We start from the raw sequence: 144,179 nt of genomic DNA on the forward strand, positions 1-144,179 counted from the left end.
AAGTACTGTTTTTCTCTAACAGTCTTTATGGTTATCCTTGTTCAGGCATCATGGTATTTTGATTACTGTGGATTTGTCATAAGCTTTAAGATGGGAAAGTGTGAGTCTTCCAATTTTGTCCATCTTTTTCAAGATGGCTTTGGCTATTCAGGGTCCCTTACTCTTCCACATAAATTTGATAATTGAATTTTCCATTTTTGCCAATAAGGTTGTCGAAATTTTGATTGAGATTGCATTAATTATGTAAAATACTTTGGTAGAATTGGCATCTTCATAATACTTAGTCTTCCAAGCCATGACCAAGGAATGCCCTTTCATTTATTTAGGTTTTCCTTGATTTCTTTTAGCTATGTTTTGTAGTTTCCTGCAGGCAATTCCTTCACTTTCTTGATTAGATTTATTTCTGGATATTTGATTCTTTTAATTGTTATTGTAAATAGAATTCTTTTCTTGACTTCTTCTTCCAATCGTTCTTTACTAGTGTATTGCTATGGTTTTCTAATAACATTTCAATGAATATTTTTAGGATGTATTAAGATGGAATCTCCAGCATTCTAAATTTTGTCTCTCAGTCCTTTTTATACCCTCTGAAATTTCATATAATAAGTCTATGTGTTCTTCATATTAAATAAAATAGAGATGAAGTTAGCTATATGGGGCAAGGCAGACTAACCTGAGAAAAACAATCCAATTAAATTACCATGCACTGGAAGATACAGGAATTCCATCAGCTAGGCAAGCTTAGGCACAATTCAAAGAATCATTTGTACCAAAAGATTTGCATGGCTTCTTGGAACTATCCAAAGGATTCTGAGCTAGAACTTATTTAGAAATCAAGTAGGTTAGTTTGGAAACAGCATTATTTTCCAGGACTCTTTAAAGCAAGTTATTCTGTGTTCATTGACAAATTGATTCTACATTATATATGGAAAAGAAAAAACTCAGAATAGAAATACTAAACTTAAGAAGTACAAAGTCAGAGGATTGACATGACCCAGTTTGAAGACTTACTAGAAAGCTATGATAATGAAAACAGTGTGGTACGTGAAAAGAATCGAAAAATATGTCAATGGGACAAAATAAAGAGCCCAGAAAAAAAACTCACACAAATATAATTAGTAGCTCTTTGACAAAGGAGCAAAAGAAATTCAATGAAGAAAGAATAGTCTTTTCAACAAATGTTCTTAGGTTAACTGAAGATCTGCAAGCAAATAAGTGAATTTATATAGAGATCCTATAGCAATAACAAGAATTAACTCAAAATGGGTCATAGATCTAAATGTAAAATGCAAAATTATAAAACTTCTAAAAGTTAAAATAATGGAAAATCTATGTGACCATGGGTGTGATAATGAATTATTAGATACAAGACCAAATGCACAATCCATGACAGAAAAAAATTGATGCTGGACTTCATTAAGATTAAAACCTTCTACTCGGAAAGACATTGTTAAGGGAATGAAAAACAAGCCACAGAGTGGGAGAAAATATTTTCAAAATACATATCTAATAAGGGATTTGTATCAAAATTATATAAAGAATTCTTAAAATTCAACAATAAGGAAACAAACAATTCAATTTAAAAATGAGCAAAAGATCTTAACAGATACTTCATCAAAGACTATACAGATGGCAAATAAGTTTTGAAAATGTTCAACATCAAATGTCATTAGGAAATTGAAAATTAAAACAAAAATGAGATATTACCTAAACATCTATTAGAATGGTTAAAACAAAACAAAAAATTGACAATACCAAATGCTGTCTAGGATGTAGAGCAACAGGAACACTCATTCATTGCTGGTGGGATTACAAAATGGCAATGCCAGTTTGGAAGAGAGTTTGGCAATTTCTTACAAACCTCAGTATAATCTTACCACATGAACAGCCACATGCTCTTAGGTATTGTAGCAGTTTGATATAATTGATGAATTCCAAAAAGAAATGTTGGATTATGCTTGTAATCTGCTCTGTACCTGGGCATGATTGTGTTATGATTAGAACGTGGCAAAGGACAGAGTTGGGGCTTTTAATGTTGATTGAAGTTTTGATCTTGGAGTTTGATGCAGAAGAAAGACTTAAGCTGGAGCTCCGGAAAAAGAAGCCAGTCCCAGGAAGAAAGGAATCTTGAACCCAGAGAAAAGCAAGCCCCAGGAACATAGGAACCCAAGAAGCCTGAACCCTCACATATGTTGGCAGCCATCTTGTTCCAAATAGACTTTGGTGAGGGAGGTAACTTATGCATTATGGCCTGGTATCTGTAAACTCCTACCCCAAATAAATACCCTTTATAAAAACCAACCAATTTCTGGTATTTTGCATCAGCACTCCTTTGGCTCACTAATATAGGTGTCTATCCAAATGACTTGAAAACTATATCCACACAGAAACCTGCTCATGAATATTTATAGCAGCTTTATTCATAATTGCCAAATCTGGAAGCAATGAAATACCCTTGAATAGGTGAATGGATAAATAAACTGTGATGCGTAGTTTTCTCATATAGATTTTGTACATATTTTGCTAGATTTATACCGTTGATCTATGTAATGAACAATGTCATATTATTCAGCAATAAAAAGAAATGAGCTATCAAGCCACAAAAAGATGGAAAAGACATGGAAGAACCTTAAATACATATTGTTAAGTGAAAGAAGCCAGTCTGAAAAGGCTATATACTGTATGATTGCAATGATATCACATTTTGGAAAAGGCAAAGCGATGGAGCCAGTGGTTGATGGAGGTTTGAAGGTAGGGGATAGTAGGAATGAATAGGTAGAGCACAGGGTTATTTTAGGGCAAAGAAACTCTTTTGTTTGATACTTTAATGGTGGATACATGGCATTTTGCATTTGTCAAAACACATAGAACTGTACAACACAAATAGTGAACCTTACTGTAAACTATGGACTTTAATAACAATGTATTGATATTGGCTCTTCAGTTGGAACCAATGTGCCACACTTATGTAAGATATTACTAAGGAAAACTGTGTGTTTGTGTGAGAGAGAGGTATGTGAAAACTCTTTGTACTATCTGCTTAATACTCTTCTAAAAATCAAAGTCTGTTAAAATATTTAGTCACGTTACAATTTATTATTCCCCTAGCAATAGTGAAATCTTGTCATTTATAAAACAAACACTAGGATCCTCTTACTTGACCAAAAGAAGCAAGTGTGTGATGTATAATAAAAGGTAAAGCTCAAAGATGACACATAAGAAATAGCCATAATCTCAGGACCATTTAGTCATGCAGCATGTCATCCCCATATTTAAATATTTTCAGTCTTCTGGGGAATTACAACAGTCCAACACCAGATCTGTTCAAATCTGAAAAGTTAAGATCAAAGTTTAAAAGAGTAGGTATTGATCTGGGATATTTTTCCCCTCGATTGAGTAAACAAAGGGGGAAAGGTTACATCACGGACTATAGAACATTTTGTTTTTCCCTGTGGACTCTTAGCTCATGGGGAAGGATGACAGTGGAGGTAGCTGTTTTATCTACTGTTTGATTTTTATTTTATTTTATTTTATTTTTATTGAAGTATATCATTCATACATGAACACACATAAGCAGTAAATGTATAGTAAAAATTGTGAACTTACAAAATAAACATACATAACATCACACAGGGTCTCGTATATCACCCCACCACCAACTCTTTGCATTGGTGTGAAATACTTGTTACAAACTATGCTAGAGTATTGCCAAAATATTACTACCAACTATATTCCTTATCTTACATTTGGTGTATTTTTCCCCCCAACCCATACTATTTTTTAAAAATATATTTTTATTACAGATATTGTGAACTTACAAAACAATCATACAGATGTGTATACTAGGCATGCAAGGCTGCCTACTGTTTGATTTTTATCATCAAAGTGAATCCTTATCATTTGGAAGATTTTCCAAGGCTGAGTATGTTTTGAATCATTGTACTTGTCAAAAGCACATACAGAAGCATTAGTAATATTCCTCCATTGTCAATTGCTTGCATGTGAAAGACAGCAAAACTGCTGGAAGATCAAACCTGCTTAAACTAGCTTATGCTTATATCTGGCCTTTTTGGTTGAAAGACTTTTTGCTAAACAATAAAGGAAGCTTTCCAAGTCCAAATAATTAAAGAGTGAAGTGATGCCAAAGGGTTAAAAAATATGGTCCATATTAAGTTTGGACAGACTGCATAAATCCAAATAATAACCAAATCTAAATTTTAGCCCCTGGTTACTCCTGCTTTACCTGGATTTTCTATCATGAAAAGCCTTACATCTCAGAAACTACTTACCTCTTCCTTATTCTTTAAGTAAGGCTGGATATTGTTGTCTTCTATAACAACAACTATTATTCTCCTAACTTCTTATCTGTCTTGACCAAATCAGCCAATTTGATTCAGTAAATGTATGTTTAATGTTTAGCCTGCTAGTTGCCAGGCAGTGTACTAATTATAGAGAAATATCCTATCTTCAAGCTAATTAATAAGTGAACTGTAGATTAAATGCTATTTAAGAACAAGTGAAAGGTTTGATGGGACCACTGCAAGGGACTCCCAATTTAGTCTTGCAAAAGTCAGGGATGGCTTCCCAGAGGAAGTACTATGTAATTAATATTCAGAGAAAAATGAAAACTAGCCAGGCTATGATGGGTTGGAGATATTGGTGGTGGTAGAGAGGTGGGAGTAAGAGAGAATTTCCTCAGCTGAAGACAGTACATGTGCAGAAACATAAAGAGAAATGTGGAGGATTTGTGGATTCCACAAACTTTTGGACTTTTCTTTTTCTCATTCTTTTGTTTAAATTCTGACAGTATCAAAGTTTCCCTTATCTGGAAAGTCTGCAATGTATAAGCATGTAACTAACAGTGGAAAAATAATCCAAAGGTGAGTGACGTTTGCATTCTTTGTTTAGCTGTTATCAGTTTTTGCTTTTCAAATCCCCTAAAGACTAGAAAGGAAAATATTTTACGTAGAAGGTATTTTCCAATTGACTTCTCAGGACACAACCAAATACTAAAAACCTTCTATGGCAGTTCTCTAGGGCCACACCTCTAGATCCAGGGTCCTTGAAGCCCTCCAGGTACTTCCTTCTTTCCTCTCACTTCTCTAGCAAGTTTATTATTTTAAAGGTCAACCCAGTCCTATCATTCAACAAATGAGTACAGGGCTCTCCTTTACCAATGTCTCTTGTGTTTTGCTCCAGGCCCCGTCCCCCTCCTCTTCCTATTTACTTCTCCCTCTCTCTTCCCAAGCCCCTGATGGCTGTTGGGAAATTTAGGAATTTGAATGTGAGCCAAAGAATGATAAATAACAGCAGAGGCTTTCCATATCTCTATATGAATGAGCTTGACCTTCGGTATGATTTTATATTTTTGTTACTCCATTGCGTCACAGCCTTCATAAAGCCAAGCCCCACAAATTAATCTCCACCTCCTTTTCTGTATTCAGAATATAAACTCACAAGAAACATTACAGATGCACAAGTGGTTCTTATCTTTTCATGTTTTTCTTTCTGGTAACTTAAAAATTGAATGGGGAGTTGAAGAGAACTAAACTTGATCAATCAAGTTCTTTCACAGGATCATCTGGCCAGGTTGTATGTTTGTGTTTATTGGTATTAATCTTCAGGTTTTAGATAGAGAAAATATAGAATGTGAATTATATATTATAAAGCTGTTAAAATATATGGAAAATAAATTCTTTATTGATATTTTAGTTAATAATGTCATGCATTTAAAGTCTTTCAAAATTGTCACTGAAAATAATATCTTAGATTTATATAGTGCTTCACTGTTTAAAGTACTTTAACATAAAACTACTTTTTAAGCTACCTTTTAAGTCCTGACTCTGGACATGTTCTCCATTTTACTGATGAGAGAATAAAGCAAGATAGGTAGGAACAGGAAGAGTGAAGATTGTCTTCTGGTCTGTTTTTCATGCCTGTGAAATAGATCAGAAGCAGTCTATCAGTACTAAGAGCTTTGTGAGTATTACAGATACCTTTAAGCAACAGACTTCAGATGAATACAAGGTAAGTCCAAGGTCCTTGGGAAATCTTTAACAGGTTGGTCATCGATTGGGCATATTGCCTTGTTTCGTTTTGTTTTAGTTTAGTATAAGAATCCAGAGTAGAAACTAGAGAACTCAGAGAGACTGGATCTAACAATTATATTTAACAAATATTTCTGATCACTTACTTTGGAACAAACACAGAGATGTGGTTGGGATAGAATGATGTACCAGAGGATAGTCTCTGGTCTCAGCCATTTTACCCAGACCCAGTCTCTTCATCTGTGCCATGTAAGTTGTCTTTATTTTTTCACTACGTGCTTTCAAATCATGAACTCAGTGTAGATTTGAGAATAAAGAGTTCTCTTTGCACACACTAGAATGTTAAAAATTTAAGTCACAAGGAAAAGAGTGCTGGTTTGAGTAAAATACAGGGCATAAGATTCAGAAGAATATATACTAAAAGTGAGAGTGGTGGAAATATGGGCAACACGAAATATTTAATTAGGAAATTTATATTATATTAAATCATAAGAAACTGATTTTTTATGCATCAAATGTGTATCAGCAGCATTCATGATTCAAAACAATATATATATATATATGTATATATGGGCAAAAGGAGAACTTTCCCTGGATAATAATTGTCAAAAATTGTGCTACTTGAAAGGAAGCCAAATAATAAACTAATATTTAAAGAATGGTTCAGGGAGGAAATGTGCAGTTAAAAGCCAATTCATTCCTTTTCTCTAAATTTTGTAGACACATTGGCAATCAAATCTCTATTCATTAAGTATATCTCCATGTTTCTGTGTAGTCCTTTTTATAAAGGAAAAATAATTAAATTGTTTTTATACTACTTTCTATTATATAACTACAGGACAGATTTAACTATATGCTTAAGATCATATATATTTTTTCCTCCAGTGAATATCTGTCCTTATAAATCTGTCTTGTTATAAGATAAATTATTTCTTAAGGTTCATGTCTTCCCTGAAATCTAGATAAATCAGAGTTTGCAAGTTGTACTAAAAAGGACAAAATATGGTATGTCATTTTTTTCTGAGACATATACTTACATTTTTATATATGTATAGCCTGGAGTTGTACTACACATACTGTGTTAAAGCCTGCTTTATTCATTTAACAATATATTGTTTCTTTGGCAATGAATACTTTCCCACAATATCATTTAAGCAGTATGTGATAGAGGCATCACAATGTGTCTTCTCTATTATTCCACATCTTGCTGTTAAGAATTTTTCGGATTAAAAGTAATCCTGTGATGAGCATCATTAACTACACATGCTTTGTACAGCACACCTCTGGTTATTTTCCAAAGAGACCCCTATAAGTAGAGCTTCTAGATCCAAGTATATTCTTAGAGCTTTTTCATTTTAATGATTTTTTAACTACAGAAATTACAGGTTTACAGAACAATCATGCAGAAAGCAGAGTTCACATGTAGCCTTCCCCACCCCATTAATGACACTTTGCATTAGTGTGGTAACTTTGCTACAATTGATGACAGAATATTACTATAATTGCTCTTAACTGTAGTCCATAATTTACATTAGGATTCACTGTTTGTCTTGTACAGTTCTATGTGTTTTTTTAAATTTTTTTTTCTAGTAACATATACACAACTTAAAATTCCTCCTTTGAACTGTATTCAAATACATAATTCAGTGGTGTTAATTACATCAACAATGTTGTGTTATCAACATCCATTACCAAAACTTTTCCATAACACCAAACAGGAATTCTTTACCAATTAAGCATTAACATCCTAAATCTATAATGTTTGATTTGATACAAACTTAACACTTCAATAGCTTACACATACACAGTTGCTATACCCCTCCAGCACTCCACCATTTTTTGTATTCATTACCACCTATGTTTTTGTATATTGTATATCCAAAAACATAGACCTACTGTTACTTTTTATGCATTTACATTTTAGCACCTGTGAGAAGCAAGAAGTGGAGTTACGTACTAAAAAAATACAATACAATAATACAGGCCCTTATAATTACTCAAATGGGTACCCTTACTGGAAGATTTTATTTCTTTATGCCCCTTTGATCTATTGTCTAGTGTCCATTCAGCCTAAAGAACTTCCTTTAACATTATTTGTTGGCCAGGTCTTATGGTTGTGAATTCCTTCAGCTTTTATTTATCTGGGAATGTCTAAAATCTCTCCCTCATTTTTGAAAGACAATATTGCCAGATATAAAATTATTGACTGGGAACTATTTTATTTCAGCACTTCAAATATTTCATACCACTGTTTTCTTGCCTCCAAGATTTCTAATGAGAAATAAGCATTTAATCTTATTAGGAATCCCTTTTTTTCCCTTGCTGCTTTAAGAGCTCTCCTTGTCTTTGGTATTCCAACAGCTTGACTATTATACTCTATGTGTGGGTGTGGTTCTTTTTCCATTCATCCTGTTTGAGTTCTTTGGTCTTCCTGAATGTGTATGTTCTTGTCTTTCATTATATTTGGGATGCTTTGTGCCATTATTTCTCTTTAATATTCCTTCTTTCCCTTTCTCCCTTTCTACTCCTTCTTGGATTCCCATAATGCATCTATTGGTACTCCTGATGATTTCCAAAGATCATTTAGGCTATGTTCTCTTTTTTCATTTAATTTCTGCTCCTCAGTCTACATCATTTCAATTGTATTGCCCTCAAGTTCATTCAGTCTTTCTTTGTCCAGTTACAATCCTCTCTTGAAACACTATAGAGAATTTTTCATTTCAGTTTTGTGGTCTTCAATGCCTATATTTCTGTTTTTTCCCCCCAAATTTCTGTGTCTTTATTCATATTCTTATATTGTTCATTCTTTGTATTCCTGCTATCCTTTAGTTCCGTCTCCATGATTTCTTTTATCTCCTTGAGTATATTCGGATCATTTCCATTTTTTCACATTAAAAAAAAATTTAGTCTTCATCCAGTATGTCTAAAGTCCTGTATTTTCCATTGAGGTTTTTTGTATTTTCATCTTGTTCCTTAGGGGGAGGGCATGATTTCCTGTTTCTTTGTCCTGTGATATTTTGATGCATATTGTACATTTTAATATTTTGAAGTATTAACTCTGGGATTTAGTCTTTGAGGTCTCTACTCCTTAACTTCATATCCAAATAGTAATGTCAGAGATTCCTTTAGTGCCAGGAGCTAACAAAAATTTAAAAACCAATGCAAAAAAACAAAAAAATGCCTTTCACAGTCTTTCCAAATTGACTCTTTATTGGCTGGTGCTCGTATCAGAGTTTAGCCTCTGTGGGAACCTAGAGCCTGGCACCCCTGAAGTCCTCAGCATGTAGCTGCCTGCATGACCTAGGCTTAAGTTAAAGGGTAACAACCCTCCCCAGAGAGGAGAGAATGTATAGATGGTATCGTAAACTATAATCTTCCCAAATCATAGATGTCCTTGGTAAATGTCCTTCCTACGAGCATAGGTAAACCCTCATCAGACCCCATGTGTACACTTCACATCACCCTAACAGAAACTCTATTCTCATATCCTATGGAATGACCTTGTTCTGAAACCCCTTATATCATCCCACATTTTTCTCATCACTTTGCAGAGTGCTATCTTCATTCTCCGAACCACAACCATTGAAGAACTCCTATCCATAAGTTCCAATAAACCTTATGCCTGACTAAATGCCAGATTTTCCAAATACCTTTACCACCTATGCCCAGTAACTAGGAAGTGCTAGATAGCTAGGAAAACCTTAATAAACATAATTAATTGGTGTTAAAATATTTTACACCACATGCAAAGCAGAAAACTTATCTTTTTCTTTCAGTGTTCCATTCTATGATGGATTCCTCCTATTTTGAAAACTTTACTGAAGTCCATGGGATTATAATGTATAAAGAATTTGCCCAATATTGGGATGATGTGGAAGCATTCCAGGCGAGACCAGATGATGTTGTCATTGCCACTTATCCCAAGTCTGGTAAGTCTCCTGGTTATATTGGAGCTGTTCCTCTTTCAACTAGAAATGGTAACTACATTTAGAAAGGTAAATATTAAGGCTGTTCATTTCTTACACATTCCAGCTAATTTCACTTATTAAATAAGGCCAAATGTATTAGTTTTGATATAGAAAAATATCATATTATGGCTCTATTCTGTGACCACAGTATGTGTTTATAACCTTAAGAGTACTTTAACAAATTGAGATTGTTGGCCATATTGGAAACTGTTTATTATTGATGGATAAATATAGAACCATTACTAAATTGTAAAACAACAATTTAAACTAGCACTCTGTATTTAGCTTATATCATTAATGTCAACTTTGCCTAGACAAATATAAACACTTTAGAGTGATCTTAAAATATAGATGTGATTTTTAAAGCAATCTCATTGTGGTATATTCATATGACATATAATCAATCCAAAGTGTATAATCAGTGATTCAGAGAATAAACATAAAGTTGTGCATTCATCACCACAATCCATTTTAGAACATTTCATTACTACAAAAAGAAAAAAAAAAACCATACCTCTGAGCAATTACCTCTTAATCTCTCTACATTTTCCCAGCCCTACATAACCACTAATCTAATTCTACTTGTACATATCTATTTATATTTATATTTTATACAAATGGAATCTTACCATATGTAGTAATTTGTTTCTAGCTTCCTGCACTTAGCATAATGTTTTTTGGAAGTTGTAATTTTTAAAATTAGAGTAGTTGTAGGTTACATAAAAGTAACAAATACATAAAATACAAAATTCCCATATACCTCTTATTGTTGATCTTTGTTACAGTTGATGAAAGAATACTAAAATATTGCTGTTAACTGTAGTCCACAGTTAGCATTAGGTGTATTTTCCCATTTACCACCTTATTATTCACATCTCTGATAGTGATGCACATTTTTTATAGTTCCTAAAAGAAACATTTAATATTTGTACTATTAACCACAGCCATCATCCACAACAGGGCTCACTGTGATATACAGCCCTAAGTTTTATGCTCTGGTTTTCTTTCTTATAACATAAATGTCCCGTTACTTTCCTTTTCAACCAAATTCACACTCATAATTCAGCACTGTTAATTATATCACAATAATATGCTACCATTACCTCTAACCATTTCCAAACATTTACAATCAAACTAATTATAAATTCTACACATATTAAACATCAGCTCCCCATTCTCTACCCCTGTCCTATCTCCTGGTAATCTTTATTCTAGATTCTACTTCTGTGAGTTTGCTATAAGCAATATTAGTTTATATTAGTGAGATCATACAATATTCGTACATTTGTGTTTGGCTTATTTCACGCAATGTAATGTCTTCAAGTTTCTTCCATGTTGTCTCATGCATCAGGACTTCATTCCTTCTTATAGCTGAATAATATTCCATCATATGTATATACCACATTTTGTTTATTCATTCATTGGTTGATGGACACTTGGGTTGTTTCCATCTTTTGGCAATTTTGAATAATGCTGCTGTGAAAATCTATGTGAAAATGTCTGTTGTGTTGCTGCTTTCAATTTTTCATACTTCTAATGGGATTGCTGGATCATATGGCACTTCTATACTTAGCTTTCTGAGGAACTGCCAAATTGTCTTCCACAGTGGCTGCACCATTTTACATTCCCACTAGCAGTAAAAGAGTGTTCCTATTTTTTGACATTCTTCCAAATACTAGTAGGCTTGTTTTGTTTTGTTTTTTTAAACAGTGGCTATTCTAGCTGGCATGACATGATATCTTATTGTGGTTTTGATTTGTAGTTCCCTGATAGCTAATGATTTTGAGCATTTTTACATGTGGTTTTTAGTTATTTGTATTTCCTCTTTGTAAAAGATGTCTATTCAAGTCTTTTGTCCTTTTTTTCCAATTGTGTTGCTCATCACTTGATTGTTGAGTTGTGGGGTTTCTTAATATATTCTGGATATTAAATCCATATTGGACATGTAGTTTTCAAATATTTTCTTCCATTTACTAGGCTGCCTTTTCACTTTGTTGACAAAGTCCTTTGAAACACGAACCCATTTTCCATTTTGAGGAGGACCTATTTATTTATTTTTCCTTTCATTGCTTATGATTTGGGTGTAGAGAATAAATAACCATTGCCTACCACAAGATCTTGAAGATGCTTCCCTACATTTTCTTCAAGGAGTTTTATGGTCTTGACTTTTATATTTAGGTCTTTGATCCATTTTGAATTGATTTTTATAGGGTGTGAAATAGAATTACTCTCTCGTTCTCTTGGATATGGATATCCAGTTCTCCAGCGCCATTGTTGAAGAGACTATTCTGCCTCATTTGAGTGTACTTGGCAGCCTTGTCAAATATCAATTGGATTTAAACATGCAGGTCTATGTCTGAACTCTCAATTTGACTCCATTGTTCAATATATCTAACCACTGTTGCTTTGCAATATAGTTTAAAGTTAGGAAGTGTGAATCCTCTAAGTGCATTCTTCTTTTTTCAAGATGTTTTGGACTATTTGGAGTCCCTTATAGTTCCAATTAAATTTGATGACTGGCTTGTCCATTTCTGCAATGTAAGCTGTAGGAATTTTGATTGGTATTGTATTAAATCTGTAAATCAATTTGGGTAAAATTGACGTCTTAATGATATTAATCTTCTAATCCATGAACATGGACTTTCTTTCCATTTATTTAGGTCATCTTTGATCTTTTTAGCAATGTTTTGTAGTTTTCTATGTATAGGTCCTTTACATACTTGTTAAAAATTTTCTAGATAGCTGATTCTTTTTGTTGCTATTGTAAATGACATTTTTTTCTTGATTTCCTCCTCAGATTGCTCATTATTAGTGTATAGAAACATTAATTATTTTTGTGCATTGACCTTATAGCCTGCCATTTGGCTGAACTTGTTCATTAGCTCTAGTAACTTTGTTGTAGATTTTTAGGGACTTTCTATGTATAGGACCACTGCATCTGCAAATAGTACTTTTTTTGTTTTTTATTTTATTTATTTTTCTTCATTTTTTAAAAATGTTACATTAACAAAATATGAGGTCCCCATATACCCCCCACCCTCCTCACCCCACTTCTCCCATATCAACAACCTCTTTCATAATCATGGGATATTCATTGCATTTGGTGAATACATTTTGGAGCACTACTGCACCACAGGGATAATGATGTACATTATAGTTTACACCTTCCCCCAGTCCACCCAGTGGGCCATGGCAGGACATACAATGTCCAGCAACTGTCCCTGCAGTACCACCCAGGACAACTCCAAGTCCTGAAAATGCCCCCACATCATATGTCTTCGTCCCTCTCCCTACCCTCAACAGCTACCATGGCCATTTTCTCCACATCTATGCTACATTTTCTTCCATTACTAATCACAGTAGTTCCTCAGTAGGATATCAGTAAGTTCACTCTCATCCATACTCTATTCCTCCATCCTGAGGACCCTGGGATGGTTATGTCCACTCCACTTCTAAATCAAGAGGGGGCTTAGATTCCACATGGATGATGGATGCAATTCTCCTGCTTATAGTTGTAGGCACTCTTGGCTCCCTGGTGTGGTGGTTGACCTTCTTCACCTCTGTTAGCTGGCCGGCATTTTACCTATTCCTTTCTGATTTGTATGCCCTTTATTTTTCTTACCTAACTTCTCTAGTAGAACTTCTAGTACAATGTTGAATAACAGTGGTGACAGTGGGTGATCTTGTCTTGTAACTGAACTTAGAGGGAAGACTTTCAGTCTATCACCATTGAATATATTATTAGCTCTCACTTTTTCATATATGTCCATTTTCATGTTGAGGATGTTCCCTTTATTCCTATCTTTTGAAATGTTTTTATCAATAAAGGATCCTGGATTTTGTCAAATGCCTTTTCTGCATCAATCCAGATGATCAGTTGGTTTTTCTTCTTCGATTTGTTAATATATATTAGATTGATATTCTTTTGTTGAACCAGTCTTGCATACTTAAGATAAAAACCTACTCGATCATGGTGTATAATTCTTTTAATGGGCTGTTGGATTTGATATGCAGGTATTTTATTGAGGATTTTTACATCTATATTAATAAGAGAAATAGATCTGTAACTTTCTTTCCTTATAGTGTCTTTATCTGGCTTTGGTATTAAGGGTGATGCTAGCTTCATAGAATGAGTTTAGTATTCTCTTATGTTTAATGTTTTAAAGAGTTTGAGCAAGATTAGTATTAATTCTTTCTGGAATGAGTGTTAGAATTCATCTTGGAAGCCATCTGGTTCTGGACTTTTCTTTCTTGGGAGGATTTTGACGACTGATTCAATCTCTTTATATGTAATTGTTCTATTGAGGTCTTCCAGTTTTTCTAGAGTTGGTGTCAGCTATGTATTTCTAGGAATTTTTTGCCCATTTCATCTACATTGTCTAATATGTTGTTATAAAATTTATCATACTATCCTTTTATGATCTGTTTTATTTCTGTGGGGTCGATTTTATTTATTTGCAACTTCATCAAACTGCTACAAACCCTTATTATGAACACTGTGTTTTCATACTGTACATTTGTTAACAGTTCAGCTCATGAGAGAATATTCTTATATTTGTATGTTTCATCACAGTCCATCTTCCATCACTGTGTTATACAGTCCCTTGCCTTGTGTGTTCTACCCAAAGTGTATGCTCAGTGGCTCACACTTTCATCACATAGTACTGCAGTCATTGCCTCAGTAAATCTTTGAACGTTTTCCTTAGTCCAAAAGAAAATCCCCTACTCCCCTATTATTGACCATTGGCATTGATATAATACCTTCTTTGATACTGATGTAAGAATTTTACAATATTGCTGTCAACAATATTCCATGAGTTATATTAATTGTGTTTTCCCAGGCATCATTATATTCTTACTTGTCATAATAACATACATTTGTTCTAGTTCATAGAAGAACATTCTTGTATTTGTTTTATTAACCACAATCCTCATTCACCTCTTGGTTCACTATGTTTCTCAGTCCATAGATTATTTTCTAGCTTTCTATTCAATTGACATTAAATTCCTAGTTTACCCCTTTCAGCTACAATCCCATTTATAAATTGGCCATGTTAGTTATACTCACTATAATGTATTATCATCAACTCTATTCTCACACCTTTATGGTCAAGTTAATTGAAAATTCTACATGCATTAAGCATCAGTACCTCTTCTCATTATTCATCTTATCTCCTAGTAACCTATAGTCTAGGTTTTAACTCCATGCGTTTATTCTTTGTATTTAGTTCATAAAAGTGAGACTATGCAATATTTGTCCTTTTGTGTCTGGCTTATTTTATTTAACATAATGTCCTCACAGTTCATCCATGTTGTCATATGTGTCTCAGTTTCATTTCTTCTTACAGAAGCATAGTATTTCATTGTGTGTGAATATATATTTTGTTTATCCATTCATTGGTTGATGGACACTTGGCTTGTTTCCATCTTTTTTCAATTATGAATAATACCACTGTGAACATCCATGTGTAAATGTCTGTAAATAACAGCTTTGCTTTTTAAAAATTTTATTTATTTTATTTTTCTTAATTTATCCCCACTCTCCAAGATGGTTCTCTCATTGTTTGCTCACCTTCTTCAGGAGGCACTGAAAATAACCCAGGACCTTCCACATGAGAGGCAAGTGTCCAATGAGCTGAGCCATATCTGCTCCCTGTGGGCTGTGGCGTCTGCTGGCTTGTGGCATCTGCTTGTTGCAGTGGAGGTGGCATCTAGCTCATTGCAGTAAAGATGGCATCAAGCTCATTGCATTGGGGTTGGTGTCTAGTTGTTGTGGTGGGGTGACATCTAGCTCATTACAGCAGGGGGAGCATGTAGCTTATTGTGGCAGAGGTGGCATCTGGTCCTCTTCTATTATCAGGCACTGGGACCTGAATCTGGGACCCCCATGTGGTAGATGGGGGCTGACTGGTTGAGCCGCATGTACTTTTTAAGTCTCATTTCATCTGATATAAGTATAAGATTTTGTTTGTTTGCCTGTTTTGGTAATTGCATGCATGGAATATCTCTTTCCAGCCTTTCACATTCAATCTCTTTGTATCCTTGGATCCAAGGTGAGCCTCTTGTAGACAGTATATGGATGGCTTAAATTTTTGTATCTATTACACCAGTCTGTCTTTTGATAGGAGAGTTTAATCCATTAAAATTCAACATAATTAGGGTAAAGGCAGTTCTTCATCCATTTTCATCTTTGGATTTTATCTGTCATATCTTGTTTTCACTATTCTTTTTGCACTTTTAGTTACTTTTACTGATATAATCTTCTGTTCTAGACTCTCTTCCAAGCCTCTCTCCTGTCTTTTCTTTTTAGGCTGTAGCATTGCCTCTAATATTTCCTGCAAAGACAGTCTCTTGGTTACAAACTCTTTCAGTTTCTGTTTATCTGCAATTATTATAAACTTGCCCTCATTTTTGAAAGACAATCTTGCTGGATATAAGATTCATGGCTAGCAGTTTTTCTTTTGCAGTATCTTAAATATATCAGACCATGGTTTCTGATAAGAAATCAGCACTTAATCTTATTAGACATCCCTGTATGTAATGAGTCTCTTCTCTTGCTGCTTTCAGGAGTCTCTGTTTATCTTTGGCATTTGGCATTTTTAGTATATGTCTTAGAGTTGGTCTATTCAGACTTATTCAGGTTGGAGTATGTTGTTCTTCTTGGACATGAATTTCTTTGTCCTTTGGTAGGGTTGGGAAATTTTCTACCATTATTTCCTCAAATATTTCTTCTGCCTCTTTTCCCTTCTCTTCTCCTTCTGAGACAACCATGACACAGATGTTTCCATATCTGTTGCCATCATTTATTTCCCCTAGACCTTGTTTAATTTTTTCCACTCTTTTCTTTGTTCTTGTATGTGTTCACTTTCAGAGACTTTGTCTTCAAGCTCATTGGTCCTTTCTTCTGCTTCTTCAAATCTGGTGTTATATGCCTCCAGGTACTTTTAATTTCTTTTGTTGTGCTTTTCATTACCATAAGATCTGCTATTTTTCTCTGTATGCTTTTAAATTCTTCTTTGTGTTCACCCAGTGTCTTCTTGATGTCCTTAATCTCTTTAGCCATCTCATTGGATTCACTAAGGGGATTTGTTTGACTATCTAAGATTACTTGTCTCAACTCCTTTATGTCATCAAGAGGCTTAGTTTATTCCTTTGTCTAAGCCATATCTTCCTTCATTTTGGAATGATTATAATTTTTTATTGGTGTCTTGGGATCTGATTTACTAAATGTATTTATTTTTGGCAATTTTCCTCTATTCTATAGCTTTCTATTGATTGACTTTATGCTATAGTTCCTTTTTGATACTTGTTTCAACATAATTTGGAGCTTTTTAGTGGCTTGTGTTTGGCCAATCTGAATTTTTTCAGCTCTTTTTCATCTGTTTCTTGTCCTTTCACCCTTGCTGGTTGTGGAAGGATGCAGTTGGTACTCTAAGTCATAGAGGCTGAAGCTGCCCATGTTGTCAAAACCACCAATGAAAGCTTCTCCCACCTTTCTCTTCTCCCAAGGGTAGAGATAGAGCCCCAGCTGCGTGCAGTAATCCAAACTATGCAGGCCAAGATCATTTTTTTGCTAAGAGAGCTTGATGAAGCTCTACACCCCTTCATTCCTTGTTTGGGGTGGGGATGGAGCCACAGTTGTGAACAACATACAAAGCCATGTGAGTCAAAACTGAGTGCAGTTGCCCAGGTAGATTGATGAAGCATTGGCCTCCTTTCTCCCCTGCCAGGGGTGAGAGTGAAGCATTAGGTATATCCTAGAAATCTAGTCAGTGCCAGCCAAAAGCAGCTTCAATTGCCTGGAGAGGGTGAGGGAGCACTGTCCCTCCTCCTCCTCCTTCAGGGGTGGGATGGAGCCACAGATGTACCCAATAATCTAGTCATGCAGGCCCAAAACACCTATAGTTGTCAGTGAGGTCAAGGGAGTCCTGCCGCTTCTGCCCTTCAGGGGCAGAGATGGAACCACAGGAGTGCCCAATGCTCTAGTCTGTGTGGGTTGAAAGTGCCTGCAGTTGCCCAGAGAGGAAAGACCGTCCCCTTCTATCGTATCTGGGGAAGAGATATATCCATAGGTTTAGCAACCAATCTAGTATGTGTGGGGTGAAAGTACCTGTAGTTGACCAGAGAGGCTGCTATAGGTCTCCCGTTTCCCCCCTGCTAGATATAAGTCTGGAACCTAGGCTAGGGTTGCAATCCAACCTGGATGGAAAGAAGGTGACCCCTGCCTTCACTGTGATTTTCAACCAGCTTCACTTCCCCTCAGATTTGGGGTAGATTTAAAATGGAGGCTACCAGCCTCTTTTTGATTTGGACAGATTCAAACTTTATTCTTATTAGGATTGGAATTTAGCCAGGAGAATTTACCAATCAGTTCCTGAAATTGGTGACTGTCTCTGGCCCACAAGTTTTTGGGAAATGGAGCTTCCAATCCAACTAGGGAATAGTTCTCAAGGCAGCTTGCACCTCCAGTAGGGGATGGGCAGTGACCTCTGCAATGCAGAGTGATTTACTCATGAATCTTCACTGCAGATGGGCAGTCTTCTCCTTCTATTCTTCCAAGAATGTTGCAGGATGCTCTTCTGGTCTCCTTGCCCCTCCCTCCAGATAGGTGCTTTAGATTGTCTTCACTGTAGGATAAGCTGACTCTTGGAGTTCCTTACTCTGCTGCCATCTTGTCCCCTCTTCTGCCCCCTTTACATTTTGATATGTATTTCATTTGTCTTGAGATTTTTTATTATTTATCTTGAATTTTCTTCTTTGACCAACTGATTGTTTAAGAGTGTTTTATTTAATGTCCATGTATTTGTGAATTTTCCTGTTCTCTACCTGTTATTGATTTCCAAGTTCATTCCACATGGTCAGAGAAAATGCTTTAATCTTTTTAAAATTATTGAGATTTGTTTTGTGACCCAAAATGAGTAGTTTATCCTGGAGAATGATCCGTGATCACTTGAGAAGAATGCATATCTTGCTATTTTGGGGTGCTATTCTGTACATATCTGCTAGGTCTAATTCATTGATCAAATAATTCAAGTTCTTTATTTCTCAATTGATCTTCTGTCTAGATGTTTCATCTATTTATGAGAGTGGTATTGTGGTGTATTGACATCCAAATAATATTGTAGAGACATCTATTTCTCTGTTCAATTTTGCTAGTGTTTGCCTGATGTATTTTTGGGTAACCTGACTAGGTGCATTGATATTTATGATTATTATTTCTTTTTGGTGGATTGCCCCTTTATTATAATAATATATAGTGTCCTTCTTTGTTTCTTATAAAATTTTTACATTTAAAGTCTATTTTGGGAAGCAGACTTGGCCTAATGGATAGGGCATCTGCCTACCACATGGGAGGTCTGTGGTTCAAACTCCAGGCCTCCTTGACCCATATGGAGTTGGTCTATGTGCAGCACTGATGTGCAGAAGGAGTGCCATGCCATGCAGGGGTGTCCCCCATGTAGGGGAGTCCCATGCACAAGAAGTGCACCCCATAAGGAGAGGCGCCCAGTGCAAAAGGAAGTGTAGCCTGCCCAAGAATGGCGCTGCACACAAGGAGAGTTGACACAATAAGATGACGCAACAAAAAGAAACACAGATTCCCAGGGCTGCTGATAAGGATAGAAGCGGTCACAGAAGAATACACAGCGAATGACACAGAGAGCAGACAACTGGAGGAAGGGGGGAAGGGGAGAGAAATAAAAAAATTAAAATAAAGTCCATTTTGTCTGATATTGATATAGCTACACCATTATACTAAGTAGTATAGCTATGCCGCTATACTGTTTGTGTGGAATATCTTTTTCCAATTTTTCACTTTCAACTGTTTGTGTCCTTGGGTCTAAGGTGAGTCTTTTGTACATAGCATATAGATGGAGCATTCTTTTTTTTTTTTTTCTTTTTTTTTTTATTGACTTTGTAATAATATTACATTAAAAATATATATGTGAGGTCCCATTCAACCCCCCCCCACCCCCCCTCTCCCCCCCCAACAATACTCGTTCCCATCATCATGGCACATCCATTGGATTTGGTAAGTACATCTTTGGGCACCTCTGCACCTCATAGACAATGGTCCACATCATGGCCCATACTCTCCTCCATTCCATCCAGTGGGCCCTGTGAGGATCCACGATGTCCGGTGATCACCCCCGAGGCGCCATCCAGGGCAGCTCCACATCCCAAATACGCCCCCACCTCTCATCTCTTCCTGCCCTTCCCCATACCCATCGTCCACCATGTCCACTTTTCCCAATCCAATGCCACCTCTTCTATGTGGACATTGGATTGGTTGTGTCCATTGCACCTCTATGTCAAGAGGAGGCTCAGATTCCACATGGATGCTGGCTGCCATCCTCCCATTTTCAGTTGTAATCACTCTAGGCTCCATGGTGTGGTGATTGTCCTTCTTCAACTCCATCGTAGCTGAGTGTGGTAAGTCCAATAAATCAGATTGTAGGTGCTGGAGTCTGTTGAGGCTCAGGACCTGGCTATCACATTATCAGTCCAGAGATTCAAATCCCCTAACTATATCTTAAACCCCAACGTTAACTGCACCTCCAGCAGATTAGTATGAAAGTCTTATGAAGGGAGATCCCATCTAAGTCCAGATTCATCACACATAAACACCATTTCCAGAGAGGGGCCATCTGCCCTGGTAGTAAACCCCATCGGCCATGACCATAACTCTCATGGGTCTCTTTAGCCTTCATAGGAACCAATATCTGGGGGTTGTATCTGCTTTATCTGTCTCTCTGACTCTGCTCAGTTCTGCATGAGGGCAATCCTTCTGCCAGCCTCCAGACTCTTTTTTAGAAACTCGTAGCCATATAAACTCATTTCTCCTTTCCATTTCCCCCTTACTTTAGGTCAAACAGCATTTTAAAGTCATGTTATTTTATGTAGACATGGATATTCTGCTGATCCGCATTGAACCTTCCATATAAGGTCCTTTTCCAGTTGCATCATCAGTTGGTATTTGATAGTGGTCCCTCGTTGCCAGGGAGACTCATCCCCGGGTGTCATGTCCCACGCTGGAGGGAAGGCATTGCATTTACATGCTGAGTTTGGCTTCGAGACTGGCCACATTTGAGTAACATGAAGGCTGACAGGAGGAAATTCCCAGGCACAATGTTGCTCTAGGCCTTGTTCTTATTTTGGGTTTATCAGTGGAGCATTCTTTTTTATCCATTCTGCCAGTCTGTATCTTTTTTAAATAAAATTTTATTGGAGTATATCATTCATACATTAATATACATAAACAATAAGTATATAGTAAATATTGTAAACTTACAAATAAAACATGCATATCATTATATAGGGCTCCCATATATCACTTCACCACCAACACCTCAAGCATTGTTGTGAAACATTTGTTACAAACTATGAAAATCATCATCAAAATATTACTACTAACTATAGCCCATATCTTACATTTGGTGAATTTTCCCCTAACTCACCCCATTATTCACACCTTTTATTAGTACTATACATTTGTTACAGTTCATGAGAGAACATTATCATATTTATTCTGTTAACCACAGCCCATCTTCCACCACTGGATTCCCTGTATTTAACAGTCCTATGCCCTGTACAATCCATTTAAATTGTACACTCAGTGACTCTTGTTTTCATCACAGACTTGTGCTGTCATCACCTCAGTCAATTTTAGAACATTTTCATTACTCTAAAAGGAAAAATTCCATATCTCCTTATGCCCCCTGTATTTGTCTGCCAAAGGGCTACTAGAAATCTGTTGGCTTTTATAAAGGATATTTATTTGGGGTAAAGGCTTACAGTTACAAGGCCATAAAAAACCCATCTCAAGGTTGCTTTCTCACCAAAATCAATTACTACATGTTGAAGCAAGATGGTCACTGAACTCTGCTGGTCTATGCCTTCTCCTCTGGGCTTCCTTTTCCTCTTGAGGCTCCGTGGGCCAGCGTGCTCTTCTCTCTCCTGGCATAGAACTTGTTTCTTTCCAGTCCTCCTATGATATAGGTTGTTCCACTTCCTTCCGAATCTCAGCTTTAAGTTATCAGGCAAAATGTTGCATCTCTTCCCGAGGTTTTAGCTGTTTGAGCTTTCTCTTTTCTGTCACGTGGCAGGATGAAAAAATGACAAAGCTCTCTCTTCCTGTGGTGTATATGTGAGTGTCCATTTATATCAGACCCAGCAAGGGGGCAGGAACACAACCTGAATCACATCCTGATGATATGGTCAAATCAAGAACCCAAAGCAATTTTAACAGGTTATCTAACCAAAGGTCCCTCAACTGAATTTAATACAATCAAAGGCTATCACACCCAGAGGAATAAATTAGTTTATAAACATAATCTTTCTCTTTTTGGGATTCATAAAATAATCTCAAACTGCCACCCCCCCCATTGTTATCCTTTAGAATTGATACAATATTTTCTTTTACCTTGCTTCAAAATATTGCACTATTACTATTAAATATTGTTCATAATTTGTCTTTTAATTGGGGAGTTTAATTCATTAACACTCAGTGTTATTACTGTAAAGGCAGTACTTACTTAAACCGTTTTATCTCATGGTTTGTTTTTATTTTACGTGTTTCTTTGCCATTTTTATTTATTCCTTTTTCCTTTTTTATTCTTTTTTTAAAAGATACATAGATCACACAAAATGTTACAGTAAAAATATAAAAGTTTCCCATATAGCCCACTCTCCACACCCCTCACACCTCCCATATCGACAACTTCTTTCATTAGTGCCACGCATTCATTACATTTGATGAGTACATTTGGGAGCATTGCTACACAGTATGGATTATAGTTTATCTTGTAGCTTGCACTCACTCCCAGTCCTTTCAGTAGGTTATGGCAGGATATATAATGTCCTTCATCTGTCCCTGCAATATCATTGAGGAAAACTCCAAGTCCCCCAAAATCCCCAGTATTACACCTCTTTTCCCTCTCCCTGCCTTCAGCAACTCCCATGGCCACTGTCTCCACATCAATGAAAACATTTCTTCCATTGCTAGAGTCACAACAATTCTATAGTAGAATAATAGTAAGTCCACTCTAATCCATATTTTATTCCTCCATACTGTGGACCCTGGGATAGTGATGTCCACTCCACCTCTAAATTGAGAGGAGGCTTAGATTCCACATGGCTGATGAATGGAATTCTCCTGCCTACAGTTGTAGACTGTCTTGGTTCCCTGGTGTGGTGGTTGACCATCCTTACCTCCCTGTTATCTGACCTGTGTAAGTCCAACGAACTGGAGAGTAGGTGTTGAAACTCTGCTGCAGCTCAGGACCCAGCTCACACATAGTCCAGAGATTGAAGTCTCCTGAGGATACACCAACCCCAGTGACAACCAGGCTCAGTAAAAGTGACAGAAGAGGCATGCATAGAGAGGTAATATCTGAGTTCAACTTCATCACACTCAGGAGCACAAATTCCAAGTAGCGCCCACTGGCAAGACAGTGAATTCCAGAGCCATCTGTCTTGACTGTAGGACCTGGGTGTTTCCATAGCCCTTGTGCCTCACCTCTTCTCATTCTCTTCCCACATCTTACCCATCACCAAATTTGAATTTGACCCCTTCCACCCATATTCATTTTTGTCTCTGTTTAACCCTTTTAGTTACTCTTACTGATATTCTTGATTTCATCACTCTACTTCAAGCCTCTCTTTCTTTTCTTTTTCGTTCACCTTGCAGAACCCTGTTAAGATTTCTTATTGGGCAGGTCTCTTGTTGACAAACTCTCATTTTCTGTTTATCTGTGAATATTTTAAACTCTGCCTGAATTTTGAAGAGCAGTTTTGATGGATAAAGAATTCCTAAGTTGCAGTTTTTGTCTTTCAATACCTTAAAATATATCTTACCACTGCCTTTTTGCTTTCATGGTTTCTGATGAGAAACCCCATTTAATCTTAATACAGTTCCATTGTATGTAATGAATCACTTTTCTCTTGCTGTTCTCAGGATTCCCTCTTTATCTTTGTCACTTGACATTCTGATTAGTATGTGTCTTGGAGTAGATCTATTAGGATGCATTTTCTTTGGAGTACATTGCAGTTGTTGGTCTAATATTTTTGTCTTGCATAAAGTTGGAAAATTTTGGGCAATTATTTCATCATATATTCTTTCTGCCCCATTTATCTTCTCTTCTCCTTTTAGGACTTAGAGATATGTATTTATGCCCTTTGTGCTGTCACTCAAGTGCCTGGAACCCTGCTCAATTTTTTTTTGTATTCTTTTCTTCATCTGTTCTTCTGTTTGTATGTTTTCAAATATCCTATCTTCTAGTTTGATGTTTCTTTCTTTGTCCTTTTCAAATATGTTATTGTATGCCCTAAGTGTATTGCTAGTTTCTCTTTGTGTTTTTCATTCCCATATATTCTGTTACTTTTCATACTTTCAAATTCTTTATGCTCACCCAGTGTCTTTTTAATATCCTATATTTCTTTAGACATATTTTCTTTCTTATCCTTGAATTGCTTTAGGAACATGTTTGGAAGATATTTGATTAGTTGTTTCAAATTCTGTCTTCTTAAACTTTAAATTTTTCCCTTGACTGAGCCACATATTCCTGTTACAGCTTGACATTTTCTGCTGATGTCTAAGCCTCTGATTTTCTTTATGAGTTTTCTCTGAATTTCAGCTTCTCTTTCTTACCTAGGGTTTTATTATTGATTGGGTTTGTATTAAGGCTCTTATACAGCACTTGGCTCACCTGGGTATGTAGTACAATTTTTAAGATTGCTCTGTTGTGCCATTCTTTCATTCCCAGGAGAAAAATTTCCTTTACTCAGTTCCTTCTCCAGGAATCTTGATCTTTTGTTTGCTTTTGTTTTTGTTTTGCCTCACTCTCTAATTTTTTTTTAATACTCGCCTTTCGTTGCCTCTTGCTGCTTTTGCCTGGATGGCAAATTCTGAGAGGTGGGTTACCCAGGAAAGGACTTTTCTCAAGTCAGTATTTCTCAGCCAAAGCAGAACCAGGAACCCACAAAGGAGGCACAGAAGAGTTCCAAAGGGCCTTGCAGAGAGGATCACTAAAGCCATTTTGTTAGCTCCCCAAAGCTATGCTTTCCTGGACTGTCCAGCAGATGGCACTCTTCAGGTAACTCTTCCCTGCATTACTAAGGTAGGGTTGCATATTTAAACCTTTACTAGCTCTCCCCCTGTGGTGGCAGGTTTGAAACAATGGCCACAGTAGTTCCTGTCTGGGGCAGGTTAAATCAGAACTGGAACACAGCAATGTAAATTTGTTGATCAAAAGCCATGATCACAACTTGGTCATGCCTTACCCTTTTCTTGGGGAAGAAGCTTCCATATCCCTTTTCATCTGCAGCAGCCAACCAGGAGCCAGACCCATCATGGCTCTCCTTGGGGTGGGGATGGTTACTGACCACTGTAACAGAACAAGTTGCTCTGGTGTTTGTTTTTATTGTTTTGTTTTTTTAACCACAGTTTCTTAGTCTTTTTGTCCCACTCTTCCGGATCCTGTGCATTGTTCCCCCTGGCCTCCAGAGCTCCAGAACAATTGTTTCAGATAGTTCCTGCCTGAATACTAGCTATTTTAGAGAAGGAGTATTTCCTTTCTCCACCATTTGCCCAGAAGGCCAGTCTTGTCTCTGAAGTCTACACTAATTCTTTTTAAAAACTCTTTTAGCTAAACTGCTCCTCTTTAAATCCATCCACTTATTCCATTGTTAAGCAACACCTTCCTCTCCTCCCCCCCCCTCCAAGATTAGTTCAACTTTAAATCATAGTTCTGGAGTCATATAGTCACAGACATTCAGAAATTTGAAAGATCCAATCCAGACTTCTCTATCTAGTCCCACTGAGCATTTAAAATTAAATATGTCAATCACTACTCATTTTTTTGGTTGATTCTAAAGTTGAAATATTCTACTTTTGCTCCCTGTTTAGATCAATTATAATGCTTCACCAATAATCTGAATAGGAAACTTTTGAGCTCTTCTAGATTAAGTTCTTCTTGGTTCTTCAACTTCCATATCCAATAATCAAAATGTTTTGCCCATTCAATCTTACAGCTATCTATCACAATCATCCAGATGCTGGACATTATATATCCTGCCATAACCTACTGAATGTACTGGGGAAGAATATAGACTACAATGTAAACTATAATCCATGTAGTGCAGCAGTGCTCCAAAATGTATTCACCAAATGAAATGAATGTGTCACAATAAGAGGTGGTTGATATTGGAGGAGTGGGAGTGTGGGATTTGGGGTATGTGGGAACCTATTATATTTTTTAATGAACTTTTTTTGTGATCTATGTACCTAAAAAAAAAGACAATTAAAAAAATTTAAAAATGATAAAAAAAAGATACCTTGGTTTCCTTCTCACTGACCCCTTGCTCCATTACAATATTTATTCTGCCACTAGAAGAATTCTTTCAAACACAATTTTTATCATCATGCTCTCTTGCTATCATATGTCAATTCCTTTCCATAACTTTTTAAAAACCGTTAACATGAACTAGAATGTTTGGCCTCTGTTTCCCTCTGTGGCTTCATCCTCACCCATCTCTTTAGGTAGGCACTTTGTTTTAGGTTTTATAACTTATTTCCAATTATTTCCTCACCACTATACCATTCTTAAGTATCCAGGCTTTCATTAAACAAAAGAAAAGACAGTTGTTTTACCTGGTGGAGCCATTCCCTACCTCACACTACTGGTGAATTTGTGACAGCAATTATTAAGGTTCACCTCAATAATCATGTCCTCTTGAAGACATTTCTTGCCAAGAAGCTGTTAGGCAGCAGCAGTAGCAGTAGAATGAGCTATATGTTCTTTCTTTGCTGTCCCTAAAAACTGCGTCCACCTATATTATAACAACTTAAAAATTAGTGGAAAGTATTAAATATTGTATATGATTCTTCAAAGGGTCTTTTACCTTCTTAAGATAGGGACTTGAATTATTTTTTTCTTTATCCTCTAACTAGGATGCAACCTGAGATACATTAGTCTCTCAGTAAAGTCTGTAGTTGAAACCATGCTTCAAGGCATGGTTTTATTCAAGCCTCCTTATGTTTAAATGCAAAAATTGAAATCCAAAATCGCTATCAGCTTAAAAATGTCACAATTCATCATGTGTGTTAACACAATATTCATATTAATATATTAAGACTAGCAAATACTAGAGAAATATTTCTTGAGTCTTGTGACTTTTCCAACACTTTCAAGTGACATTGCATCTTTACCTACAAATAACATTGCATTGGTACCTTCTTATTTTATCCATCTATAATTCCAGTACTCCTTTCATCAATCCTTCATGGTCAGTGGGAAACTCATGTTAGATTTGCTTCATTTTCACAGGTACAACCTGGATTAGTGAAATTATATACATGATCTACAAAGAGAGTGATGTGGAAAAATGCCAAGATGCCACTTATAACCGAATACCTTATCTGGAATGCAGAGCAGAAGGCATTATGAATGGTAATATTTAAATTGATTTTCTTATTTTAGTGAATCTGTAGGTTCCCTAAATATCATGCAGAAAAATCATGCAGAAAATACGGAGTTCCCATATTACCTTCACCCACCCTACACACAGACACAGGCAATTTTCCATGTTATTGACACTTTGCATTAGTGTGGTACATTTTTTACAATTGATGAAAAATACAGTCCTATATTTGTTTTTTATGAATTTTTATTCTAGTAACATATACGTGATCTAACTCATCCCTTTTAACCACATTCAGATATACAATTCAGTGGTGTTGGTTACATTCACAATGATGTGCTACCATCACCACCATCCATTGTCAAAATTTTCCATCACCCCGAACAGAAACTCTGTACAAATTAAACATTAATTTGTCATTCCCTATCTCTACTCAGACACTGGTAATCTGTGTTCTAGTTTCTGACTTTATGAATTTGCTTAGCCTAATTATTTTCATATCAGTGAGATCATACAGTATTTGTCCTGTTGTGTCTGGCTTATACCACTCAGTATGGTGTCTTCATTGTTAATCCATTTTGTCATAAGCAGCAGTACTTCATTCTTTTTCATTTGTTTGTTTGGTAGCCATTATTTTTTAATCCTCACAAACAGGGAAGGACATATATGGAAACAGAGTCACAAAGTATTCTACAAAGTGATGAAGTAACTTGCCTAAGGTCACATAATTTATAATTGGTGCAGAGTTAGCATATGTGATACACTTAGAAAAATGACTGAAATATATCAAGTATTCCACTACATAATAAATATTATTGGAATCCTGTAAAAAATTACTGATTCAACTAGATGTTAACATTTGGAATTTGGAGAAATTTACTGATAAATTCTTTTGTTTATTCCTGACCCCTATATTCTCTCTATAATCTCTCCTCAGTGCCAAAACTACAATTATTTTTTCTTACTCACATAATTTTAAAGCACTTTTGTTGAGACATATTCACACACCATACAATCTGTCCAAAGAGTATAATCAATGACTCTCGGCAAAATGACAGAATTGTGCATTCTTCACCACAATTTTAGATCATATTCATTACTCCAAAAAGAAACACCCCATGCACAGTATACTCTTCTATCATTTATACTTAACATTGGAGTGGCACCTTCATTACAATTTATGAAAGAATATTAAGATATTAATTTTAATAAACCATAGTCTGCATTAGGTACATTTTCCCCATATTCTACCCTATTATTAATACATTGTAATAGTGTTGTACATTTTTTTCTAGTTCATGAAATAATATTTTTAAAGATGTACAACTAACCAGTTATCAACAACAACCATGTTCTTTTTGTACTTCAGTCCTTTCTAATGTTGAATAATATTCCTTTATGTATATGTATCACATTTTGTTTCTCCATTTATCTGCTGATGAACACTTGACTTACTTCCATGTTTTGACAATTATGTATAATGCTGATGTGAAGATCTGTGTACAATTATCTGTTTGAATCCTTGCTTTGGATTCTTTTGGGTACATACTTAAAAGTATTATTGTCAGGTTGTATGACAATTCTGTACTTAATTTTTAAGGAACCACCAAACTGTTTCCACAGAAGTTGCACAATTTACATTTTCACCAACAATGAATGAGTGTTCCTATTTCTCCACATCCTCTTCATACTTGTTATTACATTTATTTTCTTTAATATTATCTTTTCTATTGGGTGTGAAATGGCATTTCTTTGTGGCTTGAGTGGCCTCTCTAATGGCTAGTGATGTTGCTTGTTGGCCACATTTGGAGAAATATCAAGCCTTTTACCCATTTATAAATAGGGTTGTTTATCTTTTTGTTGTTGAGTCATAGGATTTTTAAATAAATTCTGGATATTAAACATTTACCAGATATGTGGTTTCCAAATATGTTCTCTCATTTTATGTGTTATCTTTTTATTTTTATGATAAAAATCCTTTGATGCATAAAGTTTTTAATTTTGAGCAAGTCCTGTCATATATGTGTTATTTTGTTGTTCATGCTTTGTGTGTAAAATTGAAGAAACTATTGCCTTGCACAAGGTCCTGAAGATCCTTATCTACATTTTTTCTAGGAGTTCTATGGTTTTGGTTCTTATATTTAGGACTTTGATACATTTTGAGTTAATTTTTATAAATGGTGTGAGATGAGGGGTCCATCAAAAATAATCAGCTATAGGTGATAGAGATAATTTATGGGCTCTCAATTCAATTCAGTTATCTGTGCTTATGCAAGTACCATGCTGTTTTGAACACTAGCTTTGTAATAAATTTTAAAATTAGCAAATGTAAATCTCTGACTTCATTTTCCTTTTCAAGATGGATTTAGCTGTTTGGTGTGCCTCAAGTTTCCATAAAAAATTGATGATGTGCTTTGCCAATTTTCAAAAAAGACTGTTAGATTTATGATTAAGATAGCATTGAGTCTGTGGATTGCTTTGGGTAGAATTAATATCTTATTAACAATGCTTAGTCTTGTAATCCATGAATATGGCATACCCATAAATTTATTTAGGAATTCTTTAATTTCTTTTAGCAATGTTTTGTAGTTTCCCATGTATAAGTTCCTTAGATGCTTGGTTAAATTTATTCATTGATATTTGATTCTTTTAGTTGTTATAGAAAATGAATTATTTTCTTGATTTTCTCTCAGACTGTTTATTAGAGAAACACTAATGATTTTGGCACACTTATTTTGCACCCTGCCACTTTGCTGTATTTATTTATTAGTTTGAGTAGCTTTGGTGTGGCTTTTTCCGAAATTTCTATTTGTAGGATCTTGTCATCTGCAAATACTTTTACTTATTTCAATCCAACTTAGATTTTTTTATTTATTTTTCTTGCCTAATTTCTCAGGCTAGAACTTCCAGTACAATGTTGTACAATGATGGTGTATTTTTCCTATTCTTAGGGGTAATGTGTTTAGTTTTTTACTATTTTGTATTACTTCTATTTCATGTGAGCTTTCCTGTAGTAGTTGCACCATAGCTTTGTCTGCATTATGCCAATCTCTGCTTTTTGCCTGACGAGTTTAATCCATTTACATTTAAAGCCAATATTGATAATGAATGACTTTTCTTCTATTTTGTTACATGGTATTTGAAAGTCTTTTATCTTTTTTGCTCCTCAATTTTTCTGTTTATGCCTATTTTCATATTTATTTGATATTTTGTGTTGCATAACTATGAGTCCTTTCTCATTGTTTTGCATATTTATTTCATATATTTTCTTTGTGGTTGTCATGAGGCTTATATTAACATACTAAATCTATTAACAACCATTTGTGATTTGATATCAACTTGACTTCAATGTAATATGCCTGCACTCTTCCTAAACTTCTCTATACTCCACCTATTTGTTGTACTAGTTACAAATTATATCTTTATACATCGCGTGTCTTAATTCACAGGTTTATCATTACTTTGTATGCATTTGAATGTTAGAATCTGTGAAAAGTAAAAGATGGAGTTGTATACCAAAAAATAGAATTCTATAATACTGATATTTATAATTATCTATATGGTTATCTTTCTCAGAGGTCTCTTTTATGTGCTGCTTCCATTCACTTTCTAGTGTTCTTTCTTTCAGTCTAAAGGATTCCTTTTATCACTTCTTATAGGGCATTCCTTGTGGTGATGAGCTCCCTCAGTTTTTCTTTATCTGGGAATGTCTTAATCTTTCCTTCATTTAAAAAAATATTTATTGTATTTCTAAAGAAGCTTTAGATTACATAAATGTTACTCCAAAAACATAGCAGGATTCCCATTTACCCCAACCCCTCTCCTCCCACACTTTTCCCCATTAACAACATCTTTCATTAGAGTGATACATTTGTTACAATTGAGGAACACATATTGAAGCTTTGCTACTTACGTTTTTGAAAGATAGTTTGCTGGATAATAAATTCTACTTGGTTATTATTTCCTCTCAGAACTTTAAATATTTCATCCTATTGTCTTCTCGTGTCTATGGTTTCTGATAAGAAATGTCCACTTAATCATGTTGGTAGTCCCTTGTAAATAGCATTTTGCTTTTCACTTGCAGCTTTTGAAATTCCCTCCTTGACTTTGGCATTTGATAATGTTACTTATCTCTTGAGTTTGATTCTTGAATATTCTTATTAATTTTTTTTGGTTATATTAGGAAATGTTCTGCCCATTATTTCTTTTAGTATTCCTTCTTCCCCTTTGTTTCTTACTTCTCATTTTGGAACACATATAATGTATATATTGACATGTTTGCTGATGTCCCAAAGATCTCTTAGGTTCTGTTCCCCTTTTTTCATTCTTTTTTCTTTCTGCTCTTCAGCCTGGAGCCTTTCAATTGTCTGTCCTCTATTTCAATTTTTCTTTTTTCTGCCACCTCTATTCTGCTGCTGAAATCTTCTAGGAAATTTTTCATTTCAGTTATTTGATCTTCAACTCCAATTTTTCTGTTGGATTCCTTTTTCAAATGTCTACTCTTTATCATTTCTCTTCCTGCCCCTTCATTATTTTCCTGATATCTTTTAGCGTTCTTTTTCTCTGGGTTTTCCTTTATACCCCTGAGCACATCTGAGATTTTTATTTTGAAGATTCAACTGGTATGTCCAAATCATATCTTCTTCATTGATATTTTCTGGGTTTTTATCTTGATCCTTTAGATGGGTCATTATATCCTGTTTTATTTTCCCATGTAATATTTTGTTGCACACTGTACACTTTAATATTTTAAATTGTTAACTCTGGAATTTTTTCCCTCTGATGTATGCTCCATAAGAATGTAGTATGCTAGAAACTAACAAAAAGAAATAAAACAATGCAAAATACCCCCCCACAAAACACACCACTTTTCACAGTATTTGCGAATTGGCTCTGCCTTGGCTGGTGCTTTCCTTGAGAGTTTAGCCCTCCTATCAAGATGATCAGCCTAAGGCAAAGGTGAATTTCAGGGTCCTCTCCATCTTTTCTGAGCTTGAGTCTTGTGATAGGCTGTTCTCACCCATGGCCTTAGTAATTACCCTGCCAATTAGGAATTCCAATGTCCTCTCTATTCCCAATGAAAAAGACTTCTCCTTACTTCTTGGATGCTGTAGTGTATTTCTTAAATAAGACAATCCTTTGCTACAGGCCACTTTGACTTAATTGTGTGTTTTTTTTAATTAGAGAAGTTATGAGTTTACAAAACAATCATGCATACCATACAGAATTTCCATCCATTGCCCCACCATCAACACCTTGCATTTTTGTGGAACATTTGTTGCAAATGATGAAATAACATCATCAGAATATTACTGCTGACCATAGTCCATATCTTATATTTGGTGTATTTTTCCCACCAAACTGCTTTGCAAGCTGCCTCAGCTTGTCAAGTTAAGTTCTGGCAGGGTGAAAAAGAGAAATGTTTCTTCTTTCTTTCTTTCTGGCTGCCACTCAATAGATTGACACATACATACAGGCACCCTAATAGGTATATATGGATTACATTCCTCTGGAATGGGACCATGTTCCCACAATGAGAATGAAGACTTTTTCACATTGTGCTGAAAAAGGATTGGAAGAGAGGCCAACAAAGGTACCATGAGCTTCTCCTACCATTTTTAAAGCTGTTTTCTTGATTCATCTCTTGCTCAGTTACTGCAACTTTTAACTGTGTTTTCGAGTTTTGAGGAAGAATGCTTTGCCAGTTTTTATTAGTTGTTCAAAGATTCTCTGGGAAAATGGCACCTTGGATCATTTAATGTTGCCATCTTTGTCGACTAGATGTTCTCAAGTTGATTTCAGAAGTTTTGTGCATGCGTTTTAAGGTGTAGATATAGATAGTATAAGAAAGACATTTTCAGCAAGGGTGGTAATTAGAATTATGTCTTCTACATAGAAAATAAGGCAAAGTTAAATTTAAATCTTGACAGGTTTTATTGTATAACATGTCTGTAATAGTGTGAATAAGAGCAACTCCTTTATGTCTTCAGTGAAGTTGAGTAATAAGCACACATTAATCTCTCTATGAACTGAACCTCGTGGTGCTTTAAACACTGGGAAAATATCCATAAATTTTTAAGAATACATGAAAAAGGTTAATCATTAGAGATTTTTAAAAAATTGTGAAACATTGGAAATAACATATATTGATTAGTTAAATGTGGTATAATAACATATGAAATCTTTAAAAGTTTTAGGATGATTTATTGTATTGTAGTTTGAATATTGTATATTGAGGGAAAAAAGCAATAAAAAGGTATCAAAAATCCCATCTGCATTATGGTAGCTGTGTCTGTGAGTGTGGGCACATGCATATATATGGAAGGCTGTTTATCAAAATGCTAATGTCAACAGGTTTATCCCAGGAGGTAAAATTTTAATTGTTCTCAGTTTGTTTTTCTGAAATTTCTTCTATCTGTATTTTAAAATTTATTTTATTATGAACACAATATAAAATTTCTTTATAATTGTTAAGTTGTCTAACACTCATTTTTGTTGTTGTTGTTAATCAGGAGTAAAGCAATTAAATGAGATGTTATCCCCTAGGATAGTGAAGACTCATCTGCCCTCTGAGCAACTTCCAAACTCATTTTGGGAAAAGAACTGCAAGGTAACTAGAGTCAAACATTCCTAGAACTTCATCCAACTCTAAGAAATTTTAAAATGATCAAGTCATGTATTATTCTAATTGTGTCTTATACGTGCTTATGTATTCTTTCCTTGAATCTACAGGCATTTTAAAAATGTGAATTATAGTCAGTATAGTCAGAGTCTGAAATGCATTACTAACTCTGCCATTTACCAGATATGATTTTAAACAGATGAGTTAAATTCTCTGAGCCTCCATTTCCTCATCTGTAAAAGAAGGATAATGATAATATTTTCCTCATAACATTTTTTCTATAAGGTGTAAATGAAATAGTGCCTAGTGAAGTGTAAGAACTCAATAAATGATAGCTACTTTTGTATTTGTTGTCATAACTGAGTGTATTGAATGCACTCTTTTTGCAAAATATTTTGTGATGCTGTGATGCATGCAAATGAACCAGGCTAGGATAAACCGTATTAGAATTTTACCTTAAACAGCTTATACCACAGTAAAGAAGATGAGATATGGATACACGTAGCTATAATGATTTTTGTTAATGCATATAATAATTACTTATTCAATACATATCATGTGCCAGGGATATAACAATTAACAATATACATGTAATCTTGTCCTTATGGGTATATAGATCATGGAGGAAAAGGCCAAGTAAACAATGAAGAAGTTGACATAGGTTAAGTAAGAGAAAACCTCTAACCCAGAAAAGGAGGGAGGGGCAGAGAAGTCATCTAGAAATAAGCATCATTTAGGTTGATATCTGGAGGATGCATGGGAGTTAGTCTGTGCAATACCAGAGGCAACTTCATAATGGAGATGAAAACTAGTTCAGTTTGTCTGGAAGGTGGACTGCAATGATTGATTAAAAAAGACATTGAAAACAAGTTAAAAAGTTTGTACTCTATTTTGATAGTAATGAGGTTTATAGATATGGTAAGCCAATAAACAACATGATGTGTTTTGCTTTTTAAAAGGAATAATACATGTAACACCAAACCTAAAGCAAAACCATGAAGTCTGTTAATTATGATGCTGTGCCCCAAGAGTTTTCTAGTTGCATTAAGACATACTATGATGCATATTAAATATACGATCTTAAAGTACTATATAAAATCATCACTAACTAAAAAAAGAAATCTATTATGAAACTTCTGCATCTTGAGCTCTGGAATTACATGGCATATATTCTAAAAACCCACGGGCCCAAATTAAAAGATTCCAGTTTTTATTTTATGATAAGCAATCCAAGATAGGCCATAAACATCTTGCAAAAAGTATTCTGTAAATAAGGACTCTCTCACTAGTAAATGCCACTTAGGTATCTGCCAGGAGGCATGTCATTAACTTTTTTTCAAGATATATGACCAGGTCAATTTTATCCTTTGGAGAGTGGATTGTGGGTTTGATTTTAACACTTTCTTTCTTGAAATAAAATGGGTACTATACATTTATAAAGGTCTGTCTTTAAAAAATGCATATCGTCTTAAAGGTCATCAGAGGGTAGGAGACAGTTGAATGGATTCATGTTTGGAATATTGCCAGGGTGATTCATTGGAAGACAAGAAGATGGATTGAGGATATTGGTAAAAGTGTGTTTTGAATGGTAGATCTTTAGAGTGATGCCAGTTTTCAGGAACTGAAAAGTTGTTGGCTGAGGTAAAATAGAGGTAATGATCAATATAAACAAGAAGTTAGAGAATCAGAGAGTTCATACGCATAGATACTGAAAGCAAATAAAATGGTGACAAGACTTTGGCATGAAGAGTAATACTATGAGGCAGCTATTTAAATCTCAATATGTTCAAATCAGATTAAAGCATTGGAGTTACCATGGGGCAGGGAATGGTACCTGTTGACAGAGATAAGGAATAGTTACGTATCATAGGAACAGGAGTCTTTCCAGTGAAGGATATTTAAGAAGGATTATAATACCTAGTGAATTATAGGTAAACCCGAACTTTTGACTTGAGAGAGCTGCAGGGCAAGGAGAATTTCAGGAAGGAGTTAGGTCCTCCTTAAAAGCAGGAAAGGAAAGAGCATGTGTAGTGAAATATGTCGAATATAAAATATGATTTGTCAAAAAAGAGATAAGATAAACCAATTGAAATTTAGGGGAAAGAAAGATGATCGCAATTTTTTTCCTCTAGGAGGAAAGTTTTAAAAGCTTGATGAAGAACCTAGAGCCAGGTTTTAACATATAAATAGTATTTTGAGATACAGAAAACAGAAAAGAAAGAAAATAACATGAAGAAAGGAACAAGGTGAAAATATTGAAACAAGCTCATTGATATGTGGCAAAGAGTTCCAGTAAGATAACATACGCAAAACACTTGGGAGAGCTGTTGTAGATGATTGGGAATATTCAATGTTTAATGATAGCTTTACAAAGAAAATAAAATTCTTTTTTTATCAGAGAAATTGTGCGTTTACATAAAAATCATGCATAAAACATAGGATTCCCATACGCCACCTTATTATTAACATGTTACATTGGTGTGATGTATTTGTTTCAACTGATGAAAGCATATTTTAAAATTGTATTATTAACTATGCTTCCTTGGTTCACTGTGTAGTTTCCATAGATATTTTTTAAAAATTTTATTCTACTACCATAACATGACCTAGTATTTCCCCTTTTAACAACACTCAGGAATATATTTTAGTGCTGTTAATTATGTTAACAATGTTGAGCTATCATCATGACAGTTATCATCATGACCATCCATTACCAAAATATATCCATATTTCCAAATAGAACTCTGTACATTTTAAACCTTAATTTCCTATTCCCTATTCCCACCTTATCCCCTGGTAAGCTATATTCTAGATCTGACTCTAAGAGTTTGCTTATTCTAGTCATTTCAAATGAGTAAGATCATACAATATTTGTCCTTTTGTGTCTGGCTTATCTCTCACACCATGAGGTCTTTAATGTTCATCCATGTTGTCACATGTATCAGAACTTCATTTTTTTAATGGCTGAATAATATTCCATTGGGTGTATATACCACATTTGTTTATCCATTTATCAGTTGATCGACACTTGGGATACTTCCACCTGAACATTGGTGTACAAATGTCTTTTTGAGTCCTGCTTTCAATTCTCTTGGGTATATATGTAGAAGTGGAATAGCTGGGTCACATGGTAATTCTATATTAACTTTCTGAAGAATTCCCAAATTGTTTTTTATCCATTTTAAATTGATGTTTACCTATGGTGTGAGATGGGGGTCCTCAATTCTATTGCAAATGAAGATACAGTTTTCCCAGCGTCCTTTGTTAAAAAAAAAAAAACCCTATTCTTTCTTGAATGAGAAGTCTTTGACCCTTTTCAAAAATTGATTGCCCATAAATGTGAGATGGTTTATTTCTGAACTCTCAGTTTGATCCCAATTGGTCAATATGCCTGTCTGTGTGTCACTATCATGCTATTTTGATTATTGTGGCTTTGTAGTAAGTTTTAAGATCCAGAAGTGTGAGTCCTCCAATTTTGTTCTTCTTTTTCAAGGTATCTTTGGCTATTTAGAGCCCCTTACTGTTCCATACAAATTAATTTTAAAAAAGCAGTTTTATGCACACACCATACAATTCATCTTTGATTCTTGGCTTTTCCATTTCTGCAAGGAAGATTTTTAGAATTTTGATTTGGATTATGTTGACTTTGTAAGTCACTTTGGGTAGAATTGACAATTTAACTATATTTAGTCTTCCACTCCGTGAACATGGAATTTCACAGGTGGGCCTCCTGGATGGCATTATTTAGGTGCCTGAGAGCAAAGGAGGAAGATCACAATTATACTGGATTTCACTTTTGTCGTTGTTGTTGCTAACATTTTAAATTAATTAATTAATTTTAAAGAAATTTTAGATTACATAAATGTTACATAAATAATATAGGGGGTTCCCAGATGCCCCATTTTCTTACTCTCCCCCACTTTCCCACATTAACAACACCATTCATTAGTGTGGTACATTTGCTACAATTGATAAACACATATTAAAGCATTGCCACTCTGGAGTATTGTATATTTGACATAGAGAAAACTGTAGTGGTTTAACCAACTTATTTGTTTAGTGGAGAGAAAGGTTAAAATAATCAGTGTTTTGCAAAAGATTACAGTACTTCTTAGTCCTGGTTTCTAGTTAATTGTTTCCACTGTAAAATAGAAATTCAACAATGTGAGAGTGGATATTATATTTTCAATGAGGTAAATGCACATTTATTTTATTTATTTATTTATTTTAAAGATTTATTTATTTTTAATTCCCCCCCTCCTCCCATTGTCTGTTCTCTGTTTCTATTTGCTGCGTCTTGTTTCTTTGTCCACTTCTGTTGTCTGTCGTCAGCAGCACGGGAAGTGTGGGCAGCGCCATTCCTGGGCAGGCTGTACTTTCTTTTGTGCTGGGCGGCTCTCCTTACGGGTGCACTCCTTGCACGTGGGGCACTCCTTGCACGTGGGGCTCCCCTACGCGGGGGACACCCCTGCATGGTGCGGCACTCCTTGCGCACATCAGCACTGTGCGTGGGCCAGCTCCACACGGGTCAAGGAGGCCTGGGGTTTGAACCGCGGACCTCCTATGTGGTAGCCGGACACCCTAACCACTGGGCCAAGTCCATTTCCCAAATGTACATTTAAATAAACCCTCAGAAACATGTCTTTTATCCAACATCACAAATGATGAAACAATGGGACTCTTTATTATTACTATCATTATTTTTGTACATATTATCATGATGTAGGAAAGAGACGAGAAAACTGCATTTTTGTTGTGGAATGATTTACCATATCATTAACTCCCATTCAGGCTCAGTTTAGTTTCTTCATTTATATATTGGGGATAATTGTAATATAACAGGTTCAATTTATATCAAGGGGATTTGAGAGAGAAAAATGAGTTATTATAAATGTTTCAACAACAAGGCGAAATGTTGGTAGAAGGGTAATGAATGAGACTCCTGTGTGATGTTACATATGTCTGTTTTATAAGTTCACAATCTTTACTATGCATTTGTTTGTGCGTGTTCATGTATGAATGATATACTTCAATTTAAAAAGTAAAATAAATAAATAAGTTTAAAAAAATGAGTTATATATGAAAATTGCATAAAAATAAAAAGTGATAACTAACATTAGATATTACTTCAATATCTGTTGTCACTTCAGGTTATTGAATAAATTTTATTCTTTATACTTTTAACTATCTTATACCTTTTCTACAATGAATATATATAACATTTACAGCTGGAAAACACAAATGCTTTCTTTTTAAAGCTCTAAGAGACTATTTTTTAAAATATGAGGCTATTTAATATATAATTTTGTCCTATTAGATGATCTATCTTTGCCGGAATGCCAAGGATGTGGCTGTTTCTTATTATTATTTCTTTCAAATGGCATCTGGTCATCCAAATCCTGGAACTTTTCCAGAGTTTGTGGAGAAATTCATGGATGGACAAGGTAAGAACAACTTTTTTCTGAACTCTTTCAAGGTAAGTGATATAAAACAAATAACATCTCAGATCACAGATTTCTGTTGTCTTTTATCTTCCCAGATCTTTAGTCAAAGCACAGAAATTCTAGAGCATCTTGAAGATTATAGCCAGCATAGGGTTTCCAGATGAGAATGGAAATTTGAAGAATTTGCTCATTCAGTCCAGCTACAAATAAATATATAAAAGTTTGTTTGGGGGTTGGAAGCAGAACTTTTTCTCCCTAATTCTATCTCCTGTCTCTTTTTATTAATATGGGTCACAATTCACAAAGAAGTCTGAATATTTCTGAAACTCTTGCTATTTCTACTCAGGATGGAATCTGAATGTTTCAACCAGATTTATTGGACCAGTTCAAAGAGTACTTTAACAGAAATTCTGGGAAATTTTGCCATTACATTTAACACCAGACTAAAATAACTGAGTGTTTAGATTTAAGGAAGAAAGAGTGAAGAAGAGTATAATTTCACTAAAGACCAGTTTAATGTTAACTAATAATTGTATAGAAAAATAATGTTAATGTCATTTTTGTATCCATAAACATAATATTGGCAAAATAAAAGCAATATCTTTGTGCTTTTTATTTTTTATTACATTTTGGGGAAATATTTGTGGAAGTTTTATATCATGAATAAAACATATCCTAAGATAAGTGACCTACATTGTAGGGAAGAGAGAAAGAATGTTGTGCCTCTATGAAAGGATTGAGTAAGGTCATTATATTTACCATTATCTAACTTTTTCTGTAAAGGAAAATTGCCTAGTAAAACCAAAGTACGGAAGAGGTATATAGTGGCTCAATGCAAAATAGAATACTTTGACTCAAACATCATTATTTGTCACCTTTTTATTGGGTGAAACACCTATGTACGGAGCAAAGAAGATAAGGGTAGAGATGATAAGAAACACCGTTTGATCATTGTTCTACTTTGCTAAAGCTGCCAATGCAATATACCATAAATGTGTTGGCGTTTACAATGTAGATTTATTAGGGTAAAATCTTACAGTTCCAAGGTTGTGAAATGATCCAAATCATACATCATCAGAGATGCTTTTACACCAAGGTCAGATGATGTCAAATACGTGGGAGAGTAACTATCCTTACTTTTCTCTGTTATCATAAGTAACATTATAATGATGAAACCTGAGCATGTGTTTCTGTATATGAATTATGAAACATACTTCTCTCTGGCTGGGGAGAAATTTGCTTAAGATGTGAGGCTAAGCTACTAGTTCTCATCTAATGATCACTAATTTATTTTTATTTGCTGTTTTGTTGTTTGGACACTTGTTTACAAGCTGTATAGAGATGATACTATGCCCTTACATTGTTTTTCTCTCTGATTTAAGTTCCTTATGGTTCCTGGTATAAACATACACGTTCTTGGTGGGAAAAGAGAGAGAACCCTCATGTGCTATTTCTTTTCTATGAAGATATGAAAGAGGTGAGAACATGGAAACACATTAGCAACTGAATTTCTAAAATGTTGACATTTGTCAACCCTCTGCATAAAAAAAAATGCCTTTAAATAAATGATGGCTGCTACCACCAAAACTTTAAAGGGAAAGATCATGATAATCCTGATACTTTATCACAGACTTGAAGCTAGTAAATAAAAATCATCTGTGAATGAGTGCATTTTAAATGCAGATTTCAAAAAAATTCCAAAAATAGAAGTTGAAAGAACCTAAGTTCATGAAACAAAACAAAGCACAGATAAACAAACAATAAAAGTAATCAAATGGACAAGAAGAGTCAACTGGCCTCACAGAGAGGACTTTAAAAAATAGCCAAATATAATTTTTAAAACTACAAAAAATAAATTTAGAAAATCAAGAGATGAAACAAACAATGGATAAGATACAGCTAAATAGCAAATTAATGAAGTATAAAATGGAGGCAAGGGAATTCCACAGATCATAGCACAGAGAGGTAAGTAGAATTACGTGAAAAAGAGAGTAATGGGCATTCAGGATAGAGTAATAATGTCCTACTTATATCAAATCAAAGTTACAGAAAAAGAGAGTAGATATAATATTGGAATAGCAACATGCAAACGAATGATGGCCTTGAGTTTTCCTCATATCTAATTTTCTCTAACTTAATTAGTAATCTGGGCAATTCAAAATAAAAATCATTGTGAAAAGATTTTCACACCCACCAGACTGGCAAAAATTAAAAGTCTGACAATTACAAATATTTGTCAGTGTGTGGATGAGGAGGATGTATTGCACTGTGGTAGGAGTTTAAAACGATGTCATTATGGAACAATTTCTCATTATATAACATGGGTAAACATGCCCATAACTTATTACCCAGAAATTCCACTCTACTCTAGAGAAACTCTCACTTGTGTGCAGTAGGTTTTAAGTACAACAATGTCCATATCAGCACTTTCCATAACTGTACACATGGGAAGCAATCCAAATATAATTATATCCAAGCATGAATGCAATAATGGTCTTACTGCAATTTTGTCATAAAAAGGAATAAACTTTGAACATTACATACAAGTATGGTTGAATTTTGAAAATATAGTTTTGATTAGAGAAATATTAGAAACATATATACATACTTTTTTGGTAAAACTAAACTATGTGCCACCTTGGGACACATATATAAGTTTAAAAACTATAAAGTAAAGGAAAAAAAATGATTATTCCAATTTTGGCATAGCAATATTTTGTGTATGTGGGGGGGTATGGGAGTGGAGAGTGAGAAAGAAACAGACAGAAACTTGTAAATGAGAGAACACAAAGTACTGTGAATATTCTTTTCCATAGCTGCGTAGTAAGTAATGAGTGTTAGACTCATTTTTCAAAGCCACACATATACAGAACTTTACTAATTTTTAAAAATATTCCCATCTTTTTTCAATTTCCCCACAGATGGCTCCCTCCTCTGTTTGCTCATTGTTTGTTTTTGCTCATTGTTTTTGCTCATTATCTGCTTGTTGTTTTTTACTCCTTGTCTGCTTGATATCCGTTTGTTTTTTCTTTAGGAGGCACCAGGAACCTAACCTGGAGCTCCCACAAGGGAGGTGGGTGCTCAATTACTTGAGCCATATCTGCTCCCTGCCTTTTTTTTTTCTTTGCTCATTGTCTCCTGATTGTTTTTTGCTCGTGGTCTGTTTGTTGTTTTTTCCTGTTATCTGCCTGCTATTTTTGCTCAATGTCTGCTGATTGTCTGCTCATTGTTTGTGGGTGGTGATGTTCAACTGCTTGAGCCACTTACATTTCCCCCATCTTTTATTATGCCAAGAAAGCAAATAATCTCCATATTTATTCACATCTTTGCATAGCTATTAAAATCCATCATGGTGTTGAAGTCACTCCAGAATTGTCTTTATAAGAAAATATTTAAAATAAGGTTGTAACTACTACTTTACAAATGAAATTATTTCTCTTTAGAGTTCAACACTAGAATAAGTTTGAATAAGAGAAACAGACAAGATGTATAGTTTTTTATGCTATGTAAATGTTCCATAAATAGAATATTGAACATACTTAGTAAATTTAAAATGAACACCAAGAAAATTTGTTAGGTAATCCACTCTCCCTTCCCTTCAAATTGTAAAATCTCTTTCTCTTATTCCCTAAATTGGTCAATAATGGCCACATTCAATTTTCCCCTACATTTAAATCAATAAAGTGCTTAATATATTTTTATTGTTTCTATGATGTATCAAGAAGAAAGGAAACAAGACATATTAAGAATACATGCAAAGATACAATTTTATGAGGATAGATGAGTAAAATAAATATTACAAGATATATATATGGTAAAACAGATTTGCGTGGGAACTTATGGGAATGAGAAAAGGGTCATTTAACTTAAATTGGAAAAGTCAAGGAAATCATTCCCAAGAAAATGATACTTAAATTGAAATTTATAGGCAAGGTAGAATTTGCTATACAGAAAAGTTTGAAAACAGCATTTTATATAGAGGAACTGTATGCTCAAATAAACATAACAGTATGTACTTTAAGTAGATGTATTGGGTGGTTTGGCAGGATACTTGGGTATATGGAGGCCAAGATTACTATAGTTACAGGGCACAGACATCTGATATTCCATGTTCAATATCTGACTTTTCATACATTTTCTTAGTCTTTCTGATTCCTTTGCTTCCCATCACTTACACCAACAAATTAGGAGGAAAAAAAGAAAGATGTCTGCATATTCTCATCCCCCAAACTTGATCTTTCACAGAGGACAAAAGTCTTTGAAAATTTATGCTCATATTCACAGGTAACATTTATTGAGCACAAACTTTGTATCAAGGACTGTAATAATAAGCCCTTTATACACATTATCTTATTTAAATTCTTCTAACAATCCAGTGTATCTTTTATATCCATTTCACGGATGAGAATAATGATGCTTAGAGAGGTTAAAAAATATCACTTTCCCAAGAAGAGGATTTCCTCTGTTGTCTATTGTTTTGCTTAATTGAAAGTCTAATTCCATTATCAGTGAAAAACAGGGAACTAATCTCTCTTTTTAAGATCATTCCAGCCAGCAATTCACTCAATTTTAGCAATTTTAGCAACTTAGCTTTCGAAACATTTTTCTCTCTCTAGGATATCAGAAAAGAGATAAAAAAAGTGATGCAATTCCTGGGAAGGAAGCCATCAGAGGAGCTTGTGGAGAAGATTGTACATCATACTTCATTCCAAGAAATGAAGAACAATCCAGCTACCAATTACACAACACTACCAGAAGAGGCCATGAACCACAAAGTGTCTCCTTTCATGAGAAAGGGTGAGAATGTCATGAGGCTTCCCTCCATTGCTATAGGAAGTTACAAGTTGAAATGGTTATAAACAAAAACCCTCTTGAGGTCTCTTCATGGTCTGTTAATGAGGTCTATTCAGCTTATGTTTTATTTTAGTTCTGATGACCTCCTGGGTACCCTCTTTATTGAGTTACCAGTACCCAGAGGCATAAATCACTATTATTACTAGGACTATTAATTGCTATTATTTGTTGATTACTTGGTATATGCAGAATATAATATTAAGAACGACCAGAAGCTACTGCAGCACCAGCACTAATCCCATACTCTACCATAATAGCTCCCACATATTAAGCCTAACTATGTGCCTTGGTGATGTGCCAAGTACATTGCATGTTACTGTCTCTTTATATTTTAACCAGAAACTCAGGAGAAAGTACGATTACTACTTCATTTTGAGATGCAGAAACAAACTTAGAGTAATTGGTCAACTTTTTCTTGCCAAGTGACAGTTTTCAAGAGTAAGTAGCAAAGCAGGAATTAAAATATAGCACTGTTTAACAAAAATATCAAAATACAGTGAGGTGAAATTCTATTTAGGAGGAGGTATGGCCTGATGAGGAGTCAGTTTATAAATTCAAAAGCATGTAGGATATACACAATATTGGGGGCATCCTCCTTTCCTGGTAAGTGAGGAAGCAGAAACAGAATAGAGAAAATTTTGCTGTTTGAACCAAATTATCAGTGAAAGAATTTTAAAACAATAGGAATGATGACCCGCTACTAGGCTAAGTCAGGGAACCCGTAAAAAAGAAGTTAATTCTCATTATCTGCATTTTAAGATAAACTATTGGACTTAAAAATCTTTATCATACTTGCAGAAGGCTGCTTACTGCTATTCTTTCAGACCCTTCCCAAATCTCAGGGTATACATTTCTATCTTCTGCTTTTTGAGTTATTTCAGCATGAAAGGTTAGAACTCCCAGAGATTGGGAGAGGATGAACCAATGATTAATTTAAAAAGGAGGGTTACTTCCTTCTGCCAGGAGAGTATTGTGTGCATTGGAAATGAAAAGGGAGTGAAATATTTGACTCTTATAATAACTAAGCACGGAAATGCTGAGGAGGAAATGCTAAATGACAGTGGCAGCAGATGGAGAGAGGAGACAATGTATGTGAAGAGAACATGAATATAAATAAAGAATTAGATATTGGGATTGAAGGGAAAAGTGAAAATGCTATTTAACACCTTGGCAGTGGGTAAAACATGGGTCACATTCTGGCAGCTCAACATTTAAGGGGGAAATTGGAGAAGAGAAATTAAGTAAAGAAACATAAGGGAGAAGAGTTAGAAAAGAAAATTTGCTGATTAGTGATTACCAAAAGGGATGGATATTAGAAAACCTCATGATTCTGCCTTGAGGACAAGATTAATGTTTATTTTTTTGTTTTTTGTTTTCCTTCTTTGTAACAGGGATTACAGGAGACTGGAAGAATTACTTTACAGTAGCCCTGAATGAAAGATTTAATATGCATTATGAGCAGCAAATGAAAGGGTGTACACTGAATGTCCGAACTGAAATATAAGACGTGTTTCCTTTCTTAACATTTCTGAGATAAAGTTTCTTTTCATCATTTTTAAGTGTTTTCCCTCATTTTAGTTTGGTAGAGAAGAAAATTGAAAATGTTATTTTCAATTGTATTTAGAATAAAATCTGTACTTGTAATTACCTTCCTGATTTTTCTTCACTTTCTGCAAGAAGGCTTAATTTGGAATTTATCTTTTTCAAAATAGAAGAATAAAGTTGACCTTTTTCAAATTATGAAGCCAGGTCACAAAAGAAACCTATAACTAATTGTGAGAAAAAATGTATTTCATGAAGTACTCTAAGTTCTTTGGTCCAAATCCTAAAATACTTTAAAATACCAATACTAATGTAATAAAAGAAAGCATGCTAGCATTTTCAAGTCTATCAGTTACTTAAGAGTTGAATTAAACTACTATGTTTTAAAGTAATTTATGACACTGTAATATTTAATCCAATGGGGAAACTGGGTATTTGCAGAGACGAGATTTATCTCTCCATGAAATACACGTCAAATTTTAACGAGAGAAATGGTTACATTAAGATGGACAAGTCTAGCATACTCTAACTATCCTAGTGGTCTAGGATAGCATATTTATTATCTAGCTCTCTCCAATCCAATGGAAGTTAAGCTCATGAAGATAGGGATTTATATTTTATTTACTGATATAAAGCAGGCAAATAAAACAGAAACTTCTACATAGTAGGTACTCATAAATATTTGATGAATGAAAGAGTGAATGACTACCCAGGCACATCTGTACACCTTTGTTATATATGAGTTTCAAAAAGAAATTTCTTTCTCTTCTACCAATTAAAATATTATTTTTCTATTAATGTCAATGACTGATACTGTTGAACATTAATTTTAACTAAATTATTCAGTACTTTTGTTCAAATATCTGAATCTCAAGACCAGAGCTATCTGTAAAAATAAAAAGATTTATTATACATAGTTTAGAAGAACTACTCATAGGGAAAGCACTACATTTACATTAGTCTCCAACTTAGCAATTATTTTAAGAAAGGTCTGTGAAAAGTGATTGTATTTATTTGCTTTGCTGAAATAAGAAGCAATCCCAAATCTCTCATTACCTACAAAAACATGCTCATATTACTTGTCGGTTGCCACATGACTTCAGGCTTTAGACAGGCTATGACTCTAATAGATGTATTTTTAATTCTGGGACACAGCCTGAAGGAGCAATCCCTTCCAGGAACCTGATCATTCTCAAGGTAAAGGAAAGAACAAGAGATTGAGTATAAAGTGTGATTTCTCTTAAAACATCATTGGCATGTTCTCACCTCTGCTCATATTTCATTGGCCAAAGCAAAGATATCATGGCTAAGCCCAAAGTCATTGGGACAGTGTCTTAATTCCCTGGCTGCTAAAACAAATACCGTACAATGGGGTGGTTAAACAACAAGAATTTATTGGCTCACAGTTTTAAGGCTAGAAATCTAAATTCAAGACATCAACAAGGTGATACTTTCTCCCAGAGTACTGTGACTTATTAAACCTGGCTATAGGTGACCCTTGGTCTTTGGCTTTTCTGTCAGATGGCAAGGCACATGGCGATATCATCTCCTTTCTCTTCCAGGTTCCCTTCACTTTAAAATTCTGTCCTCTTTGTGGCTTTTCTCTGAGTGTCCAATTTCCTTTGCTTATAAGAGCTTCAGCTTTGGATTAAGGCCCACCTCAATCAGGTTGGACAACCATTAACCAACAGCATCTTCAAAGTTCCTATTTACAAATGGTTTTGTAAACCCATCTATAGAAGACATGATTCAATCTCCAATAGTCAGGAAAGTACTCTTTTTAGAGACAAGGTGGAGAGAGAATATTTGCTAGCATTAATATAATCAACTGTCATGGTCTTTCATAATCAGAACTGTTATCATCTACGTAACATCCTTCAGTAAGAATTGGGTTATCAAGAGATCATATACTTCTTAGTTTCACTCTTAACCCCCTCCAACACCTAAAACTCAGTCAGGTTTTCATTTTCTGAATGCATCTCATGGCACTCACATTAAGCCTCTGACGTTCCAATGTTTGATCCAAAGTGCCAGAAGCCAGGGCATCCATTTGAGACTCCTGGACAATAGGGAAAACATCAAAGTTCCCCACACCTTAAAGATATTCCATAACCCATATTTCCAAAGCTAGTGCATTTAGGAGATGCATACAATTGAGACATCCTGCCCTTAGGTCCAATCTTTTCATGACCGAGGGAGTGTGTGACTGTGTGATGAATTTCACTGATATGATAACCTTCCCTCAAAAACTCATAGTCTCATGCCATGTATAACTCATCATTAGAATAAAACATGTCTTTTCATTTATTTCAATTTGTGTCTCTAAAAGCTGTGAGTATATAGTCACAGATACGTACGCACATGTTTATACATATATACACAAGCATTATACACTCATAGGTTCTGCAAGTTTGTAAAATCTATTCCTAGAGAACATTTGTTTTTATAAATATCCCTATAGGAAAATATTTTAAATATTGTGGTTGTCCAATCAAATTGACAATGGTTTATAGATTAATAATAATTAAGATTTGGGAAAGTGAACCCTCTGGAAAATGTTAAATGGGTTCTATGTCTATGCTGAATATCTTTAACTTATACCTCCAGATCACTCTCTCTACCATCCTGTTCTCTGTGCTGAGAGGCTGATAGGTATGGAAAACATCAACAGATCCTGGGTGCTCTGGTTTCTATTTGGCAGGAGATCTAAGGGAGAGTGGAGAGTGAAGTCAAGTTGGTTATTTCCCTGGTTCTTTTCCATGAGGCCAACTACGTGGGCTGCATCCCTAGGTCAAATTAACTGAAAGTCTTAATTCACTTAATTCCCGTTTTCATCTTTTCCATCAGTTATGCCTAATGACCTGAAGTCCTTAATCTTTATATTGCAATTTTTCTAGAACATAAATCTTCAGTCTCCTGCAAGGGATAGGGCGGGAAGATGTGCAAGCCTGAGGCTCATCTTCTGACATAAAGCATGTGGCAAGGCAAACTAGGAATTCGTTTTCCCTGTTTTTCAAACTAATCTCTAAAGATACGTAATTGCCTTCAGTTGTTTTGCATTCCTGTTAGTTCTGTAGCAGCATGACATTCAAATTGATTTCCTGGCTTCTTTCTCTGAAGCAGACTATAAGAAAAATGTCTTAATCAAGATCTTCCCACTGAAGTTCACAGATAATGATGATTTAATAATATATCTTCATATTTTGTTGGATGAGCGTTTCATATTCAAATTCGAATTTCATTATTAATCAAATTGATAAACTTGCAGATTTGAAAATCTTTGCCATTTGCCAGCAGCATAATTCAAAAGCTGGAGACAAAAGGGAATCATATCATAAATAAGATTTTGGTCAAATGGAAAATGACAGGAGCAACTCAAACCAATTCTTTCTATTTTGAAGCAGATAATATGATCACAGTCACGACTATTACCAGCTGGTTAACAAAGGCAATAAATACTGCATCTGGCTGGGATAGACATCATTTAAGGGGCAGGATGTGCTCCAACTTTTCTTGGCTGGACTGCGTTTTCCCTTTGCTCCCACACAGGGAAAGGGCTTGTGCCTGTGTAACTTGCCCATACAGTTTTAAAGGTCCAGATAAATGACCTTTCAGTTGGAGGTTTCTAACAGGAGCTTTGGAGCCAGGAAATAGCATCTGTATTTTGTTTGGCTTTTACTGTTGAAATTGGAAGCACTTAAAGTGAAAGTACATGACCTTCATTTTCTAAATATAATTATGTGTTAGCAGTAATTCCAGATTCTAAGGTTAGTAGATTTCCATTGGCCCTTTGTTTCATTCTGAATATGATCACAATCAACTACAAAAAACTTGCCCTTAAGTCTTTTAAGCTTAAAACAACAACAGACTGCACAGCTTAATCCTAAGGGTCACACATCTCAATAGGCTTCATCTTTTGCCGTCCTAACTCATAAGACAAATTAGTTTTGGTCAAGTGAAAGAACTCATTCAGAAACTTCTACTAACCAATTGCAGCAGAAACAAAATCTGGATCTCCAGTTTTTCAAGACAGGCATCTCGTAAGTGATTTATCAACTCTGTCCTTAAAGTGTCCATATTTTAAATAATACTAAATTTAACTATTAAAAAAATTAGACAATGACGAATGGAAAATAATAGTAAGAACTTTTTGCCATAAAGGGAAATATTTGGGAATTCTTAGGTCCAGATTTCCTATCATATGGATTTAGGATTATTTTTCATATTTAAAGTTGTACTGAGGCATTCTGCTCTACTAATTATTAGGATTATAAAGTAAAAATAATATTAAAGCCTATTGTCTTCTACATTCTCAGTATTTATATTTAGTTTAAAGGAATATTCTTGCAAGGTCCACTGGCAGGCTGAGTTTTAAGAAAATCTGCGTATGAGAATATGAGAACCAGATGTAGGCAAGTATACAATTCTAAGTCTGCTTTTTGTGAACTTCTTCAGACTCTCCCCAAAAATGTATTAAAACAAGGTAAATGCATTTGCCATTGATGAATACTTTGATTTCATTTTCTAAAATAGGTTGACTATATGACATTTTCACTGCAATACATGTAAATTTTTTAAAAGCACTTTTATTGAGATTAAGGCACATATAAAATCCATCTGTATACGCTTACGTAATTAAATCTGAGAACGACTCCAGTGATGTGTTCTTCAAATTTTTAGAAATTAATTATTTCTTAAAGGATTTTGAAAGAGGTATGAGCTATTCTATTTTATTCGTATGTACCTTATTATTGTCTCTGTAACTACCACACCTTGGTCTCCTATACATCCCTTGGTCTTTTAATTTTGGTTTGTTACCAAAGCCATATTCTGAGAAAGTGATATCAGTACAAAAAATCCTGTTAAATGAAAGTTCGTACCATGTCTTTAGTTATTTATTTTAATAATGTGATTTTTAAAATATTAAATTTTAACAACAAATACAAAAGGCTTAATATGTTTAAAATTCAAATATTTTGAACTAAGCAATTCTAGTAAATCAGATAAATATAGTTTAAGCTAATGTCTGTTACCAGTCAGTACAAGGTTTCTCAACAGGCAAATGTTTCACAATTACTGTTTTTAAAAAATGTCGAAATATTTTCCTCAGAAACATCAATCACTTATATATTTAAAATTTATAACCTAGTGTTCTGAAATTATATTTTCATTTTATGCAATATAGATTTTTCAGCTATCAGTATGTATAAAGCTAAACTAGACTTTAAAATTACTCCAACTTAAAATGGCTATGATATAGATTTACTTAATGCTTTTTTGACATCAAAATTTGCAAATATACTGTAAGAGGTTTTTATGTGATAAAAAAACAAACAAACGAACAACAGTTTATTTATTGGGTCTCAAGGCTCCTTTAGTATTTTGTAATAATCCAGGGTAGTTGAAGGATGTTTTTCAACATTAAATAGATCCTTTATTGACTCTGAAATGTAAGAAATTTTATATCTTTGTTCACTGGAGCTACGAGAAACTTCCTCTTCTTGTTTTCTGAAACTAAATACAAATACCTTTTCAAGGTCTTTGAAACCGATTTCAAAATTTGATAGGGATAAGCTTTAAAAAGTCTCTCATAATAGTTCTGAATACTTGCAAGGACAGTAGCAGGTGGAATTCAAGAAGGCCCAAGTCTAACATAAGCAAATGGGTTAGAGGAGGCAGCCATCTACTAATATGAAAAATTGGAGGACAGCATTATTAAACTCCACAATGTACACATCTTATCACATCTCATTTCATATAGAATAGATTTTTAGAGAGGAAGAAGAGTACCGATAACATTAAACTTTCCTAGAAAAGAGAAATGCATTATTTGGAGAAAAGTTTTGCTAAGAGGTCTGAAGATACACATTGTCCAGTTAATTTTCTTTGGGTCTGATTCAGCCCTCCATGGATCACTTTGCTATCCACTGCCTGTGAACATGTCTGCAATAAGGAAATGCAATAAATACCAGGAATCACAAGTAGCATCTGCTATAGTGCTATTTACTGTTGATTTTTTCTTTTTCTATTCTTTTCTCTTTTATTTTTTAAATGGATTTACTTTTTAGAGCAGTTGTAGGTCTACAGAAAAATTCACAGAAAGTACAGAGTTCCCATTAACCCTCCCTCACACACACAAGTTTTCCCTATTATTAAATTTTACATTAGTATCATACATTTGTTACAATTGGTGAACCAATATTGTTATGAATTATATTACTAACACAGTGTCTCATTAGGTAGTATTAAAAAACAGTAAGTGATATAAATGTCAATATTAATAATACATTTATATTCAATAATAAGCACAAAAATTTAATGTATTTAATAATAAAACAACAAAATTTTATGCTTCAGATAGCATACTTCAAAGTACAAATATATACTTTTTATGTTAAAAGTTCTGAGAATAACTTATATATATTAATTCATCCAACAGATTACATTTTAGAAGGATTTAGGAGATTAGAAAATATGATATTTAATCCATTTGCATGTGTATATATAAAAATACATAAAACATTTATGCTCATAATATCAACAGATAATGAACCTTTCAACAAAGTGATCATTTCTTGGCATATGAAAATCACAATCAAATTCAAAATGTAGACATTAAGTGTTGATAGGCAAATTAACATAGAGGATCTAATTTTAGAATTGGTTCAGGGAGTGGATGGGGCTCAAGCTGCTGAACACCTGCTTCTCATATGGGAGGTCCAGGTTTCTGTCCTGGTGCCTCCAAAAACAGAAAGAAACAAGAGCTGATGTGGCTCAGTGAGCACATACAGAGGTCTCACATTTGATACCTGGCTCCAGTACCTCAAAAAAAAAAGCTTTAAAAAGCCGTTGATTAGAGAAAAAGCCAAGCAATATATTTTCTTAATAAATATCTTTTGGTTCAGCAAAGTTTTATATGTCCAAACACAATTAATTTAATGAAATTTTTGTGATTTGGCCAAACCTGTCATCTGTTGAAAATTTAAAACCTTAAATATTTTCATATTGGGGTTAAAAAAAATTATTCAAATTAAAAAAAAAACTAGATAGGAACAACAAACGGGACATATAGGAAGGGACCTCCTCTCCCTCAAACCTCCCGCCACCCCAACGCACACACAAAGAACACTTACGTTTGGAAGGGGTAGCAATAATGTAGGAAATAACGAATTCAAAAACAGATGAGGTAAAAATAGAAATCCTAAATATATTCTACAACATACCTCTTGGAAATTAATGAAACACTATTCAGCAGCTGAAATTTATTTAACCTCTAGTTAAAGTATGTTTTAGTAGAGGAAAGAAAAGAAGGCTCTAAAACAAGTTTGAACAGAATCTCCAGTTAGCAGAATGAGCTTTCCTTTCCTTTTCACTAGAGTCAGAAGGATGGTCTCCGAAGTTCAATAAAACTGATTACAAATTTTGACTTAACTACTTACAAAATGTTTGGGAAATGGTCAGGACGTTTCCAAGCCTCAGTTGCTTCTTCCGAAAAATAGAGATAAAAATATCTATCTCCAAAATTGCTATAAAGAAAAATGATTATAATTGTCTATTTTTCAAACTTTTACTTAGACTTCCAATACAATCATACAGTATCACGGTGAGAGAAGGATGAACTCACTAAAGAATACAAAGAAAAATAAAGTAAAATAAACATAATTAATTTTTAGTGAAGACACATGTTGTTATCCTCTTTGTAATGTGTTTCATTTAGGTTGCTAAAAAAGCAAGTCCTATTATAAAGCAGAGTTGTTTAAGCTTTTAGGAAGTGGGATAATGATCTAAGCAATCTCTTCCATTGCTATGGTTCTGAGAGATCTGTTTTCTGTGTATTATGAGGCCCTAGGGATGCCAGATAGGAGGAGTATAGTTAACTCTTCCATCACCAAACACCTACCTTAAAAGACCCTGAGAATAAAAGATTCTCCAGTAGCAAGTGGAATCCTACTTCCTGAATATATACAATTAACTGCTTGAGGATATCAAAGAGCAGTGCTAATTTAACCTAAGAGGCAGAGAGGACAAGCAAATGCAAATATTTCTACTTAAAGTCTAAAGTTGCTAAGCAGTTATATGGTTAGTGACTTACTCAAAAATGATTATTGAGTGGAGATTAAACTATTCAAAACTTAAATCCATTATCTCTCTCCTTTTATTTTTATTTTTTTTGCATGGGAGTAATGAGTTAAGAACAGAAGTTCTCTAGGTGAAAGATCATATATTTTTATTTTTATTCTAGACAGTGTTGAAATGAATAAATATATGAACTTTGAGATTATGATAGTATAAACGGTGATAATATGATAATAACTTTAGTAATATGTAAGCATTACTGAGCAAGTTTTATGTGACAGGATGCTTCATGCTATATTTAATTTTCTCATTTATTATATTATGACAATGACACTATGACTCTGTTAATTGGATATTACCTGATAAGATGAGGAACCCTATGATCAGTAAAAAGGTTTTTCACTATGTCCAAAATAACATAGTCGATAAGTTCTTTAATTTTCTAAGAATGGCCTATATTTTAGCATCAAACTAAATGATTTCACCAGTAGGAGTGCTGTCTCCCTGGATTTGAAACCTGACTTTACCATTTATAAGTTTTGTATGCATGGACAAGTTACTTAAATACTGAAAATTTCTAATAATAATATAAATGTCAAAGCTATTAACATTAGGCTGAAATAGAAATGTATATAAATTTTCAATAGATATTAATTTCTTCCCCATTAATTTTCTTTAAACTGTACCTTGGCCACAATTCCTGCTTATTACTACATCTTTCTTTCTCTTTTATTCTCAATTATGACCTGTCCAAAACTCATCACAGGTTAGGTCTGAACTCTCTACTTCTCTGAATGAAAGTGATCCCCATCATATTCTGTATCTAACACTTTAATGGTTCTTTCAAATTCCTCTCCTTATTCAAATCTCAGTGATACTAAATGCTTAAGTACTGAGCATGTAAAGGGAATGAGACAAGCATGGTTCCACGTTTATGGAATTCATAGTGTGGTGGCACATAAAATAAACAGGCAACTCTAAAATTATAAATATACTTTATAGTGTAGATACAGGATGCTTTGGAAACACACAAAGGACAAACTATATGACCAAATTATGGAAGACTTCCTAGAGGAAGTGACAAGGACATTAAAGGATAAATAGTAATCAGATAGGCAAAAATGAAGAGTGAATGTTTTAAGCAGAGGGAAAAATATTTGCAAAGTCCTCAGTAGGGGAATTTAAGGCATGAGAAGTAATTCTGAATGTGAGATGCAGGAGGCAAGAGGTAAGGCTAGGAATATATGTATATACCTGATAATCAAGAAACTTCAGAATAATAAGAATATGGGTTTTTTCTTTTTTAACAATGAGATCATTCTTGGATAGATTTGTAAATGTGGAGTAGAGTGGTTCATGGAAAGAGAATCCATATTGCCAAGGATTGAAGAGTCAATGAGAATGAAGAAAGATGATGAGAATGTGACTGAAAGATGTTAAATAGGAATTCACTTAAAATTTTGATACCCTACTTTTATTTTTATTTTTTTAATTTTTATTTTTCCCATCTTTATTATTTTTTTAATGTTACATTAAAAAAATGAGGTCCCCATATACCCCCCATCCCCCTCACCCCACTCCTCCCATATCAACAACCTCTTTCATCATCATGACACATTCATTGCATTTGGTGAATATATTTTGGATCACTGCTGCACTACATGGATAGTGGTTTACATTGTAGTTTATACTCTCCCCCAGTCCACTAAGTGGTCCAGGGCAGGACATACAATGTCCAGCATTTCTCCCTGCAATACCACCCAGGACAACTCCAAGTCCCAAAAATGCCCCCGCATCACATCTTTTCTTCCCTCTCCCTACCCTCAGCAGCTACTGTGGCCACTTTCTCCACATCATTGCTACAGTTTCTCCCATTACTAATCACAATAGTTCTATAGTAGAATATCAGCAGGTCCACTCTAATTCATACTCTATTCCTCCAGCCTGTGGACCTGGGATGGCTTGTGCACTCCCCCTCCATATCAAGAGGGTGCTTAGATTCCACATGGATGATGGATGCAATTCTCCTGCTTGTAGGTGCAGGCACTTCTGGCCCCCTGGTGTGGGGGTTAACCTTCTTCACCTCCTTGTTTGCTGGCCAGGGTAAATCCAATAAACCTGATGGTAGAAGTTGCAAGTCTGCTGAGGTTCAGGCCTGGCTGTCACATGGACAGTACAGAGACCCAGGTCTCCTGAGCATATACCAACCCCGGCACCAACCACAGGTCTGGTAAAAGTAACAGAAAAAGCATGTGTAGAAAGGTCATATCTGAGTCCAACTCCATCACACTTAGGAACACAAACTCCAAAGCAGGGCCAACTGACATAGCATTGAACTCCAAACCATCTGCATGACCATAGAAACTGTGGGTCTCTGTAGCCCTCAGGAGAACCAGTACCTGGGCTTTTATCTACTTTGGCTCTCTGGGACCTTGCTGAGGTGTGCACAAACATGACCCCTCTGATGACCTTCCAACTCTGTTTTGGAGACCCATAGCCATCCAAACTCATCTGTCTCCTTTCCATTTCCCCTTTTATCCAAAGTCATAAAGCAGTTTTTAACACCTGATATTACATGCAGGCTGAGATATTCTGCTGGTCTGAGTTGACCCTTTTATTCAAGGTCTTTTTCTAGTTACATCATCAGCTGGAGCTTGGTAGTAATCCCTCAGTGCCAGGGAGGATCATCCTGGGAGTCATGTCCCATACTGGGGGGAAGTCAATGCATTTACATGCTGAGTTTGGCTCAGAGAGTGGCCACACCCAAGCAACATGGAGGCTACCAGGAGGTAACTCCCAAGCACCCTGCAGCTCTAGACCTAGTTCATATTTCAGGCACACAGGCCCATAATCTTAGCCATCAGTATCAAGGGCTCATTGTTGGACCATCTCTCTCTATTGGTCTTTGCCATTGCACTTGGGAGATTGTTACTGTTCCATTGGGGAATGTGATAGAGCTCCCCTGGCTAGGACTCAGCATTCCTTCAGTTGTCATTTTTAAATGAAACCACTATGAAAATATCCAAACATTTTTATGTACCCTGTATACATGCCCTGTAGAACTCTCTCCCAACCATGTGCCCCAATCAATAGCCTACTTAATGTTGCCACTAGATTATATTAATGGAGTACTTCTTCTTCCTACTTCTTCTCACATCCTCCTGCTCATGCTATTGCTTCAACAGCAACTAAAGAGTCAATTTGTGCCAGACATTCTTCTATGAACTTATATAAACTAATTCATTTATTATCCAAATAAATTGGTGCTTTATAAAAAGCACTGATTTAAGAAAGGACCATCTATTAAAGGGGCAAATTGAGCCAGGAAAAGCAATGAAGAAGTTATTGCTGTTATCAAGATGAAAGATGCTGGAAGCTTGAGATGAACAGTGATTATGAAAAGTGGACAAATAAGAAGATAATTACATAGGGAGATTAAAAATAAGTTGTGGTGGCCAAATACATGTGACAGCAGAAGAAAGTAAGGGAAGCCAAAGTTGGAGTTCAGTCTAGCCTGATTGATAGTATTTCCATTCATTGATAAAAATAATAAAATAGTGGTCTTTTCTCCCCTTTGTTTGGGGCAGGATATGGAGAAGATGACAAATTCAATTTTGGTTATGTCATTTTTGAAGTGCTGTGGGATAGCCAAGGAAGATGTTCTGATAACAGTTTAATATACATATCTAGACATCAAGAGCCAGATCTGTTTTTAAATATAACTTTGACTGTAGGAGCTTTCCTAGGGAGATGGCCTGGGTTTTGGGGTTGGTGGGATCTAGATGCACACCAACATTGAGGGGATGGATAGAGGAAGGAGGTAAAAAATAACTCTGAAAAATAGTTTCAGCATATGAAAGAAGAAAATTAGAAGGAAGTGTACAACTGAAGCTAAGGGCAAAGAACATTCCAAAGGTCAAATGCTAAAGTGCTATAAGGAAGGTAGATGCAATTAACTAAATTTAATAACAAGGTGGTCATTCTTCTGTAACTTCCTAAATAGCAGAATCAGTGGAATTGTTAGGTAGTGGGAGAAAAATCCATGTCATTAGGTTTAAGGAATGAATGGAATATACGTTAACAGAAACAGCAGGTTTATGGGATTCTTACAAGTAGTTTGACTGTGAAGGGAAAAAGAGACCTAGCACTTTGTACATGGTAAGTACTCAATGGACAAATGACAAGAAAAGTCACAAAATACTTAAGGTTATAATCTATTTTGCTCCCCTTCAATGACATTTTTGATGTTGGCAAAGATTCTTTGCTTACCTCTTGGCACTGTGCAATTTCAGATTGGTCCTTGCATTCAGTGGTTATGAAGAACCTACTGTACATTTCTTAGAAATTCTATTTATCCATAGGACTTTTATCTGAGTTATTTGTCCACAAAAATATGCCTCTTATGAGGAAATTACATTGTACTCTAAAAGCATGCTGTTTTGACCACTCTATGTCAACAATGGAGACATCAGTTAGGCCTAGAAACAATTTTCATAGTAACAGCATAGAAGCCTAACATTTGTTGAATGTCTGTTGTATAGCAATATGGAGCCAGGAATTTTATACATTATCCCATTTAATCATCTTATCAACAATGTTGGTTGAGTATCATATCCCATTTTTTCTAAAAGAGGAAACCAAAGTATCATCTCTAGGCTTTCATACAAGTTGTAAAGCCACAATTTCTATGTATACCTTTAAATCAACAAAGTCACTACTCTTTTGTCTTCAGACCACACTAAAATTCAATAAGGAAGCACATGAATCTACTCCAAATGACCTCCCATGACCACTTTATTTTCACAAAGTAAAATAAACTTTGCCCTCAATTCTACATTGATTTTGTAGGATAATTATTTTTACTCATTCCTTTATTATGCAATAGTTACTATTTTGAATACTACCATGTGACAGCAGTTCTCTATGACAAATAAAGTGGTTGTTAAAAAGATGAATCAGAGAAAGGATCCTTTCTTCAAATAGCTGAGTGTTTGGAAGGAAGGCAATCCATGTAGTTAAATAGTTATAAAACAAGGTAGATGAATAAAAGACATTACAGACAATATAACACAGAGGTTAAATGCCTGGAGTACACAGAGCTGAGAGTAATTCTTGGATCCTTCATTTACAGTCCCTGTAAACCGGGTGAATAATTTAATTTCTAAGCCCTCAGTACTTTAGCTGTGAAATGGAATTAATAATTATACCTACCTCATAAACTGTTTATGAATTAGTTATGCTAATATTCAGTTATTTGTTCTAGCAAAACAGAGTTGTTGGGGGGATTAATTACATTGCATTACACTAATAACAGTTCATTAAACCACGTTGTTATGGATTTAAAGAAAAGTGATATGTAAATATTAATTCTTTTTTTAATAATATATTTTAATGTAATTATTGAATATGGAATGGTTTTTTTTAAAAGATTTATTTATTCATTTATTTCTCTCCCCTTCCCCCTCCCACCCCGGTTGTCTGTTCTCTGTGTCTATTTGCTGCGTCTTCTTTGTCCGCTTCTGTTGTTGTCAGTGGCACAGGAATCTGTTTCTTTTCGTTGCATCATCTTGTTGTGTCAGTTCTCCATGTGTGCAGCACCATTCCTGGGCAGGCTGCACTTTCTTTTGTGCTGGGTGGCTCTCCTCACGGGGCGCACTCCTTGCACGTGGGGCTCCCCTACGCGGGGGACACCCCTACGTGGCAAGGCACTCCTTGCGCATGCATCAGCACTGCACATGGGCCAGCTCCACATGGGTAAAGGAGGCCCGGGGTTTGAACCGCGGACCTCCCATATGGTAGATGGACACCCTAACCAATGGGCCAAGTCCACCGCCCAAATATTAATTCTTTACAATTGCTATGGCTAGATTAATATAGACCCAGAGCATACATTAACTACTATGACATCTCAAAGTAACTCAGTCTGAATGCTTCATATGTGAATAATTAAAAATGAGTTCACAGACTAAATATTAAAAACATATAGTGTTAATATATCAGTTATAATTTCTGAGAATTATTGATCAAACCACAAAGTAATAGTTATGATCTTTTTTTTTCCCATCAAAGCTCAAAACCATATTCTTTGATACGGCAGGAAATAGAAAATGGGAACTAAGAGAAGAGAAATCAATCTGCTTTACTCTGCTAGTTCTAACATTTTCATGACTCTCAAACTATGCAAGATTATTTAACATAGCTGAAAGTAGCCAGGACTGGGCAGCCTGAGGCTCCCATGGTGGGAAGTACAGCATTCTGCTGAGGCTTTTGGGTTAGAATAGCATGAATGAGAGCATCTTTAGAAGTGGTGTGATGTAGGAATGATGTGCACAGAGGCTCAAAGACTGAAGAATTCCCTACAGAGACAGCAGTCATGAGAAAAGTGAAAAGTGATAGATAATTTGACTGCATGAAGGAGTAATAATCCTAGTTTAAAATCATAGCCCATACTTTAATCTTGCTCCATGTTGCTTTTTGCCAATGAAATGTGAAAATGCTAACTTGAACTAAGATTGTTTGTAAGATATACCATGTAGGAAAAGAACATGGCCTCTTTCGGTGTATTCCTAGGTATAAAAAAAAACAAATAATAAAGATAAGTGTAATCAAGTCATTTATTGCAGTGATAAACTGCTTAGGGTTATGCGAAAAATATAGGCTAGTATTTGTTTTGCTTTTAAGTTCTTACACATGTATGAATCAGCACTTTATATAAGGATATCCTGATACAACTTTCCATCAATAAGGGAGTATTATATTAAGTTCCCCCATTGTTTCCTGTTTTTGCTGTTGAGACTTGTTAAAACATATAGTTTGGTAATAGAATAATGTTAATTTTACTTAGAATTTCATAATATTTGAAATGATACAAATTGGAGTACCATTTTGTACCTTTCACATATATTTTTAATAAGGAAAATGTGGTTTGGAAATATGAGGTAAATAGGATCATATTGCTGGTTTGTGGTAGAGATGGATTCAAATGCTTCTCTTCAGGCTCCTTATGTGCATTTTAAAAACTCCCATATATACTTCATCCCTTATCCTTAAAATATTTTAGTTTTACGTTTATAAAACATGGTTAATAAATATATCCTGTATATAGAAATGATCTGCTGAATATCAAAATACCACTTTCTGTGATCACAGTATATTACTTATCATCAGCTTAATATTCACTTTTTCATGATTGGGGCACATGACCCTTACGTAAAATATTTTAACTCATCAGTGGGCATAACAGTCAATAGTTTTGTTTAGGCTAACACTGATTATTAACAATATTCAGAAGATAAAATTGCACCCAGGATCTTATAATTATCCTCCAGAGGAAGTTATATTTCAAGAGACCTTTCCAGAGAAGTAAACAAAAGAGACCTAAGGGAAGCAATCATCTTCTTTCAACATTTTGTTAGGTTTTACCAACTCAATTTCTCTCACTTAGTAAGTTATAAGCCACTCAAGGGTACCATTCTTTAAATGATTTTTTGGCTCTGATTCTTAATCTGAGGATATTCATTTAAAGATCTCAGGAGTTTAAAGGTAAGTTAAATTTGGCTGCATTTCTTCCATGAATACTTTGGTTGTGAATTCTGAAGGAGTCATAATGCTAATATGGACTACTGAACTCATATGAAATATTTGACTTAGACCCAAGAAACATTAAAACACACTGGTGTGATTCATTCCCATTAATTAAACACTTTGCTGTATGATCTATAATAACCAGAGGTGACAAAAACAAAGATATTCTGGGAAGAGCAGACGTTACAAATAGCCGGATATAAATTCTAAAAATTCATTATATACTTTTCACACATGAAATAAGGTTAAAAATGTATAATCTATTCTTTCAGAAATGGTTCAAAATAAAATTTAAATTCTATATAATCAGGTAAAAATGTGAATATTGAATTATTAAAACAAATCTATAGTTTGATTTAGATTTTTTAAGTCATTTCATTTGTTCCTTAGTATATTCGTTCTCATATATTTGGAAAGCACCTTAGTGTTTTAGACATTGAGCAAAGATGAGTCTTGTTTCTCTATCTTACAAACTTTATGGCCAAAATCAAACCATATCACCTTCATTGTACGTCTGTTGACCACATCACCATTATTTGACATTTCTCTTATGTCACCTTTTATTATGATTTATTTTCTTGTTTCTATATTTAGAAGGCAATATAGAATAGTGATTAAGATTGCACTCCCTGTAGTAAGACTATCTGGGTTCAAAATCCAGTCTTGTCACTTACTGGCAGTGTGACCTGTAGCAAGTTACCTAAGCTTTCTCTATGTTCATTTCTTTCTTGGTAAAATGGAGATAATAGAATTTATAAGGTTTATAATGAGAATTTAATAACATATTTCACAGTAAGTAAGGTTGGGTGTTCATTTGTGTATGTGTGAATATATATATATATATATTTTTTAAATAATCCTTCGGAATAAAATGTTTTATTTTTTTATTTTTGGAACCATGACTTATTGATAGTTTCCAGTATGTTCCAAAACTCTTGCCTGGTGATCCAAATTATAATGAAGATAAAATAACCCCATCCCTAGTACAATACAGAAGCTTCATTTTTTTCCAATACGCATTTGTTAACTTACATAAAGTATAGGATTTGGAACTTCAAAGTCAAATACATATCATAAGCCCAGGACAAGGAATCTAAATTCTAATGGGAGATGAACACTGAAAACAGATAATAATACTGTGGAATGTATAAAATGACAGTAGTATTTTCAAGATATGGAAATTAGGGAAGAAAAAAAATAGCTAATTTTGCCATGTATCACCAGACAGATTTTCCAGAAGTTGTGATGTTTGCACAGGATTTTGAGGAATGAATAGGAGTTTTCTAGATAGGTAAGAGAAGTAAGGATATCTGCTCAAAGGAAAAAAGCATGGAATCACAACAGGTTGATGTGGGGTGGGGGAGCACTTTTTTATTGTTTTGCTGCTGGAGGCTAAAGTCTGAGGTAGAGGTGACTAGGATAAACAGAGGGAGGGTTCCAGCAGTTTAAAATATAAAAAGCATATTAAAGATTTTATACTTTATTCTTTAGATTATGGGAGTGTGATTAGGTTTTAGAGAGGTTTTAGGGAGGGTTGGTAGGTGGAGGGGAGAAATTGAGTTTGGAGACACAGGGAATAATTTCAAGACCATTGCCAATGTATAGAGTGGATGATCAAAAGGGCATAAATTAAGGCAGCTTTTTTTTGAATGACAATAATGATATTATTTATAGCTAACCTATATCAAATATACACAATGTTTTATCAACATATACGTTGCACCCATCATCTTTTTAAAAAATAATCCAATAGCATTGATTTTTATGACTTCATGTTAAGTCACCTGAAATGATATCTGGTCTATTTAAATGCTCCTTAATGTAAATGGCTGAACAAACCCATTTCAACGGATACTTATGACAACCCCACACAAAGACAGTACTTTATTTTTTAAATTTTTGCTCATTATTGCTTCCATGTTACGGTTGTATCATTTGCCAAGTGTACACAGTGAAGAAAAATTTTAGTTAAATGAGGGTTGCACCTAGAAAGTAAATTTCTTAAACTCCATATACATGTTTCGAAACTGCTGGGTCCCAAGTCCGTCTTTGAACTCTAGGGCTGTCAGTGTCATGTGCAACATATTAAAGCTACACTTTCTGATTAGCTTATTATTTCTGCATAAACGAGGTCAATCAATGTGACAACCTGTAGCAGACTGTGCACTTTAACTGAATTTGGCAAAATATTCACTCTTTTGAACACTTGTCAGCTGACTTTGGTGAGAAAGTACCAAATTATGTACCTGAGTTGGACTTTCCATGGCCTTGGGGCCGTAAGTTTTACCCCAAATAAATGCCCTTTATAAAAGCCAACAGATTTCTGGTGCTTTGCATTGGCACCCCTTTAGCTGACTAATACAAAGTCTGATATGGGAGCAGCCCAATAAGAAAATAAAAAAATGGAAAAGTAATTTAAAATTTATTCCAGCTATCAAATGGCATTAAACTTAGCACATGGCATACTTCTGAGTCCATTCCTGAGATATTCTGCTGTACTTATCACTGTCTGTTTCATAGATACGTGCACTCTCTGGCACTAGGGGGTCATCTGGGTTCAGGTCACATAGCAGTGAACAAAAGGATAAAAGAACTTTAGAAATAGTTAAAGCAGGAGACCACTGTGATTTGAGACTATCAAGACAAATACTGCCATTACTGTTAATATATGGATGAGAATTCTTTTTGTAAATGCATCTTTAGGTGATTTGTAGGTAGTCTGTAGAAAAATGAATTGTCAAAAAGAATACAGGTGCCATAATTGTGGCTTGCCAATGAATCATATCAGCCCCAACTGAACCCAGCAGAACATTGCGCTGGGCCATCATAGGTCACATCACTATGTTCCTTATTAATCCATCTCAGAACCATAGTCTGTGCTTTTTGTCTCCATGTGTAATCTTTTGTCCGGCCAAAACTCCTGATTATCAGGGCGGTGGGGAAAGGTATCTTCGTCTCACACTGGTTCTGCCAGACACAGGCGCAGAGGGGCTGGGACCTCCCTCAAGCTGCAGCCTCGGCCCCCTCCCTGAGCTGCGGCTGGTGCCTCTCTGGCCCTTACGTGCACGACACAGGCACAGGATGCCTGCTCTCATGGACCTGCTCCATCATCTCATTTTTCCATCACAACAACCCTATGAAGTATATAATATTGTTACCTCCATTTTAATACTAGGAAATTAAGACAGGTTCGTGATTTGCCCTGGGTTACATCGGTAGTGTGAATCCGAGTCAACACGTGTACTCTGAAATCTAAAGACGCTGGACTCTTAATCATTAAACTAGCTCATGAAGAGAAGCTGGTACTTCCAGGGATACTTGGAACATAGAAACAATTGATTTGTGAGTCGATTGGAGGTAGAAGAATTGAGGAGAAAGCAGATTCTAAGGTGAATTTCAAGCTGCTGATTTGAGTAACAGGGTAAATGTGGTATCAGTGAAGAGCAAAGCTGAAGGGTTCAGTTTGCAGTTATTGAATCTGAGATGCCTAACATCGGGAGGAAGACGGGCAACAGTAGTTGGATATATAGGTCCAGAGCTCAGAATAGAAAATAAAACTAAAGATATATCTACATTTAAGAGGCATCAACTTATAGATGCTGCTTAAAACCACTGAGGTATCTGTAATATAAGACAAAAAAAGCCCAGGATGGTACCCCAAAGAAAAACAAGAATAGGAATGCTTTTTTGGGGCAATTGAGAATAACAGCCAGAGAGCTCAGAAATAAATGAGAGGTAACAACATGAAGTCAAGAGTTTGAAGGAGAAGGAATGGTCAAATATACTAAACACCATATAGAAGTCAAATAAAATATGTATTTACCCATTCATACTGTGTTTGAACTTGCAAGGGCTCTGGGACCTTATGAAGAAGAATCATGTAGGTTTCATTAGTTATAATCATTTCTTCTCAGTCTGCCCACATTTACATATTAGTTCAATCATGTCATTCTTCTGGTCATCTTAAGTGGTTCTCTGCTCATTAATTAAAGACAAACTTTGGAGCCTAATATTCAAGACTATCCACAAGAGGAACAGTTTTTCAGCCATATCTTTCATCACCTACTAGAAAATAAATTTTATGTAGGTAGAAGACTTTTCTGTCTAATGCCAGGCAAATCGTTGGCACACACTTGACACTTAAAAAAATCCTCCATAACAACATGAATCGGTGAATTAATCAGCTATTTTCCTAAACTTATAGTAAACACCAGTCCCTATGATTCACTCATATCTGAACATATCTCCTACTTTTTTCTTAGAATTTTTTCATGTACTGCACACTGAATAATCATGATGACCATGATTATTAAAATGCTAATCTCAATGTGACCATTCTTCTCTAGGCTTCTCCTAATATCCGCAATCAGATGCTTGCCTTCTTTGAATCTTTATCAGAGTGTTATGCTATTTTATGATACTTGTATTCATTCAACTTTGTTATAAGTATTTTACCATCGAGAATTTCATTTGTTAACATCAGAGCTTATAAAAATAACCAATACTAACAAAGAGATGATAATGGACAATGACCATCTCAAGGAACAGAGAGTCAGCAACTGCAAGCAATTGTCCCAACCATCTGCCCAATGGGACCTAAACCCCTCTTAATTAGAGGTGGAATGGGTCTCATCATCCCAGAATCCCAGAATTGGGGAATGAAAGATGGACTAGAGTAGACTTACTGTTATTCTGCTATAGATTTATTGCAAGTCTCACAATGGAAGAACTTTTACATTGATGTGGAGGCAGTGGCCACTAGAGGTTCTGTGGGATGTAAAAGGAAAACTAGGTATACTATGGGGGCAATTTAAGGACTTGGGAATTGTTCTGAATGATATTGCAATGACAGACACAGGCCATTATCTATCTTGTAATAATTTACAAAAATGTGTGGGAGAAAGTATAAGCTACAATGTAAACTATAATCCATGCTTATTGACAATACTCCAAAATGTGTTCAATTGTAACAAATGCACCACATTAATGAAGGATGTTGTTACTGTGGGAAAATGTGGGAGAGCTAGGGGGCGTGGCATATGGGAACCCCCTATGTTTTTTAGGTAGCATTTATGTAATCTAAGTATCTTTTAAAAAATACAATCTATATTAAAAAGAAAAAACAATAAAAATAAAAATAATCATTATATATATTAATGCATAGCATATGATAGGTACCTTAATAACTATTGAATATAATACATAGAAAAATATATGCAATAAACATATTAGTTTATCTCATATGCACATTGCAATATGTAACTTCAATGTAAATGTATTGTAATAAAATTTCTTGAAAAATCATCTCATACATTTGAATGTATTTCATCTATTAGTCTTAGGATTTTCAGTGATACAATTTAGAACATATCTTGGTTCCCATAGTAACCAATCCATAATTTAGTATCCAAATATACTCACAAACTCATCATAAGTTCAAATTGGAAGGATTTGCAGATATAAATATTTAAATCCTTTCATTTTATTTTAACAAAGAGATGAAGTGAAAGGCTTAGCATCCAATAAGAAAATTATGTTCATAAAGAAGGGAAAATATGGTTCCCCAGGAAAATGAACTGAATCCAGTTTTATTTTTATTTTTATTTTTTATTGACTTTGTAATAATATTACATTAAAAATATATATGTGAGGTCCCATTCAACCCCATCCCCCCACCCCCCCTCTCCCCCCCCCCAACAACACTCATTCCCATCATCATGACACATCCATTGGATTTTGTAAGTACATCTTTGGGCACCTCTGCACCTCATATACATTGGTTCACATCATAGCCCATACTCTCCTCCTGAATCCAGTTTTAGCTCTACAGTCAAGAAGGCTATTACCACTATGACTTTGAGATGACATCACCCAGTGGAAAAATAAATTGTGTAACTTAGAATAAGTCTATTGAAGATAATTGAGAGAGAAAGAGGCTAGAGCTCCTTCTAAAAGAGCATATCTCATTTCGGAAAATTACATTTCTGTTTCTGATAATTTAATTTACTTTAAATTACCAGACAGACATGTTAAACTCAGAGAGAATGGTTTTGTTAGTGGTGGTGATTTATAATCAAGATAGGACCTGGGAAAGTCTGATGAACTAGAGAATAGATATAGGCTGAAAGATTCAGGGCTCAACTGGCATATGAACCAGATAGAAGATTTACATCTCTGGGACATATATTTAACAGACATAGTCCTAATTATAGGTTCAAATAAAAGGTGTAGAAGAATCATGAATAAGGATATTAGATATGTGTCTAACTCTTATATTGGGGAAACAAATGATAATATATTTCAAGAAAAGATTCACTGATGAGATGCTGATTTCATGGGGTTGTGTTCACTGCCTATAGTGTCTGGATGTCTCTAGGGCCTTTGGACACACCTCTGGTTGAGGTTTTTTTTTACTGTGGCATTAGTGTGATCTGCCTCAGATAAGCATAAGCATAACCTCTGAAATGACCTCCCAACCCACTTTGAAATCTCTTAGTCATAAAAATGCTTTTGTGTTTAATATTTTCCCCTTTTGGTCAAGGTCTTTTTCCAAATGCATCACTGGTTGGCACTTGTTAGTAATGCCTTGGTGCCAGGGAGGCTTATCCCCTGAAGACATGTCCCATGTCGGTGGGTAGGTCATGAGTTTCTCTGCTGAGTTTACCTTAGAGAAAGGCCACATTTGAGTAATAAAGAGGTTTTCAGGAGGTAACCTTTAGGCATTAGTTATTATTAGGTTAAGTTTCAATTTTACACAAGTAGAGTTTCTAAGTACAAGCATTAATATTGAAAGCTTGGTATATTGACTTGCCTATATACTACAGAGATTTTTGCTACTCTATTTGAGAAAGTAGCAGAACTCCCCAGGATGGGAGTTTAATATTTTGTTGGTTACCGTGTGGGTCTTCATCCACTGAAAAAAGCCCTCAAAGACAACATGAATATATTCCTATCCCATAGAGGCATGCCCTAGGTGTACCCCTCCCCACAAATCCTCTCATCACCAACACCCTGCACAGTGACATTCCTCCACCATAGATCCTGAAAGACTCCCATAATTGTATTCTCAACCACAATCCTTGGCCTCCCCAGAGTTCACAGAACCACACATTCATCTGTTCCTTCATCTACCCTTTCCCTCCTCCTCCATGGATGGTCCAGACCCCCCAACTCTGCTCACACTCACACTCCAGCATTATCGACCACACTCACATCACTGAAATACCATCACCCCTCCACTGCCTAACTGCCACATTAACCTTATCATGCATTCTGCCCAGATTGAGTATTTGCTTACCACTCTCTACTCCCTTTGTATATCCCCGTAACCTATCTTCCAGTCGCTTCCTCTGTGAGTCCGCTCAATATCCTCAGTTCACATCAGTGAGATAATATAATATTTGTTTGTTAGTGCCTGGCTTACTTCATTCAACATAAGGTCTTCAAGGTCCATCCATGTTGTCACATTTGTCAATACTTAATTCCATCTTACAGCTGAATAATAGTCCATCATGTGTATATACCACATTTTGTTTATCCATTCATCCACGGATGGGCACATGGGTGCTTCCAACTTTTGGCAATTGTGGATAATGCCATGTGAACATCAGTGTACATATCTGCTGATGTCCTTACTTTCAATTCTTCTGAATTTATTTCTAGTAGTGGGATTTCCAGATCATATGGCAATTCCAATATTAGCTTCCTGAGGACCAATCAAACTGTCATCCACAGTGGATGGACCATTCTACATTCCCACCAACATTGGATGAGTATTTCTATTCCTCCACATCCTCTCCAACTCTTGTAGTTGTTTTTTTATATCAGCCAATCTAGCATGTATAAGATATTTCATTGTGGTTTTGATTTTTATATCCCTAAGAGTTAGTGATGCTAAGCATCTTTTCATGAACTTTTTAGCTATTTGTATTTGTTCTTTGGAAAAGTGTCTATTCAAATCTCTTGGCCAATTTTAAATGGGTTGTTTGTCTTTTTATTAATGAAATGTAAGAATTATATATCCTGAATATTGGGTCCCTTTTTGGATAAATGGTTCCAAAATATTTTCTCCTATTGAGTAAGATGCCTCTTTATTTTCTTGACAAACACCTTTGAAGCATAAAAGTTTTTTTTAATTTTGAGGAGGTCCCATTTATCTATTTTTTCTTTCATTGCTCATGTTTTGGGTGTAAAGCTTATGAAACCATTTCCTACTACCAGATCTTGTTGATGCTTTCCTACATTATTTTCTAGGAGTTTTATGGCCTTACCTGTTATATTTAAGTCTTTGTTCTATCTTGAGTTATTTCTTGCATAGGGCATGAGATGGTGATTCTTTTCATTCTTTTGGATATGGATATCCAATTCTCCCAACATCATTTATAGAAGAAATTATTCTGTCCCTAGGTTGAGTGGGCCTTGTCAAATATCAGTTGGTTGTGTATGTACTGGTCTGTATCTGAACTCTTAGTTCAGCTTCATTGTCATTACATCTATCCTTGTGCCAATACCAATGCTGGTATGACTACTGTAACTAACATTGTAGTATGCTTTAAAGTCAGGAAGCATGATTCTTCCAATTTCATTTTTTTCTTTTTCAAGATGTTTTTGGCTACTTGTGGTCCTTTACTTTCCAAATAAATTTGATAATTGACTTTCTGTAAAAAATTGCTGTTGTAACTTTTATTGGGATTGCATTGAATCTGTAAATCAATTTGCATAGAGATAGACAACTTTATGGTATTTAATCTTTCAATCCATAAACATGGAAAAGTCTTCCATTTATTTCGGTCATCTTTGATTTCTTATAGCAATGTTGTGTGGTTTTCTGCTTACAAGTCCTTTATATTCTTGGTAAATTTTATTCCTAGATATTTCATTCTTTTACTTGCTATTGTAAATGGACTTCTTTCTTGACTTCCTTCTCAGATTGCTCATTATTAGTTTGTGGAAACACTGCTGATTGTTCCATGTTCATTTTCACTATAAAGGGAGTGGAGAATGGTGAGCTGATGCTCAGTCTGGGCAAAATCTATGGTAAAGTTGATGGTGGCTGTTTCACAGTAGACTTGGGTGATGGTGATACAGAAATGGGAGTGTGGTTAATGGTGCTAGAGTGTGGGTATGAACAGGGTTAGAGGTGTTGGGTCATACATGGAGCTGAGGGGAAAGATTTTCTTGAATCTCATCATTCCCATCGGAAAGAACCACTTAAGGCAAATGCAAAGTGCAGGGTCCACCCTGTCATTTATGTTCTTGCTCTAGGGCATGTACTTGATTGTGATTTAGGAATCAGCCTGGGCCCACCCCAGATCTTAAGGAAGTAGATTTTTATGTCTCTTCCTGGTACCAGCAAGCTATACCATAAGCCAGATCCCAATGCAGCTTGCCAAAAGAGTGGAGGCTTGGCACCAATAACCACCACATGGAGAGAGCAATTTGCTGATATTTACGGTAATTTACCAGTCCCTTCTTTTAACTGGTCCCTGTATAGTGTTTTGAAATAGTGGATTTGGGAAGTTGCTGCCTGTTTAATAGTTGTTCTGGAGGAGAGACTGAAACTTGGAGCTTCCTACTCCACTATCTTCCCACAATCCTCAGCCATACATCTTAATTTCTCCTCTTATTCTATCTTTCCATTATTAACTTTCCAAAGCAAGTAAATCTACCCAAAGTTCAATTCACTTTATTATTTAATAAATTATGTGCTCTTCCATATTTGCAAAATAAGAAATAGCTATAAAACACATTTTAGTGTATGTATTATTTGACATATTATCTGTGTGCTAGCCATGATCCTAGAACATGGAATACAGGCTCTCAAATAATGCTTACAGCAGTATAACTATTATCCCCATTTTAGAAAGCAGTAGCCCAACATCAGATGAGTACAAAGGAGTCAGTATTATACTCCAAAAAGAAAAACTGGACAATTATGAGAAGACATAGTAGTTAAGCAGTATTTTCAGAGAAATTGGCCATCAGAATAAATTTACCAACATATTCAGATGCCCAGACATCAGCAAAAAATTGCCAGCCATGCTAGGAAACAGGAAGAGATGACCCAGCCAAAGGAACAACCAAACATCCTGACAAAATACAGGATATAAGACAACTAAACAATGATGATCACAAAAATCTACTGAATCAATCTGAAGAACTGAAGGAAAATATAACTGAGGAGATAAAGGATATTAACAAGAAACTAGGTGAACATAAAGAATAATTTGAAAGCTTGCAAAGAAAACAGCTTATGGGGATGAACAACATAATGGATGAGATTAAAAATACATTAGAGGCACATAACAGCAGATTGAATTGCTTGAAGAGAGAATTAGTGATTTTGAGGACAGAAAATCAGAACTGGAAAAGACAGGAGAACAAAAAGAGAAAAGAATGGCAAAGATGGAACAGGGTCTCAGGGAACTGAATGACAATATGAAATGCACAAACTTGTACATTATTGGTGTCCCAGAAAGAGAAGAGAATGGAAAAGGGGCAGAAAGAATATTTGAGGAAATAATGACTGAAAATTTCCCAACCCTTATGAAACACATAAATATCAATTTCCAAGAATTATCACCCCAAACAGAATATATCTGAATAGTCCTACTCTGAGACAGTTACTGGTTAGAATGCAAATATAAGGATTATAAAAGCAGCAAGAGAAAAGCAAAGCCTCACATACACAGGAACATCAATAAAACTAAGTGCTGATGTCCCATCAGAAACCATGGGAGAGAGAAGAAAGTGGTATGAGGTATTTAAGGTACTGAAAGAGAAAAATTGCCAGCCAAGAATTCTGTATCCATTGAAATGGTCCTTCAGAAGAGAGGGTTGGTTTAAAAACTTCACAGATGAGCAAAAACTGAGAGATATGTGTATTAGTCAGCCAAAGGGCTACTGATGCAAAATACTTGATATTAGTTGGTTTTTTTAAAGAGTATTTATTTGGGGTAGAAGCTTACAGTTACCAGGTCATAAAGCATAAATGACCTCCATCATCAAAGTCTATTGCCATGTGTTGGAACAAGATGGCTGCTGATGCCTGCAAGAGTTCAAGCTTCCTCCTCTCTTCCCAGAGCTTTCTTCTCTCTGGGCTCAGCTGCTTTGCTCTTTCCACAAGGTCAGCTGTAGATTATCAGGTAAATGGCTTGTCTCTTTTCCCAGGGCATCTGCTCTGTCTGCTTCTCTATGTGTTTACTTCCTGGGCTCCAGTTCAATAACTCCAACCTCCATTACTCTAGTGCAGTTTCTCACTAAGTCCCCACCCAGCAAGGGATCAGGGATACAAAGTCCTACTGATGTCCCCAATCAAAGCCTTAATCACAATTTAATCAAGTAAAAGTGAAACTTCTGGATCCAATATAATCTAATATGCTCAGAGGGACAGACAAGTTAACAAACATAATTTAATACCTATTTTTGAAATTCATAAACAATATTAAACTGCCACAGTATGTTACCAGAAGACCAGATTTACAAGAGATACTAAAGAGAGTGCTACAGCCTGAAAAGATAAAACAAGGATGAAAGACTTGGAGAAGAGTGTAGAAATGAAGATTATTAGGAAGAGTATATAAAAGTGGAAAAAAGACAAACAATAGTAAGATATGACAATAGAAAACCAAAGGACTAATTGGACAAACAAGTAATGCCTTTACAATAATAAATGTTGAATGTTAATGGCTTGAACTCCCCTATCAAAATATACGGACTAATAAAATGGATAAAAAAAAACCTATTTATTTGCAATCTACAAGAGACTCACCTCAGACATAAGGAAAAATTCCATTTGAAAGTGAAAGGTTGGAAAAAGATATTCTATGCAATTAGCAACCAAAAAAGAGATGGAGAAATATTACTATTATCAGAAAAAATAAATTTTAAATGCAAGACTGTTATAAGGAAGAAGAAAGTCATTGTGTATTAATAAAAGGGAAAATTCATCATGGAGAAATAACAATCATAAATATTTATTCATATATCCTGGGTGCTCCAAGATACATGAGGCACACACTGGCAAAACTGAAGGAAGAAATATACATCTCTACAATATTAGTTGGAGACGACAATATACTACTCTCAGTATTGGATAGAATATCCAGACAGAGGATAAATAAAGAAATAGTGAGCTTAAATAATATGATAAATGAACTTAACAGACTTTTATAGAGCATTAAAACCTGAAACAGAAAATTATAAGTTCTTTTAAAAACAGCAGGATATACATTCTTTTCAAGTGTTTGTGGATCTTTGAGCCTTGGGTCACAAGACAAGACTCAATAAGCATTAAAAATTTGAAATTATACTTAACACTTTCTCTGATCATGATGGAAATGAAGCTAGAAATCAATAATGGATGGAAAACAGAAAATTCATAAATATATGGAGATTAAGCAACACACTCTTAAATAATTAGTGGACCAAAGAATAAACTGTAAGAGAATTCAGCAAATATCTTGAGATGGAGGAAAATGAAAACACAACCTATAAAAACCTATGGGACACTGCAAAGGCACTGCAGAGAGGGAAATTTATAGCCTTCAAAGTGTACATTAAAAAAGAAGAGCTAAAATTGAAGACCTAACTGCACACCTGGAGGAACTAGAAAAAGAACAGCAAATTAATCCCAAACCAAGCCAAAGGAAAGAAATAGTAAAGATCAGAGCAGAAATAAATGAAAGTGAGAACAGTATCAAAAGAAAAAACAACAAGAAAGACATCCAACAAAACCAAAAGTTGATTAATTGAGAAAAAAAAATCAACAAACCCTTAACTAGACTGACAACGTTAAAAAGAAAGAAGATACAAATAAGTAAAATCAGAAATGAGAGGGGCTACATTGTCACTGACCCAGCAGAAATAAGAGACATCATACTATACCATAAAACAGTTGTACAGCATAAAAACTAGACAATGTGGAAGAGATAGAAAAATTTTTTGAAACAGACAAATAACCTTTGTTGACCCTAGAATAAATAGAAGACCTCAACAAACCAATCACAAGTAAAGAGATTGAAACAGTCATTAAAAACCTACTAAAAATGAAAAGCCCAAGAGCACATGGCTTCAAAAATGAGCTCTACCAATCATTCCAAGATGATTTAATACCAATCTTGCTCAAGCTCTTCAAAAAATTGAACAGGAAATAACACTACTAAATTCATTCTATGAAGCCAACATCTCCCTAATAGCGAAGCAAGCTAAAGATACTACAAATAAAAAAAATTACAAACCAATGAATATAGATGCAAAATTGCTCAATTAAATGCTAGCAATAAAACTCCAAAAGCACATTAAAAGAATTATACATCACAATCAAGTGGGTTTTATCCCAGGTATGCAAGAATGGTTCAACACAAGAAAATCAGTTAGTGTAATAAACCACATCAATAAATTGAAGAAGAAAAATCACACGAGCCTCTCAATTGATCCAGAAATGGATCTGACAAAATACAACATCCTTTCTTGATAAAAACAAAACACTCAAAAAGATAGGAATAGAAGGTAGCTTTCTCAATATGTTAAAGTACACCTATGGAAAGCTTACAGCTAGTATTTTACTCAACTTTGAAAGACTGAAAGTCCTTCCACTGAGATTAGGAGTAAGACAAAGATACCCACAAACATCCCTGTAATTTAATATTGTGCTAGGACTTCTAGCTAGAGCAGTTAGGCTAGACAGAGAAATAAAAGACACCCAAATAAGAAAGGAAGAAGTAAAACTTATTATTCACTGATGATATGATCCTATATTTAGAAAACCCAGAAAAAATCCACAACAAAGTCTACTAGAGCTAATAGACATGTTCAGCAAAGTGGTGGGATACAAGATCAATATGCAAAACTCCTTAAAATTTCTATAAACTATTGATGTACAATCTGAGAAGGAAATCAGAAAAATCCATTCATATTAGCAACTAAAAGAGTCAAATAATTTGGAATAAGCCAAGGACATAAAGGACTTGTACACAGAAAACTACAAAACATTGCTAAAAGAAACTGAAGAAGACTTAAATAAATGGAAGGACATCCTATGTTCAAGGGTTGGAAGACTTAACATTGTGAAGATGTCAATTCTACCCAAATTGATTTACAGGTTCAATGCAATCGCCCCAAATTTCTGACAGTCTTTTTTAAGGAAATGGAAAAACCTGTTATCAAATGTATTGGGAAAGGGACCCCAACTATCCAAAAACGTCTTAAAAAAGAAGAATGAAATTAGAGACTCTCACTTCCAGAATTTAAATTGTACTACCTAGCTATAGCGGTAAACAACAACAACAACAACAACAACAACAAAACCCCAGCACGGTACTGGCATGAAAATAGACACATAGACCAATGGAACCCAAATGATGGTTGAGAAACAGACTCTTACATCTACCTTCAAGTGATTCTTGACAAGGTTGTCAAGTCCTCTCAGCTGGGCCAGAACCGTCCATTCAACGAATGGAGCTAGTAGAACTGGATAGCCATATCCAAAAGAAAGAAAGAGGAACACTTTCTCACACATTATAAAAAAATTAACTCTAAAAGAGTCAAGAACCTAAATATAAAAGCAACAACCTTAAAACTCCCAGAAGAAAATGTTGGAAAACATCTTTAAGACCTTGTAGTAGGCAGTAGACTCTTAAACCTTAAACCCAATGAAAAAGCAACGAAAGAAAAAATAGATAAATGGGATCTCCTCAAAATTAAACACTTTTGTATCTCAAAGGACTTTGTGAAAAGGGTGAAAAGGCAGCTGACTCAATGGGAGAAAATATTTGGCAAAAACACATCTGATAAGGGCTTAATATTAATGATATATAAAGAGATGGTACAACTGAACAATAAAAAGACAGTCTAACCAGTTTAAGAAAAACAGGCAAATGACTTGAAAAGACAATTGTCCAAAGAAGATATACAAATGGCAAAAATAAACATGAAAAAATGTTCAACATCAGTAGTGATTAGGGAAATGCAAATAAAAGCTATAAGATATCATATCATACTTATTACAGTGGTCACTATTAAAAAGTCAGAAAACCATAAGTGTTAGAGAGGATATGGAGAGATAGGAACACTTATTCACTGTTGGTTGGAATGAAGAATGGTACAGCCACTGTGGAGGACTGTTTGGCAGTTTCTAAGGAAGTTGAATACACACCTGCCATGTGACCTTGCAATACAATTACTGTATACATACCCAGAAGAACTGAGAACAGTGACACAAGTAAATATCTGCACACCAGTGTTCATAGTAGCATTATTCACAATTGCCAAAAGTTAGAAACAACCCAGGTATTCATCAACTGATGAATGGATAAACAGACTGTAGTATATACACATGACGGGATAGTATGTTGCTTTTAGAAGTAATGAAGTTGTGAAACATATGACAACCTTGATGAACCTAGAGGATGTTATGTTGAGTGAAGCATGCCAGACACAAAAGAACAAATACTGTACAATTGTGTTATTAAGAACTAAATATATTGTGTAAACTCATGGAGTTAATAATTAGAATATAGGGCCCCAGAAAATAGAATGAAAGTAGAGACTGGAAAGCTGAGTGTTCCTCAGTGCAGAATTGGTTAAAAGATTTGTTTGTAAATCTTTAGAAATGATAGAAATGGTGAAAGCACAATACAGTGTTTGTAATTAGCAGTGCTGTTATATGCATATGGCAGTGGTGGCAATGGTAAGTCTAAGGTCATTACTAGAAGGAAGGCTAAAAAATGTAATATGGGAGTGTATAACATAGTGAAACCTCATGTAAAATACAAATATGAGTGATATTTCATATATTAGACTGTTTTACAAAATATAAATGCAAATAAATGAGAGAGAGGGGAACAGAATAGCAGCTATGTATGCCAGGGGAAGCATAGAGAGATTGAGAGATGATTAGCTTTTTGTTTGTTTTTCATTATTATTGGAATAATGAAAATGTTCTAAAAATGATTGAAATGATGAATGCAGAGCTATGTGATTATGGCAAATACCATTGACTGAAACTTTAGATGGATTTATGTTTCTTAATATGCTTCAATAAATTTGATTTGTTGAAAAATAATTATTTATCTCAGCAGAACTATAGAATAACTGCAAGATCAGAAACAGCAAAAACTGAGAGAAGAAGGTGCCTGTGGGCGAAGCTGTGCATTTATTTAATGGGTGGTGGAATAGCTGTTTTAAATCTCTGCTTCTAACTCTAAAGATTTCCTGTGGACAAAAACTGAAAGTGAGCTATCTTAACTGGAAGTTCTAATAAGAGGAAGGTGCAACCCAGTTAAATGAAAATGGCCAGATACAATTGAGTAATGGACAGACTGTTTCAACAGTAGCTAGCTATATACCCGAAAGAAAACCATACATGGACACATGCCAACAGTTCAGCTGTTAACTGTACAATGAAGTTCAATAATCTTGTTAAAAACACTTGAGATTAATGAAATTTAGTATCATACACCATACACAAGTATAAACAGACATTCAAATATATGACTGAGAGGCACCAAAACTAGCAAAGGAAAGCATTAACATCTAAAGAAACTGATTTATGCAGAAAACAGAGGAAAACTTTAAAAAGATGTTTAAACAGACGTCAATGGTTACACAACAGCATATTACATTTATTTTATAATAGATTTCTTTGAAAAAGAAAGGATTGCTATTTTTAGAAATTAAACACATGCTTACTAAAATTAAAAATAAATAGATTAAAATAGCAAAATATCAAACCAGCAGCTTGGAGAGGAAATAAAGAGTGTGACGGTTAGGTTAATGTGTCAACTCGGCCAGGTAATTGTTTGGTCAAGCAAACACTGGGCTTCTTGTAAGACAAGGCATTTATAGACTTTAATCACCAGTGAGGTGATTGCATAGATTGCTGATTATATCTACAAACAACCAATGAGATTGCTGTCAGCAGTGATGTCTTATCCAATAAGATGAATGCCTTAAAAGGGAAAGTGAATTCGCATTCAGGGAGAATTCCTAGCTCTACTTCGGCCAGCCAACATCTCCTGGGAACTCATCAACTAACTTCATTGGTTTGCAGCAAGACATACTGAATTTGGACTTGTGTATCCCCATAGTCACGTGAGAGAATTTTATAAAATCTCTTTTACTATTTAAAGATATCTCTTGTCGATTCTGTTTCCCTAGAGAACCTTGACGAATACACAGAGATTTTTTTTGGTAGAATTCAGAGCAAAGGTCAAGAAGACATAGAGAATAGCTGAGGTAAACTTAGTATATATCTAGATATTTCAGAGACCATTTAATAAATATTCCAGCAAGATAAGAATGAGAGAATGAAATGCAAAAAAAAAATTTATAAGGAGCATAATTTTTCTTTTTGAGAGTGCCATTATAGTACAAAGCAGTAATGTATATATATCTATATACACACACACACATATATGTGTGTGTGTGTGTATAGATATATATGTATTTATATAAAGATTTCCCCACCCTAGACTAGATATGAAAATGTCATAAATATATTTAGAAAACAGATCAAATAGGCTTTCCAGGACTTTCATCCTCCTACTTGCTGACATGTATCATTTTATGTAATTCAACTTTCCTTCCTTGATACAGCATACATAAAAGATGTTGGAAGGGGAATTTATAACTCATGGTGTAGACTTTGTGATACTCATAGGCAGAAGTCTGTTAAACTTCCTCTATTGCTACCTAGGTAGAAAGTTAATTGCTCTTTCAGTAAGCACATTACAGAATTCTCAAGGAAATGCTTTTTCCATAGTGAAGTAATAAAACAACAGTGCACATAAAATAATCATATAATAAACTCTGGTATAAATATGGGCACAAGTGTAGAGAGCTGGAATATCAGTAACCAGAGTGAAGATTCAGAGCAGAGAGCCCTGTGAACATCAGAGGAAGGGGCAAAGCCACTGTACAATATTATAACATCAGCCTTCGTGTTGCCAGAGCTAACTTAAAGCTTGGGGAAGGGTGGTATTGGAATTTTATTCAGGCAGATTGACTACAGAGCTCCAACCACTCAGCCCAGGGTAAGTAGTGATTCCAGAAGTCAATCTGCTCAAAGATTGGAAGACCAAGTAAAGAGATTCCCAGCTCAGCTTAAGTTTTGACATTGGGTAAAAAAAGAAAAAAAAAGCAACACATTCAACACACACACCTAAAGTTCCATAAATAGTCAACGGGTAACATACATAGTGTCAGAGATTAACAAGTAATGAAATATGTGGTTATCCTCTGCAAGAAATGCACTTTGCATTTTAAATCTTTACCCAGTGTCCATATTAGTTTCAGAAGAGATATTCAGACATGTAAACAGATAAATAAAATACAGTGTTAGAGATTTTTAAAAGATTTATTTTATTTATTTATCTCTCCCTACCCCCTCATTGTTTGCAATTGCTCTGTCTATTTAACTTTGTTTCTTTAGGAGGCACTCGGAACCAAACCTCCAATGTTGAAGGGAAGTGCTTAATTGTTTAAGTCACCTCAGTTCCCCACTTTGTTGTGTCTTTCATTATGTTTTTCCTCTTGTTCTCTTGTTGCATCATCTTGTAGCATCAGATCACTACACCTACCTGTTGCACCAGCTCTCCATCCTGCTGATCTTCTTTAGGAGGCACTGGGAAACTCTGTTCCCTGCTTTGCTGTGTCTCTCGTTATTATTTTTTTCTTGGTCTCTTGTTGCATCTTGTTGTGTTCTTCCTTGCTGTGGCTGTTCATTGAGCCAGCTTGCTATCTTCCTCAGGAGGCACCAGGAAATGAATCACGGTGCTCCCATGTGGTAGGCAGGAGCCCAATCACTTGAACCACATCCACTTCACGTGTTATAGATTTTAAGATAAAAGTACATACAAGGTAAGGTGAGTTCTACATAGTGTATTGAGAATCACTCAGGAGATGAAGTCTGAGGCATGTATCAGAATTCATGGTTCTCATTAACCAGATGTAAAATGTGGGAAAATGGCATCCCAGGCAGAAAAGCAACATGAACAAAGGAGCCCTGCCAAAAATCAGACCAAGTATACAGGAACCTTCATGTAACTTGGCTCAGTGTAGCAAAAGACAGAGCTGGAGGGTCCAGTGGGAAAAGATGAAAATGCTAAGTGGTTTGCGTTTATACTACACAATGGGGTTATTCAGGAGAGTTTGGAGGTGTTTAAAAAGTAATTTGTGTGATTTGCTCTGCATTTGAAATGACTGGCACCAGTTGGAGGAGAAAATAGAAGTTTGACGAGAAAGCAGAAATAAAGGGACATCACTAATATGTAACGTAGTTGCAGTGAATTCAAGGAGAATGGAGATGAGGTCACCGGCAGCCTTTTGCAGAAGATTTTCTTTGGAGCAATAGCGACAGAAGAAGCACATAGGCATAGCCTGAAGAGAAAAGTAGGATGTGAGAAAACAGAGTTAGCCCTTTACCCTTTACTTTGAGGAGCATATGCCCATGCATATGTAGTCACAAGTGTGTTCAAAGTGGTTACTTTGCAGCTTTTCTCCCAGAAGGATACTGAAAATAAATGAACAATAGGAAGAAGAGTCTTTACCAGTCTTGGAGATGACATTTTATTCAAAGACTCCATACCTAAAGGATATTCAATAATGTTAAAGGGTCATGGGTACAGCATGTTTTTCATAAGTTCTTCCCACGTATCTGTAACTAAATGATTCTCAAAATGTGGTATCTCTGTACTATCAGCATCAATATTATCTGCAGATTTTAGAAATGCAAATTCTTGAACCCCACTCTAAACCTACTGAATCAGGTACTCTGAAGATAGGATTTAAAATCTGGGTTGTAGCAAGTCCTCTAGGTGATTTTGATGCATGCTAAATTTGAAAGCCCTTATCTAACTCATTTTAAAAATCATATAAATAGATAAATTAAGCAGAGGAATTTAATCAAGTATCTTATATCACAGAACTCTAATATCTATCCAACCAAGGAAATAAAGTAATATCTATCTCTGACAAGCCAAAATTAGTTATTTGTGAAAGTCGTATCATATATGTCAAATTATATGATATCACATAATTGTATTGATTATGACCATATATAAAGCTTACCCTCTGCAAATGCAGGCATAATCAATTCCATAAACACAACTTGGTTATAAATAGAATCCCATTTACATTTTTCTTCATCTCCATCGTTAACAATTTTGTCTGTTATTTCACTAACCCAGGTTGTTCTTGAAAAAATAAAAGAAGTACAAGGTCAGATCCAGACTATTTTGGTTTTCCCTAGAAATACTCACTGAACCAAGGTTTTTTATTTTTAATAAAATACCAATGTATTATATTAATTTCTAATATGTATTAAGTCTTTCCCATACGCCAAGTGTTGTTCTAATCCTTATAACAACACTAAGAGGTCAAACTATAGTTTACTGTATAATATATACAGTGCCCCACACATTTTTATAGGTTATGACTAATTATATAATGACCTGTAACCATCATTGCAATGTGTACAGGACAATCCCAATGTCTCAAAAATAACCCTATGTTACAACTATTCTTCCTTCTCCCTCCCCTTAGAACTTCTGGTGAGCACTGCCTTTATAACAAAGATACAAGTTCTTCCAATACTAGAATAATAATGTCTACTTTAGTCCATAGTTGCATTTCCCCTTATATTTGTCCATTCCTCAATCTTGAGGATTTAGGGATGATGATGCCCACTGTTTCTGATTGAGAAGGGTCTTAGATACCTTGGGGCACATGATGGAACTGTCTTGTTTGCAGTTATAGATACTCTCTGTTTTTTGGGATGGGCATTGTCCATGATCATCCTTTTGTCATTTGTCTTGTGTGTGTTCTATGAATTGGAGTGTAGGTGCTACAACTTTGCTGAAATTCAGGGCTCAGTTGCCATATGAACAGACTGAAGATTTAAGTCTCTGGGACATATATTTAACAAGTATAGTGCTAAATAAAATTCAAATGAAAGGAGTAGAAGAGTCATGTGTAGGAAAATTATAAACGAGTCTAACTCTGTTATATTGGGGAGCATATATTCCAAAATTAGGCCCACTGAGAGGATGCTGAATTCCTGAGACTGTCTGCCTTGCCTATAGTGTCTAGATGTCACCAGAGGATCCATGATATGTAAAGAGATCCTACAACTCAACAATAAAAAGACAAACTACCTGATTTTTAAAAATGGGCAAAAGACTTGAAAAGACAGTTGTTCAAAGAAGATATACAAATGGCAAAAAACATATGAAAAAAATGTTCAACATCATTAAGAAGTTGGAAAACTGTAAGTGTTGTGGAAAGGTTGTGGAAAGATAGGAATACTTATTCACTGTTGGTGGGAATGTGGAATTGTTCAGCCACTGTGGAGGACCCTTGGCAATTCCTAAGGAAGTTTAAGATAGACTTGTCATGTGACCTGGCAATGCCATTGGTAGTTATATACCAAGAAGAACTGAGAGCAGTGACATGAACAGACATCTCTACACCAATGTTCATACTAGCATTATTCACAATTGTCAAAAGTTGGAAAGAACCCAGGCGTCCATCAACCAATGAATGGGTAAATAAACTGTGGTGTAGTCACCCGATGGAGTATTATGGAGCAGTAAGAAGAAATGAAGTTGTGAAGTAAATGAGAACCTGGGTGAACCTGGGGGACGTTATGTTGAGTGAAGCAAGCCAGACACAAAAGGACAAATACTGAATAATTGTGCTATTATAAACTAAATATATTGTGTAAACTCATGGAATTAATATTAGAATATAGGTCACCATAAAATAGAACAAGAGTAAAGAATGAAAAGCTGAGGTTTCATTAGTGCACAGTGGGGTAAAATGTTTGTAAATCTTTGGAAATGAATAGAAATGGTGAAAGCATAATACAGTGCTTGTAACTAGCAGAACTATTATATGGGCATGACAGTGGTGGCAGTGGTAAGTCTAAGGTCATATACATTACTAGAAGGGAAGCTAAAAAAAGTAACATTGTACTGCATAATATAGTGAAAGCTCATGCATAAAATGAATATGGGTAATATTACATATATAAAACTGTTTTTACAAAATATAAACACAAATAGACAAGAGAGGCGGAGAAAGAATAGCAGCTCTGCATGGTAGCGGAAGCATAGAGAGATTGAGAAGTGATAAGTATCTTTTTGCTTGCCTGTTTTTTTTAAAATTGTTGTTATTGAATCACGAAAATACTGTAATAATGATTGAAGTGATGAAAGCACAACTATGTGGTTATACCAAATACCATTGATTGTACACTTTGGATGGATTTATGCTTTATTAATGTGCATCAATAAAATTGATTTTAAAAACCACCAAATTCCAAGTTTCAATAACTTAGCATAATAAGGGTTATTCTTCATTCTGTCAAAATCTTAAGAGGGTTAAGCTGCTTAGCTCAGTCTTGAGCACATAATCCTAGGGAGGACTGAAGGTTCAAGGAAATGTTTTACATCACTCACATCCCATCAGCCAGAACTGAGTCACATGCTCCCAATCTAACTGCAAGGGAGACTGAAAAATACGTCTACTATGTGTCTAGAAAAGAGGGAAAGTCTTTGTGAACTCACAGCATTTTCTCTTTCCCAGTCCCCTGCTCTATCACTGTTGTGTACAAAAGTGTTTGGTACCCAGTAGTCACTAGCAAATATTTACTAACATATTTATCAGTATTTATTATTTTGAAAGGAAAAAATTTGTTAATGTTTTAAACTTTACATTCTTTATGATGTCTTTTCATATGCAGATATCCATGAAATTTGACAAACATTAATAGAAATTACTGCAATGCCAGTATCATTGGATCATAACACAATATTGTCATAAATTTATTTTTAAGATATAACAAAAATCAACCCAAAATTACTTGTTGGTTTTGAAATTTTATTGCATTTACAAATCCTAAGAGTTTTGATAAAAACAAAATAAAAAGCTAATAATATCTTTAATCATATACTCTTTCCTAGTGATGCTTGGGAATATCCCAAAACCAGCTGCATATCACCGTGCCATCCTATTAGAACAGAGCAATTGTGGAAGATGTGCATAACGACTGGTCAGTGAACACTTCCTGGCCTGGTGGATAGTAGCCAGAAACCTATATACTTAAATTACCCACTTAATTACTGAGATATAACCTTGACTTTTCTAGTTATTTAAAACATAATTTAGCAAAGTATTTATGTACTCTTCTTCCATTTCTTCATTCCAGGCACAAAGGCTTTATTTCTCTTTCTAATCAGAGAATTTGTGCATATATTAATACCTGGCTGGAAAGTTCTCTTCTCCAAATTAACTCTTTTTCTTGTTTCAGATATAAGTTCATTCCTCAGAGAAGACATTTCTAAACAAACTATCAATTCTTTCCTATTTACTGATCTTATTAAAAAACAAAAACAAAAACAAAACCAGGTAGCTATTCAAAGACTCCCTGTTTAGAATTACATTCTTCTCTCCAATGTGTGTGTGTATATCTTTCCTAATCTTATTATTTTTACAATCAGCTTTATTGTGGAATAATTTACATAAAAATCAATTCACCAATTTTAAGTTCACACTTTAAATTTTGACAAATGTATACCTTTGTTTTTAATTAGAGAATTTGTAGGCTTACATAAAAGTCATGTAAAAAATACAATATTTCCAAATACATGGCATTGGTGTATTACCTTCATTACAAATGATAAAAGAAAATTTAACTATTACTGCTAACTAAAGTTCATAGTTTGAATTAGGTGTATTTCCCCCCATATGCCAGGGTAGCACCTTGTAATCGTGACATATATTTGCTATAATTCATGAAAGAACATTTTATACTTGTAGTATTATCCACCATGGTCGTGCATGACAGGGTTCATCATGTTATACAGACCTATGTTTTATCCTTTAGCTTTCCCTCTAGCAGCATACATGACTTAAAACTTTCTTGTTCAATCACATTCACACATATAGCTCAGTGGTGTTAATTACACTCACAATAATGTGCTACCATCACCTCCATTCATTTCCAAACATTTTCAATTAACCTAATTAGAAATTCTGCACACATTAAGCTTTTCTGATATATTTTGATATAGTGGAAAAATCATTACTATTTTATCTACTAGAAATACTAGCCTTGTACAAGCAGCAAGGTGGAGAACAATTTGTTTATAGAAGATAGGCAACAGTAGGTAGAAGCTGGTAAACGTCTTGAGACTGAATACATATTGAATGAGTTTCCACTAATTTTCACAAATGAAAAGCATTGATGCTCTGTAATATATAAACATCATATATGAAATTCTATAAATTCAAATAAAAATCATTAGTTTTTATAATGTTTTCTCTTTTTCCACTGACTTATGACCCCTGACTAAGGTAATGTGGTATCACACTGCCAAATCTAAAGTAATGGCAATTCTATTGAAATATTAACTAATTCATAGTTTGATATTGCCAAATGAAAGACAAATTTTAAGAATTTAGAAAAAAGAGATGGTTTATTTATCAAAAGCAGACAATTTGCAAATTGGGAAATGCTCTATAGCAAGACAAAAGTGCTCTGCTTTCTCTCAAGAAAGAGGTAGCATACATGGTAGAGACAAAGAGCTTAGACAAGGAAAAATACGATTGGTTAAGCAAAATAAAATAAATAAAACAAAATAAAATAAAATAAACTATATAAGAAGATGATGGAATGCTAACTAAAAAACTTATTTATGCCTGACAAAAGTCATGATTTTGGGAAAATCAAAACCCAGGTTCAAAGAATGTGCGAACATTCTAGCAGTTGTGTTAGGTCAGCATCTCAGGTAACTTGTCTCACAGATAACTTGTCTTAGATGTGCGTGGGTGATTTCAACATGTACAGATAAGTTGGCCTTTGCTTTAGACACATGTATAAACCTTGCCTCCATTCTCCCTTGCCAATTAATTTAACAGTACTGTCTAAAGACTTTTTAACATGCTGCCCTTTGTTTAAGATCTAGTCTCTCAACAATGGACAACAAGCTGGATGTTTTCAGAAGGGAGTTGGTGGATGTTCAGGATATCCCCCTCTTTTGGTGCATTGCTGAGGAGTGGTCCCAGGTAGAGTCATTTGAGGCCCGACCAGATGACCTTCTTATCTCCACCTATCCCAAATCCGGTAAGTTTTTTTAGTTTATTTGTACTCTGATTAGATAATGAATGATCCACCTGCATAAACCCACAGATCCACAGATTACCAGTCAAGTCGTCCCTGAGTTCAGTGAACATTTATTAAGGGGATACTATCACAGTTGCTGGAACAGTTTTATATTAAGTAAGACAAATTCCCTTCCTGTTCTAAAATGCTAAGCAATGGGATGGAGGATTATCTGAGGGAAAATGAATGCTGTGATTTTTTAATTTCTAAGAAAAATTATCAGAACTGAATGTATACTAAACAAATGTTGATCTCCATATATGATCTCAGGAAAGAGAATTTAAGATAAGAATCAACAATTTTTATTTTTCCAAATCATTTGGCAACAGTCTTCCAACCCACGCAGTGATAGATGTACAGAGATATAATTAAGATAAGACTCTATTATTTTTATCAAATTCATTTACTTGAACCCATAAATTAACCAACTCTTCTACCTAACTTTTTAAAGCCAATTTGCCTTTAAATTGAACTCACATTCCTTAAAAGATTTGAGGAAAAGAAGATTTTAATAAATATATTGAGCAATATATTTGTGTTCAAACCATAAACACTAGGTGAGAGCAAAGGGCGCTTAGCAGGAAGTGCACAAATGTACGATGCAGACCTTTGTATATATAAAACCAAGCTAGTTTTGGCAAAAACTACTTTTTCTTATGACTTTTCATTACTTTCTGAGCAGTTTACAAATCCAAATTATTTAGGGAAAAAAACCTCTTGGCATTACCTTGATGGGATACAAGTTTAGAGATCATTGTTAAGATACAGGTTTAGAGGGAGGTAGGGCAGTCACTTTTGTATATACTCTTTCGTTTTTGCTATTTTGGGGTATATTTTAAGGCAGGAAACTATTAAGATAATCTTTGGAAGATACCATTATAAAAATAGTTCAGCTATGAAGAAGATGTTCTTTGTAGCCCAAGTTTTTGAATGTACTAAAAGCTAGATGGTTACTCGTGGTTAAGTTATACGGTATTTGGTAGGGTTTTGTTGTTCCTTTGACAAACTGTGGCAAATAGGTCTTAAAGTTATTTATATGTCCATCTATTGTTAATTTTGTTTTAAAAGGTCCAAGTTAATGGTCTCTTTATATGAGGTAAATGACGTGACTTTTCCCCATGTAAGTTAGAGAAAACAAACATTTCCAAATCAAATACCCAAAAAGATAAATTGTCATTTCTTTCTATCAGATTTCATGGACCACAATTTGAGCCACCCACAAATAGGGATAAGATATGTTATAGTTCACTTTGGAATATAGGTCTTTTTTTCCAGTAACTATTGCTTAAAGCCTAAGCCAGATTAAAGAAAGATTCAAGGAAATAGTGATTTTGGCTCATTTTTTTCTTAGCACTGTATTTGTTAGAAGGGTATTTGTTAGAAGGGTGGACAAAATTGCCTAGTACACATGATTTAGGGACAGGAAGGAGAAAGTGTTGTTAACAAGAAAATAAAAAAGAATGCCTAATGTACTTTAATATCTGGAACAAATCCAAATGTGTATCCATGTGTAGATCATTCTCCAAAAACGCTGCTGAGTAAATGGATTAATTAATTAAAATTTTGATTTATAGCCATTACTATCCAATTAGGAACTATCCTTATACTTTTGGTAGAGAAGGAGTTGGAAATAGCTAAGAAGTTTTTGTACTATGTCTTAAAATTCTTTCATAGCAGTGCCTCAAAAACTTCATCATTTAATGTCAAAGACATGTACTTCATATACTCATATGCTTTAACCCCATTTCATAAAAACGTTGGTGAAACACAGTATCATGAAGGGCAGAGTGACTTATTCCACTATACTCAGTCAGGACCTATTGTGAGTGGCACACTGGTTACCACCAGTGAAATCATAGAGCTCCTCTTGTTTATCTTTGCCTCTCCTCCACTGGAACATTTTTACCATGTGTTCTCATCATTTTTAAAGACCAATAATTGTTATCTCCATAAGAAATATAAAAAATTGAAAGTCAGAGTGACTGAAGATGAGTGTGAGGTGGTCAACCTCTTTCCCCATCTGTTCCAGCAAGGAAAGTGTGTTACCATTACTCACATAATGATAAAGATATCATTACTTAAATCATTAATAACTTCTCCTTTCCTTCCTTTAAAAATCTTGTTTTTATTATTATTGTAATATGTATATTGTTCCTTATAATATTTATATGCATTCAAGGCTGTGAAGGACAAGTCCTAGGAAAGAAGAGAAGAATAAAGGGAGAGGGAGTGGATATGAAAAGCACATTTTTGCCTTTGTCGTTATGTAACTTCACTCCATCTATTGCCCTCTTATAATCTTTTTGACGAAAAAGTTTAAAACATCTTTCATCATTTTTTTAAGGAACAACCTGGATGAGTGAAATATTGGATTTGATCTACAACAATGGGGATGCGGAGAAATGTAAAAGGGATGCAATATACAAACGCGTGCCATTCATGGAATTGATAATCCCTGGAATTTCAAATGGTATCACTGACTGTTCCTTTTCACCATAGGAATAAATCCTCCTATCTTTTCATGATGTCTGGAGGTTTTATAATAGAAAATGTTGAGATAGAGCTTGAACAGTTGAATCATGAGCTTATAATAGAATAGACAGAATCTGGCTGTGCCAAAAACTATATTATGCTTTTTTCAACACAAAGATAAATTTTGCCTATGAGAAGATTTTAATGTAACATATTTTCCCTTAATAGGGCAGAGGGAAGTCCTCAATATTTAAATACTGTGGTATCATTATACAAAGAGAATATTCAGTGTTTGATTCAATATAAAATCAAAATTCAGTGTTTGGTGTTTATAGACTCAAGGAAAGAAATTATGGGAATATATAGTTTTGCGTTATTAAAACCTTTTAGGATGGGCATGAGCCTAATGATTTCATTGATCTTAGAATTTGAAGACCAGAGGACTAGAAAGAGATTTTGAAATCTCCTAGTTCAACTTCTTTATGTGATAAATGAGAAAAAGAGAAAGATAAACAAAGAAAAAAATCTAGATATCTTTACTCTTAATGCTCTGCTATTCTATGCCACTAAGATGTTATTATACCTGAGGATTTTAAAGATACTTAAGAAGATAATAAACTTCTGCTACTCATAGGCAATAAAACATCATAATACACAGAATTTATTATTTTTGATCTCATGGTAAATTTTAGAAGTATATGAAGTCTAGCCATTTCAAGTCATATAGCAGGGTTAAAGTTCAGAAAATCTTAGATTATATTGTAACTGACTTTTTTTATTTCTTTTTTTTTAGTGTAGTTTGCTAATTTTTGTCCTTGCAGGCGTTGAACTGTTGCAAAACATGCAATCACCTCGATTAGTGAAAACACACCTACCTGTTCAACTTCTCCCTTCTTCATTTTGGAAGAATGACTGCAAGGTAGTAAATTTTAAAGAAAATAGATGCTTATTTGTCTTGTAATTTCTTTTCCTAGGTATGCGTAATCACAAGATGAGATATTGCAACCTCTAGATAAGTCATTGTAAAAGTAAAAATATGGGTCCTATAGCCATGGGATCAAAAGAATACCAGTGTATGTAACAGTGGCTTGGACACCAATACTGTTGACAGGGATTAGAGTACAGTGGCCAACCACCCAGGATTTGCCAGGTTTTCTAGTCTCAGAGTTGCCTATCTATCTAAATCCCTTCACTCACTGTAAGCTACTTTTAAACAATAGACGTTAAAATTATCCAATAATTTCTTCCTCAGGGTCAGTATAACAAGAGTTAGCAATATGGTAAATTATAATTTATAGATTAGTTTTAGGCTTCTTTTGTTATAAATATTGCTATTGAATGTTAACATTTTAGTAGAATGTGCATAAATCGTAAGTATACAGTTTGATGAATTTTCACAAAGTGAGCATACCCCTGACACCAGTACCCAGATTAGGAAATGGAATGTTACCAGCACCCCAAAAGTTCCATTTCCTGCCCACTTCCAGGCAGTAACCCCATCTACAAATGTATCCATTATCTTGAATGCTTCTGTCATAACTTATTTTACTTGTTTTGCCTATAGTAGTAAAATACATTCTCTAGTTCCTTTACATTTCCCTATAAATTTTAGATCTAGCATATCTTGTCAGTATGTACCTAAAATCCTGATGAAATATTGATAGTGATTTCACTGAATCTTTATATCTGTTTAAGGTGAGCTCTTATCTTTTAAATTTTGAGTCTTCCGATCCATGAACATGGAATATCTCTCTACTTATTTGAATGTTCTTGCTTTCCCTTCTTTTAGTTTTGATGCATTACCTTTTAATATATTGTTAGATTTGCTAATTTAAAACTTTTTTATATATTGATCATGAGAAACATTGGTCAGTAGCTTTCTTCTAATATTGTCTAATATTTTTGTGGGTTTTAGTATCCAGATAATGCTGATTCCACGTTAGTCGAAGTTAGTAATGATTTATTGCTTAAATGTTTAGTGCAATTTACCAGTAAAGCCATCAGGTTGGAAATTTTCTTTGTCTGCAAGTTTGTTTTAGCTATGAATTCAATTCACTTAATAGAAGTAGGGTTATTAAGGGTATGTATTTTTTCCCTTGTGTGGTTTTTGGTAGTTTGTGTTCTTCAAGTAGGTGGTTCATTTTATTTAAATTGAAGCATTTTTGTTATAAAATTATTCATAGTATTTATTTACTATCTTTTTAATATCTATAGAATCTGTACCGATGTCACCTTTCCCATTCCTGATATTTTCCCATCAACTATTTAGAGAAGGGTGTTTAAATCTAAATATAATTGTAGATTTCTCCATTTCTCCTTGCATTTGTATATATTTCAGTTTCCTATGAGCAAAATTATTCAATAAACATGTAATCTGTAAACAATTGCAGAAGTACTACTACATATAAACCAGCTATTGTGTTTGACATTATATATGCAAATAGAAATAAGACATCTGCTATCTAGGAGGCTTATGAACTTTTATTCAATTTATACAAATATTCTTGAGTTTCTTTTGCATGCCAGTCACTTCTCTATGCCTGTATTATGCAATAGTTAATAGTGACCTCTGCTTTGTGTAGCATATTACCCCCTACAATATCTCAAATAATGGTAAAACACATGCACATATATAAAATAATTACATATAAGTAAAGTAAGTGCTAATATAGAAAGTAAAAAAGATTTTGTGTGAGTTTTGCAAATGGGACAAGGAAGTCTCATAGATGAAGAAAAACGTGATCAGCATCTTGAAGGAAAAGTAAGAGTTTTTGTTTTTTTTTAAAGCATACAAGAAGAATATTTCAGAAAGAAAGCTGTCATATGTATAGGTTAAGAGATGAGAAAAAGACAGATACATAAAAGATCTATGTGTATGATTCAGAGAGTGGTGGTGAATGAATCTGGAAGGTAGACAGTCACCAAATTCCTAGATCTGAGAAAAGTTTTAAGAGTGCAGCTGTACCACAGTATTTTTAATAGAATGAGCAAAACAGCTCTTTGTCTTGCCCTTGAAAAATTGACTGGTTACATTAGGTTGGTGCAAAAGGAATTGTAGTTTCAGACTGAAATTTAAATCATTATTATTAGGCTCAAACACCTTTATTAATCAAAATAGGAACCATTACAATCAACACATTTTTGCTATTGAGAAATTAGTTTGCTTATTCCTTCTGTGCTTCAGGATTCACTGAACTCTTGGAAAGCGTTTTCTGCATCCTGCTGGTTGTGGAAGCATTTTCCATGTGACAAGTTGTCTTGAGAAGCTTGAAGAAGTGGTAGTGGGTTGGCGGGAGGTCAAGTGGTTATGGTGGATGAGACAAATCTTCAAAGCATTGTGAGGCGAGATTGGGTGCTGTCATGGAGTAGAATTGGGGCCTCTCTATAGAACAATGCTGGTTGCAATTTTCAGTGCATCTCATCAATTTGCTGAGCATACTTCTCAGATGTAATGTTTTCACCAGGATTCAGAAACCTGTAGTGGCAGCAGACTACCAGTGACTACCTTTTGTGGCGCATGCTTGTCTTTGAGAAGTACTTTGGACCTTCTTGGCCCAACCACTGAACTGGTCATGGCCAGTTGCATAAAATCTACTTTTCATTGCATGTCACAATCCAATTGAGATATTGTTTGTTGTTTTTGCAACGAACGTTGTTTTGCAATAAGAGAAAATGACATTTCAAAACGATGCTTTTTGGATTTTCAGTCAGTTCATGAGGCACCCACTTATCGAGCTTTTTCACCTTTCCAATTTGCTTCAAATGCTGAACAAGTGTTGAACAATCGACACTGAGTTCTTTGACAACTTCTTGTGTAGTTAAAGAGGATCAGCTTCAGTGATTTTTCTCAATTGTTCGTTGTCAACCTCTGATGACCAGCCACTATGCTCCTCATTTTCAAGGCTCTTGTCCCCTTTGCAAAACTTTTTGAACCACCACTGCACTTTACATCCATTAGTAGTTCCTGGGCCAAATGTGTTGTTGATGTTGCAAGTTGTCTCTGCTGCTCTACAACTCATTTTGAACTCAAATAAGAAGATTGCTCAAATTTGTTTTTTGTCTAACATCAGTTCCATAGACTAAAATAAATATAAAATAAACAAGTAATAAGTCATTAGAAAAAAACAGAAATCAAGAAATGTACATTATAATTATGTATAGTATAACCATATTTATTTAAGAATGTATACCAATGTCAAATGGTGAATTTCAACAGTGCAAAATTGCAATTACTTTTGCTCCAAGTTAATATTTTCATCTTGATATACAAAGACTCTTTGTACCTATTCTGGTGTGTGGCTTCCCCTTTTCCATCAAAGTCTAATTGAAAGTACAAGAGATAAGGAAGTAAGAATGTGATTTATTATTTTAATTCCAATAGTAAAAATCCTCAGAAGCCTTCAAAAAGGCATGACCTTGCTATTAGGTAGGAGAACTGGAGAATATCCTGAGGATAGCCTTCTTTTCTATACAAGGTAAGACGTAAACAGAACTTTCTAAGGAAGTTACAGGCAGTAATGATAGAAAAAGAAACTATTTGGTTCAATACTAGAATTTGTATTAAAATAGGGAATCATTGGGAATGTTTATAGTGTTTAATATTTTCTCAAGAAGCTATGTCAGGAAAAGAGTCTTAACTTAGAACTCTACACAAAATTTTTTGAAACATCTTTTTCCAGTCATTTCCATCCTTGTCCCAGACTGTAAGAACTATTACCAGTGACTTGAGAAATGAAAGTTTCCATTTCCTTTGCCTATCTGTTGGAGAAGTAAATTTTGTGCACTGGTAGATGAAAGGAGATATTTTCCTGAATGCATTTTCACTTAGAAATATACTGCATGGGTGGCTGGGTTCTCAGTATTATTAGGTTTCCTACAAGGCAGAGATGAGCTTAATGGATTTTGGTGGACTTGTTTGAAAATTTAATTACCAAATAAGAATGACAACATCATTTATACTGGGAAATGTGTTCAAAATTTCAGCCTTCAAGCAGGGTTGAGGGCTTAATGCATAAAATAAATTTTAATCTCACATCTGTAATTTTGAACAGTAATTATTATTATGTAGCTGAGCTATGATCATGGAGAGAATGAAAAATATGGAATTTTCACTTACTCTAAATTTATCCAAGTACTAATTTATTTTCAGTGAAATATTGGGCATTTTTAAGCATTTTTTGTGATCTGCTTCTTATTTGTTATTATTAATTTTAATTTGTGATACAAAAATATTCTAAATATCATGATACTATTTAACTTTTATAAATTTAATATTTACTATAATTCTTCATATAGATGGTATTTCCTGTTTCAAGACACATACTTGTTTTCAAATGCTGAAGAGAAAGGAGGAACATGAGCGATGAGAGTTCTCTGCGCTAAAGCATTGTGTAATTGTGGATATTCCATGTTAGAATATAATCATAAATGCCCATATTAGGATATAGACAAATAAGCATTCTGTCAAGGCAAGTGAAAGTTTACAAACTATTAACAAATAGAAACAAACTGATGATTTTCCTATCTCCCCATAGATGATTTACGTGGCTCGGAATGCCAAAGATGTAGCTGTCTCTTACTATTATTTCTACAAGATGGCAAAAATGCATCCAGAGCCTGGCACCTGGGAGGAGTTCCTGGACAAATTCATGACTGGAAAGGGTGGGTCCAATACTTCCTTTAATTGTAGAGCTCCATAATGGGGAATCATTTTGTGAAGAGATTATAAAGTCAAAATATAAATCTTGTGTTTATTACAAACCTAATATGTGCTTAGCACTCTGCGAAAGCATTATGAAGAATAAAGACTTAAAGGATTGTAACCTTTTGGGAATATGTGACACTTGAATTTCTCAGTGCTTAGTCTCATTGTTTCATTAGTGCTTAGTGACTACTGCCAATTTTTAAGAATGCTCTACTCTCTTGGTGTTGATATCATTGTGTTGTTATAATTTTACACACATTGCTTGAACTATATTTTCTCTTCCTTTCTTTCACATTTATTACCAGACTGTCGAAATTCTTGAGTGAGAGTTTTATTCTCAAGGCTTTACCTTACTACTTGTTATTCTACTTATTATTCTATTGATAATATCCAAATGAATATTTCAAGTCCTTACTTCCTTTGTAAACACTAGATGAAGTGTTTAAATGCCTGCAGGATATACACACTTTGAAAATCTACTCTGGAAAGTTTAGCATATTCAAAATTCATCTTACAAAGTATCACTGAATTTTTTTTTAAAATACTTCTATTTCATCAGTGATACCACCATCCTTCTGGAATTGTGAAAAATGAAATTTAAGAGTCTTTTTTGAATCTTCTTTAGATATCAATTATCATATTAAATCTCAAGCCAAACCTTTTAAATTTAATTATTACTATTATAAATTAATTTTTTAAAATTTTATTTGCTCTGAACTTAGACCTTTATGACCTAACTTTAATCATGTCTCAACTGTGTTTCCTTAAAGTCAGGCCCTACCAACTTCATTCTGCTGGACATGTAGATTTGAAGAGTATAAAATGTTTTGGATTACGAAGGGCTAAAGTGTAAACACAAACTCAACTTGATCCAGAAATCAACTTGATGAGAAATTTCAATGGATATTTAAGAATATTCACTGAAGGAAGTACACCATATGGATCAGGTCATAGAGTGAAGAGGCAAAATGTAGGAATTTAAATTAGAATACATTTGCAGAAATGCAATCTGATCTAATGCCAGATTTTTACAAGTGCTTGAGGAATACAATGCAATATGTGTCCATTTCCTCTATTCAAGTAAAATTTTCGACACTATTTCCCCATGGTGAGACACTTCTTATAGGATGAACCTGTTTTAAGCACAGACTCCTCCACAGCCTTTTTTTTATCCACTACATCTCTATGATTTTCTTTCCCTTTTTCCTTCTCCTACGAACCTCCTTACTACTTATGGTCTGCATTTCCCAGTACCTACCACCCTGCTCTCGTATTTTTTGTTTTATTTATTAAAAATATTTCCTCCTTTCTAAACAGATTGTAAATGCAGTGAGAACAGGTGTTATCTCATATACTTTTCTTATCTTTAGCATCCCTCTTTCTTAAACTAATAAATATTCAATAAGTATGTGTTGATAATGATAACTTTGAGTAATGTTTAACAGTTCTTTGCATCAGAAAGTTGCAATTTTAAAATTATTTTATCTTTCAATCAGTTTGCTTTGGTTCCTGGTATGACCATGTGAAGGGGTGGTGGGAGAAGAGGAAAGATCATCGTATCCTTTACATATTCTATGAAGACATGAAGGAGGTAAGAAGCAAGAGTGTGTTTTTTTCTTTGCTCTTAAAGGAAATCTAAGATTCTTCTACTTTGCTTCACACTTTCCTTTCCTCTTAGGGCAATAAATACAATTTATTTACTATCCCATCAATTATGCCCCCAAATTAGATCTTGCACCCATTCTCTTACTTCTGCCATTATTACCTCCCTCAGGTACAGGTTTATCTTGTCTTCCTTGGACTACCTTGTCTTCTTGCTTCTATCCATCCACTTAGAGAAAATGACCTTCTTGAAGTTTAAATCAGAATAGCTCCACTCCCTGATTAAAATCTCAAATCTCTCAATGGTTTCTGTTCCTACACAAAATGTAAAATCATTAATATTAGCAGAGATTTATAGAGCTCAGCATAATTTAATCCCTATCTCTCCAACCTTTTCTTTGCCGCTTTTCATTTTCTGAGTCTACCAGAAGCACTATTATTCTCCATCAAGGGGTTAGCAAAAACCTTATTATTGTCCATCAAAGCCTCATTTTGTTATTGTTATTTTCATAGTATCTACCACCACTTCTATTGATTTTATGTTTGTGTTTATTTACATAAATTTTGTCATTTTCTTCCAGTGAAATGTAAACTTCTTGAATGTAAAGACTGTAATTATCTTGTTCATGGTGCTTCCCCAGTGCCAAGCTCAGTATGGAAATAGTGTAATTTCCTTATTTAATCTATAAAACACCTAGCTTTTATTTTCTCATCTTCTACCTGATGATTAATATAGAAAAATATTTCACTTTCCAATTTGATTGAAAACTTAGTCTGATCTGTTTTTCAAGCAGAAGAATGTTCCATATCTTTTAAATTCAGTGTCACTCAGATAGTCTGTCTAAAACCTCTCTTCTCTTTAAGACAATGACTGGGTATATGGTGCTAGTAAGGAATGTACCCTTCATATGAGAAACAGGGGTACTGGAGTCCATGGAAGAAACGCCCACTTACTCCTCCAGCCTTTAGAATGGTTTCTTTTGTTACCTGACTTCCGTGAGCCATGCTACCACCTTGCAATGAAACTCTCCCACGTTAGGGTATTACCTGGTCTTCTAGCCAGGGAAATTTAGTTCCTCAGATATGGGAAGGAGTTGTATATCTACTGGCAAAGAGTGTTGAAACTTACTTGAGATTTCGAGCTCTCTGTATAATCAGAGTCAATCCAGATATTCCCAGTTCAAGCTTGAGCGCTTCTCTCCTTCCTCATTAATCTTTTATTAAGCTTTCACATGATAGACTTGGCACATTCTTGAATTTAACTTTCACTGTCATTATTCCACTTGTCCATTTAAAGTTTGTGTCTAATTGTCAGCAAGTTCAACACTGTGGTGACAAGGTATAATAGATTCTCTTAGGGCCATGAAAGAAACTTTCTGATTCTGTTTCAATGAACTGAGACGGGTGGCTCAGGAAAACTAAACCTTAGGTAGGCTTTTTGTCTGATTTTGCCATATCTCAAAGTGTATAGCTCTCTGTCCCACTTTGATCTGGACTGCTTGAAAGACGCACAAATTCTCTGGCTGAGTATTATCCTTTCATTGAATTTAACCTTCCTATGTCCAAGCTGAAGCATAGAGAATGGAAACAACAAGAAAGACATCAAATGGTTGTTCTCCTCTTCATTGTTAACCCTTTCTCCTCTCCATTGTTAACTCTTTCTCCTCTCCACTATTTCTTAGGCTGAAAATAGAATTTTATTTTAGTTTCCTTCTCAAACACTAATACCTAAATATATATATATATATTATATATATATGTGTGTGTAGTTGTGAGAGGTAACAGAATAATTTCTGTCTACTATAAAATAATTCCTTTTTCTTAACAAATCAATTTTATTGATGCGTATTAATAAAGCATAAATCTATCCAAAGTGTACAATCAGTGGTATTTGGTATAATCACATCATTGTGCATTCATCATTCAGTCATTATTAGAGCATTTTCATTAATCTAAAAATAATAATAAACCAAAAACTCATTACCTCTCAATCTCTCTATGTTTCCCCTGCTGCACATAGCTGTTATTCTGTTTCCATCCAATTTGTTTTTTTATTTTTCATTATTATTAGCTATAAGAGAATTTTTGATGGGCAACCCATTCTTGACATTAGATTTGCTAAAATAAAGGAGGTCAAGTGATTTTGAAAATTATACCTTAGTATAATAGTAGCTTGCTTTATAATATATCTGTTATTCTTCATGTTAATTCTATATTTGAAGGTCAGTTTGAATAGTAACCCAGTCCTTTTCTTTGCATTTTTAAACAAATTTTAATTTTCCTTCTAGCAGATGCTTACCTGGAATACCTAAGGATAAGTTATGTACATGAGAAAGCAAAAATTTAAAATGCACAAAAATATTAAAATATTAAATTATTTCTTTCATTAATTGGCATAAGTAGAACATTATTAAATGCATTGTCTATTTAATGACTAAATCTACCTGAAATCTTTCTGATTTCTTTAGGATCCAAAGGGTGAACTTCAGAAGTTATTAAAGTTCCTAGAAAAGGAACTGCCAGAAGAAACTGTGGATAAAATCCTCTACCATAGCTCATTCAATGTGATGAAGCAGAACCCTAATGCAAATTATACCACTTTGGCAACCTGTGAGATGGACCATTCTGTGTCTCCCTTCATGAGAAAGGGTGAGGACATTATATAGCAATTTCTGTCCAGCTTCTGATCACGTCATAAAAAGTGTACGTGGGCAGATGAGAGCTGTTTTGTAGGAAATGGAGAAAGATTGTGTGTGCTGGGGAGAGAAAAATGGAAAATAAATAACCTTAGAGGAAACAATCTTTGACAAACTCTACTTTGCTAAAACCTAACACCTAAGGTAAGCCTTCTAATGAGAAATGTTTACTTAGTAACCTGTGCCTTATTAAGTGTCAGCATTGGTATGGAACAAATTGCTACAGGGTTCATCATGGGAACATAGGCTCACACACAACAGAAACTTTTAGGAAATTACACTGTTTTCATTTACACAGAACAATGGGTCCAAAAGAGCAGGGGAAGAGATCCTATAGTGGGCCATCTCCTATAGAGGTCAATTGATCCAGTTAGGGTTGGTGGATGGCAGCTCTGCATGTCTCACTCTACCTCAGAGAAAAGACACAAATATATGCTGCCAAGAGTGGAATAGCTGCATCTTGGGCTGCTATTCCCAGTTTCCAGGTTTAAGGTCTGTCTGGTCATGCCTTTTCATTAGACCCAACATCTCCCCAAGGTTGTGGAATGAAAACAGACTTAAACATTAACACACAATAGAAAAGGAGGTATATGTGTGTGGGGGGGGGGGGGCGGGGGGAGTGGGAGCTAAGAGTAGCCCATAGTGTATATCTGTGACTTCTCCAGCCTTTGGTATTCATGGCTATGTCAAAAAGTGGCCTTCATTGTTCTGAATGAAATAGATCTTCAACTTTAAAACTTATGCTAAGCTAGATAGCTGGCTGAAATGATGCTAGCCAGACTAAAGTAATAAGGAAGAATATCAGCTCCTCGAGGTTGTCACTGTGATTATAATTATTGTATCATTAGCATTAAACTCAATATCTAGCATATTGCACAAAATAGGCCTTTAATAAATATGTATTGGATTGAATTGTATTTATGTGAGAGAGAGAGAGGGAGAAAGAGAGAGAGAGATGCTGTTAGTATATGATTACTCAGCTTTGCAATATAACAAACAGACCCAGAAATTCAGTGGCATAAATCCACATGACTTAGTTTTCATTTAAGGTATATGTTGGTGGATGCTGGCTGATGTGGCTGTTACATGTTTATTCAACTCTTTGTGTCTGTTCAGTTTTGCTTATCTCCCCTTGTCTTATCTCCTCATTTTTTCTCTATTGGAAATCCAGACTGAAATAGCTGCCCATGTGTGGGATATGCCCAATATGGTAGAGAGTAAGAACAAGAGAACTGGTGGAAACTTGCAATGTCTTTTAAAGTTTTTGCTCAGGTGTGGTATATATCAAACATACTCAAATTCCATCACCAAACCATATTAAAAGACAAGCTCAAAGTTAATGAGGCAAAGAAAAATAGACACAATGCATGACAATAGGCAAAAATATAATACCTTAAATTGAAGTGAAAGTGAATAATTACTGATAATGCAATCTAAGACAATTTTAGAGGAACACATTCTAGTGAGAGCTTACAAGTTTCTTAGAGGTTTTTAGACAGTCAAGAAGTATGTCATAGATAAATCTTGCTGAAAACATGAACAAGTATAATTTTCATCTCCCAGGGGACATTTGGCAATGCCTGGAGGCATTCTCAATATTTTTATTGTAGTAATATATATACAACTCAACATTTCCCACTTTAACCACTTTCAAGTATACAATTCAGTGGTATTAATTGCATTTACTATCTTGTGCTACCATCACCAACAACCACTGCCTCCAATTTTTTGTCACCTCAAACAAAAACTCTGCACCCCTTAAGCAATGCTTCCCATTCCTCCCACTTCCAGTCCCTGGTAACCTTGAGACATTTTTGTTGTTATATCTGGAGAAATGTTACTGGCATCTCATGGATAGAGGCTTGCTATTAATACTAAATGCCCTACAAAGCACAGGACAGTCTTTCCTCCCACCAGCAGAGAATTGTCTGATGCAAATTTCAATACTGGAGATATAAATAAATAAAATAAATGACCAAAGTTGAGAAATCCTGAGTCAGACTTACAAAACTATTTTGGTATATTTATTCCTAAAGCTGGTTTCTAAATGTTTCTTATGGATAACTTTGTGAGAAGTTCTGTGAAAATGGCATTAATTTTAAAAATATTTGTTGAAAATGCTTTATCCTATGTCATTCTGTCAAGATTTTTTCATATAGCTAGTATTTTGAAGACTTTGAACAATCCTGTATTAAAGAAATTTGTTTAATTACATTTAACTCAGCATTCTCAATATTACTTAACCTTATATTTTAGTTTTCTAAAAGCTGTTGGGAGCAATATACTAGAAATAGGGTGACTTTTATAATGGCAATTGATTAGGTTAAAAGTTTACAGTTCTGAGACTGAGAAAAATATCCAAATTGAGGCATCAAATGAAGCTCTCTCCTTGAAGTTTGGCTGTTGGATATCTGGACTTCTGCCACATAGCAAGACAAAAGCGTGACTCTGCCTGTATCTGCCATCTCCTCCTGGCTCACTTTCTTTTCTTTTTTTGTCTAATCTTTTTTTTTTTTTTTAATTTTTAAGAAGAAATTTTAGATTACATAAATGTTACATAAAAAATATAGGGTATTCCAGAAGAACAGCAGGATTGTGGCAAGAGTTAGGCGCTCCGAGAGTCAGCTCTTACTACAGGGCAGTTAGTAATCATTCAGAGCTGTTTAAAGCACCTGTTTGGGGGACCCAGGATACAGAAGAGCATCCAGCAACATCCATGGAAGAATGGAAGGAGTAAAACTGCCTATCTTCAGAGACGATTCCTAAGTAGAGTACTCCACACAAAGGCAGATGATGCCCATCCTGCACTGGCAATACAAGCTACACTTCCCAAAAACAGGGAAGGAAGAGATGGTTGGGCACCAACCTGAGCTAGTTATTAGTAAATTCAGCTGGCTAAAGTATAATCCTAAGAATAGCTAAAGTTTGAATGTGTCCAAGTCAGAAAGTGACTGGCAGCTGCCATTTTAACTCCAACCCCAGCATAAGGGAAGCAGAGATGACTGAAAATCACAGTGTTGGTGGAGACTGGCTTCTTTCCATCCAAATCAGATTGCAGCTCTAATCTAAACCCTGGTGCCTCCTATATCAGGGAGGAAGCTGGGGTAAAAAAAAAAAAAAAAAGATTAAATTAAAAAAAAAAAAAAGAAAGTAGACCTGCATTTATTGTGCCTCTCTACCCAGTGGAAAATACAGGCCATGGCCACAGAGGCTGGTGATCATCCTACTCTGGCTGCACAAGCCACCTCAGGAGCTGGAATTGGAAACTTTATTTCCCCAAAACAGGGGAAGAAGAGATGGTTGGGCACTGAGTTTAACTACTGATTAGTAAATTCTGCAGGCTACTAAGAACAGCTAAAGTTTGAACCTGTCCAAGTCAGAAAGAGGCTGGGAGCTGTCATTTTGGCATGAGAGGAAGCTGGGCTGATTGAAAATGACAGTCCTGATAGGACAGGGTTCTTTCCACCCAGATTGCTTCAGCCCCATTTAGGCAGGGAGAAAGCTAGGAGGATCTGCTCTAGGCTCTCCAGGTAACTGTAGGTACATTTGGCTGGCATAGACTTGATAGTCGGAAGTCTACCAGGGCAACTGTGGTCATTTTGGACCTGCACTGCATAGATTGCTGCCCACACATGCAGCTCTGTCCCCTCCCTGGGCAGAGGAGAGAGGGGTGTGAAGCTTCATCAGTCTTTCTGGGCAACTACTATCTAGGCCTGTATAGCTTGGATTATTATGCACAGCTGTGGCTCAGTCTCAACTCCTGGCACAGGAGAAAGGTGAAAGAAGCCTCATTGATCCCTGGGGCAATGTGAGCAGCTTGAGCCTCCACAGCTTATAGCACCAACTACATCCTCAGCTCCTACTGCACAACCAGCAAGGGAGAAAGGGCAAGAAAGCCCTAAACTAAAAGGAGAAACTACCCCCAGAATAAATATATCTACTAAGCCAGATGCCAAGACAAAATTACAATCCATACCAAGAAACAGGAAGATATGGCCCAGGTAAAGAACACGATAAAACTCCAGACAGCATAAAGGAGTTGAGACAACTAATCATAGATGTTTAAACAAACCTCCATAACAAATTCAAGGAGATGGCTAAAGAGACTTAAGATATCAAGAAGATATTGGATGAGCACAAAGAAGAATTTGAAAGCATACATAGAAAAATAGAAGATCTTATGGATATGAGAGGCATAATAAATGCAATAAAAAATACACTTGAATCATATAACAGCAGATTTAAGGAGGCAGAAGAAAGGGTTGGTAAGCTTGAAGAAATGACCTCTGAAAGCAAATATACTAAAGAACTGAAGAAGAAAAGAATGGAAAAAATTGAACAATGTTTCAGTTAACTAAACAACAGCAAGAGACATGCAAACATACGTGTCATGGATGTCCCAGAAAGAGAAGAGAAGGGAAAAGGGGCAAAAGGAATATTTGAATAAATAATGGTATAAAATTTCCCAACTCTATTGGGGGAAAATATACCAAATGTAAGATATGGATTATAGTTAGTAGTAAGATTTTGATGATATTCTTTCATAGATAATTTGTAATAAAGCTCTCAGAACAATGCAAGGTCTTGGTGGTGGGTTGACATATGGGATGTAGGCATGTTTGCTTTATAAATTCACAACTTTCACTATACACTTATTATTTATGTTTGATCTGGTATAAATGATATAAAAATTGGGTTTGGGGAAAAATACACCAAATGTGAGATACTTTGGTTAGTAGTAATATTTTGAGATGCCCTTTCATGATTAGTTAAAAATGTTTCTCAACAGTGCAAGACATTGGTGGTAGGGTGAGGTATGAGAGCCCTGTGTGATGTTATAAATGCTTGTTTTATAATTTCACAACTACTACTATACACTTATTATTTATGTATGTTTATGTATGAGTGAAATACTTCAATAAATTAAAATACATATTTAGGGTATTCCCATATGCCCCACATTCTCCCCCTCCCACACCTTTCCACACCCTTCATTAGTGTGATACATATGTTATAATTGATGAACACATAATTGAAGCATTGCCACCAACTGTGGTGTATAGTTTACATTATAGTTTACGTTCTGTCAGGCATAATTTTGTAGATTATGATGAAATACATAATGACCTGTATCCATCACTGCAGTGTCATGCAGGACAATTCCAATGTCCCCAAAATGCCCCTACATTACACCCTGAGCTCAGCTGTGGATGATCAGGCACATGGCAGGATCTGCTCCTCAATCATCTCTCCTCTGGGCCTCATTGCTTCAGCTTCTCAGTTCCTCTGTTGTTGGCTTTTCTCTCTCCTGATTTCCTTGATTCAACTCCTGGAGGCTTCTCTGTCTTTGCGTCTTTTATTTCTGTGTCTGCAACTTTTTATTACTCCATTACTAAGGGACTAAGTATGAGGATTAAGACCCAACCTGGGCTACAACCTAATGGAGCAATGTAATCAAATGGCCCTTAATTGATCTAATCTAATCAAAGATTTACAATAGGTTCAATTTAAGAACATAATTTTCTGAGGTCCACAAAAGACTCAAACCAGCACACCATAGAACGTTTTTTTTTCATGGCATAAATGATTATCTGACTTTGGAAAATAATAGTTTTCAAATGGCTGAACAGTTCTTGGTATCATTTAACAAAGCTCTGGAAACCAGAGTATTTTGAGACATTGGATTTTCTTCCAGTTACAGTTCTTAAAGCTATTTATTTTTTAATATTTGGTACGGAAAAAAATACATGGGGATTTTTTTAATACTAAGAAAGTCTAGGCACCTGGAAGTGGTAGGAGGTGAGGAAGAGAACTATGGAGTAATTATAACATACCAAAGGTAAATACTTAAAAAAATACAACTCAGGTAATTCCAATTAAAACTGGTCTGAGAAGAGAAATTTAACAATAGTCTCAAATTTGCCTTTTTATTTTTTATTTGCAGGTATTTTGGGCGACTGGAAGAATCAATTCACTGTTGATCAGTATGAGAGATTTGAAGAAGATTATGAAAAGAAAATGAAAGGATCTACCTTGCAGTTTCGATCAGAGATTTGAGAAATACCTGCTCTTTCTCCAACTCCTTTGGCTAAATTAAAAGAAAACAATCCCTCAAAGCATTTAGTGAATGAAAAAGCTGTATGTGAGGTTTCCTTATTTACTTAGATTAGTGGTTCTTAATAGATAGTCAAAGAATTTCAAAATCTACATAGGAAAATTCATTACTGTCTCTGTGATATTAATATCTTTCAAAATGTTTATGGCATACTGAGAAAATAAATCCTGAAATGAAGTTTAAAACACTACAAAGTTAGCTGTTTTATTTATTTATTATTTTTTTAAAATTAATGAAAAATATGTCTGGAACACCAGCCTTACAAAGAAGTTTTTAAGGGAGATTCCAAAATGGATTAGAACCCCAAACCCCCCCACCAGGAGGCATATAATCTCTCTGTTATATGTTTAAAATGATACCAGTGTAATATAAGATCAATTATTTTATTTATACAAAGAGTTCAATGAATTATTGCCTTCGAATGGTTTACTATAGAGTAACTTTTGGATTTGTTAATTATAGTCTCCTACTGTTACAATTTATACATTAGGATCTAAAATAATAACCCCAAAGTAATCAACAATGTTTCCAAAGTATTGTCTGCATATGAATGCATTAGCTACTTTCAAAATAAAAAATCAATCAATGAACAGTTATAATATCAAATTAAACAAAATTTATTAGATACCACCTAAACATAAATGATACACCTTACAAAAAAACAGATAATAAAACATGGATCCTCTATTCAGAGAACTTTAAGTCAGGTTAGGGAGAAAAAGAAAATACAGGGGAATAATTGTGAGGAGAACACAAGAAATAACCACAATACTAATATCTGAGAGTTTTAAGAGTTTGTTATGTACTGAACACTGGGTCACATAATTTACATGGCTTCACTTCAACTATCATTCAGTTTTTAAGGTAGGTATTCTAATTTTTTTTCCAATTTTACTGACAAGTAAATGAACAGAAAGAGTAAGTATGGATACAAAATATTTTCTAATATTCAGTAAAGCGCAGAGAATGAACTTCTTGGTTTCTGAGTCATTTCCTTTTAATAGACTCAGTAATTAGTGGGGTCTCATAGCCTTTTACTAGTTTATTCTCCGGTACTCTTCCTCTTTTTTATCCTCAAATCCCTACCCTTGCATATTAAGCATACCTCATAATTTATATCTCATCCAAATGTGATTACACTTACAAAGATAACTGAAAATCTCCCTTGCTTCCTTGCTATAGAAAACAGTAGTTGTTCTCAAATCTCATTCTTCTCGAATGTTTGATGCTCTGTCTTTAAATCTTTCTCATCATTCGCCATTATAATAAAACCTTCTGTTTATACCCCAATAATACAAACATATCTCTTTCTCTGTAAATCACACACATTTAATATGTACTCTATATATTATTTACCTCTGTGAAATACAGATATAAATTAAAAGGAGGCAAATGTGAAATAAATAACTTAGAATATATTGTACATTAATTGCACAAAATACATTTTCTCTTGCTGAAATATTTTTATAATGATTGTGGAGTGAGTTGCTACAGATGTGTCATGGGAACAGAAGCTTGGGGCACAATAGAAACTTTTGGCAATGACAGCTTTATTACTTATGAAGCACAAAGGGTCCAAAAGAGCAGGGAAAGAAATCTCATTCTGGCCCATTTTTTGGGGCTGCCAAAACTGCTCAGGGCATGGTTGGTGGATGGCAGGTCCTCATGTCACAGAGATTTCCTGCCTTGATTAGCTTTTGGGGCTGCTTATTTCTGGTTTCTGAGTTTAAGGTCTGATTGGGCCTTTTCATAGACCTAACATTTCCCTTGGGATGTGGAATTGAATAGATGGAAACATCTCACATAACAGAAGAGGAGGCATGGTGTAAGTGAGGGCTGGGAGATGGCTACTGAGCATGTGTCCGTGACTTCCCAGTAGTCTACCCCTAGGCCTCTCAACCAGGACTAGCTTACTCCTGTGCATTTCCATGCACAAAATAAGAACACCAGGAAGGGGCTGTGGCTCAATCAATTGGGCTCCCATCTACCATGTGGGAAGCCCTGGGTTCACGTCCCGGGGCCTCCTTGTGAAGGCAGGCTCGCCTGCACACCGTGGAGTGCCAACTCAGCAAGGTGACACAACAAAACGGGAGACAAGTAAAAAAAACAACACAGAAGAGCGCACAGTGAATGGACACAGAGCAAACAATAAGCAAGCTGCAAGGGGGGGAGGATATATAAAAATAAATACAGACACACAGAAGAATGCACAGCGAATAGACAGAGAGCAGACAGCAAGCAAACTGCAAAGGTGGGAGAGGAATAAAACAACTGCAAAAATAAGAACACCTTCTACCTGAGACATGAAGGCAGAGATGGGTCGGGTCTGCTAGCCCTTGTCTCTCAACAGTGTTGACAGTAAAGGTTTGGGACACCGGCAGCTGTAGCACATTAGGAGGGCTTCACCTCTGTATACCATTACTCTGAGTAGGGTGATCAGGCTTGTCTGAAGTAATGACCATATCCATGTTCTCTTATTCCCTCCCCCAGCCAAGAGACCTGAAGAGGTCCCATATAGAATTTGTACACTTTGAAGGCAGTAGGCTTACCATTGGATTTAGTCACCTTCTATTCCACCTCCCCTGGGCTATTAAGGCATGTGTAACAGAAGGTGTTAGCAATTGCACATTTGTCTCCTTGTTGGACTAGGAAGAAATGAAAGGCAATGCAGTTATCAGCTACTACTCTGGTTAGAGGTCTAATGTTTTTGCTGAGCCTAGAGGGCTCATGCTGTGAACTCAGCAATGTCAGCCATGGTAGCTGACAGAGGGCATATCATGTGTTCATTGGTGAATAAATTGGAAAGATGACTGAGCTATTTTCCAGTTTCATAACCCAACAAGTTGTCCAGAGATGTGGAAAAGAAAGGTCACAGGGCATCAATGAAGGACTTGCTGGTGTTAGTTCAAATGTGAGTCAGGGAAGATCCACTCCTTGAGTGTCAGTCTGGACTCTAGAAAGAGGAGAGAAATTGTGAGGGATCAGATCGCAAATCCAGCTGTCAATCAGCTTCCCTGCCTACCACGATGGTCCAGTCTTCTGAATAAAGGTGTTTTCTTTCTAGATTGCTGCAGAGTTTAAATCTGTAGAAAACAGGAGAGAAGAGAGCAGTAAACAGTCCTGACAGGGTGGTCACACAACTACTTCCTATGGGAGACACTTCTCTCAGCCTATTTGCAGTAACTTGTTTTTTATTTCTAAACCCACCCAGACTGTCTGTCCCTCTCCCTGGGCTATAATTCCACTTCTTTCTCTTTGATCTAAGTCTCTTACCCATATTCCACCCCTTCCTGATAGATGAAAGTTGTCAAGACTCCTTGAAGGTGTTCCATAACTGTTCCCCAAAGGGGCAGGGGCCCCAACCAGGAGTGATCATCACTCATTAACCTCCAGTATACGTGTGTCAGTTCCCATGGGTGTGGCACATCTAGGCTTGCTCCCACCATCCCATCCCTCCACCTGGTGGTCTTAACCCCCCACCATTCTGGGAATCATGTGGAGGGTATAATGGGATAAAAAATGAGATGATCCCTGAAAATGGGTGGAAAGGAGAATCCCGAGTGGGGTTTCCTTGGACCCCTTTTGAGGTCAATCTTCACTTGATTGGTGTAAGAACAGATGAAAGCCTGCATTTCTCCCCTACTCTTGTCCACTCCCTGGCATAGGCAGCAGGATAAGTTCATCTTTCCCTTATATAGATCTGCTAAAGCCAGCTTTTAGAGAGAGGGCCCAAGGAAGGTGGACAGTCTATCCAGTAAGACAGTTGTCATGGTGTAGATGATGAAGCTCCTTTTCAGGAGGCCATTAAAGTTCTCCATAATCCCAGAGGAAGGGGTGACAGGTGATGATCCCGTGGGTCCTAGAGCCCACCAGGACCACCATGATGGCCACTCTACTAGCATTGGAGACCCTCCCCCAAGTGGGCAGGATTTAATAAACCTGTTCAATTTTGTTTCTCAGGGGAAATCCTGAGGCGAGGAGCAAAATCAGCTTGCTGCCCCATTCAGGGAGACCTTTCTAGTAAAATCATTAATATTCCTCTGGCACATGGGAATTCCCTCTGGCAGGGTTGGAGTATCCGTGTGCCAACATCCAGCTGTTGCAGAGTGACCACAGCTTCCTCTTCATTACTCCAAGGCTTAGTTGGAATTCCCAGATGTCATCCAGAGTGGTTTATGCTCCTCTGACTCCCTTTAGAACCAAGTTAAACAAAGGTTGTGACCATGCATCATCTGACTGTGACTCAGCACTGGTGTCAGCTACCACTCCCTCTCCACCCATAGTTTCCTACTTTCTTAGCTCTAAATGATTGAGAGTCTGTTGGAGGATGGGTTTGGAAGTGAGGTAGCTGGGGTTTTTCCACTCAGCCTGGTTGATCAGAGTGGTTGCCACACCCTCATTATAAAGTTGGCACAGCCATGGGAAGATCACAGTAAGCCCGATCTTCTGGCTTCTACCCATATCTATCATTCTGACCCCATATCTCCTTTTCTGTAAAACCTCACACTTTTGTTTTCACATCTATTTCCCCATCTTCAGTTCTAATAATCGCCTGAATAACGACTGGCTTTTCTTTCCTTTTTTTTTTAAAGATTTATTAATTTATTTAATTCCCCCCCCCCTCCTCCCGGTTGTCTGTTCTGTGTCTATTTGCTGCGTCTTGTTTCTTTGTCTGCTTCTGTTGTCGTCAGAGGCACGGGAAGTGTGGGCAGCGCCTTTCCTGGGCAGGCTGCACTTTCATTCGCCCTGGGCGGCTCTCCTTATGGGTGCATTCCTTGCGCGTGGAGCTCCCCTACGGGGGGGACACGCCTGCGTAGGGCGGCACTCCTTGCACACATCAGCACTGCACATGAGCCAGCTCTACATGGGTCAAGGAGTCCAAGGGTTTGAACCGCGGACCTCCCATGTGGTAGACGGACGCCCTAACCACTGGGCAAGTCCGTTTCCCAACGACTGGATTTTCATTAACCTCAAAATCAATCTGGGTGGCCTGAGTTTGGATATGACTGATTCCAGAATGAGAGGGGATATAAAAAAGCCATGAGCAAAAAGTGTATGCTGGGTAGTGGAAGCCCTAACTTCATTGATCTCAGCACGGACATAACTGGCATTCATGGAGGAATTCCAAAGTCCTGTTTATCACTACCTACCCCTCAGAGAGAGGAGCAGCATGCCCAGGTCCCCCCGCCATGGGCTGGTGCCTCTACCCAGGCTGGCAGTATAAGGTGACACCTCAGTTTAGCCATAAAGCCCCGAGTGCTCTGTTTACCAGGGCATTCCTGTACAAAAGGAATGCATTAAAAAGAATAGCCAAAAAACCATCACAATCCATATTTCCTTGTGCATCCCACGTGCTGCACCAAAATCTGTGGAACAAGTTGCTACATGGTACATTGTGGGAGCATAGGCCTAGGGCACAATAGAAACCTTCAGCAATCTACTGCTTTATTTCTTATTCAGCACAAAGGGTTCAAAAGAGCAGGGAAAGAACTCCCTTCATGGTTGGTCTCTCAGAATAGCCAAAACTGGTTGGGTCAGGGATGGTAGATGACACCTTTGCACACCCCAGTTTGCATCAGAGAAGATAGGCAAATCTATGCTGTTTATCCACCCTGAGAGGAGAGGGTCCTGCCACTGAGAATCCCTAACTAGATTAGTTTTGGGGTCTGTTTGTTTTTGGTTTCAGGTTTCAGGTTTCAGGTCTAGTTGGGCCTTTTCAATTCACTTAGCATCTCCCCCAGGTTGTGGAATGAAAGCAAACTGAAATATCATTAAACAATAGAAAAGGAGGCAGGGGCAGGTAAGGACTGGGAGATGGCAGTACCATGTATGTCTGTGACTTCCTCAGCAGTAATAAATTAGAATAAGAAAAGTATTATTGGAATTATTTCATGATTTTTAAAAATCTTGGTTTAATACTTTGATACAGAAAACTGGTTCTAAGTTCAGATTACTTTAGATCCTGTTTTCAGTCTTTGGTTATAAGAGATAAATAGTATTTGTCATTAAAAAATCACATGTCTAAATAGACATGCAAATTTTATCAATCTCACTAAATCATGTGCTCATTTTTCAACAATATTTGTCAATTTGCAATAATTGAAATTTGGTAATAAATTTCTATCTTCATGCAACATGTCATGTTATGGGTTTTTATGTCTTTAACATGTTGTATTTTTGTTTTTAACGAATAAGTTAAAAACACACTGAAACTCTGGAAAAATTAAATATGTTAGAAATTCTATTTCTCAATCTATTTAAGTGTGTTGATATATGAGTTTTCCTATAGGACACATTGGCATTATTTTCAGCAACAAAATCTTGTAATCATATGTGGACATTTGAAGCTATATGTACCACCAAAAACCATGTTCTTAAATTTAATTGATTCCTGTGCATGTGGACCCATTATAAGTAGAATCTTTTGATGAGGTTACTTCAGTTAAGGTGTGACCCACCTCATTCAGGATGGGTCTTAATCCTCCTATTGGAGTCCTTTTTAAACCAAAGGAATACAGAATAAGAGATAGAGAAAGCCATGTATGCCAGAAGCTGAAATCAACAAAACCCAGAAGAGAAAGGAGAGAACAGTAGCTGCCACCATGCCAAGGCAGCCAGTCTTTGGGAAGAAAGGGTTACCTTGATGATGCCTTGTTTTGGACATCTTTGTGGCCTCAAAACTGTAGGCTAATAAATTCTTATTGTCTAAGCAGAACCATTTCATTGTACTTGCTTTGAGCAGCCTAGGAAACTAAAACACCAAATTTAGAAAATTTTCTAAAATTTTCTAAATGCCCTCTCTTTAGGTCTTTTTTTTTACTTATTTCATTTCAGCAAGACCTTATTTCTCACCCATTGTTAACACATCACATTTCTCTGATACCATATAACTGATAGCCACTTTTTGCCAAAGAAAGTCAACAATTTAAATTTATTTAAAGAACAAAAAAATAACAATTTTTAAAAATTCATGTAAGTACTTTTCCATGAGATAATGGGAAAACATTTGTGTGTTTAAAGGAATTCGATAATTGGTATAGCATTTCCTATTGTTTAAATAAAAACAAAATTCACAATAATGTCTCTATAAAAGTAGTTACATACATAATATCTTATTATCTGCAAAACTATAATCCATTTCAATACACTGAAAATAAAAACCACTATTGAAAATGCCACTGTCAACCCATCTAACTTCCTACTTCCCTCTTGCCTTATAATGTTTGAGATAATTCTATATATGATTCATGGTCATTTGGCATAGGGAACAACTGAGTATGCCAGAGTGTGGCAGCTTGAAATTATTTTATTAATTGCAAAAAATTCATAAAATTTATGAATAAATTATGATAAATTATCTTTATAAACTAATCTATTCCTCTGTGGTACCTTTAATTGCATTAAATTCAGTTGAGAGGCCTTTAATTAGAATACTTGATAAGATTGACTCAGGGATTTTGATTACACTATGTTAGTGAGCATGACTCAGGTTCAATCTCCACCCTCTTGCTGAGTCTTATGCAAATAGAAACACAGAGAGATTCACTCAGACAGGCACAGGAAAAGGAAGCCACCATGTTTGATCCTGCCATGTAAGAGAGAGGACTAAAGGATCCCTTGAGCATGAAGCCCCGAGAGGCTAACCTACAGAGCTGTTCAAGAGGAAACTGAGCCCAGAGGGGACTGCAGAGATTGGCAGCCATCTTGCTTCACCATGTGGCAACACACCAGGATCAACAGTAGCTGACTTCAGTGAGAAAACATCTCTGCTGTTGCCTTAATTTGGACTTTTCATGACTTTGGAACCATAGGTTTTACCCTATATAAATGTCCTTTATAAAAGCTGTAGCAGTTTGATATAATTGATGAATTTCAAAAAGAAATATTGGATTATGCTTGTAATCTTATCTGTACCTCGGCATGATTGAGTTATGATTAGGGTGTTGACTTCCTGCCCTTTGGTGGGTGGGAACTCACAGATAAAAAGCATGGCAAAGGACAGAATTGAGGGTTTCTAATGTTGAAGTGTTGGTGTTGGAGTTTGATGCTGAAAACTTAAGCTGGACCTTCAGGAAGTAAGCTCTCAGAGGAAAGAGAAGCCAGCCCCAGGAAGGATCCCAGAGAAAAGCAAGCCCCATAGGGACGTAGGAACCCAGGAAGCCTGAACCCTCACAGACATTGCCAGCCATCTTGCTCCAAATAGACTTTGGTGAGGGAGGTAACTTATGCTTTAAGGCCTGGTATCTGTAAACTCCTACCCCAAATAAATACTCTTTATAAAAAACAACCAATTTCTGGTATTTTGCATCAGCACTCCTTTAGATGACTAATACAAAAGCCAACACATTTCTAGTACTTTGCATCAGCAGCTATTTGGCAAACTAGTATAGAGTGAATCTGCAAATTGGATAGAAGTTCAATTTCTTTCCCATTTTTCTAATTAATTGTAGTTATATATAATCAATGCATATGCATACATGTGTATGTGAATACATGTATATCTACATCTATATACATTAGAATAAATTATTATTTTTTCTTTAACTATATTATATTAACTTAGATGCTCCTTAGAGTACATGCATGCATGCCACCTTGGAGACCACTCCTATAAGTCACAGCTAAATAATCCTTTACTTGTTCTCTGCCTTTGCTACAGTCATCAACTAGAATCCCCAAGTTATTTACCATCAATATAACATTATTCTTAGAGTCTCCATGTTAAATCAACTGTCAGGGACTAAGCATTTCCCATAGGTCTATTTCAGTCTTTCATGCTCTTAGAACCCAGGTTTCTGAGGAATGTTGTTGCTTCCAGCATTTAGGTCACCGCTTAGCCAAAGATTAAACCTAATTAAACTCATCAAGTCAATCAGGTGATATTTTATATCTAAACACATCATGACTTTGAAGTAGGCAATTTAATCAGTTCATATGTCAGAATATCTCATTTTTTCTTTGGTCAGTTAAGAGACATCAAATTTAAAAAGGCTGACATTGCTGATTCTCTAGTGCCTAAAGGTAGGAAAGTTAGGGTGAATTGATCATTTCTATTCTTCATATCACACATTCATATATTGTGAAATTACTGAGGTTAGTGATATCTGCTCAAAATATTCCCAGCAATTACCATTCTCTCTAGCCTTTTGTCCCCAATATTAAGTCAGATTTAGATCACCTCTATCAGGATCTCCATGTATAATACTTTGTCTTTCCATCAGACCTCTTCACTTCTATACCTGGCTTCTGGCCCACATCAGAATGCTCTTGCTACAACATTGCTCTTCTGGAAATAACCATTCTTAGTCAAGGTATACAGTCTCCTACCCAAGATTCACTGTTCAGCAATAAAAAGAAACAAACTATTGATACACACATCAACTAGGATGAATCTCAAGGGAATTATACTGAATGAAAACAAAACAAAACAAAACAAATACCATAAGGTAAAATACTACTTGATTCTGTTTATATAGCATTCTTGAAATGACAAAATTACTTCAATGGAGAACTGAGTAGTGGTTGTCAGGGTTTAAGGAAGAGACTAGAGGGAAAATGGGTATAGATATAAAAGAGCAACATGAGAGATCCTGTGGTACTAGAAATATTACATAGCGTGATTATATCAACGTCAACATCCTAGTTTTGATATTGTGCTATAATTTTACAAGATGTTGCCATTGAGAGAAATTGGATAAAGGGCATATGGGATCTTTTTCTTACAACTGAGTGTAAATCTACAATTATCTCAAAATAAAAAGTTCAATTACAATAAGAACAGTTTTAAGCAAAGAGTGATGCCTACAGCCTGAAATAAAATCTAATAAGAGAAAATTAATGGTGCAATTTAACAGTGTTCTTGTGGGAAGACTGTAGAGTAGGAAGATCCAGGAATGAATCCCTCTACCAAAAGCAAGTATTGAACAGGCAGGAACTGTCTGAATAAGTTATTTTGAAACTGCAGAGTTTAGTGGAATACTGTGAAGCATCCAGGGAGGAGCAGGAGGAAGAGGCTGGTAAATTGTGGTAAATACCTGTGAGTTCTATCCTCTGCAGTGGCTACAACCCTCCTCTCCCTCAGTCTTATGGTGACTAGGGTCTGGAGCTTAGGCTTCCGGCACAGCTTGTTGGTGCCAGGGTGCAACACAAACACCTAGTCTTCCAAACTCCGGCGTGCAGTTCTGATCTCTAATCACAGCTTTTGATTAGCTACTTCAGATCACGGAGAGCTGGCTCTGAGGGCAGCTATTGTTCCAATCACCCTTGGGCAAAGGCAGAAGAAGAATCTTAAAAAAGAGTAATTTTCCTCAAAATAATGGTAAAATGTTAAAAGTCTACAAAAACTGAGCAAGTGCTGAATCAAGAAAATGTTCCTTCAGAAGTCATAAGAAGAGCCCGTGGAACACTTGCTTGCTTTTCCCTAACTCCTTCCACAATACAGGGAGGAGCCAGCTGGAGCTCCTAGTGTGAGTCCCTGACCCCATTCCTGATGAAGCAGAGTGGCTCCTGTGTGCATAATGGGATGCATGTATGTCAATGCCAACCTATTGGGTGGAAGTCTGAGGGACTGAGCCTGGGAACTTATCTCAGGCAGTCCTCCTCTAGTTTGTTCTGAGGGCAGTGAAGCAATTAACAGATAGCTAGGAGAGTAGAGGAAGAAAAAATTAAGTCAAAGAGGCCTGGGAAATAGGACTACCTGCATTAAGTCAGAGAAGAGAGCACCCAGGAGGCATGATCCAGTTGTCAGTGAGGCATAATCCAGGTTGTCTCTTCCCTCTTCCTGGGGCAAAAACTGAAAACTGAAATCAGAAACATACAGGGAAAGAGAATTGCCAGTTTTACCCTGTCATGTGAAAGAGGACTCTAAGATCAGCTACCACTGAGAGACAGGCTTAGAAGATGAGAGGAAGGCTGAGAGAAACCCTGAGGGGCTGAGAGAGAGATGGAAGACTGGAGGCTGGAATCAGGGGAGCACAAAGGAACAGAAAGAGACCTGCCAAGAGGTTAGGATAAAGAGGCTGCTCAAAACTATAGAGACAAACCCTGCCATGTCTTGATCACCCACAGCTGAGTTCTGGGAGAACGCAACCTGGAGGAGAAAGCAGAGACCCAGATGGGAAGCTGCCATTTTGCTTTGCCACATGGCCAGAGTCCAGGATCTGACTAGGAGCTGACCTTTGGTGAGAAAGCATTTCTGATGATGCCTTGATTTGAAATTTTTCACAGCTTCAAAACTGTAAGCTTTACTATTATAAGTTCCCATTATAAAAGCCAACACATTTCTGGTATATTTGCATCAGCAGTCTTTGGCAAACTAAAACAACATCATTAGCCTTTAGGGAAATGCAACTCAAAATCAAATTGAGAAACCGTTTCACACCTACTAGAATGGCTACTATGAAAAAAAAATCACCAAATATTAGAAGTGTTGGAGAGGATGTGGAGGCGTAAAAGTACTCATTTGTTGGTGGTGGGAACATAAAATTGTGCAGCCACTGTGGAAGACAGTTTAGTGGTTACTCAGAAAACTAAATATAGAATTAACACATGACCTGGCAATCCCACTACTAGGCCCCCAAAGAATTGAAAGCAGGGACTCAAACAGATATTTGCACACTGATGTTCATAGTGGCTTTTTTCACAGTTGCCAAAAATGGAAACAATAAACTATCCATCAAACAATGAATGGAAAAATAAAATGTAGTACATGCATTTGTGTTGGTTTGAGTCTTATATGTACCCCAGAAAACCCTCTTCTTAAAGCAAACCCACTCCTGGGCCTGTAAACCCATAGTAGATGGGACCTTTTGATTAGATTCAGCTAAGAGGCCTTTTGATTAGATTACTTTTAATTAGATCACTTCAGTTATTGGCCTTTGATTAGATTGCAGGATCCAGTATGGGTCTTAATCTTCATACTGGAGTCTTTCATAAACAGAGGACTAAAAAGTCAAAGACAGAAAAGGAAATCACAGAGCTAGAGAGAAGGAATCCAGGAACTTAGAGGTGAACTCAGGGGAGAGAAAAGCCATAGATGGAGCAGCCTGAAGCAGAAGTAGTAAAGATGCCCTGATAAGAGGAGAGAGATGAGCAGACTGGCACTGTGCCCTGCCATGCCCTTGATTGTCCACAGTGTGAGCTCTGGGAGAAATTGAGTTGGAGAAAAAAGGCAGAGACCAAGTGGCAGAAATCTGGGATCACCAGCAGCTGACCTTCAGTGGAACAGTACCTCTGATGATGCCTTGATTTGGACATTTTCACAGCCTTAGAACTGTAAGCTTTTGGTTTTTTTAAAGGCTATTTTCTCCTTTATTCCAAAAAGTAAATATTTCACTTTTGAGTTGACATACTTCAAATCACATTAAGCACAGAGAACAAATACAGTCCCTTTAGAAATTGTGAACACAGGTAGGGAAGAATCCCATCGTAAAAGCCAAACCATTTCTGATATATTGCATTGGAAGCCTTTAGCAAAATAAACAGCTTACAATGGAATTTTATTCAGTCATAAAGAGGTATGAAGTTTATTTACAGGCATTAACATGGGTGAACCTTGAAGACATCATGTTGAAAGACATAAGCCAGGTGCAAAAGAACACATATTATACGGGCTGGCCGGACACAAGACTTATTTGGTTCTGGGCCTTGGGGATACCAAGAAGAATGGGGCCTTCTCTTCCAAGGCTAGCAGTCCTGTAAGACAGTTTTTACAAAATTTAAGTACAAATATATTAGAAAGAAAGAAAAAGAATAGCAGCTATGTACTGTAGGGGAAGCAGGGAAGCATAGAAAGATTAAGGGGTGATGTGTTTTGTTTGTTTCTTTGTTTTTTGTTTATTATTACTATTGGAATGCCAAGAGTACTCTAAGAATGGTTAAAGTGATGAATGCACAAATATGTGACTATACTGAATACCATTTAATGTATACTTTGGATGGATTTATGCTTTATTAATATGTATCAATAAAATTGATTTGTTAAAAAAATCAATGTAAAAATGTTCTCAAACTGCTAGTTATCTTGACTAAGCAAATATTTGGGCAGAGGGAAATAAAGGGTTGATGGTGGAATTGAAAGAGTTTACATATGGGAAATATTTTACCTAGTCATAGAAGAAAGATAGTCATTTTTTGCCTAACAGGGAAGAGTGAAGAGAATCCCATGCTGAGAGAACAGCAAAGCACAAAATAGAGAGATGAAAAATATGGATGTGTTTTGAAAGTGGCAAGAAATTAGTGTCAAAAGATGGAGGACCATTTAAAAATTTTAAGGAGAAAAATATGAACAAAAGTAACTTAATTGGTTGATTCAGAACATTTTCTCTTATGACTTTAGGCAATTTTATCTTCATCTGTGTTCAAATGAATCCACCTGTGAAGAATGTTCCTGATCTGCATGGCAGAAATCCTTCCATATCCATTCTGGCCTTTTGTTGCCCAGTCATGGAAATTCCATTCCTCTAGCCTAAACCCAGCATAATAGATAATAGGGCTTGAACGTAGGATGTGGACACTGAGAAAATAACAATCCATGCAACTAAGAATTCTCTTATCATCTAAGAAATTCATACATTTTGTAGTAATGAAGCTAATAATACAGTTACCCCCTCAAAACCCCAAAGATTTCCTAAATTGTGGCAGGCAGATTGCACTTAGTAAAGGCCTGATTACAAAAAAGGATCTTGATATTTTCCAATTTCTCTAAATTCTGGCTCAATTTTCCATAAAATTAAACCATTGGTCATGTGGCTCCTCCATGACTGGCAAGTGCAATGTCTGTTCAACTTTATCCAAACTCTGAACTACTTGATTCTTTTAGAACTATTGGCAAATCAAGCATTCTTTATTTATTGCTTAACTCCAATGTCCTGAATGTTCTACATCCTTAGGTGACACAGAAAGTTCCTCAGGTCAAATAATTCATGGAGTCAACACTCCTGTCTACTTGCTTTTACCTTGCTTGAACCTACCTTTAAATAGTTTTTATTGTCCCTAATTATTTTCTTTTTGTTAAAGGTACCACTTATTGAATTAGGGTGTGGCTCATTGTATTTGTCAGCCAAAGGGGTGCTGATGCAAAGTACCAGAAATCTGTTGGCTTTTAGAAAGGGATATTTACCTGGAGTAAAAGCTTACAGTTACAAGGTCCTAAAGAGTCCAACTCAAGATACCATAAGAGGTTTTTTCCTCACCAAAGTCTGTTGCAATGTATGGAAGCCAGATGGTTGCCAGTCTCTGCGAGGGTTCAGCCATCCTCTTCCTCTTAAAGCTCTGTGGGCCCAGCTTCTTCCTTCCTCAGCTGTAGGCCAGCATAGGGCTCGTCTCTCAGGACTCCTCAGCTGCTCTGGTCTCTTTACAAGGTCAGCTTCTAGGTGAATGACTCAACTCTCCCTGTGGCCCCAGGATCAAAGCTAACGAAGTTCTCTCTTCTTCTTCTTTATCTTCTTCTGTGTGTTCTTCAGTGAGTGTCCGTTTCTATAGTCCACCAAGGGAGCAGGGACTTAAACAGTTATACCCTGATGTGGCTGAATCAAAGTCCTAATCTTAATATTATTTAATCAAAGACATCTCTACATCTAATACAATCAAAGGGGATCGTGCCCAGAGGAACAGACCATATTTCAAAACATAATCTCTTTTTGGATTTCATAAATAATCTCAAACTGCCACACCCATTTTTGGCTTTTATAGCTAATTCTGACACAAAGCTTTGCCTCTTAGAATTTGGATATAAATGTATACCAGATTATTCTTGTCCTACCAAAACCATAATGACTACTTGACCTCTCTTTGCCACAGGACTACCTTACTATTATCTTGTCCATTCAGCCAGGCCTCACCTTTATCTGGGCCTGTTTGTGGCTCTTTTCTGTGAATTGTTTCCACTCCATAATATAAACTGGCCACTCCACATGGTATTATTGCATTAGGGACTGGTGACTGTGTATCATACACTGCTCTAGGTTCCCTGAGGGATTAAAAAATAAAGAGCTACTATTAAGGAAGAATGATAAAAACATAGGCACAAAATATAACATAATAATACATAGTATAAGTTAAAAGTAAGAAACAAGGATAATGTTTCTATTAGTATCATATGAAGAGACTAGTGAAGGTTTTATATGGAAGAGTATCAGTTGTCTAGTAAATATTCTCTACACGGTAAAATACTCTGTTTATCATTGGAAATGACACTTGTTTAGATAAGAACAGAAATAATCTTTACTGCTAGCACTTCCAGGCTCTTCACATCCTAAATACCCTCAGGAAAGGAGTATGTATTTGAAGAATCACTAGTTTTCAGTGATATCTCCCAGAGATATGAAAATAATGTTTTTTTAGGATGAAGGCCTCTAATCTTACAGATGGAATTTTCAAGCAGAGGTGGTGATTCCTATATCCTTCTGGTATCTTGAGGTTTCCTGGGACCAAGTCAGAGTACTTTCTTCTTGTGTTCAGAGTCTGACTAATCTTTGTACTGACTTTTAGAGGAGCTTTGGGGTAGTTATCCAAGAAGATGATATTTTACATGTAGGCCTAATATTTACCCATGGTTCATTTCCACATTTCTTTGGAAAAAAACAATGAGGGGGAGGGGAACATTCATTAAATATATGTATGTATATGTATGTATTTATATATATATATATGAATCTATAATTTAACAACTTGACAGACTATTTTAACATTCTACAACTTTTTCTGACAGTTATCTTTCTTCATCTTTTACAAACTTTTACTTACCAAGTTCTTCCATTACTTAAGAAAAGGAGTCCCTCTTTGGAAGAAGGAAAAAGGCTATTCTTACAGAATCAATTTTGCACCCAAGTCCACTAAATCCAAATCATTTTCTTCCTTTTTTTTTTTTTTTTTTGATCAATGGGAAAGAGATAGTACTATTGTCTCAGTCATTACCTAGCATTTATCTTCCATGTTGCTGTATTGTCTATTTTGTGTTTATATGTCTCATTGCATACTCAGGGAATGCAATGACAAAGCATCACAAAGAGCTATCTAATGAAACTCCTTTCTTATATTTTTCCCTTTTCCTGTCTTCTTTTATATTGATAAAAATTTACATTTCTTTTTATTTCCTTTTTAAATTTGGAAGACATTAGTATTTCTATGCTTTTATTCTGACCCTAAAAGCATTTAGCATCTATTTAAATATTAGTTATTTTTATTTTACCAATGTTAAAAGTAAATTAATATTTCTCTTACACTCCAAAACAAGGCAAAGGACCGAACATGATTTAAGTATCATTCTACTTTCCTCTTTCCTATTTTCCATACCATTATGTAGATTTTTGCTCTTTAATACAAACATATTTTTCATTATTATTAATATTGTAGTAAACATTATCACATTTTAGTCATATTTTTAGTACTATTGCTTCTTACAGTTTTCTCATCTCTACTGGGTTCACTTTTTTTTTTTGCAAAAAATGTGCAATAATTTAAATTAAAAGTCAGGGATGACTATCTTTAGTTTCTGTATATCTGTAAAAGCTTTTTTCTTCTACAACCTTGAGTTGTTTGGCTTAGTGTAAAAATCTTCTGCTAATCATCACTTTCTTTGGTACTTTGAAGATATTACTCCATTGTTTTATGGCTTCTACTTCTCTTGATGAGAAGTCTGATACCAGCCTGATTGTTGTTATTTTGATAGTAATTTGTTGGCTTTCTGTGTTAGTTTTTCATATTTTCTTGCATTCTAATACAGCACAATGATGCCCCTAATGTTGCCTTTGGAGTCAACTTGAAAGAATGAGTGTGCTCATTTTTGGTGCTCTCTAGGATAAGCCTTAAGCAAGACCAGGAGGTAGATATCTGTTGTTTCTCTTCCCTGATATTCTCATGATACTCTCTGGTTGACACTGATTCTTCACCATTTATCTTTCCCACAATGCCTGGCTTATATATTCTTAGAGTTCTGTTCCCCATCAATACTCATCTGATCTATGTTCCCTCTTATGGTAAGAGTGTGGGAATGGGGATAGCTATTTTGATACATTTATCTACCCAATGCATTGCTGAGACAAATACTTTTAACATGTTTTCAGCATATTTTCTGGCAACACGTCCTTCACCCAGAGTGTGTGAAAGTGAGTAATCCAATTGATAACAGGTTTTTCTTTTAGAAAATCTATAATTAGATGTGGTATGAAGATGGGGTTCTGTGTTCCCAGCCTTATGTCTTTCAGCCCAGGTTCACACAGCATTGTCTACCTACTTTAAAGCTGGACTATATCTGCTTTACAAGATGGAATAGATCTGCCCTGTTCTGGGGAAGGCTTCTCTTTGGAAAGCAGTGGTTCTCAATGGCATTTCTGGAAAAAAAATTATTTGTGGAGTGGGGTGTTTGTGTCCTCTAAAGTAGTTGTAACTAAACCTTCATGTGAGAGTTTGAATTTTGGTGAAGCCACAAAAAGATTATGTTCTTAAATTAATATATTCCGGTTGGTGTTGAAACCTTTAATTGCAATAGATTCACCTCAGAACACTTGATTATATTGTCTTTGATTGGCCTATACCAGTTATGTGTGACTCAGGTTGAGTCTCTGCCCTCTAGCTGGGGCTTATATAAATGGAGACACAGAGACACACAGAGAAAGGAATCCATCATTTTTTATCCTGACATGTGAGAGAGGACTCCAGGTTTGCCTACAACAGCAGAAAGGCAGAGTAGCCCCAAGAGACTGAGAAAAGAGTTCTGGAAAAAGGCAAGACCTTTGTCAGGTTGCCACAGCTGAGCTCCAGAAGATGATAGATTCTGGAGAGGAACCTAGGGACCTGGACAGCCATTAGCAACCATTGTGCTTCACCACGTGGCAGGACCCTGAGAAAGCATCTCTACAGATGTCTTGATTTGGATGATTCATAACCTTGGAACTATAAGCCTTTACCCCAAATAAATCCCCTTTGTAAAAGCCAACACATTTCTGGTTCTTTGCATTGGCAGACTTTTGGCAAACTAAGACACTTTATCATATATTAAATATAAATATATTAAATATATATTTTATTTATTCTTTAAATTTGCATGTAGCCAAGTTTTGCTGTCTATGATTTTCATTATAGGAGAGTACAGTATTATAAATAATATTGGTTCTAAAACATGATAATTTTGTCCAAAAGGGTTGAGAACTATCAAAATAAGAGTCCAATAATGAAAACATGATTTTCATTGCCTAATTAAGATGTTTTATTTCAGGTCTTTTCCATTTTTGGCAACATGTTTAAGAATCTGTTTAGAGGATCACAAGCATAGCTGTGATTCTGTGCCTCTCATATACCATGCATGACAGCACTTGTGGAATTTGCTCTCTAATTATTCTAGGCTTCGAGGGATGATTTCTGTGGTGATTGCAGCTGTGTCTGAACAATTCCTCTTTTCATATCTTGTGTTTGAGGGAAGACTGAGCCAGATATTTTTCTCAGTAGTTTGCCTTTCAGTTTGTAGAACAACAAATATACAAATATACTAGAATATCCTTCAGCATTTTGGTGGCATTTTAATAACAGGCCCACATTATTCAATTATATATAAAGCAGTAAGTGAATGATTTACCTTTTTTAAATCTTATTTGGAAGGATGTCTCTGATAAGCTTATTGAGTTCCCAGGCTATTCCAAACAAAGGAAAAACAGTTGGGGGGGTGGGGGGCAGGTTGGGAATTATGAAAATACAGTGGAATTGAGACTGAGTCTTTATGTCAGAGGGGTTAAATCTTTCCCTCCTTTCCTGGGGCAAGGGTCATTTATTATTTATTCTTTTCCATTGTCTAGGCTTTTTGTATCAATTAGACAAATGCCTGTTAGATAACTAGCCAAGATATTCTCCAATGGGGAATCAAATGTACTATTTTAAAAGTGCTGTTTTTGTGTCATATTCTGAAATTTTATATTGCTATATATTAAGTATACAACTCCAAATATGATGTAGATTTTCTGTGTTGCTACCTAGAATATAATAGAGCTGCTCACCTGCCTTAGTAATACAATTTATGGCTCCTATTAGGTTGGTGCAAAAGTAATTGCAGTTTTGCATTGTTGAAATTTGCTGTTTGATATTAGAATACATTCTTAAATAAATGTGGTTATGTTATACATCATTTTAATGAGCATTTCTCACTTTATGATTTTAGCTAATAACTTATTACTTGCTGTTTATTTCATATTTATTTTAGACTACGGAAATGATGTTAGACAAAATGCAAGTTCAAGCGATTTTCTTATTTAAGTTCAAAATGGGTCCCAAAGCAGCGGAGACAACTCACAACATCAACAAAACATTTATCCAGGAATAGCTAATGAATATAGAGAGCAGTGGTTGTTCAAGACGTTTTGCAAAGGAGACAAGAGCCTTGAAGATGAGGAGCTTAGTGGCTGGCCGTCAAAAGTTGACAATGGCCAATTGTGAGCAATCTTTGCACCTGATCCTCTTACAACTACAGGAGAAGTTGCCAAAGAAATCAACATCACAATAATTCATATATACAATATACAGTACTCCCACACATCCACCATAAAACCTTTTCCCTTCCACAGCGATAATCTTTTAACTTATTCATGTCATATTTACTGAAACTGATGTACAGACTCTGAGACAATAGCTTTCAAACAAGGTGACATCTGTGCTTACATTGTGGTCCATACATTAGGATATACAGTTTTCTAAATTTTTTAGTTATCCTGTGTTTTACATTATGGTTTACATTATTAGTCTGACGTCCCCTATAAGTTTTTGGTGTAATATTACATGTTTTATATCCATCCTTGTGTACTCTTGCGAAACTCCTCTCTTGCCCCCACATTTACCTTGGTTCCATCCATTCAACATCCATTTTCCCCTCCCCTTGGGGCCCACAGTGACAGCCAATCTCTATTTCCCAAGGAGTCACATCCAGAGATACTTGCAACAGTGTTCAGGGCCTGACTTGCTCAACTGCCCTAATGCCTTGGGAGCCACCCTTTCTCTCGAGAGATACAGTTCCCTTTATTTGATGGCATTAGTCCTCCCCAGGATGTGGGTCCACCCCCACTCTCACTACTTGGGCCTCTCCCAATGGTACAACCCACCCTGGCAAAATGAGCATTCAGACATTCCCCAGGAATCCGTCCCGTGTCAGACCATCCCCTCTGAGCATCCTAAAAAGGTAACCCTCCTAATTATATTTTGATACGGTTTTCTGAATATCCCTGTCTACATATAATAACAGGAGTTAAAAATGCTGTTTGACCTAAATTAAGGGGGAAATGGAAAGGACAAATGAGTTTATATGGCTATGAGTCTCTAAAAAAGAGTCTAGAGGTTGTCAGAAGGATTGCCCTTATGCACACCTGAGCAGAGTCTCAGAGACAGATAAAGTAGATACAACCCCAGGTATTGGTCCTTTTGAGGGCTAAAGAGACCCACAGGTTCTATGGTCATGGCAGATGGGGTTCACTGCCATGTCAGTTGGCCCTCCTTTGGAGCTGGTGTTTCTGCGTGATGGAACTGGACTCAGATGGGATCTCTTTTCACAAGCCTTTCATGCTACTTTACTGGAATTGTAGTTGGTGCTGGGGCTTAAGATATATCTAGGGGATTTGAATCTCTGGACTGACAATATGATAGCCAGGCCCTGAGCCTCAACAGACTTCAGCTCCTACACTCTGATTTATTGGACTTATTCCACTCAGCTAACATGGAGTTGAAGAATGTCAACCACCACACCATGGAGTCTAGAGTGCCTACAACTGAAAGCAGGAGGATTGCATCCAATATCCATGTGGAATCTAAACCCCCTCTTGACATAGATGTGGAATGGCCACAACCAAGCCAAGGTCCACAGGAAGGAAGAATACAGTAAGGATCAGAGTGGACTTAATGATATTCTGTTCATGAACTATTGTGGTTAATAATCGAGAAAATGTGGCATGGATGTGGAAAAAGTGGCCATGGTGGCTGCTGGATGCGGGGAAGGGGAGGAAGAGAAGAGAAGTGGAGGCATTCTCGGGACTTGGAGTTGTCCTGGGTGGTGCCCCAGGGACAATTGCCTGATGTTGTATGTCCTCCCATGGCCCACTGGATGGAACGTGGGAAAGTGTGGGCTATGGTGTGGAACACGGGACATGGGGTGCAGCGATGCCTGGAGATGTACTCACCAGACGCAATGGATGTGACATGATGCTGGGGGAGTGGGTTATTGGGGGGTGAGTGGTGGGGAGGGGGCGGTGGGGGCGAATGGGGACCTCATTTTTTTTTAATGTAATATCTTTTAAAAAAATGAATAAATTGAGTAGAATTTGAAAGGAAAAAAAAAAAAAAGAAATCAACATCGACCATTCTATAGTTGTTTGGCATTTGAAGCAAATTGAAAAGGTGAAAAACTTGATAACTGGGTGCCTCAAAAGCTAACTGAAAATCAAGAAAATCATCGTTTTGGGGTGTTGTCTTCTCTTATTTTACACAACACAACAACGAACTATTTCTCGATCGGATTGTGACATGCAATGAAAAGTGGATTTTAACAACAACAACCAGCAACAACCAACGCAGTGGTTGGGCCGGAAGAAGCTCCAAGGCACTCCCCAAAGACAAACTTGCACCAAAAAAAGGTCATGGTCACTGTTTGGTGGTCTGCTGCCGGTCTGATCCACTACAACTTTCTGAATCTCAGCGAAACCATTACATCTGAGAAGATACTCAGCAAATGGATGAGACGCACCAAAAACTGCAACACCTACAACTGGTGTTGGTCAACAGAAAGGGCCCAATTCTCCATGACAATGCCTGACTGCACTTTGCACAACCAATGCATCAAAAGTTGAATGAATTGGGCTGTGAAATTTTGCCTCATCTGCCATATTCAACTGACCTCTCACCAAAGGACTACCACTACTTCAAGTATCTTGACAACTTTTTTCAGGGAAAGCTTCCTTAACTAGCAGGAGGCAGAAAACGTTTTCAAGAGTTTGTTGAATCCCAAAGCATGGATTTTTATGCTACAGGAATAAGCAAACTTTATTTCTCATTGGAAAAAATATGTTGATTGTAATGGTTCCTATTTTGATTAATAGAGATGTGTTTGAGCCTAGTTACAATGATTTAAAATTAATGGTCCAAAACTGCAATTCCTTTTGCACCAACCAAATATATATTTACTTTCCATCTTTCTATTAGATTTGCTTAACATCTTTCCATTAGATTTGCTTAACATCTTTCCATAAGATTTGCTTAATCTAATTTCCATTAGATTTCTTTCTTTAATCAAATGAAATAGACAAATGTTAAAGGTATTCTTCCTACATATATATTTTTTGAAATGGAAAATTTACCCATGTAATTTTTGTCAAAAAGGCTATTTCACAGTCAGTTAGCAAATTGATATGCCTTATTGTACTATGATTTAGTAAAATCTAGAATTTACTTAATGATTAAATGAAAATCCATATTTAAAAATGTGAAAAATAAAGCATATTGTTTTGCTGAAACACTTTTCTTTGACCTTGGGCCATAATTTGTGATTTTGGTCTTAAGAAATCATTGGTAATTGGCCAAAATTAAAACCCTAATAAGCTCCAGCTGACATGAGAAGCATTATCATTTAAAACATGGAGTTTAGTTACTAAGAAAATTGATTCCTTATAGAATGCATACATTTTATAACAACAACAAAAGTGCTTTGCTTCAAAAATCAAGCAGAGAAATAACAGGTATTCTTTGTTTTTGTTTTCTTGACTATGATAGATACACATAATACACATAAAAGGGATTTAATAATAAAGAAATCAGAATTAGATGCTATAAACTAAATTTTCAAACATTTTACTTGATTATTAGATAGTATTTTATTTTGACTTACTTTAGATCTTGAGTTGTCCCTTGCTTTTCTTCACATTATATATAGTCAATAATTATGATTGTATTGCAGATAGGAAAAATGCATGACAAAGAATTTAACTTATTTTCCCAAACTCAGAAACTTAGAAAAAGCAATGAGGTTTGGTTTATAACACAAATAACTGACACCTCTTTTCCCTATAAGTGTTATTGAAACAAACCAGTTTTAATTTTCCCACCATTATCCTCTATGCCCTTGTCTCTTCCTTTACTCAGTTGAAGATTTTAAATATTATTTTGAATATATCAAGTTACTATTTGTGGTTTAAAATATATTAGCTTTCAGGTTTTTTTGTTTGTTTTTATACAACTACAGTGGAAAATCAAACATATTTCAAAATTATAGAAAATTTGACCAACAACTAACTGTGGACAAAACGTAAGTCCCACTCAGTACTACAGCTAGTAATCACAGCATGCACTAATAAGGAAAACAGGATTATGACCTATATTAACCCCATACCCTGGGATTTTCTATAATAGTTCCATTTTCAAATATTTTCCTCATACATAGGCTGGTAATTTTTAGATGATGTTACCATTATTTTGATTCAGAAACAATGATACTGCACTTATAATTCTTGGACTTAATATAAAATAACACTATGGACATTATAAATACTAAATATTGTCCAATAACAGCACTCAGTTGAAATGGAAGAGGAAATGGCCTGTCAAATGGACTTATCTGTAATGTGCAAGGCATATCTGATACACAAATTATGAGAAGTTTCTTTTTATTTCTACAGACTATGTTCTCAAGTGATTTCAATAACCAGATCCTTTTCAGCTCTCTACTGTCCTAATTTTATAAAAACCATCCAGAGCTCTAAACTGAGAGTAGGAAATCTCAATTTACTGGAATTAGCAGTTAAGTTATTTATCTTGACATGTTCCTGATGTGTACTAGGAAATATGGTAGTTTTATTTTTCAGTGTCTCACATTCACTCAAGACAAGTGATTAGACAGTTGCTCAGGTGCTACAATACACTTGCAAAACTAAAATGAAGTTACAAAGTATAAATATTCAAGATTAAGATTATAGGTGGTGGCACAAAGCAATTCTCCTATTATGCTGATACAAAAGGGTATATAAACATTTCTTTGTAATAATTTAGCAAACCTACAACAACTTGGTACATAAATTCAAATAGGTCCTTTCTAATTTACTATATAACTTTGTAAAGCATTCAAAGTGTTTCATAAATTCAGTGACCATGCAAAATTGATTATCTATATATACACACACAGTTGATTTAAATTCATACATATTCTATCCATAATTACAATGTTTAGAAAAATTAAAGAAATAAACAGAATTTTTAAGAAATCATTAACAGAGACTTGTTTTTTCAAACTACACTTTCCTTTCCTATTCTTGGTTTTGGTTTGTATCCCTAACCAGTCAATGCACATGTGGATCTGTGTTCTATCACCATACTAGAAAAAAATATGCAAAACATATGGCTTCTGTCTGTCTTTGGGGTGCTTACAAATGACTAATATCAAAGGAAAATGCAAGACTGCATTATTAAATGTTAATTATCTTGTTTTGAGTTGAAATACATCAGGAATTTAGATATATTATTCATTTCAGCTGGAAGAGACAGAGAACAGATTGTTTGCTGACATCAGTGTTTGTGTCTAGAAGGTAAGACAGGGACATTTTACTTTAGAATTTTGTAAAAAAGAACTTTTTGAACAACTAAAATCACTGCCATACATATAAAAAAGCAGGGATTGGGAGATGTGGAGAGCATCACTAGAATCAAAATAACATTAATAACTACATTCAGATCAGCATTTGTATACTTGCTTTTCTTAAATACCAAAAAGGGAAATTATTTTAGAAATAATTTTAAAGAATTAGAGAGAGACAAGACCATTTTATATACATAATCCCTCTCCCAGAAGACTATAATCTCAAAGTGGGAATGAGAAATTTATCTTTCACTGTTTCCAATTTTTTTCTTTTCCTTAGAAGCGATTTATCAAACTAGAAATCAGCACTTTTCTGTCTAGATCTCTTTAATAAAGTTTGGAATCACAGATAATTTCTTGAAAAGATTAAACCCAAAATAAACTTACTTTATTAATCCTGCAAATTAGCATGGCCTGTGTTTCTTTTCTTTTTCTTTCTTTTTTTCTTTTTTTAGGTAGAAATCACATAAGAACATTATGCAGAAGAAAATGGCAGCTGTTTTATATTTCTTATCAAAACCAAGGACTGTAATCAACAATACTCTTTTCTGTAAATAAAGCTTTATGATTTCAGCTAAATTTATGAGTGACCCATGATGAATTTAATCATGGCCAGATTCATTTCTTTAAGATAACTTTGGAAGCAATGAATTTTAAGTTAATAAGCCTGGAGACACTGGAATCTTTTAGAAGGTTATAATAATAATTATGATGAAAATTACAAGAGTTTATCTGAACAATTGGCAAGGGAAGTCATAAAAAGATGTAAGTAAGGATGGGTTATTCAAAATTCATTTTATTATCAGTTTGTATATGTCATCTTAAGAACAGGACCAATGAAGAGAAATTAATAATAATAGCATCAATGTTTTATAGTATTTTTCATTTTCTAGGTACTATTCTAAGCATTGTATATATATATATTTAATATTTAATCTTCAAAACATTACTATTTTTATTCTCATTTTGCAAATGAAGCAAGATTGCACAGAGTGGTTAAACTTGCCAAAGATACAGCAGCAAGTGATGGAACCAGAATTTGAATCCAAGCACTCTGGATAGCCAGGCCCATGCTCTTTATCTGCCATGTATATTCACAAATTTTGTTGACACCAAAAAATAATTTTTGAGAGATGAATCACAAATTACCCCAATTTTTTTAACATTCTTTCCTTTCAATTTATCAATAATCAAAGCAACACTAGATAATATCTTGGGATATTTGCTGCTTATATCAGATCCTATGGGAGAAATGTTTAAAACAGAGCTGCTCCTAGGGAAGCAATAGAAGAAGTTATTGGGTAGAATTACCCATCTTATTTCAATCTAAATGATGAAAGTAATGAACTAGTGGGTTTTCACACCTACAAAGCTCATAACTGGACCAGAGCCTCTGTCCTTTCATGTGGAAAGAGAAACATCTCCGTAGGTTCCAATAAACATTTTCTCTTTTCCTCACATCTTGTCAGTATATTTTTATTATTTCTAATATGAATGGGAAGTGGATGTGGCTCAATTGATAGGGCTTCTGCCTACCATATGGAAGGGGGAGGTGAAGGGGGAAAATAAGTAAAGAGATTATCTCTCTAAAAAAATTCTAATATGAAAAACCTGCAAAATTCACATAACTTATTAATAATAACAGCACAAATACCCATGCACTCCTCCACCTAATTTAAATACATCATAGGTAACTTTGAAGTTCCCTTCCTTCTCTTTCCTAAACACAGCCATTTCCTTCTAAGAGATAACCAGTACACTGAATTGTGTATTTCATTGTAATTTTAGTGTGCATATATCTCTCTCTTTAAATATATTGCTAGGGTTTTAATGTTTATGAACTTCTAATATCATTGTATGTATTCAACAGTATCTTGCATGTGTCTTCCTTAATATGCTTTTGATCTCCATCCAGGTGTGTGATTCATTCACTTTTAATCTTATTAGTGTGTTACATCTTATGAATATAGCAATTATTTATTCATTCTCCTGTTTTAGGATATGTGGATTGTTGATGCATATTTCTAACAACATTCTAATGGATACTGTGTGAGTAACCCTCAGGTTTGTATCTAGAAACAGAATAGGTACCTAGGGGCAGGATATTATTAGTCATAGTGAATGAGCATCTTTAAATTTAAAATTACAGGGTAATGCCATATTACTTCCAAAGCCTTGTAATGGACATTTCCACCAGCAAAGTGCAGATGTTCCCATTGTTTTTTATATCCCCTACAACAATGGATTGGATTCAGTTGGGGGGCCTTTGATTGGATTGCTTCAGTGAGGCTTAACCCAAGTTGGTCTTGGCCCTCTTGCTGAAGTCCTTTGTAAACAGAGGACTAAAAGCAGAGACACCCAGAGATAAAACCATAGAGATGGAGAGAAGGAACCCAAGAGCTCAGAGGTGAACCTGGTAGATGGGGAACCACAGATGGAGCAGCCAAAAGTGGAAACAAGACCTGGAAGAGAAGCAGATGCCTCCCTGTGCCTTGTCAAATAGAAAAAGTCCAGGATCACCAGAAGCAAACCTTTGGTGAGACAGCATCTGTGATAATGCCTTAATCTGGACATTTTCTCAGCCTCAGAACTGTAAGCTTTGTAACCTAATAAATTTCCATTATAAAAGCCCATGGATTTCTGCTCTGTTGCTCCGAGCAGACTTTAGCAAACTAAAATAGAAGGTTTCAGATATTTTCCTCAAGATTATCTGTGTCACGTCCAAGGAATCTTTAATATCCTAAGGCCATAATGAATTTTCTCAACTCTAAGGTCATTATATTCTATATTCCTTTTTAAATTTTGCTAAATTGTATTTTTCACACATAAGAATCTGATCCCCCTGGAAATGAGTTTACCAACATCATTAATTGGGTAGGCCATTTTTCCTCATAGAAACGCAATACTACCTAAGCCAAATACCAGATTTCCATATAGATACAGGTAAACTTCTGGATTGTCTAGTCCCTTGAATTCATTTTTTTTTTTATATTCACATAAGTGCAAACATCATACTGTTTTAATTATTAGAGCTCTAAGTAAGACTTGATTTGTAGTAAGATATAAATTGCGTCCATAAATTGCCTTTCTTTCTCAGGTGTGTCCTGACTATTATTGTATTTTAGAATCACCTTTAAACTCCATGAAAAATTCTGTTGGGATTTTAAAATTGAAATTATACTAAGTCTATAGAAAAAAATGAATACATTAAACAATATTGACTTATCTTATTCATAATTATGGAATTCTACCACTGACTCAGGTCTTTTAACAAATATTTAAATATAGTTGTATGTTTTCTCTGTAAAAGTATTTTCGTATTTTGTTATGTTAATCCCTAATTTTTACCTTTATAAATTGTAATTATTTTAAAATACAATTGACATTTTCATTGCTAGCATAAAAATACAATTGATTTTTTTTTTGGCTTAATATATAATCTTAAATTACTGGGTGTAGTGTTTTGTATAGTTATATGTATATCTTCCATAGCCTTATATGTTTTTGGTCTCTTTACCCAACAAATTTGTTGAAGCTTCTTATAATCTAATGCTTTGTCAGTATAATCTTTTGGGTTTTCCAATGTATCTGAAAATAATAGAACTTCATTGTTTTTACTTTCCAATCCTTATGCATTTTATTCTTTTATTGCAGCAGCAGCCACCTCTGTTCCTATTTCAAATGCAACAAGCAACAGTGAGAATATTTTTCTTTATCCTGACTTTATAGGGATTCATCGAAAGTTAAAACATTGTTTCTGTAGGTTTTTGGTAGACAACCTTTGATAGGTTAAAATATTACCTTCATTTCCTCATTTGTTAAACATTTTTTCTTTGAATAATTTTTGGATTTTTTATTGCTTTTTTTCTTCAGCTATTGAGGTAATTATATGGTTTTACTCCATTAATGTATTAATGTAGAGAATTACATTAGAAGGGTTTCTAATTTTATACTAAATTTGCATTCCAGAGATAAAATCATCTAATGTGTTTTATTTCTTATATTTATTTGATTCAGTTTGCCAAATTTGTATTTGGGGATTTTTGCATCTGTATTCATTAATGAAGTTGGCCTCTATATTCTTTCTTACACTCTCATTGTCTTGTCTTGATATAAAGGCTGTATTAGCCTAATAAAATAAATTTGGAAGTACTCCCCATTTTTTTTCTTCTCTGAAAAGTCTGAAAAAGCTGGAATCATCTCTTCCTTGAAATATTATTATAGTTCTTGTATGAATCCACATAGATATTCTGGTTTCTTTATGGAAACATTTTTTTATCTCAATTCAATCCCCTTTCTGTTTATAGTGGTATTTAGTCTTTCTATTTATTCTTCAATCAATTTATACTACTCATAACTTTCTTTAAATTTGTCTATTTCCACTAAAATTTTTGTTTATAGATATGCAGTTGTCCATTATTTTCTCTTTTCTATGCCTAAATTTCTGCATATCTTTAGTGATGTCTGCTTTCTATTCTCAATATTGTTTTCCCTTTATTTTGTTGTTCAATTAGTCTTGCCAGATATTTTTATAATCTATTAAATTCTTTCAGTGAAATTTGTTTCTCATGATCCTATCTATTATCTATTTGTTTTTTAAATTGTGTTTCATTTTTACTTCTCACCTTTTCAGTAAACTTTTCTTTTACTTAATTTTTGAGGCTTAATTCAACAATTTTGGGGTATTTCTTATTTCTAATATAGACAGTTATAGCTATCAATATTGCTTTAATTAAGTACTACTTAATAATGTTTTAGCTGCATTTCACAAATTTGTTATGTACTTACTGTTGTTATTCTCACCACTTTTATGATTTCTTCTTTGAATCATGAATTATATATAAATGATATTTTAAATTTCAATATTCTGATTTTTAAGTTAACTTTTTGTATGAAATTTAATTGCATTGTGGTCAGAAAAATTTAAAATATGTAAAGTGTGATGGTTAATATCATGTGATAACTTGGCTAGGTTGTCTAGTTGTTTGTTCGGTCAAAGCAAGCACTTGCCCGACTGTTACCATAAGGGTATTTCACAGATGGACTTGCATCCATAATCAGTTTATTGCATCTATGGCAGATTGCATCTACAACCTCAAGGGAGATTGCCTTCAGCAATGTGAGGGGTCTTCTCATCCAATCAATGGGAAGTCTTAAAAGCCAGAACTGAAGATTTCATAAATCAGAAAGAAGAGTTTCTGCCTCTACCATCTTTCTTAAAAAATTTGGACTCAACTTCAGCATCACCCTATCAAAATGTCCAGCTTGCGGCCTGCCCTGTGAAGTTACCTGCCCTACAGAGTTAGGACTTGCCACCTCCCATGGTTGTATAAACCAATTCCATATAAAAATAAATAAATACTGTCAGTTTGTTTCTCTGGAAAACTCTGACTAGTACGTAAAGGTTTCTATGTGAACCTGAGAAGAATATATGTTCTTAAATTATTGGGTGTAGGGTTCTATGTATTATAGGTATACCTACATCTTCCATAGACATTTTTGGTTTTCTTAAGTCTATTAACAACTCAGAAAAAATATGTTGCAACTTCTTCAGTGATGAAGATAATTAATGAAATTTCTCTATGACAGTCTGTCAATGTTTGCTTTGATATTTAAAGGAATATTTTTATAAGCTTACAATTTTAGAATTGTTATAATCTTCTGATGAGTTGAAATTCATGTCTTGCAATGATGTGCTTTTCCTTAGAAACAGTGCATGTCTTCGAGCCTGTTGTAACTGATCTTAGTATGGCTAACAATTTTTCTTCAATTAGTATTTTGCTGGTATATATTCACCATCCTTTTACTTTTAGTCTTACTCTGTCTTTATGTTTTAGGTATTTTCTTTTAAAAGACTTTTATTATGTTTTCATGATTTATTATTCTCTATTTTTTGGTAAGGTTAATCCTTTGTATATTATACATTATAGATACATTTGTACTTATTTCTAACATTTTAATTTGTACTTTATATTTGTCCTGGTTTTCCTATACCCTTTCTCCTTCTCCTCCTCTTTCTTTTTCTCTCTGCTCTTTTTTCCATTTTTTGCCTTCATTTGGATTTTTTCCCCTTGTTCCTGTCTCTACTGCTCCTTGCTTGGAAGTTATATGCTTCATTATTATTAGTTTTTCTCTTAGTGCCTATCCTTGAAATTTTACCGTGTATGGTCAACAAAGATTAACTCTAATAAAAATTTCTAACTACACTCTGAACAATAAAGAAAACTTAGAATACTTTATAACCATACTTCAATTAACATGCTATTTTATCTAGTATTTGAGTGTGGTCATGCATTATTAATTCCATAGTATTTTATTGTTATATAATCAGTTTTTGTTTATATTTTTACCGCCATTTTCACTTCACAGTCCTTCTTGAACCTTAGAATTTTCCATTAGAATTATTCTCTTTTTGCTTGAAGGATTTCTTTAAAATTTCTTACAGTAAAGTTCTGTTGGCAACAAGCTTTCAGCTTTTGTTTAAAATCATAAAATGTCTTTATTGCCCTTGTTTTTATAAAATAATTTTTCTAGACAATCAAATTTTAGAGATTTTCTCACCAAACTTAGAAGATATATTCTACTGACTTCTGGCTTTCATTGTTGCTTAAGAAATTGATTGTTGGCTCAGGAAGACCCAATTATTATTTGTTGATAGGTGATCCCTTCCTTGCTTTTGTGACATTTTCTTAATTTCTGTTGTTTTGAAGTTTCACAGCATGTGTACATTGGATTGTATGCTGTGCATCCTGAATCTGAGAAGTCACATCTTTCAAAATTTTTGGAAAATTTTCATCCACAGATTCTTTTAAATATTTCATATCTATATTCTATATATTTTTCCTCCTGGAATTTCCATTATACACATGCTAGAATTTCTCATTTTATCTTATTCTCCGCATCACTCACCATTTTCTTTCATATTCTCTTGGTTTTGTCTCTCTCCATTGTACCCTTTATAGTTTTTTTTTTTCTTTAGTGTGGCTCAGTTTTACCAGTTTTCTGATTATCCATTCTGTAAATTTTTAATTCAATGAGTACATTTTTTAACTCTTAAAAATTCTTTATAGCTTTCTTATACCTGCATGATGATTTTAACAGCTTGAGATGTGTTACTATTTTATTTACTACAATATTTTGTACTTAATTTAAATACTCTGATAAATCCAACACCTGGCATTTTGGAGAGTTATATCCATTTAAGCTTGTTTCTACAATCTCTATTTTATAGTGGATTACTTCCTCCTGTGCTATGTAACTTTATTTCAAGGTAAATATATGAACTCTTTATGAATGAATACTGAAGGCTCATTATTTAAAATGTTTTTCTTCAGAAAATATGTGCAAATATATGTCAGCCATCAATGATCACTATTAACCTGGAATAAGGAATAATTTTATTACAACTTTAATACCTGGGTTCCAGTTTGCAGACCCACCACATAGGTAGTACAAATATAAATGATAAACAAATGCTGACAGTCTTATGGTTAATTCTAAAGCAGTATTATTAATATTATCAGCTCAGAATCATATCAGAGAGAGAAAGGTTTCAGTGTAAATCTTCTTTGGTTTCATTAGCTCAGCAATAATTGTTGTAATAAATTCTATTTTACATTGGAGGCATTTTTAAAAATATTTTGTCTGCCTCATTAAAATATCTTGTCCTCATGATTTCATTTTTTTCTTCTCAGATTTTTAGGAATCTCTGGAGACTGGAAACCACTGTCATAATGGTACAAAATTAAAGATTTGTTGCATATTTGTGTAAAAGATAAAGTTGGAACTGCACAGAAATTTAGAAATGAAATTTTCATCAGCCCTCGTCTCAGTATTGTGGCACTTACTGATGAATTGTGGTGACATTTTATTGCAAGTAACATTCTCAGAAACATGGCCATGAAACCTGCATAATAAACAAATACTTTTTTGTTAAGCAACCTCTAATAATTATGAATTCTCTCTGATAATTATGATGCCGTATGGTCTGCTTCACTCTCAACCCACTAACATTCCTAATTTAAATAGTCAGAGGAGAAATAACATTTGTGCTTATATGGTTCTGACAGTCAAGGAATGTTCGCTGACCTGACATCTGTGCCTTACTTACTTTCCCTCATTACATATCTGCTAAAGACTATAAGATGAAGCTATAATAAATCAAAATCTTAGCTTAGCACAGCAGGCAACTTTTCTTTGGAAAACAAATAAATTGACAAAAAAATAGAAGTCACAATTCCTAGAGGTTATACCATTTCTTTGAGATTTTCACCTAAAATTTGGAAAAGTTCATAATTTCCCTGGGTCAGGAGTATGTTAATGCTGTTGTTGACATGGATTCAGGACATGCATGATAATATGTTGAATTGAACCATAGGAAATTGGCCTTTTGGCAGTTAAGATATGGTCAAATATGAGAGATTTCATATAGTTCAGACCAAAAGAATAATACGTATTTCTTTGGTGAGATACTACACTGAGTAATGTAAAGGGAAAACAAGTCAGTATTGTGAGCTCTTATCATTCTCTTCTGCTGATGTCAATGAGGAATGCAACATAGCTAAACTTCCTGCCTTTCACTTGAAAATTCTTTAAACACTCCCCATCCTTCTCTGACGTGGAGGCTTAGAACATGCTTCTTTCACTGAAGTTTTTTACCATTGAAGAAGCAATAGGCTAAAACCCCTTTTGTTTAGAGTTACATGTATTGGTATTTGACAGCAACTGTTTCTTCTTTTAACAAGGTCATTGTCATCACTTTTATTCACAATCTCTCTCTTCAAACTCTCTTAATATCATGTCCTCTTCATCAGGTTAGAAAAAAATTTACATATAAAAGCCCTTTTCTTCCATTGACTATTCCTCAGAGCAAGAAAAGAATGTAAAGGTAGCATGGAAGTGGTAGGGAAATAAATACCAAGAACTCCTGTCATTAATGTTCTTTTTATTATTAAAATCAGTTAATACCAACACACTCTTTTTTTTTTTTAAAGATTTATTTTTATTTATTTAATTCCCCTCCCCTCCCCCGGTTGTCTGTTTTCTGTATCTTTTTGCTGCGTCTTGTTTCTTTGTCCGCTTCTGTTGTCAGCGGCACGGGAAGTGTGGGCGGCACCATTCCTCGGCAGGCTGCTCCCTCCTTGGCGCTGGGCGGCTCGCCTTATGGGGTGCACTCCTTGCGCGTGGGGCTCCCCTATGCGGGGGACACCCCTGCGTGGCAGGGCACTCCTTGCGCGCATCAGCACTGCGCATGGGCCAGCTCCACACGGGTCAAGGAGGCCCTGGGGTTGAACCGCGGGCCTCCCATGTGGTAGACGGACGCCTTAACCACTGGGCCAAAGTCCAGGTTCCCCCAACACACTCTTGTGTTTCATTCAGTGTTTTTCATTTTATTTCTTTTTTGTCAAATGAATACAGTCAAGCAGTAGTGGCCCTAAAGGAGATTTCTAAATTTTATTCCTTTTTTCAAATGAAATTAATACATCCAAGCAAATGTGGCCATAAAGGAGAATTCTACAATAAGTTGTCAGTAAGCACCTATATTAGTTAAAAGTATGCTATCAGCAAGTGACCGAAAAGCCAACATAGCGATGACAAACTAGAATAATTGTATTTACCTTCTATGTAAACATAGGAAATCCAAGGCTGGCATGGCTGTTGATGATAATTCAGGACCAGACTTCCTTCTATAATGTTGTTTTGAAATTCTCAATCCACACTTTCAACTCACAGTTTAATATGAAACCCTCCTTTATCAGTGACTGATGACTCCTCTGAGACATTAACTTAGCGACACCACTAGCCTGTCAATGTGGGAACTGAGGGAAATACTTCAAATAGTGTCACAGTTGCTTAAATAGAACACTTTATATGCATGTACTAGAAAGGTGAGGGCTAAAGGATATGGGCAAGACAGAGGAAATGTCTGTTACAATATATCCATGACTTCCTCTCCTATATACATATATATATATATATATATATATATATATATATACACATATATATATATTTTTAACTGTGATATCCACCTCCCCAAAATCTAGACATTCTTGTCTGAAAACCCTCAGTTTTTACCTCTGTAAACCATTATCCTCACACCACCATTCCCCAAGTCAAAACTTTGCTTTTTTTAAAACAATTCTTCCCAGCTCTCTCTGTTTATTTATTGTAGGGTGCTCAAATTCCTTATTCAATACTGGTTTTAAATTGACACTAAAAATAAAAATAATATTTAAAAATGTATTGCTATTAATTTAGAAGGCATTCTTTCAAATCCTTTTCTACATTCTGCGTCCACATTTCTGTACCTAGAGAATATACATGTTGTGTTCTTGTTTTCTTTATTTACATACATGTAATGACTGTACTTACCACTTGGCAATTTGATTTCTTTTCTGCAAAAAGTTGTATGAATAGAAATCCTATTAATACATAGATCAATAAATTCTTATTTAACTTTTTCATTGTTGTACAGACACAAATCAGAGAAACCATAAATTCTTGATGAGGAAAAAAAAAACAACCCAGAAAACAAAATCAAGCCCCTGTTCATCATCTTAATGTGCATATGCACATTCACAGATATAATAGCTACCTGTACTAGAGCCGCTTCTGCTACATATCACTAACATCAAAGAAACGTTTATGATCTTACTAATCTCGGCTTGGTCCATGCCTTCATCATTCTTACCCCATATACCACTCTGAAACTCTGAGTGGCACAGAGAATCCTGCAGCTGCCTCGACTTCCCAGTCTGTAAGTTTCCTCATAAACTGTTATTATTTTGCTATATGGAGTGGCCTGCTTCATTTTTCAGTCCTAAGTACACATAAATTTGTTGGAACCTATTCTGTAGGTTCATGTCCTGACAATGGTATTCTCTTGAATAGTTTAAAAATATTTGATAAGTCATACTTCAAGGAGTAAGCTATTTTAATAAATGGTTTGCTTGCTTCAACTTGCTCTTTTATTTAGGATTGTGCTTGTTTTTAAATGAATTTAGCTCAATTTTTGCTTTTCTTATGTTAAGATTTCATTAGAGGGGAGCTTCTGATCTCTTCCTTTTTATTTGTGGAACAATTTGGAAAAAATAAGAATTCTCTTCTCTGTGAAGTTTTAATGTGCACACTGGTAAAATAATCTGAACTGGATGAATTTGGATGAGGGTGGGAAGATAGTTCTTTGACTATTTTCCTGTTTTTTCTATTTATTTTTGCTTAAAATTTAATATTTATTGTAGAAAATTATCGATTTTACCTACTTTAAAATTCACTTGTATAGGATTTACATAATTTTATTGTGTTATTTCTTTAAAGATTAAAATTTTCTTTTTTTTATACTATTTATTTACTTTTCTCTTTTGTTTTTACAAATACACTTACTGAAGATTTGTCTTTTCTAAAAAGCAGTTCTGGTTGGTTGTGTTTCATTCTTTATAACTTTATTTTTATTAATTCTATCTTTTAATTTTATTTTATTGTTATTTTTCTAATCTTTCTGATTTGAATGTTTGGTATGATTGTTTTACTGCTTCATTTTATCCCACAGGTTTTGATATGTGGTATTTTTCTTGACATTTGTTCACAATTATTTCATTACTAGTATTTTGATTTCTCCTATATAACTAAAGAGTTATATAGAAAAATATTTTTTACAATTGTAGATATAAGTTTGAGAGGCTGATTTATAATTTAAGTCATATGTCCAGACATAAGTCATATGTCCAGTGACTTTGATCTATGATGGGCTCTTAACGTTTTTTGCTCCATGGACCCCTTTGTCAATGAGGTGAAAACCATGGACCACTTACTAAGTCCATACAATTCTGTGTATTATTTAATAAATACATCACACCCGCACCAACATGGCCCCACAAGAAATGTTTTTTTGAATTTCAATTCAACCTTACAGACCCTTAGTTAAGAGCCCCTGCCTATGACATCAATTTTATTTTATTTTTTAATAGATGTGTTTAAACATTTGCTAGTGCTATTAGTTCAAAATAAACGTAGAGAACCAGTAAAATAATGCTTTCATTATTTGAAAAATTAAAATAAAAAATAAGTATTTAGATAAATATATGTAACTAAGTTTTTTTTTGCTTTTTTTTTTTTAATTAGACAAGTTGTAGGTTTACAGAACAGTCATGCACAAAATTCAGGATTTCCATATATCACCCTATTATTAACACCTTGCATTGCTTTGCAATGCTGTGGAACATTTGTTACAATTGATGAGAGCACATTTTTTTAATTGTAAAATTAACAATAGCCCATGGTATAACTTAGGGTTTGCTGTTGGTGTAGTACAGTTCCATGGATTTAAAAAAAAAATTCATTCTATTTTCATATATATAATCTAACATTTCCCCCTTTAACCACATTCAGATATATATTTCAATGCTGTTAAGTACATTCACAATTTTGGGCTCCTATCACCACCATCCATTACCAAAACATTTCTGTCAATACAGATAGTAGCCCTGTATATTTTAAGCCTAAATTCCCACTCCCTATACCACCCTGTCCCTTGGTAACCTATATTCTAGATTCTGTCTCTATGAGCTTGCTTATTGTAATTATTTAATATCAGTGAGATCATACAATATTTGTCTGGCTTATTTCATTCAAAATGATGTCTTTAAGGTTCATCCATGTTGACGCATATATCAAAACTTTAGTCCTTTTTATGGCTGAATAATATTAAACTGTGTGTATGTACCACTATTTGTTTAGCCATTTATGGGTTGATGGACACTTGGGTCGCTTCCATCTTTTGACAATTGTGAATAATGCCACTACAAATACCAGTGTGCAAATATCTCTTTAAGTCCCTGCCTTTAATTCTTTGGGGTATATACTTAAAAGAGTGATGGCCAGGTCATATGGTAATTTTATACTTAACTTTCTGAGGGATCACCAAACTGTTTTCCACAGTGGCTGCACCATTGTGCATTGCCACCAGCAATTAATGAGTGTTTATATTTCTCTGCATCCTTCCAACACTTGTAATTTTCCATTTTTTAATTGCAGCCATTCTAATGGATGTGAAATGGTATATAATTGTGGTTTTCATTTACATTTCCCTACTAGCTAATAATATTGAGCATCTTTTCATGTTTTTTTTGTTTGTTTGTGTTTTTAGCCATTTCTATATCCTCTTTGGAGAGTGGAGAAATTTAAAATTCTCCAGTGGAGAATATGGATATGTTTCATTCTAAGGTTATGTCCCAGGTTATCCTGATAGCAAAGTGAAAGAGCCCAGGTTATAAAGGGTCATCAGCTCTGACTTATCAACCCTAAGTCTTTAGCATAATTGTCCCAAAGTGGTGCTGACCAGAGAGTGTACACATATAAAAATGAAGGTGTGACAAACAAAACACAGCTAGCCACACTCTGGTAAAAGAACACATGTAGGGTGGGCATGGCATAGTGGGGTCAGCTGTAATACAGCACTTTATGCTTTCTATAGTTTTACCTTTTATGGATTTTTCAGTAGATTGGAACTATATCATAAAGTTATAGCTCTTTAAGTAATGTTAAAATTGATAACAAGAACAGCAAATACACATAGGCCACCTATATTTACAGGAGTCTGAATCATCGTTCCGTGTTTATTCTCTGGTTAAAGTTCCTTTTCTTATGATTAAGTTGAGATATTTATAAGGTGTGTGTCAACCAACTCTGTCAGTCAGAAATTTAGCTATTGTATTTTGGCTCAATTTTCATGTGGGATCAAAGTAATAATCTGAATCTAAAACATACACTATTAATCATTCTTTTTAAAACACTTTTACAAAGCAATATAATCAACAGGAACCCTTGTCCAACCAGAGTTTTATCAAGCTGATGATGCATGAGGGTTAGTGATTGGGCCGGAATCTTTCATGCTGTGGAGTTCCAGGAGGAAAGGCTGATGGGGTAAAGGTCAGGGATAATAAAGGCAAATTACATGTTAATAAAATTGTCTCCTTTTACATTTTGATGAGGCAGCTTATGAGATCTGAGGTCAAAGGTGAGCCCTGCTAAAAGAGTTTTTGATATTTCTTTTTCAGGAAATGGACACCAAAGGCAGAAAGAAGTATGGACAGTAGAGGCAGCTGCATATTTTCTCAAGGTTACTCAAGAGAAGAAAGAGCAAACTTGTACATTCACCTGCTTCTTCTATCTTGACATAAAGAATATGGGGAATTTCACAATTGAAGCTCTTTAACTCTAATGTTGAACAGAATTGAGGTTCCCCTCCCTGTGTTGCTATGAGTCAGAATGTGTGTGTTGGTTT

At 35.2% G+C, this 144,179-nt stretch overlaps 2 protein-coding genes across 7 annotated transcripts; both read left to right on the forward strand.

Moving 5' to 3' along the window:
- The first annotated feature begins 5,444 nt into the window (after positions 1-5,444).
- On the forward strand, positions 5,445-46,231 carry LOC101433001 (sulfotransferase 1E1). 3 transcript variants are annotated; one of them, XM_004477550.5, is made up of 8 exons: positions 5,445-5,592; positions 9,824-9,976; positions 27,340-27,462; positions 33,946-34,043; positions 39,373-39,499; positions 40,882-40,976; positions 44,116-44,296; positions 45,745-46,231. In XM_004477550.5, the coding sequence occupies exons 2-8, from the start codon at positions 9,835-9,837 to the stop codon at positions 45,855-45,857; spliced, it is 879 nt and encodes a 292-aa protein (XP_004477607.1). In that variant the 5' UTR covers positions 5,445-5,592; positions 9,824-9,834; the 3' UTR covers positions 45,858-46,231. The 3 variants fall into 3 exon arrangements, with proteins under 3 accessions (XP_004477607.1, XP_004477606.1, XP_004477608.1); XM_004477549.5 differs by having other exon boundaries at positions 5,445-5,589; XM_004477551.5 differs by lacking the exon at positions 5,445-5,592 and adding an exon at positions 6,106-6,296.
- Positions 46,232-49,362: 3,131 nt separating this feature from the next.
- Positions 49,363-105,491, forward strand: LOC101434017 (sulfotransferase 1 family member D1). Of its 4 annotated transcripts, none has more exons than XM_004477554.5 (8): positions 49,363-49,935; positions 86,515-86,678; positions 89,062-89,187; positions 90,011-90,108; positions 94,724-94,850; positions 96,390-96,484; positions 98,964-99,144; positions 105,136-105,491. In XM_004477554.5, the coding sequence occupies exons 2-8, from the start codon at positions 86,531-86,533 to the stop codon at positions 105,246-105,248; spliced, it is 888 nt and encodes a 295-aa protein (XP_004477611.2). In that variant the 5' UTR covers positions 49,363-49,935; positions 86,515-86,530; the 3' UTR covers positions 105,249-105,491. The 4 variants fall into 4 exon arrangements, with proteins under 4 accessions (XP_004477611.2, XP_004477609.2, XP_004477610.2 ...); XM_004477552.5 differs by lacking the exon at positions 49,363-49,935 and adding an exon at positions 78,510-78,646; XM_004477553.5 differs by lacking the exon at positions 49,363-49,935 and adding an exon at positions 78,510-78,646 and having other exon boundaries at positions 86,521-86,678.
- Positions 105,492-144,179: the final 38,688 nt, after the last annotated feature.

The sequence above is a fragment of the Dasypus novemcinctus genome, chromosome 1 (assembly GCF_030445035.2).
Source record: "Dasypus novemcinctus isolate mDasNov1 chromosome 1, mDasNov1.1.hap2, whole genome shotgun sequence".
Taxonomy (NCBI): domain Eukaryota; kingdom Metazoa; phylum Chordata; class Mammalia; order Cingulata; family Dasypodidae; genus Dasypus; species Dasypus novemcinctus.

What these genes read in the sequence shown, in the direction of transcription:
- LOC101434017 (XM_004477554.5), top strand. Translation starts at nt 86,531, where the DNA reads ATGGACAACAAGCTGGATGTTTTCAGAAGGGAGTTGGTGGATGTTCAG. An exon ending in CTCCACCTATCCCAAATCCG is followed by an intron (nt 86,679 to 89,061) that starts GTAAGTTTTTTT and finishes CATTTTTTTAAG; the next exon opens with GAACAACCTGGATGAGTGAA. An exon ending in TCTATGAAGACATGAAGGAG is followed by an intron (nt 96,485 to 98,963) that starts GTAAGAAGCAAG and finishes TGATTTCTTTAG; the next exon opens with GATCCAAAGGGTGAACTTCA.
- LOC101433001 (XM_004477550.5), top strand. Translation starts at nt 9,835, where the DNA reads ATGATGGATTCCTCCTATTTTGAAAACTTTACTGAAGTCCATGGGATT. An exon ending in TGCCACTTATCCCAAGTCTG is followed by an intron (nt 9,977 to 27,339) that starts GTAAGTCTCCTG and finishes TCATTTTCACAG; the next exon opens with GTACAACCTGGATTAGTGAA. An exon ending in GTCTCCTTTCATGAGAAAGG is followed by an intron (nt 44,297 to 45,744) that starts GTGAGAATGTCA and finishes TCTTTGTAACAG; the next exon opens with GGATTACAGGAGACTGGAAG.